The following is a 101,881-nucleotide window of genomic DNA, read 5'->3' as shown; positions in this document are numbered from 1 at the left end:
ATATGTGGAAGGGATAGCTATGGTGGCGAAAGTCAAGTCTCAGGTCTCATTTCTTTTCTACTTCGGGATTTGCCCCAACTGGCCCAATAACTTTATAATTTAGTCTTTTTTTTTTTAAAGATTTTATTTATTTATTTGAGAGAGAATGAGACAGAGAGAGAGAGCACGAGATGGGGGAGGGTCAGAGGGAGAAGCAGACTCCCCGCCGAGCAGGGAGCCCGATGCGGGACTCGATCCCGGGACTCCAGGATCACGACCTGAGCCGAAGGCAGTCGCTTAACCGACTGAGCCACCCAGGCGCCCCTATAATTTAGTCTTGTCTGCGCATGTCCAGGTCTTTTGTCCCTCGGCGGACACCGTTGCCAGCCAAAGCTATGTCTCCGCGCTTGCCGCCTTCGTAGGCTGCCGAATTGTACCTTTTTCCCACGCGTGCCATGGCGAGCCGAGGGGCTCGTCAGCGCCTGAAGGGGAGCGGGGGCAGCGGCGGGGACACAGTCTCGGCCGCGGACAAGCTGCGGGAGCTGCTGTGCAGCCGTGAGGCGAGCGGCGCGGAGCCCCGGCCCGAGTAGGTGTGCGGGCGCGGCGGGGGCGTGGCGGCCGGGCGGCGCGGCGCGGCGCGGGGCAGCGCCGGAGGGTCTCTGGGGGCGGCGCGGGTCCAGCCAGGCCGCCTTTCCCCCCGGGTTCTTCTGCTCTCCCTGCACGGGTCACGTCCGGTCTTCGCCCCACCCTGGGCCCCCATCCCGGGTCCCGTGTTTCTCGGGAAGAAAGCCTGGAGGGAGGCTCCGAGGCTGCTGGCCCAGGCCCCGAGCGGGCTGGCGTCAGGGTGTTTGAGTTGGCCGAGCCTCGGTGGCAAGGGCGAAGAGCAGACCTCTTTCGGCTGTCTCTCTGCTTCCTTCCGTGCCCGCAAAGTCCCAACCCCTTACTCTTCAGTGTGGGCCCCACAACCTGCGGCGCCTGCAGCCGTCTGTCTCCCCAAGCCCGGGGCACTGCGGGTTAGGACCGCACTGAAGGAGCGGTCAGCATATGGAACTGGAGGAGGTTACGTGCTTTGCACAAATTAGGCCTCTGTGCATTTGAACAAGTGGGGAAATGAATAAAGATGCATAATGATGACCTTGTTAAGAGAAGAAAGAAAAGGAGAACGAGAGCTTTGTGGCCTTCAAGGAGCGACATCGAGGCAACGCATTAAAGTGTATGAATGAGCTTACGCATTAAAAGCAGGAAGTGGAAAGAGTAAGATCAGTTCAGGTCTTCGTCCCTTCTGTATTCTACTTAGAACAACCAACTTCTTAGGTGAATTACTTAAGTGTGCTTTGCTGTCCTTGCCATTCTTGTCGTTTCTGTCTAGTTTCAGCCCTTCTAGTTAGCAGGTCTTCCTGACACATCCTCCCTTTGCTTCTGAGCAGGTTATCTGGGAACAAAGCAGGACAAGTCTGGGCACCTGAAGGATCTACTGCTTTCAAGTGTCTGCTCTCAGCAAGGTTATGTGCTGCTCTCCTGAGCAACATCTCTGACTGTGATGAAACATTCAACTACTGGGAACCAGTAGGTGATTTCTTTAGTTTTCTTTTTTGTTGTTGTTCTTGATTTCATTGCTTGGGACCTTGTTGCCAATCAATATACAAATAATATACAAGTGTGACTGGTAGTAAAGCAACTTTTTTAAAGATTGTATTTATTTATTTGACAGAGAGAGATAGCGAGAGCAGGAACACAAGCAGGGGGAGTGGGAGAGGGAGAAGCAGGCCTCCCGCTGAGCAGGAAGCCCGATGCGGGGCTCGATCCCAGGACCCTGGGATCGTGACCTGAGCCGAAGGCAGACGCCTAACGACTGAGCCACCCAGGCGCCCAGCAACTTCATTTTCACTTTTGTATTTTAAGCTGATGATTTACCTGTTGTTGAAGGCCATAGGAAAATGGGGCTTTTTACAAAAAGATGTAATTCGTAACTTTCTTCAAAATTTATTTTAAATCAAAATAATACTTTGAGAAAATTTTTATTTTATTTAAAAGATTTTATTTATTCATGAGAGACAGAGAGGCAGAGGCAGAGGGAGAAGCAGACTCCCCGCTGAGCAGGGAGCCGGAGGTGGCACTGGGTCCCAGGACCCTGGGATCATGACCTGAGCTGAAGGCAGATGCTTAACGGGCTGAGCCACCCAGGCGCCCCTTGAGATAATTTTTAAAGTTAACAACTACTACAGAACTTAAAGGGAAAACAGTAGCTCTCTGTTCCACTTCTCATAGCGAAATCCTAGTCCCTAGAGGTGACAACTTTCAACTTTTTTGGTTATTTTTTATGAAATGTGCTAAAAATAGAAAAATGTTATTCAATAGTATGCTTATACTGCTATTTCATGATTTATACATATGTAAGTCTTCTGACTTCTTAGAAAATTCAGAGGTGAAATTTTCTGATCCCATTTTGCATTAAAAAATGCTTCGTGTAGGGGGAGAGAAGCAGACTCCCTGTTGAGCAGGAAGCTGATGCGGGACTTGGTCCCAGGACTGGCAGATTATGACCTGAGCCAAAGATAGCCGTTTAACTGGCTGAGCCACCCAGACACCCTTTGGCTAATGAGTATTTTAACAAAATAAGTAGAGTGTAAAATTCAAGCTTTCGACATTGACCAAACAATAATCTTGTAGAAATTATAATGTCCTAATACTTTTCAGTATTGGGTCATTTTGATTCTTACCAGTTTCAAATCTTGTTGAGAACTTCAGCATTTCTGTGTACCTTTGTGTTATTAATATTTTGCTTGGAAACTTGGATTTTTGGCCAATTTAACCCTAAATCTGTTTTGTACTTTCAGACACACTACCTCATCTATGGGAAGGGGTTTCAGACTTGGGAATATTCCCCAGTTTATGCGATTCGTTCCTATGCTTACCTGTTGCTTCATGCCTGGCCAGCTGCATTTCACGCAAGAATTCTACAAACTAATAAGGTAAGGGCAGGCCAGCCTGGGAGTAATTACACCTGATCAAGAGATGAGTCTCTGGAACAGTTTTCAGAAAAGGACAAAATAGACTGGTAGGTAGGAGAGGGCGTTTTTTTTTTTTGAAGAGTAATCATTTATTCATTCAGCAAACATTAATGGAACAACTTTGTAAAAATTTTTTATTTTAATTCCGGGATAGTTAACATACAGTGTTATATTAGTTTCAGGTGTATAATATAGTGATTCAACAATGCTGTGTATTACTAGGAGCTCATCAAGATAAGTGTATTTTTAATTCCCATCACCTATTTCATCCCTCATTGCACCCCCTTCCCTTTGGTAACCATCAGTTTGTTTTCTGTAGTTGAGTCTTTTTTTTTTTTTGGTTTGTCTTTTTTCTTCATTTCTTTTGTTTCTTAAATTCCATATATGAGTGAAATCCTATGGTATTTACATGTTTGCAAATGGCAAGATTTCATTCTTTTTTATAGCCAAATAATCCATTGTATGTATATACCACCTCTTTATTCATCTATCAGTGGACCCTTGGGCTGCTTCCATAATTTGGCTATTGTAAATAATGCTGCAGTAAACACATATATATGCATATATTCTTTCAGTTTAGTGTTTTCATTTTCTTTGGGTAAATACCCAGTAGTGCAATTACTGGATCCTATGGTAGTTCTATTTTTTAATTTTTTGAGGTACCTCCATATTGTTTTCCTCAGTGGCTGCACAGCTTGCATTCCCACCAACAAGTACACATGAGTTCCTTTTACTCCACATTCTAACACTTATTTCTTGTGATTTTGACCATTCTGACAGATATGAGGTGATATCTCATTGTGGTTTTGATTTGTGATGAGTGATGTTGAGCATCTTTTCATGTATCTGTTGGCCATATGTATGTCTTCTTTGGAGATATGTCTATTCATGTCTTCTGTCCGTTTGTTTTTTTTAAAGATTTTATTTATTTATTTGACAGAGTGAGAGAGGGAACACAAGCAGGGGGAGTGAGAGAGGGAGAAGCAGGCTTCCTGCTGAGCAGGGAGCCCGATGCGGGGCTCGATCCCAGGACCTCGGGATCATGATCCGAGCCGAAGGCAGACACCTAACGACTGAGCCACCTAGGTGCCCCTTCTGTCCATTTGTTTTTAAAGATTTAGAGAGCGTGCACAGGGCGAGGGGCAGAGGGAGAGGGGGAGAGAGAATCCTGTAGCAGACTCCCTGCTGAGCTGGGAGCCCAACATAGGGCTTGATCCCAGGACCCTGAAATCATAACCTGAGCTGAAATCAAGAGTTGGCTGCTTAACCAGCTGAGCCACCCAGGTGCCCCGACCTTGCCCATTTTTAAAATTGGATTATTTGTTTTTTCCTTTGTGTTGAGTTGTAGAAGTTTTTTTATATGTTTTGGATACTAATGGACCACATTTTGTCTGGTAGGCACTTTAAGTGCTGTGTGTGTAACAGTGGCCAAATCCCTGCCCTCAAGGAATTTATAGGTTAGTGGGGAGGATGGATGAATATTGAACAAGTAATTATAAATGCAGTGGGCCTTATGGAGGAAAAGTACAGTGTACAATGGGATAGCATATTAGAGCCTAATTTAAACAGTGCTGAAGGATGATTAGGAGTTAATGGAGATCTGACCTGATTACCTTTCAGAAATTTAACTGTGATGGGTCTTGGCATGGATATTTTTGGGTTTATCCTGTTTGGAATTTACTAACCTTGAATCTTTAGGCTTATGTCTTTTGCCAAATTTGGGAAGATTTTAGCTGTTATTTTTCTGAGTACTTTTGTAAGCCCTGCCCTGTTTTTCCTTTCCTGAGAGTCCAATGATATCAATGTTAGATGTTTAATTATAGTCCCACAGGTCTCTGAGGCCCTATTCATTTTTTTTCAAGTCTATTTTCTCTGTGTTGATTGAGCAATTTCTTTTTTTTTTTTTAAGATTTTATTTATTTGCGAGAGAGAGAATGAGAGAGAGCATGAGAGGGAGGAGAGTCAGAGGGAGAAGCAGACTCCCCGCTGAGCAGGGAGCCCGATGCGGGACTCGATCCCGGGACTCCAGGATCATGACCTGAGCCGAAGGCAGCCGCTTAACCGACAGAGCCACCCAGGCGCCCCTTGATTGAGCAATTTCTAATCTTCCAGTTCACTGATTGTTTCCTCTGTCCCCTCCATTCTGCTCTTGAGCCTATCTGTTGAGCTTCTATTTTGATTATTATACTTTTTTAGTTTTAAAATTTCCATTTGGTTTTTCTTTATATATTCTGTTGCTTTACTGCCACTTTCTATTTCATGTTTCCAGTGTGTTCTTAATTGCGCATTGAAGCATTTTTACAACGGCTCCTTTACAATTTTGTCAGATAATGCTAACTTTTATTTTATCTTGTTGGTATCTGTTGATTATTTTAATTCAGTCTGAGATTTTCCAAGTAATTTTCAGTTGAAATGTGGACATTTGGGGGACTATGAGACTCTGGATCTTATTCATGGGCCCCGCATGCTTCCTCTGCATCTTTGGGTCTTATTGAAGCCTTCTGTTTTGTCTGCTGCTCTTGATACCATTCTAGCAGGAGAAAGGAGGGTGTTCTCCACCTTTGTTATTGCCAGGTGGGGGTAGAAGTTGAGGTTCCTCACTGGGGTAGGGGTACTTCATTACTGCTAGGGTGGGGTGGGGAGGTGAAGTCCAGATTTATCTACGTGGTCTCCACTGACAGCGTGACCAGAGGGAGCTTGTTACCACCAGTGAGGTTGAAAGTCCTGGCTTCCTACTGGGCTTTTGATGGCATGGGTGGGAGTTGAGCTACATTTTTTTTCCCCCCCTGGAGTGCTTTGCTGGAGTAGCGTGGTTATTGTCTAAAGGTTTTCTGTCTTGTTAGGCTACCCCTTTCTTGGCCTTTTGGTGAGATTGACCAGGCTTTGGTTGGTGTTTATGCTCTTTGGCATTTCTAGCTGCCAACTTCTTTAGTTCTAAGTCTAGGATATAGAAGGTGAAAGAAAACCCAGGGAACTTACCATTATGTTTTTCCTCTGGTCTTAAAGCCCCTAGGCAGTCTACTACTTTCTCTCTACCTTGAGTTGTGGTAGGTTTACTTTACTTATAATGTCCAGAGTTTTTGGTTTTACATAGCAGGAGGAAAAGGGAAAAGTATGGCTGATCCATCTTCCATGAAGCAGAAGTCTCTGATGACAGAACTAGAGGGTTAGTAGGAATCATCTAGGTAAAGGAAGAATGGGGATGAGGGAAGAAAGCCATGAGGCTGGGAGGAGGGCCAGCATGGCCTTCTTTTATAAATAGGCTTGATGCTTGGAAGAGACAGTGAGTGGTGGAGTGGGTTTTGTGATACTGAAAGGTAGGAGGAGGCCAGATTTATACGACACCTGGTAAGCTCTAGTAAGCAGTTAGACTTTTATCCCACCCCCAAGGGCGTTCTGAAGCCGTCCAGAGGTTTTAGATAGAGGCTAGACATGATTGCATTTGCATTTTAGACTGATCAGAAAGGTAGCACCTTAGAAAGTGACAGAACTCTGTCCTTCCCTTCCCTACGTAGTAGTTCCTTTCTGTTTTTTTTTTTTTTTTGAACTTAGCAGAGGAAAGGTGTACAGGATGAGGTCTTAGTAGAGAAATAACAATATGCAACACTTAAGGCTTTTGTGTCCTCTTGGGTATCCACTGTCACTTCCAGTTTGACCTGTTTAACAGAATCCTTCATCTCCTAGCACTCTTCCTCTTATTTCAATGACCTGAGCAGGAAGCAGAACTGGAATGAAGATTTCCCTTCTTGTTCTTCCTTATAATCTCCTTTCTGTTAGGTTCTGCCAATGGAAGCCAATAGGGGACCACTTGACAAGGAGGAATTAGAGCTTATAGAGCCCCAGCCCCAGCATCATCTTGCACAGCCAAGAGGGTGGATTGTTGCTGAAAGGCAATCTGGTAATAATTGGCACCCCTAGTGATGGTTACCTTTCCAAATTCTTGCCACCCTAAACAAGAATACCTGTTTTGTCTCCCTATGGATCTGGGTGTCAGTTTCTCTGAACTACGTACTCAGCAGTGGAAGCCCATATATATATGGGCTACTTAATTTCATGGAGTATTGCCAGATTGCCCCCAGCGTGACTGTGCAACTTTACACTTCTGCAACAGTGTTCCATGTTTCAGCCACCTCACATCTCCTGAGCACTTGATATTTCTGACTTGTTAATTTTTGCCCTTCTCATGTATGTGAAATGTTTCTCGTTCTAATTGCATTTCTTTGATTACTTGTGAGGTGCAACATTTCATTTGTCATTCATATTTCCTTTTCTGTGAATTATGTATTCCTGTCCTTTGGCTGTTTTGCAATTGGGTTTTCTGGTTTTCTCTCTTGATTTGTAGAAGTTCTCCATGGTCACCCCTTGTAGGTTTTAGATACTGGAAATCTTTTAGGCTGTCACCACTCTATTTTGTCTGCGGACCTTGTGTTGAGCAGAAATCTTTAATTTTGATACAGTTAAGTATATAGTTTTTCACTTAAAAGTTGGTGGGTTTTGGGTCTTTCTAAAAGAAATCCTACACCACAATTCACAAAGATATCCTTACATATTTTCTTAGCTTATAATTTTACCTGTCACATAAAAGGCTTTAATACATTTGAATATTTTTTTAAAAAGATTTTTTTTTTTTAAAGATTTTATTTATTTATTTGAGATAGAGAGAATGAGAGACAGAGAGCATGAGAGGGAGGAGGGTCAGAGGGAGAAGCAGACTCCCTGCCGAGCAGGGAGCCCGATGCGGGACTCAATCCCGGGACTCCAGGATCATGACCTGAGCCGAAGGCAGTCGCTTAACCAACTGAGCCACCCAGGCGCCCTTTTAAAAAGATTTTTAAGTAATCTCTACACCCAGTCCAAACTCCAAGATCAAGAGTCGCATGCTCCACTGAGCCAGGCAGTCACTCCAGTTTGAATATTATTTTTTATAAATTGTAGGAAGATCCAGCTTAATTTTTTTGTGATGTAGTAAACTGAATTTTTCAGTACCACAGATGGAAGAGAATCCAAGAGATACATCTGATAAACCAGTGACACTAATAAGGAAATTCAGCAAGATTTAGATTAAGGTTAAAAAACAAAAATCAGTTGTATTCCTCGGTATCAGCAATTACCACCAGAAAAAAACAAAACAAAACAAAAGCAAAACAAGATTCCTTTCATAACAGCAACAAAAAGTATGAAGAATGTAGGAATTAAGCTACCCAAGACTTGGTAAGACTGAAATGGGTACATTTAAGAATTTTATTAGTGGATACAGAAAACCTGACTAAATGGATAAATATATCATCTTAAGGATGGAATGACAAACCTATAAAAATACTGATTCTTATATTAATGTATAATTCAATGCAACTCCAATCAAAACCCAGCAGGGGGCTTCTGGGTGGCTCAGTTGGTTAAGCAACTGCCTTCAGCTCAGGTCGTGATCCTGGAGTCCCAGGATCGAGTCCCACATCGGGCTCCCCGCTCAGTGGGGAGTCTACTTCTCCCTCTGACCCTCTCCCCTCTCATGCTCTCTCTCTCTCAAATAAATAAATAAAATCTTTAAAAAACAACAGAATTTGGGGGAGAGGCAAACTGAAATGATTTTTAAAACACAAATTTTAAAATGGACAAAGTGAGGAATTTATCAACCAGATACTAACACTACAAAGCCATAATAATAAAAACAATATGGTACTAAGAATTTGACCAATGATCTAGAATAAGGAGGCCAGAAACAGACCCATACATGCTAGAATAAGGTATATGATAGATACAGTATTACAAATGAGAAGAGAAAGGATGGATTATTTAGCAGATGGTACTGAAAAATCTGGTTCACTACATCTGAAGTCCTAGCAGCATTGAGAATAGTGCTCAGTGTATACTAGGTTTTCAGTATGTTTTTATTAATCTGGCATTTATTGGATTGCTTTATTGAACTGTTAGGAATTTTTTGGTTATAGTGCTGAAAATGGGATGTATTTCTAAGTTACATGCAGTAATATTAATAATATATATTATTTTTTATTTTATTTTTTTTTAAAGATTTTATTTATGTATTTGAGAGAGAGAATGAGATAGAGCATGAGAGTGGGGAGGGTCAGAGGGAGAAGCAGACTCCCCGCTGAGCAGGGAGCCCGATGCGGGACTCGATCCAGGGACTCCAGGATCATGACCTGAGCTGAAGGCAGTCGCTTAACCAACTGAGCCACCCAGGCGCCCAATAATGATATATATTTAAGTAGTGCTTATTTTCTGAAGTATTCAATGCTCTTAAGTAGACCAGTGCACTATAGTATGGAAGGTATTAAATATAACCCCTATTATGTTTATTTTTTAAATTGATATTCTTAGTTATGAAATTAATAAAATCCCATTATAGGTGTTTGGAAGATAGGGAAAGTATACACCTAAGTCCCAGCAGCCTGATACAGCCACCTTTACCATTTTACTACATTTATTTTCAGTCATTTCATATGCTTCTGATTTCCAAAGCTGTAATTCTGACGTGTGAATAATATCATATTGTATATTTTTACCTGGTATTGAATAATTATCTGTAATTATCAATATATTATGGTTGTTTAGGTAATGTTGAATGCATGAGTTTTATAGCCTATGAATTTTTCCACTGTTGCTGTAACTATAAATTTTAAGATCTGTGTAATAGTCCATGAAATATATGTGCATAATTGAACCATTTCCCCATCATTGGACATCGTGTAGTTTATTTTTTTAAATTTATTTATTTGACACAGAGAGACACAGCGAGAGAGGGAGCACAAGCAGGGGGAGTGGGAGAGGGAGAAGCAGGCTTCCCACGGAGCAGGGAGCCCGATGTGGGGCTCGATCCCAGGACCCTGGGATCATGACCTGAGCCGAAGGCAGACGCTTAACGACTGAGCCACCCAGGCGCCCCCATCGTGTAGTTTTTTTAAGCAGTTTTTTTCTAACGTAATAGTGATGCACTTACCATTTTCATGAATAGAACTAACCTTCCCTGCTTAGTTCAAATTACTTCTGCAAGCTGGACTCCTAGAAATAGGTGTACTGGGTCTAAGGGTAGGAATATATGTATGGTCCTTGATACATACTGCTTTTCAAAAGGATTATGCCAATTCATTGTTACTAATGACAAATGAAAGTGGTTTCATCTTTAAGAGTTTTCTTGTTTCTGTGACTTCTGTCCTGGGTTTCTTTCAGATTCTTGTCTTCTACTTTTTACGATGTCTCCTGGCTTTTGTGAGCTGTATCTGTGAACTTTACTTCTACAAGTGAGTATAAAAGCTTTGCTTCTAAAAGTGCTATGATGGAAGCCCAGTATAGCATAAGATTTTTTTTCTGATCATAAGCAGTGTTTACAATAGAAAAATAGACTTCCTCCTAGCTCCTAATACTATATTTGAAGGAGGACTTAAAATTTTTTTTCTCGCTTTATTGACATATAATTGAAATAGAACATTGTGTCCATTTAAGATGTACAACATGATTATTTGATAAATGTATATGTCATGAAGTACCACAGTAAGGTTAGTTAACATATCCATCACTTCACACTTCGTGGCAAGAACATTTAAGATTCACTCTATTAGCAACTTCAAGTATGTTAATGTATAGTATCCATGCTGTATACTGGATCCCCCAGAATTTATTCATCTTCTAACTGGAAGTTTGTACCTTTTGGCCACCATCTCCTAAGCTTCTGTCTCCCCTCTACCCCATTCTTCCCCAGCTCCTAGAAACCACCATTCTATTCTGTTTCACAAGGCTGGCTTTTTTTTTAGATTCTACATGTGAGATCATACAGTATTTGTCTTTTACTCTCTGACATTTCACTTAGCATAATACCCTCAAGGTCCATCCATGTGTTGGAAGTGGTAGGATTTCCTTTTTAAATTTATGACTGAATAATATTCCGTTGTACATGTATACCACATTTTCTTTATCCGTTCATTCATAGATGGACATTAAGGTTGTTTCTATGTCTTGGCTGTTGTGAATAGTACTGCAGTAAACATGGGGGTACAGATAATCCCTTTGAGATAGTGATTTCATGTCCTTTGGATGTATAACCTGAAGTGGGATTGCTGGATCATACAGTAATTCTATTTTTAATTTTTTGAGGAAAGAAGTGGGACTTCTTGTTTTGAAACAAACTGTTGGGGGGAATACTTCTAATTATCACTTTCCTTCCTGAAGCTCTTAAATTCCATATCTTCATATAAAGTTAGGTTAATACATGAGTAACTGGTGTTTTATTTGGTAGGATTTAGTAGAGCCTTATTTTTGATTGCAAGATAACAGAATCATGATTTACCTCTTCCCTTTGAGCTCCGATGATAGGAAATTATTCCCATTGTGGGACTCATTGCTTTTACTTGCACCCAGTACATTGTCTTTCACCAAGTGCCTATTGGTTGGTTGAATATTAGTGAAAGTATTGAGCATTTAAGTGTTGCAGTAATAAAAATAGCCACTTTTTTTTTTTTTAGATGCAACCTAACATTTTAAGAATGCTTTAAAAAGTATTTAGACTTAATAATCATTATTAAAAATGTCCCCACTGGAAAACAACTAAAAACTTCAGATACAGAAATTCTTTGGCCTTGACTCTGGGTTGCGCAGAGGAGAAGGAAGCAAGTGTTGCCGGCTTTGAGGATTGTAACCATACATTGGTCTTCATTATTGGTTCAGGACTGAATTCACATCACCTTACATGGTCCCCGCCCCCCCCCCCCCCCCCCCCCCTGCCCCCCCCCCCCCCCCCCCCCCATCCCAAGTTGAGAATTTATTTTAAATTGTTCTGGATTGGTAGTACCCGTAGGCAACTTGCAAAAACAAACAGAACTTTTCTCCAGAGAGCTGGATCTTTAACACAGGTGTCAAAGAATTACTACAAATAAAGTTCTAGTGAACAAGAAATTATAATAAAAATAAATCACAAAGGACAAAAGAGAACAAGACGTTGTACATCAGAACCAGCAGAAATAACAGCTGACATGCAAAACTTCACTTACTAGGAATTACTAAAGTGAGAACATAAAATATATTTGATATTTCTAAAAAAATAGAAAAGAAGGAATTGAAAACATGAATAAGAAACAAGAGCCTCAATAATCCATAGAGTGAGAGGGAATTTAGAGAATGGGAGGAAATATTTGCAAACCATAATCGGAAGAGAGGTTCAATTCCAAAATATATAAGGAACTCCTACAACTCAATAGCAAAAAACAAAAACAAAAAAAAAAAAAACCTATTTTTTTGGTAAAGATTTTATTTATTTGACAAGAGACACAGCGAGAGAGGGAACACAATCGGGGAGTGGGAGAGGGAGAAGCAGGCTTCCCGCTGAGCAGGGAGCCCAATGCGGGGCTTGGTCCCAGGACCCTGGGATCATGACCTGAGCCGAAGGCAGACATTTAACGACTGAGCCACCCAGGCGCCCCCAAGAAAAACTCTATTAATCTGACTAAAAATGGACTAAGAACTTCAATAGACATTTTTTAAAGAAGATACACACTTAGCAGGAATATGAAAAGGTATACAGTGTCACAGATAATCAGGGAAATGCAAATCAAAACCACAGTGAACTATAACTTCTATTTGTTAGAATGGCTATTATCAAAAAAATCCAAAAAACAAAAATAGGTGTTGGCAAGGATGTAGGATTGGAACCTTTGCGCCCTGTTGATGGGAATGCAAAATGGTATAGCCACTGTGCAAAACTGTGTGGAAGTTCCTCAAAAAAAATAGAACTACCATATGATCCAGCAATCAAACTTCTGGGTATTTATTTAAAAGAATTGAAACCGGATTTTTTTTTTAAATTTTTTCTTTTATGTAGTGTTCCATGATTCGTTGTTTGCGTATAACACCCAGTGCTCCATGCAATACGTGCCCTCTTTAATACCCATCACTGGGCTAACCCATCTGCCCAACACCCTCCCCTCTAAGTTTGTTTCTCAGAGTCCATAGTCTCTCATGGTTCGTCTCCCCCTCCGATTTCCCCCCCTTCACTTTTCCCTTCCTACTTTTTTTTTTTTTTTTTTTTAACATATCTTATTTGTTTCAGAGGTACAGGTCTGTGATTCAACAGTCTTACACAATTCACAGCACTCACCATAGCACATACCCTCCCCAATGTCTATCACCCAGCCACCCCATCCCTCCCACCCCCCACCACTCCAGCAACCCTCAGTTTGTTTCCTGAGATTAAGAATTCCTCATATTGGGCGCCTGGGTGGCTCAGTTGGTTAAGCGACTGCCTTCGGCTCAGGTCATGATCCTGGAGTCCCGGGATCGAGTCCCGCATCGGGCTCCCTGCTCGGCAGGGGGTCTGCTTCTCCCTCTGACCCTCCCGATCCTCCCCCCTCTCATGCTCGCTCTCTCTCTCATTCTCTCTCTCAAATAAATAAAATCTTAAAAAAAAAAAAAAAGAATTCCTCATATTAGTGAGGTCATATGATACATGTCTTTCTCTGATTGACTTATTTCATTTAGCATAATACCCTCTAGTTCCATCCACGTCGTTGCAAATGGCAAGATTTCGTTTTTTTTTTTTTTTTTTTGATGGCTGCATAGTATTCTATTGTGTGTGTATGTGTGTATATATACACACATACACACACACTATATCTTCTTTATCCATTCATCTGTTGATGGACATCTTGGCTCCTTCCATAGTTTGGCTATTGTGGACATTGCTGCTGTAAACATCGGGGTGCACATACCCCTTCGGATCACTACATTTGTATCTTTGGGGTAAGTACCCAGTAGTGCAATTGCTGGTTTGTAGGGTAGCTCTGTTTTCAACTTTTTGAGGAGCCTCCATACTGTTTTCCAGAGTGGCCGCACCAGCTTGCATTCCCACCAGCAGTGTAGGAGGGTTCCCCCTTCTCCACATCCCCACAAACATCTGTTGTTTCCTGACTTGTTAATTTTAGCCATTCTGACTGGTGTGAGGTGGTATCTCATTGAGGTTTTGATTTGCATTTCCCTGATCCCGAGTGATGTTGAGCACTTTTTCATGTGTCTGTTGGCCATTTGGATGTCTTCTTTGGAAAAATGTCTGTTCATGTCTTCTGCCCATTTCTTGATGGGATTATTTGTTCTTTGGGTGTTGAGTTTGAGAAGTTCTTTATAGATTTTGGATACTAGCCGTTTATCTGATATGTCATTTGCAAATATCTTTTCCCATTCTGTTGGTTGTCTTTTGGTTTTGTTGACTGTTTCCTTTGCTGTGTAGAAGCTTTTTATCTTGATGAAGTCCCAATAGTTGCTTCCCTTGCCTTTGGCGATGTTTCTAGGAAGAAGTTGCTGCGGCTGAGGTCGAAGAAGTTGCTGCCTGTGTTCTCCTCTAGGATTTTGATGGATTCTTGTCTCACATTTAGGTCTTTGATCCATTTTGAGTCTATTTTTGTGTGTGGTGTAAGGAAATGGTCCAGTTTCATTCTTCTGCATGTGGCTGTCCAATTTTCCCAACACCATTTTGAAACAGGATCTTGAAGAGGTATCTGCACTTTAATGTTCTTTGTAGTACTATTCACAATAGCCAAGATTGGAAACAAGTCAAGTGTCCTTTGACCGATAAATGGGGGAAAATGTGGTATATATACATAGAATGGAATATTCAATCTTGAAAAAGAAGGAAATCCTGCAGTGTGTGACAACATGCATGAACCTTGAGGATGTTGTGCTAAGTAAGCTAACCAGTTATATAGATGGACAAACACTGCATGATTCTACTTATGGGATTCTAAAATAGTCAGACTCGGGGCACCTGGGTGGCTCAGTCGTTAAGTGTCTGCCTTTGGCTCAGGTCATGATCCCGGGGTCCTGGGATCAAGCCCCTCATCGGGCTCCCTGCTCAGCGGGAAGCCTGCTTCTCCCTCTGCCACTTCCCCTGCTTGTGTTTCCTCTCTCGCTGTGTCTCTGTCAAATAAATCTTAAAAAAAAAAAAAAAAGTCAAACTCATGGAAGCAAAGCATAGGTTGGTGGTTGCCAGGGGCTGGGCGGAGGGGGAAATGGGAAGTTGCTAATCAATGGGTCTAAATTTTCAGTTGTGCTAGATGAGTAAGTTCTAGAGTTACTGCACAACATTGTGTGGATAGTTAACAGTCCTGTATTGTATGCTTAAATATCTGCTAAGAAGATAGACCCCCGATTACCTGTTCTTACCACAATACAATAAAGAAGATAAAAGGAAAAAAGGAGTGAGACTATGAAGATAACCCAGCAGATCTGAGAAAGAACCAAATAGAACTAGAAATGAAAGTAGTGGAATTGATACTTAAAATGCAGTGGTTAGAGGTGCCTGTGTAGCTCAGTCGGTTAAGCGTCTGCCTTGGGTTCAGGTCATGAACCCAGGGTCCTGGGATGGAGCCCCACTTCGGGTTCCCTGCTCAACGGGGAGTCTGCTTCTCCCTCTCCTTCTGTCCCCACCTTCCCTTACCTGCCCATCCCCCCGCTTCTGCTCTCTCTCACACTCTATCTCAAATAAACTTAAAAAAAAAAAATGCGGTGGTTAATTTGAACAGCTAGACACTAACATGCAAACCAGAAGATTGATCTCAAGTCAGAATGAAGTGTACAGAGTGACAAAAGGGAAATATGAGGGAAATGTAAGGGAAATATAAAGATGTTAAACATGTGTTGACAGATTCAGTCAGATTCTAGGAGAGGATAGAATGGGGAGAGGCAGTATTGCGGGAAGTAATAGTTAAGGATTTCCACAATTGATGAAAAAAGATGCTAATTCATAGATTCAGGGAGCCTAACATATCCTGAGCTAGATTAATAAGGAATTAGTGAAACCACGTAGAACACCAAGGGCAAGGAGGATCTTAAAAGTTGACAGAACTAATAGAATTACCTACAAAGGAATGTTAGTTAAATCAACAGAAGCCTTCTCAAAAGCCAGGAGATAAAAAAAATCTTCAAAGTGCTCAGAGAAAACGATTGTCATCCTAAAATTGTGTACTCAGTTAAGTCATCTTTTAAGACCAAGGGCTTAGTAAGGATTTTCAGACCAAAAAAAAAAGCAAACAAAAAGGGGGGAATTTGCCATTAACAGATCCTCACTAAAGGAACTTACAAAGGATATACTTAGGAAGAAGCAAAATTATTTCAGAAAGCAGCTCTGAGATGCACTTAAGGAACCGGAGCCTGGAGACAGTTAACACAGGGGTATATCTGCACAAATGTGGACTAAATGAAGCGGTAGTCATTCCTAAGAATGTTTACAGGGTGGGCGCCTGGGTGGCTCAGTTGGTTAAGCGACTGCCTTCGGCTCAGGTCATGATCCTGGAGTCCCTGGATCGAGTCCTGCATCGGGCTCCCTGCTCGGCAGGGAGTCTGCTTCTCCCTCTGGCCCTCCCCCCTCTCATGTGCTCTCTCTCATTCTCTCTCTCTCAAATAAATAAATAAAAATCTTTAAAAAAAAAAAATGTTTACGGGGTTAAAAACCTCCAAGAAGGAGGTAAAGGAAGTGTGAAATTGCTCGGGGTTGAGAAACGTGGCCTTAGACAACTGCTTATTAATGCTTTGTGTGTCCATTTTGTCTGATAACTATCATTTATCGAGCAACTCTGTTCCAGGCACTCTTCTGAGCGCTTTTCCATGCTTTGTCCTCACAGGAGTCTGACAAAGTAGGCATTCTCATTATCCTCACTTGACAGGTGAGGAATCTGACAGAGGGATTTTGTCACCAGACCAGGGTACCGCTGCTCGTAAGTGGCGGAGCCCAAATTTGAACCTCTGCCCATCTGAATCTGAGGTGGTACTCTTCCACTACATCATGCTGTTTTCCTCTTGATTAGTATACATGATCTTAGCATGGAAAAGCTACATTTCCTCCTAGGCAGAGAGCTTCTCTTCTGCTTAAAGAGTAAGAATATTTGGGTTTGTTTTGCACACAAAATTGCTAACCTGTCCAGGCAGCTCTGTGTTTGACTTTAGATCTTCAGTGTTCTCTGCGATGCAGGCATGTGTTTTTCCTTTGATTTGAAATGTCTGTCCTTAAGATTGGCTATGCTGATGGTCTTTGCCTTTCTCCTAGGGCTGTGTGCAAGAAGTTTGGGCTGCATGTGAGTCGAATGATGCTAGCCTTCTTGGTTCTTAGCACTGGCATGTTTTGCTCCTCATCAGGTAAGTAAAAGGGCAGGTGAGGGCATAACAGGTGCACTGAACTTTCATAGTTGCATTGAAAGGGAGAACTTGTGTAGGCATAGGTTATGTTTGGATAGCATATCAGTAATTAGCAGAGCACTGTTACCTACATGATCTTCATAAACCCTTACAGCAATTTTGTGTTAGGGGTAAGAAACATTTTCTCATTTTTGCAGATGAGGATACGGAAATTGAGAAAAGTGAAATGACTTACTGGGAGTCAACTCATAAATGGCAGAGCTTTCTATTTCATGTTGCTTTCTATTACATTATTGTATATATATATATTTTTATTGCCATAAGGCTGAAAAACACCAGCACCCTCTGCCTTTCCTTGTTGTTAGGGGAAGAGAAATAATTTTGTTATCTTGCTCTTGTTTGTGTCTAAAAACCTGTGTTCATGGTTCTGCTTTCTGCCCATTATTTGCAATGTATTCTGTAAAGGTATGTATCCTCTGTTGGGCTTTTTTTTTTTTTTTTTTTTAAACAGTACACTTAAAGAGAATTAGACTATAACCTTAGAGTGGTGGCTTGCAAGTTGGGCTGCCATTGAATATTTCTATTCTCTGAGCCATGGTGGCCTGCTGCCAAAAGGTAGCCTGTTTCCACTTTTTTGGAAAAATTAAGCTACTAGATAAAATAATCTCAATTCTAATTTCTGTTTGTGTGTATCAGAATCTAGTATACACATGAAATATACATAAAAATAGTGTTCAGCACAAGGTGTATATTGAACTTCGTTAACTGTGTCAAAATCTATGTGGTTGTGCAGAGACCTTATGAGAGTCATTGTCCTCAGTGAGAGTGTGCTCTCCCCCCCAGGCCGGCAAAGACCTCCGATTCCTCTGCTCCTTTGTCCTCTGCATTGGCAGCTGGAACTGACAACTTCAAATAGCATCAATATTATTTAGCATTTATCTGTGAAGCTTGTACCTCATGTTTGGTTACTTTGCTACTCCTAAAGTTGATTCTTAGGAGAGGGAGATACTCAGGAGTACCTTTAGCTTTGTCATCTCAGCTGAGAATGAGAAGGCACAGAGAAGTTTAAGGGATCCTTTGATACACAGCCTGTAAACCCTTTACTGAGTTTGGGAGATCATATGGCCTATTTGTGGTCCTTGCCTCATGCTGATGTTTCTTCCCTAGTGCTAGGTGAAGCAGGCCTATACAGTCTGGAGAGGCAGATCTGCATTTTTGTGTAAAATTGTTAGAAACACTGATCAAATGTTACTGTTGCAGAGACCGCAGAGACCCTGAAAGTACTCAGCTCCTCTGCTGTTTACTACAACAAAGTAGTGCTAAATGGAATGGGGGACTACGGGACGGCTACAGGCCAAACTATCTATGTCCGTCGATGCAGGATGCAAAGCAGGGTTGCCATCCAATATGTGGCCCTTGAGAAGGCTTCCCAGAATTCCTAGGGGGTAATGGTTAGTGACAGGACAGTCTCAGAAGCCTATCAGAAGATAAACTGCTTCAGAAATAGTCAGCAATGGTTCTAAGTTTCTTGCAGCATATTCCCTGCCTGGAAATATAACCTGGAATTCTCTAAGTTTTGGATTTGGGGTACCGACCAGGAGAGGAATGGCGTGCTTGGCATTGTATAACTAGGCGTGTGTTGGTACCTTAAAAAACAAGACAGAAAATAAGAAAAATTAGTGAACTTCATTTTTTTTTTTTTTTTTTTAAGGAGTATCACTTTACTGCACAATTCTAATATATTCCTCAAAATATGTTCCTGGTTATTGACATCGTGCAATGTGGGTAAATTTTTAATAACACCTAATAAACCTCAAACTCTTGTCCCTCCCCCCTCCCTCTGTGTTCCCCATTTCTTTACTCTTGCAGCATTCCTTCCTAGCAGCTTCTGTATGTATACCACGTTGGTAGCCATGACTGGCTGGTATATGGACAAGACTTCCGTTGCTGTGCTTGGAGTAGCCGCTGGGGCTATCTTAGGCTGGCCATTCAGTGCCGCTCTTGGGTAAGGGACTAACACAGTTCATCTTCCTTGTATCCCTGGGCACATAGTAAATCTCCTTGTTCTCTGGTTATGACCTAAAGTTACAGGAATGAATTGGACTTATAGAGATTATGGGAAATGGAAGAATATTTCTCTTGGTGCATATTGTTGATTGATTCTAATAAGAATAGTAACTATTAAGTCTCTGTTGTATGTTAGCTGCTGCTAAACCCCTTAGAAACTTTATTCCTAAAGCCTTACAACAGCTTTGCAGGAGAAATACAATCATTAGTGCTTTATTTTTTTATTTTTTATTTTTTAAATATTTTATTTGAGAGAGAGCGTGCGCATGAGTTGGGGGAGGAGCAGAGGAAGAGGGCCAAGCAGACTCTGCACTGGGCTTGATCCCGGGACCTTGGACCACTACCTGAGCCAAAATCGGGGGTCAGTCGCTTAACTGACTGAGCCATCTGGGTGCCCCAGTCATTAGTGCTTTATAAATGAGAAAATAGGGTCCAAAGGGTAATTTGCTTTTAAGATTATGTTTGCTGGGGCACCCGGGTGGCTCAGTTGGTTAAGCACTGACACTTGATTTGGGCTCAGGTCGTGATTTCAGGGTTGTGAGATCAAGCCCCGCTTTGGATTCTGTGCTCAGCGTAGACTCTGCTTGAGATACTCTCTCCCTTGTCCCTCTCCCTGCTCTCTCTCTCTCTAAATAAATAAAGTCTTAAAAAAAAAAAAATTGTTTGCTTTTGGACCCAGGCCGCCTTGAGCCTGCTGCTGATGTGTTTTCCACACCGCACCACTCTGTGCTGTGCATTTCCCACTCACCAGGCCTGAAACCGGACTTTCCCTGCAGTCTTCAGTTCTTGCCTCAGCAGCTTTTTTCCTCAAGGCTCATAGTATTTCTCACTCCTCTTGTATTCCTTGTTCCCACCACCTCTGCTCTAGTCTGTGCTGCCTTCACTTCTTACCTGCACTGCTAGTAATTTAGAAAAATACCGCACTTTGATGTTAAGGTTATTATAGTACAGTTGACCCTAACAAGGTCAGGGACGCTGACCCCTTGCACTGTTGAAAACCTGAATGTCACTTTTGACTCCCCAGAAACTTTACAAAGCCTATTGTTGACAGAAGCCTTACCGCTAACTTAATTAACGTGTATTTTGTATGTTGCATGTATTATATATTCTTATAATAAAGTAAGCTAGAGAGAAGAAAGTGTTACTATGAAAATAAAGAAGAGAAATATATTTACAGTACTGTACTATATTTATTAAAAAACCCCATATATATGTGGACCCACACAGTTTAAACCCATGTTGTTCAAAAGTCAACTGTAGTAGTATATTTTTATTATAAAAAAAGTTCCAGTTTGTATGAGGTAAAAAGAATTCTTAATTCTCTTTTCCCCTAGTCTAATCTTCAAAAGTGGTCACTAATACTTTTGTACATATCTTTCCAGAAATTGTCCTTACGTGTGTAAATACACACATGTGCATACATACCGTAAATTCTTAGAATAATCCTGTAACTATATATATCTTCTATGTATGTAGACTTAGATCGTTCTTTGTGTGGATTACATAGCATTCTATTATCTGACCATAATTTAGCCATTGCCTTATTGGTAGATACGTAGTTTTCAGTTTTTTGCTATGATGTACAGTGATTCAGTGAACACTTTTGTACATATGTCTATACATTCATGGAAATTTGTGGGGTAAATTTTTAGAAGGAGAGTTAAAGGTATTCTAGAGGATAGGTATTCTAAATTTTCTTAATTGTGTTTTAAAGGCTGTTTTCCCCACCTCCAGTCTTCTATTTTGCATATCATCAAAATATTAAAGATTTTGTGTGAGGCCGTCTTCTATCTTTTCTCCTATCTTTCAACCATCTTGATGATTCTCATATCTTAAATCTGGTCCAGTTGTCTCATATATTCCTGGTTGCCTATTAGATATCTCCTTTTCTATAGCTAAACATTTACAAAACCGAGGTCATTATCTTCTCTCCATATCTGTTCTTTTACCTATGTTTCTAACTCAATAAATGGTACCACCATCTACTCAGTGCTGAACCAGGAACCTCAAAATTTCTGTGACTCTTTTCTCTTTCCTATGTCCTATTTATTGTACCTCCTGAATATCTTGAATCTGACTACTCTTCTTCACCTCTGCTTCTGGGTTACCATATAGTCTCCTAAATGATCTTCCCATCTCTAGGCTTGATCTCTGTAAGTCTGCTCTCCACAATCAAACTGTAGAGTTACCATCCTAAAATGCAAATATGATTATATCACTCCTTGTTTTGTTTTAAACTCTATAATAGCTTCCCCATTTCTCTGTCACAGAGGCTGGTAACCTGTGACCTGTGGGCCCAGTCTAGCTGGTCATCTCTTGTATAGCCCAAGAACTAAGAAGTTGTCACATTATAAAGGGTTGTTAACAACACACACTCACTACTGACAGACACAGACAGAATATGCAACAGAGACCATATATGGCCTGTAAAGCCTAAAATACATACTGTTAGGTCCTTTAAATAAAAAGCTTGCCACCCCCTGCTCTGTAGTGTCCAGATTCTAACATTACCCACAAAGTCCTGATCTTCCCTCCTTTTTACCTCCAACCGTTTTTGTCAGTTCCTCTGTTCCTTTTACTCTGCACCATTGACATTGAACTTTGTGAGTTCTTCAAATACTTCTGGGAGACACGTTTTGATTGGTCTGCCTTTAGCTGAGATAAGGGATTTCAGGATTGCTGTCAGTTCGCAGTTTACCATCATTTATTGAATATTTTGTCTTAGGTGCTGCTGATACTTTGTTAAAGAAGAAAGTTAGGGTTCTTGCTCTTCTGGAGCTTACATTTTAGTAGGAAAAACAGACATTGAACAAGTAACTAAAAGTATGATTACTTACCAAAGGAGAAGTAGAGATGCCATGGAAATATAGCTAGTTGGGCAGAAAAAAATGAAAACACAAATGTTAATGCAAAATTTAGATAATAGAATGTGGAAGTTCATATCACAGAAGAAATACCTTGTGATAGCACATGGCATTGCTAAATAAACGACAGAGATGGTAATGCCATGTGAATTCAGAGGCAGGAGAAATTGGTGCTGCAGAGGTTGTTCTGCAGAGGAGTTGAGAGCAGAGCCTGTAGTGGACATTTGGGTAAGTTCTGTAGAAACAGATTGGTGTGGAGAGGGAATTCCTTGTGACTGGAGCATGGGTAAGGATTCTGACTAGTGTTCTAGATTTGGAGGCCATGGATATGGAGGTGATTGTTCATGCAAGAGAAGGAGTACCTACTGAGAAAATGAGTGTAGAGAAAGAAGGGTAGAAGTTTGCTTCTGGGACCTAGGACCATGGTAGGGCACAAAAAAGACATCTAGAAAGGAGCACTTGGGAAGAGGCCAGGAAAGAACAGGAGCCAGCAAGCCTAAAGAGGAAGGAAGAGATGCTTGTGTCAAGTGCTGCAGAAAGACCAAAGGAGGTGAAGCTCGTGAGGAGTTACTGGGTCTGGCCGAGAGGAGGTTCCAGTTGACCTTACATCCGTCTCACGAACTTGAAGCCAGGCCTTCAGGACAAAGTAGTGAAGGCAACATACATACACCACTTGCTTGAAGAATTTAAGTGAAAGGGAGAAGAGCAAATGGTGCTGGAAGGAAATATATCAGAACTGACATATCAAAGTTTATAATTTTATTAAAATCTTTATAAATCATGGAAGAGATGAGTATTTATTTGGCCGGGTGGGTGTAGGGCCACAGGGCACATTCACTTAAAATTCATATATTTTGAATGTCTGTTACACAGAAATATGTATAAAATGGAGCTCTTTCCATAAGTTCAGTATTAATATTTCTTGTGTATTATGGGGTGCAAAGTACTCTCGTGGGCTCTATGAAGAGAACACTATATTGTTGAGAAGACATCCTCTCCTATATCAGCTTTCTTTCCTCGCTATTAACTGCTAGAGACGTTTTTTTCCCCCTGTTCAGCATGAGGTATGTGTGAATCTGACTTGTTTGAGTCTATATTCTAAGTGTTTAATTCCCTGTTTTGTTTCTCTGTTAAATAGTTTACCCATTGCCTTCGATTTGCTAGTCATGAAACACCGGTGGAAGAGTTTCTTTCATTGGTTTCTGGTGGCCCTAATACTCTTTCTGGTGAGTTTTATTTTTTCTTTGTTTTGTTTTAAAGTTGTAATGAAAGCATGTTGATGTAGGAAAGAGAATATGAGGAATTCATTCTGTTTTTCATTTTGAAGTTTATTCTGTTAGCATTGGGAGAATGTTTCCAGAACAAAACCCTGCAACTGGTATCTATTTTCTGCTCTGTCTTAGGTGCCTGTGGTGGTCATTGACAGCTACTACTATGGGAAGCTGGTTGTTGCACCACTGAACATCGTCTTGTACAATGTCTTTACTCCTCATGGACCTGATCTTTATGGTAAGGCCTTAGGGAGTCTGGGGAAGAGTAGGAGATAGCTTCATTTGCCGGAGCTTTGAAATTTCAGCTCAGTTGCTTCATTTCCTCAAATACAGCATTTCTTTGCTGGTAATCTTAATTAAAAGTAAATGACATTTGCATATAGCACAGTGATGGTAAGTAGCCAGTAAATATTTCTTCTTGATTAATGTGATTCCTTCCTTTCAAGATTTATTTGAGAGAGAGAGCGCACAGATGAGTGTGGGGAGGGGCAGGAGAGGGAGAGAAAAACCTCAGCAGACTTCTCGCTGAGCGCAGAGCCCAATGCGGGGCTTGATCTCAAGACCCTGAGATCATGACCTGAGCTGAAACTGAGAGTTGGACGCTTAACCGACTGAGCCACCCAGGCGCCCTTTGATTAATGTGATTTCTGTTAGTCTTGCTGTCATTCTCAGCATGCCATGGCTCTTGATGCTACTTTTTTAAATTAAAAGTTACTTTTTTCTGTTCTCATTAGAAAACCAATATGACAACAGAAATAGGAAAATAGAAACACTCACAATTCTATTATCTCCAGATGGCTGTTGTTAAGAGCTTGGAGTATATTCTTCCAGAGGTTTTCTGGACATGGACACATTTGGTATTACTTGTTCTTTTTAAAATTTGCATTCGGTATCAGGCATTAGGAGAGAAAGTTTGGAAAATGTGTAGACAAAGCAGAGCAAATGGTAGAGTCAGCATGAGAGGGGGGTAGTTTGGCCAGTTTAGGGTTGAGAGGAAAAAAGTGGGATGCCTTTAGTCTGGGGAAGGCATTCTCCTCCTCCCCCCGCCCCCCCAACGCCTTATCCTCAGCTAGCCCTGAGCCTGTTTTATTTGGCCCCCTGGGGCATTTGAGTTAGTGACAGTTATAGAGGGATGACCTAGAGATCTTCCTGGTCAGATCTGCCATTTTATGAGACTGTTTTTTCATTAAAATAAGTGTAGTTTCTTTTGCATTAATTTTCTGAAGGTCTTGAAGCATTTTGTGTTTGTGATCATCTTGGGGCTCTACTGTGAAGCAGGTTGATAAGACGTCTATGTCTTATCAGTTTAAGCCATGCCCATCACTTTTCTTTGCTACTTTGCCAACAGAACCAACAGATTGGATGAGGAGATTTAAAGTAAGCATATGAGTGAGATTTAACTGGGCCTGTTGGGATTTGTGGAATATTGTCATTTTAGAGGGCAGTAGGTAATAGGTCAAAATCATGTTTTGTTCAGTGACTTGAATTCACAAACTGCCTTGTTTAGAGAATAATTGCTAAGTGAAGGAATTTTAGTTCTTTTTAAAGTTTAAGTAATCTCTATACTCCACATGGGGGTCCACCTCACAACCCCAACATCAGGAGTCACACACTCCTCTGACTGAGTCAGCCAGGAGCTCCCTAAGTGAAGGAATTTTAAAAGATGTTATATACAACTAATGAATCATTGAACATTACATCAAAAACTAATGATGTACTATATTTTGGTTAACTGAACATAATAAAAAAGAAACAAAAGACCCCTTTAGGACTGACTCCAAGATCCCCAAGGATGTGAGAAAAAGCTGCAATTTTAAGCTTTTGCCTCTAGATGTCTCCCTTTAGCTAGAGAGAGTTTATAGGTTTTTAATTGCCCGTTGTTTTAGTTGCCTTGTAAAATTTTTTTTAGTTCTACAAGTCAATAGCAGGAAGACTCCCCTCTTAGACCCAGATTGCACATTAGAAATTGATTTACTGGAATCTATTGGAAACATAATATCCATTATATATGGGTGAATAAATTACGTTAATTTCAATTTAATTTTGGGAAACTGGCATTACCTTTTAAACAGGTTATTACATAATGATGTTTTGATTGCTTATTTATAAAACTTTGATACTATATGAAAGCAGTTGCTGAGATAGATAAGGCTTATAAATCTAGTAATTTACAGGTTGGCCAGGAGAGTAGAAAAGAAAGAATAAATTCTTGTTTATGTTTCTGGTTTAACAGCGGCTGGGTGGGGGATCTTTGTTTTGGGATCCAGCAGAGAAGTGGCCAGTCTTTCCTTGGATGTTGGCATCTGCCATTCATTTTGGCCAGTGCTTGCCTGGGAGGAGTGCCCGGAGCTCTGTTCTGCCTGCTTTGATGAACCTGGGGTGACTTCAGTGCAGATTTTGCTATTTTGAATGTACAGGAACTGATCACTTTCCTAGTGATGGAAAAAGCTCTGTTGGAACAGAATGCATTGTCTTACTGGGCGTCAACAGGACTGATGCAGTGCTATAGTCAGTCAGACTTGAGGGGGTTGTTCCTTGATGGTAGAATTTTTGTGCTTTTAGATCATCTTTGAATTTGACAATTTTGGGGTGGGGTTGATTTCCATTCTTTTAAAGAGTAATTAACTCCTTCTGCAGAGAAGATACTTCTTCCATCTTAGAAGTAAGTGTTCTTTGTGTATTCTAGGTCCTCCAATAAAGATTTGTCATGATGAATAGATGGGTGAACAAATTTGGGAGTACCCATCAGATTATATTATGCCTTGATCACTCTTCTGTCCTGCAGCTATTTTGGTTAGACCTGTTGTGGTGTGTAGATTGGGATTTTTTGGATACCAAATAAAAATAATAGAGGTAAAAGTACTTTTTAAAAAAATTTTATTTTTTAATTAACATAATGTACTACTTGTTTCAGAGGTACAGGTCTGTGATTCATCAGTTGTACGTAATTCACAGCGCTCACCATAGCACATGGTAAAAGTACTTTTTAAAGCAGAGTATTTTATGATTGTCAGCTAACTTATAATGGGTGAGTCCATTCAGTAAATACCAAAGACTGACTTTTTAATAAATGCTTTGATGACGATGTCAAACAGTGAGACAGCGTATCTTTTGTCATGGAAACTCCAGCTCTTTAACTTTGCCTCCATGTTTGGCACTAATTAGCATTATTTTGACTATTTTGTAACTTTCCTGCTCCAAGTGCTTCATTAGCTATGGTAGGCAGGTTTTTTATCTGAAAATTACAAATGCCTTGTGTTGGTAGTTTCTGCCTTCACGTCTTAGTGCTGTTTCTTATATATAAGCCTGTAATACTTCTTGAACAGATAGATAACTGGATTTCAGCTAAAGAAACATTGAATAAATTGCTTTTGAGTATCTGTGTCCTGATAGAATTTGCTGTGAAATAAGGCTGCAGTGACAGCAATAGATAATTATAGTCCAGTGTATTATGTGCTACAGTAGAAAGATGGGGAATCCTAGGAGCAAGTCCATCTGGTGGTAGCAAGAAGACTTCTTAGAGGTGGTGGTCCTTGAGCTGAGCCTGGAAGGAAGAGTAAAATTTTAGTGAGTAGATGCTAAAAGAGTGTATTTCAGACAACTACGATGTCCATTGTAGGTACTGTTGAGACAAAAAAAAAGATTGAACATTGGATTCTTTTTTTAAAAAGTTAAAGTAGTTTTACAGTGTTAGCTGATTTTAGGTAGAAACTGCACAGGCATGAGCAAGATAAATTCAATCTCTCCATTGTGATTATAATATAAATATTTACTCTGTTGTTCCTGGTTTTCAAAGGGACCATTCAATACTTTCTTGGCCAGAGAGCATTTATTAATGACACAGTCCAGACCTGAGCTGACTCTTTGGAAGCCAGGAGAAAGAAAAGGAGTACATTTTCACAACTATTAATTACAATAGTTTCTGTTTAAAAAAAAATGCCTGTTATATACTAAAAATTTTACACAGCTGTCTTCTTCCCCTCACAAAAACTCTGTGAGATCGGCGTTATTTATTCTTACTTGCAGTTGTGGAAACCAAGGTGGGGATGGTGAGGGACTTACACATAATTAATAAGTGGCAGAAGTGGGATAAGAGCCCAGAGCTGTCTGACTCCAAAGCCTGTGTTCTTTCCTACTAGAGCAACCTCAGCAAAACCCTGGAGTTTGGCAATTGAGACTGTACAGGAGAATAAGCTTGCAGAAACAGAGCATGAGTTGGAGATAGTAGAAGATAAGATTTGATCTAAAGAAGGGGCAGGAAGTACCTGTACCTTTGAAGGTCCCATGCACTTAGGTTTGGAGGATGCTCAGGAGCCTCTGGAGAGCTTCAGTGGCACGATGCCATGCAACTGGCAGGCTCTCTTTCAAATGGGAGGAGCATTGTGCCACCCTTGTCAAAGAAAGAAGGAATATTTGGACGAGGTAAAGAATACTTGCATTTAGGAAATTTAGTGTAGACATAAAATTGCAAAGTCGTAGGCAAAACATCCCTTTGGTGTCAAAGATCAAGAAGTGAAATTTCGTGTTGCAAGAAAGAAAGTGACTGGTCATGGCACTGATTTTGCTCTTACCCTTGTAACATTTCAAGTTTCGTAGATGTTGAGGTTGATAAGTATTTTTGTGTGGTGAGTGAAGAATGTGCTCTCTGAGGAGGAGTACACAGGCCTGGGGAAGGCGTGGGAGGACAGGTATGAGAAATGCTCTTCCCTCAGAAATGACATTGAATCTGCTCAAGGATGCCACTTCGCAGCTTAGGACACGATCCCTGCCTGTTTCTCTGTGTGTTTTTTTTTTTTTTTAAAGATTTTATTTATTTATTTGACAGAGAGAGAGATAGCGAGAGCAGGAACACAAGCAGGGGGAGTGGGAGAGCGAGAAGCAGGCCTCCCGCCGAACAGGAAGCCCGACGTGGGACTCGATCCCAGGACCCTGGGATCACGACCTGAGCCGAAGGCAGACGCTTAACGACTGAGCCACCCAGGCGCCCTGTTTCTGTGTTTTTATCCACCTCTGTCAGATTGCTGCACAGGACATTTCGGAAGGCAAACGTGAATGGCCCTTATTAAAAGGCTCAAAGTTTTCCATTCTTGCTGTAGCAGAGAATGCAACCCCAGTGAGTCTCTTGAGAGTTGACTGTCAGCCAGAGCTGTTCTAGAGCTTTCATTCTTTTGCTAATCGTTTTTGGTGAACCTTGGTGTCTTTTTGCTCTTGGTGTTGCAAATTTGACATTTATAAGAGGATTTACTATAATTTCGTTCTTGGCAGTGCTTTAAAATTATAGGTCTATAAAATGGTTTCCTTTCATTCAGTCTGGGGAACAGTAAACATTATCCCTTCTTCTAACCTCTTTGAAGGTTCCCTTTAGCTCATTTGAATGGAAGGAATTGAAGCACTTTCCCTAAAGAGGGAGATGGGTGAGTCATTCCCCGCAGACACCCTGCTTCCAGCTTTCTTTCACTGCACACTTTGCCCCAGTTAAATGCGTAGCTTGTCATCCTGACGCATTTTTTTCTGCATAGTTCAGCTTTGATACTTTCCGAGAAATAGCATCAAGTATCTCCCTGGAAAGAGATAAAAGTTTTTCCTCTTTTCTCTTTTAAGGCAGGTGTCTCATCAAGTAGGGGAGGACACTGGCTGCAGAATTCACTATTTTTGTCCCTTTTTGCCCTTGTTTTTAAGACTGTTGCCTCTTGAACCTTCCCCACTCTTGGCTTATCCTCCAATTTTTACCCAGTTCTTCCAGGAAGTAACAGTCGATTATGAAATGTTCATAGCCTAACTGTGAACCTGATCTATGAATTCCTAACAGATAAACATAGTTGAGTTTACCAACTTAATACTTTTGATTCAGAATCTCAGAGTACAGTATACATAGGTAAAAAGATAGCCCTAGTAGGAGGGTATAATAAGTTGTGGTAGAGACAAATATTTGCTGGAAATAAAGTGCTTCTCTGAAAAAACAATATGTATTTGTAAGGATCAAAGAGAAAGAGGCTTTTTTTTTCCTCTTGATGCTTATTAGCATCTGTAAAAGATGATGTGAAAGGTGACATTTCTCCTAGTCATTCTGGTTTTTCTTCTCGGGCTCAGATTTCCAAAATTTGTTTAGGAAAAAGGCAGGTCAAAGTTGATATTGCTGCCACCACATTGGTGGTCAGGAGATGATAAAAAAAACTACCTTTCTTGGGGCACCTGCGTGGCTCAGTTAAGTGTTCGACTCTTGATCTCGGCTCAGTCTTGATCTCAGGGTTGTGAGATCGAGCCCTGCGTCAGGTTTCTTGCTGGGCGTGGAGCCTACTTAAAAAAAAAACCACAAAACTACCTTTCTGGAAACTGGATTCCTAAAAGACTCAACTTAGGAAATGTGTTGTTAAATACTAATTAAAATCCGGAGAAGATATGTATTTCTGTATGAAAATCTTCAGTTTTCTGAAGCCAAAAGGTGATTTGTAAAGAATACTGGGTATAAATATGTCTCTAATGAACTTGGCCTGGGACAGGACCTCTGTTCATGGTCCCCATCACTGTGCTTAGACAGAAAGGAGTGAGCTTTCCCAAAAGGTGACACACAGTTGAAGTTGAGTCTTTCCTTAGGGTACCCCCTCCCTCTTCTCCCCTAAATGTTTCTAACATTACGGGTTTGGTTTCTAATCTTACTTTGCTGTGCAAGCTGCAAAATGTCAGGCTTTTCTGACTATTTCTCTGCCTTCTGATTACCCTTTTAAGCAATGCTGATTGCAGGAAATTGCTGTGGTGCAAGGCGGGTGTCAACACAGTGATTAAAACCCGCGTGTGTCATTCACTGCCTGATTGAAGTAATCACACGGGAAAGAGCAGATGAAAAACCTGCTAAATGTGCAGAGGAGGGCTGGTTCTCATCATTTGGGCTTAAGGATTTCGCGTTAAAGAATCAAAACTTGCGTGAATAAGGCTTGTGTTTTCAGTCATTTTGTTTCATTCTGAGTCCTCAAAACTTCTAAGCAGGATCTGGGTCTGTGAACATTATTTCCCTAAGGAAAACAACTTACTGCTTTTTACCAAATGCAGGGTTCCCTGTATACATGACTATAGAACAGTGGTTAAGCATATCAAAGGGAAAGATCCTAGAATGTGATTGGGTCAGACAAGTGAGAATAAAACGGGGAAAGGCCTGAATAGCTCAGTCCTGCAAGACTTGCCCCCCTTCCCCCTGCCACACACACTCCAGAGACCAATCCCAAGTCCACAGATGGTCACTCCTGACCCATCACCTGTAGATGGGAAGTTCCAACAGCCTCCTCTTGGGGTTCAGTTAATTTGCTAGAGTGGCTCAGAGAACTTAGAGAAAAATTTACCTAAATTTACCAGCGTATTAGGGAGGATATTATAAAGGATACAAGTGAATAGCCAGATGGAAGAAATGCATAGGGCAAGCTTTGTGGCCTGGAGCTCAGAACTCCTGCTCCTTCCAGGAGTACCACACTCCTCGCAGTTCTGTGTGTTCATCAACCCGGAGTTCTCTGAAGCCTGTCCTTTTGGGTTTGTATGGAGGCTTCATTACATAGGCAGATTGGTGAAATCATTGGCCATTGGTGATTGAACTCTATTGCCAGCCCCTCTCTCCTTGGAGGTCATCAAGGTGGAACTGAAAATTCTAACCCCTCAGTCCCATGGTTGGTTTCCCTGGCCATCAGTCCCCATCCTTAGGCTACCTTGGGGCTTTCCCCAAATCTCATAATTAACAGAAGACACCCTTATCACTCTTATCGATTAGGAAATTCCAAGGGTTTTAGAAGCTCTTTGCCAGGAATGGGGATGAAGACCAAATATAAATTGCTTATTATAAATCCAGTATCACCACCAAGCTATTTAAATTATTTGGTTGTTCTGGAGAAGTGACCAATCCTATTCTCTTCCCATCTTCGGCTCTTATGCTTTCCCTGGGTGGCTGAGCTTCAGGAACTGAGTTCCCCTTGTGGACTCAGTAACTTGAGACATCGGACTATTGACATTACTTGAACAAAGAACATTTTGAGTCAAGCATTGTAAAGGTGTTGAAGGCATCCACTAATGATTTCTTATCTGTTTGTTTCCCTCAGGTACGGAACCCTGGTATTTCTATTTGATTAATGGATTTCTTAATTTTAATGTAGCCTTTGCTTTGGCTCTCCTGGTCTTACCACTGACTTCTCTCATGGAATACCTATTGCAGAGATTTCATGGTGAGTAGTGTAAGGGATGATAGGTTTTGGGGGGAGGAAAGAGCAAGTAACAATGTATACCAAGAAGTGAAATGATTCTCCTACTTCTGTTCTCCATTTTTTCCCTATGGAAATGGTTGGCTTAGTGAATTTTCAATCTGTATTTGTAAATTTATGTGAAGATTTGGCTAATAATTGCAAGTTAAACTGACAAAAGTAGGAACTTTATATCCTTTCAAGTGAGGAAATCATTATAGCATACAGAACCACCCAGGGAGGCAAAAATGGTTAACCGAATCTCAGGAGATCAGCGTATTTGAGTCTTGTGTTTTTTAAAGAAGTGCATGTTAACATGGAAGATGGCTTAAGATAATAAGTAATAGAGGTAAACGTTCTTAGGGGAATTACTTCAACCAAAAATTTGAAAACTAAACCATACAGGGATTTCCCTCAAATTTGATACTGAAGTGAGAGAAGCTTTGGACTTCCTAAGAAACATTATGCTTCTCTTTGTTCCGTTTTGCTTCTGTGTTTGCCTTACCGTGGAAGGTTTGGTTTGTCAGTTATTTTGCTTGCTTTGACTCTAGCGCACGGCCAGTGTTTTCTCAAGTTGTCACGGAGTTGGGTATCCAGTGCTCATGTTTCTTTTATGGAAGACAGATTTGAGCAGAAATTCATATGAGCTTTGGAAAGAGATTCAATTTCAGACTTTTCAGTCTGATTTGGATGCCATATGATCTCTCCATCCCACCCCTCATTCTGCTCTTCTACTATTAATGGTTTATAAAGAGTGCACTGTGTTATACTATTCGAATATGAAAGCAGTTTTCAGTCACTTTTGTTTTAACATGACCATAATGCCATTGTCCTAACAAAATCAACAGTAATTCCTTAATATCTAATACCCAGTTGGTATTCAGGTTTCCTACATTGTCTGAAAAACAGCTTTTTATAGTTAGGTTTTTTTTTAAAGAGGATCTAAAAGGGGTCATATACTGAATTTGGTGTTAAGTTTCTTAAGCTTTTTATGAGGTTCCCCCCCCCTTCTTTTTTCCTCCTGAAGATTTCTAAAGAAATCAGGTCATTCATCTTGCAAAGTGTCCCACATTTGGATTCAGCTGTTTGTCACCTGGAGGTGTTAACTTATTTCTCCATTCCTTGTATTTCCTAAGGATCACTTTATCTTTTTTGAAAAGTAACTTTTTTTTTTTAAAGATTTTTTTTTTTTAAAGATTTTATTTATTTATTAGAGAGAGAATGAGAGAGAGCACATGAGAGGGGGGAGGGTCAGAGGGAGAAGCAGACTCCCTGCTGAGCAGGGAGCCCGATGTGGGACTCGATCCAGGGACTCCAGGATCATGACCTGAGCCGAAGGCAGTCGCTTAACCAACTGAGCCACCCAGGTGCCCCTAAAGATTTTATTTATTTATTTGAGACAGAGAGAATGACAGAGAGAGAGCACATGAGAGGGGGGAGGGTCAGAGGGAGAAGCAGGCTCCCTGCCGAGCAGGGAGCCTGATGCGGGACTCGATCCAGGGACTCCAGGATCATGACCTGAGCTGAAGGCAGTCGCTTAACCAACTGAGCCACCCAGGCGCCCGAAAAGTAACTTTTTTTAAACTATAAAAATAATTTATGCTTGTGGAGAATTTGGAAATGCTTGTGATGTAAGTATAAAAACAGCATATTAAGCTGTTCTCTACAGTATGAATCCAATTTTGGTTTAAAATGTAATTTACACACATGTCCACCTAGTAAGAAAATGAATGCTGTTTTTTCTTTATACTTTCCGTGTATTTTATAATAGAAAAAATACTCTTAAAGGAAAAAAACAGAAATATAAAGAATCAGGAAAGAAATTGCCTGTTATTCCATCAAGTAGTACAACTGTAGTTCTGATTTTGTACATTTTATGGAGGACATTCAGAATTTTAGGTCATATTTTATTTTTTTAATGTTTAAATATTTAGTAATCTCTACCCTTAATGTGAGACTTTAACTCACGACCCCCAAGATCAGGAGTCCCATGCTCTTCTGACTGAGCCAGCCAGGTGCCCCAGGCCATATTTTAAAATGTATTTGTTTAAAAAAAATGTATTTGTTAGCCTTTTAAGATGCAGAAGAGAAAAAGATTTCATTTTCTTATAATTTAGAAAACTCCAACCTAAAAAACTTCCTGGGAAGGTATAAATCCTAAATTATAGCCTAAAATCTCATGGTAAAATCTTAGAGTAGAAAGTTTAAAGGATAAGCTTGGTATTTCAGTTCCAGAATTTTCACCCCTGAGGAGTTTCTACAAAAATCCAGATAATTTAGGAATACCAAGATGGATCTTGGTGGCAATCCAGAGTTTTTCCTCTAAACTTGCTCATTGTAGACATAATGAACACCAGGGGGCGCTGTCTATCTACCCTTGCCAGTGATTTCTAGGCACTGCTGATTATGACTAATAGAAGCACAGTAGGGGGTGCCTTCCTGGCGGGTTGCAGGTTTATCACTTAGTGTTCATGTACCTAACCTTGGGAACTTTCCAGCAGGTGCTTGGGTCTTAGCGTTCATTAAATTCCTTTAATTCCTTAACATGCTTCAAGTATATTTGGGTTCCAATTTTGGGATTCAGAGTGGCTGGCTATTGTAAAAGAAGAGAGAAAACATCATCAGTGAACTTCCTTTAAGAGTGTTTTTATATTTGCTTTGAAACAAACTCTTTTGTGGCTTGACGAAAGCCAGTGATGGGTTTGAGAATCCAGCTTTTTCTTTCCTTTGATCTATAGCTATTTGAACAGACTGATTGGTATATAAGAAAGGAGATTAATGTATTAAACAGAACATGGGAATTAAAACCCAAGAAAGGAGTTTATGTTATGCTTTTGGTTAATCTCAGGAACCTTCAATCTTAGTGGCAGGACTCACTGGGGAGTGAAGACTTTTTTCTTCAGTGTAGAAATTATTAAGCTCTGTTACCCATTTGCTTGACTTTCATTTGTGTTCTAGCCAAATCCAGTATTGTGCCTCCTGTTAGATATTGGCTCTCTTGGGGGATGTCAGGAGTATACACCTCTTTCTACTTAACCCCTTTACTGCATCAGAGAAAGTGTGACTACAAGAGCTGAAACATTTTATGGGGTGCTGTGGGGCGTATTTCTGTTTGAGATCAAGAGAACATTGAAACTAAAAATGTTGTTTCGTTCTAATATGGTGAAAGGTGGATATTTTTCTGTGTCTTACAGTTCAGAATTTAGGCCACCCATATTGGCTTACCTTGGCTCCAATGTATATTTGGTTTATAATTTTCTTCATCCAGCCTCACAAAGAGGAGAGATTTCTTTTCCCTGTATATCCACTTATATGTCTCTGTGGTGCTGTGGCCCTCTCTGCACTTCAGGTGAGTTTCAGGGAAACGCATATCTTCTTCGTTCCATTTCACTTTCTAAATCGGTCAAGAAGCTTAAAGGCAAATTACAGAATGCTTCCCCCAAGATATTTTATCCATGCGTTAAACTTGATACAGATCATATTATTAAAGCTTTATGTATTGATTGCTTGGCTGTTGATCTTACTCTTAAGCTGGTTACATATTTGCACTGTTAATTTGTGTGTTAATTTCTTTCTGTTGCCAACAAGAATCCACTTGATGTTAAAGGAGTTTTATTAAGTCATTGTATAGGCCTACCACAGGATGGTGGCATCACAGCAGAGCTACTGGAATGTTTGCTCTTCAACTCCGAGATCAGATTAAAACTTGCTCAAGTGTTTGGAATAACATCAGGCATTTAGCAATATGGGACACTTTGTAATCCTGTCTTAAAACCTGTCCAGGTCAATTCCTTGTCAGAACTAATCTTGAATATCTTTCTGTCTCTGGCCTCAGAAGCCTCCAGGCTCTTTTTTGACCTCTGCTACCATTTGCAACTGGTGGTAAAGAGTAATTAGGGTGACAGTTTAGAGAGATAATTCACCCGTTTAAGAAGTGTAAAAAATTAAATGGTTCCTAGTATATTCACACATATGTGTAACCAACACCACAGTGAACTTTAGAATATTACCACCTCAAAAGCCCTGTACCCCTTAGCTGTTATCACCACCCCCCTCTTCATATCTCCCCAGCCATAAGCAACTACTAATCTATTTTCTGTCTTTGTAGATTTGCCCATTCTAGGCATTCCATGTAAATGGAGTCCTAAAGTACGTGGTCTTCTGTGACTGGCTTCTTTCATTCAGCATTATGTTTTTAATACTCATCCATGTTAGGATGGTAGTTTAAGAAAAATTTTTAAATTATAAAAGTAATTGAACTTTACTGCACATAATTTTTCATTTACTACTTTTTTTTTTTTTTTTTTTTTTTTAAAGATTTTCTTTCTTTGAGAGAGAGAGAATGAGAGACAGAGAGCAGGAGAGGGAGGGGGGTCAAAGGGAGAAGCAGACTCCCTGCCGAGCAGGGAGCCCGATGCGGGACTCGATCCCGGGACTCCAGGATCATGACCTGAGCCGAAGGCAGACGCTTAACCATCTGAGCCACCCAGGCGCCCCTCATTTACTACTTTTTAAAAAAGATTTATTTGAGAGAGCATGCGCGAGAGTAAGAGCATGTGGGCGTGGGGGGAGGGGAGCAGAGGGAGAGAGAAACCCAAGCAGACTCCTTGCTGAGCGTGGAGCCTGATATGAGGCTCAATTCCATGACTCTGACATCACGACCTGAGCCAAAACCAAGTCAGACACTCAATCAACTGTGCCACCCAGGCACCCCACTTTTACTACTTTATGAATTAGCCCTACTATCCTAACAAAACCACCTTCCTTCCAGCATTTTTACCTATCACATACCAAACTTTATTAGGGTTGTAATCTCAATGTACATATAATTTTACATCCCTTTTAATATAACTACAGTAGATCATTTTCAGGGTTGTCATATCTATACCCATCTTTTGAATAGGAGTATGTTCTAAATTTGGTATAAAAACATTATGTAATGTATGTAATATACTGACTTTGTTACATAGAATGATTAGATACATAATTTTTGGTAGGTTTAGGATGCTTATTTCCGTATTATAAACAATGCTAGGATGAACATCTTTCTTTAGATGTTTGGATTGTTTCCCTAGGACAGATTCCCCCAAATATGAAGGAGTTTAAACACATTTATGGCACTAACAAGTAAATATTTGCAAAATTTTACTTCCCCAAAGTTTAGGTCTAGTCTAAGAAGGAAAAAAGAAATCTAATGGGAACGTGCTCAAAGATTGTAGAATTCATGCATGTATGTATATATAGTAATAATAATCCTCTGGTTTGTAAAGTAGTTTAGCAGATAATTAACCGCATTTTCCTGATGCTCTGTGAGAGGAATTCTTTTTTCTTGTTTGGTCATGAGACATTCTGTTGATACTAAAACTGATGAAAACTTCTCAGCGAGAAAAGTAAAGATGAACACTTGTTACATCAAAATAGAGATACTTCATATATCAAAGCAAACTGCCAAAAAGCACTTTTGTTTATTTAATCTATTTATTAAGAACACTCTTTTTTTTAAGTAGGGTCCACGCCCAACATGGGGCTTGTACTCACAACCCTGAGATCAAGAGTCGCATGCTCCACCGACTGAGCCAGCCAGGCACACCAGCACTTTTGTTTAAATATTAAAAAAAATAAATAAATTATTAGGACCTTAAGCACTAGAGAGGTTTCCAAATATTTTTCCTATGAAGCTGGTGAGAATTCCTCTGGTTGGGCTGACCTGTAGATAGTCCTAACGGAATTTGTTTTCATCTTAGAACTTGGAGCGGGTACCTCACTTAAGTGTTTGCAAATGCTCAGACCCTTAATAGACTCTCTTCTGCTGCTTCTTCCCTCTTGGTGTTGTTATGATGTTTTCTGATTATATTATGTATATTCTGCAAGTTTTTTTTTTTTTTTTTTCAATACAGTTTTCTTTCCTTCTAGAAATGTTACCACTTCGTGTTTCAGCGATACCGCCTGGAGCATTACACGGTGACGTCGAACTGGCTGGCATCAGGAATGCTCGTCCTGTTTGGGCTCTTGTCCTTTTCTCGCTCTGTGGCACTGTTCAAAGGTAGGTGCACAGAGAATGTCTTGCCCCAGACTCACGAGGCACTTCACCTTGGGTTTTGATGGATATGTGATTAACACAGTTCAACTTCAGCTGGGAGGAGGACTGCTGTAAAGAGACCCCGTGGACTTAATATTGTGACAGGAATGTGACTTCTCTTCCTTAAAATGAAAGAGAAGACTGAGAATTCTACAAGGAATTTCTGACTGACTATAAAATTTTTTTTCTGGGCGCCTGGGTGGCTCAGTTGGTTAAGCGACTGCCTGGAGTCCTGGGATCGAGTCCCGCATCAGGCTCCCTGCTCAGCAGGGAGTCTGCTTCTCCCTCTGATCCTCCCCCATCTCATGCTCTCTCTCTCTGTCTCATTCTCTCTCTCAAATAAATAAATAAAATCTTTCCAAAAAAAATTTTTTTTTTCTGTTCTTGGTTTTTTTTGTTGGTGGTGGTTTTTTAAAGGATGCTTTTTCATTTTGAAGGATGAATTAATGAAGAGTTGAACATAGGAAGCAAATTTGGGGCTTAATTCCCATGATTATATTCTTCCTGTAATTATTATTTGGATCCAGAAGATTAAAATGTGCTCAAAGAAAGAAGTTAAAAAGGCAGAAGGGTGTAGAGAAGGGCAAGAAAGCAAATGCTGTTTGGTAGAACAGGGTCTCTGCTGTGATCATCTTGCTCACTGGAGAGACGCTGTGTATCAGTGGGGCAGGCTTCATGTGCTGGGGACCTTCACACTCTTCAGTTACACACGAGTTACAGGGGGACGTTCACGTGCATTATGATTCATTATCAGCCTCTCATCTTACTCATCTTTGGCTTTCACAAACCTCTCTTCCTTCCAGGGTATCACGGGCCCCTTGATTTGTATCCAGAATTTTACCGAATTGCCACGGACCCAACCATCCACACTGTCCCAGAAGGCAGGCCTGTGAATGTCTGTGTAGGAAAGGAATGGTATCGCTTTCCCAGTAGCTTCCTTCTGCCTGATAAGTAAGTTTTCCTTTAATTCCTAGAGTTTTATTTTTTATGTTTATTATTATTTATTTATTTTTAAAATATTTATTTGACAGAGAGGCAGCGAGAGAGGGAGCACAAGCAGGGGGAGAGGGAGAAGCAGGCTTCCCGCCGAGCAGGGAGTCCGATGCGGGGCTCGATCCCAGGACCCTGGGATCATGACCTGAGCCGAAGGCAGATGCTTAACGACTGAGCCATCCAGACGCCCCCTAATTCCCAGAGTTTTAAATCAAGGAGTAAAAACAGCAATTCTATGATAGTGTCTCCTTAATTTTTCTTTCATGTTCGGATTTTCACAAAAAGTTGTTGGATAATTGACCACATCAGAGCTGTGAGATCTGCACTGTGCAACCACAGTGGTGTTCAGTGGACTGGTGGCTGTGTCTGGCCACGCACCCCATGCTCCCTGTAACTGCGGGGACTTCTAAAAACCCCTGGGGCCCCAGGCTCCTGCTAGTGGCTCTTCCTGAGGATTCATATGTAAATTTCAATAATCATCTGATATTAATCCACTTCCAAAAGTGGTCTAGAAACTCTAGCTATAAGAGTGTTTTTAGAGAAGAAATGTTTGTCATCCAATGATAGTGAAAGTTCTTTACCAGCATGTGGACGCTGGGGAAAGCTCTGGTTAAGGTAAGTGTACCACTTGCCTTCATGCTCTCTGTTGGATGATAGCGTAGGCTCAGGAGTTCCTCGTGTTTGCTTGATTCGGACAGGGAAGGTCCTATTTAGGGAAAAGGGAAGTCGGGTTAAGATGAGTCGTGTTGTTCCATTTGGGGATTGGCTTCAGCAGCTTAGCTGGTGGGGGTATCTTGTGCTGAAGGAAGATCCTGTAACGGTCATTAATCATTAAATTAAAATGTAGGGTGGTTTTTTGTTTTTGTTTTTTTTTTTTTTGAAGTATTAACTAATGTTAGCCTCTGCCTTTTACCTTTGCAATAGTTTCACAACTAAAGATACTTGTGAGAATTACTCAGGGACAAAGTACTTCTCCCGTAGTGTGTTCTTGCATTTCACTCTTTTACTACCTGATGAATTTGCTTTAATTTGGTAAGTGCCTCTATCATGTGGTTATTGGTGATAAACTGGGATGCTTCTCTGGTTGTTTGGTGGAAGGACCATTTGGTTGCAAATTTTACTGCTAAGAGTTGGTGGAGTGGGTTGAGAGACCTGTCACTGAAAATTTCTCAACGATGTTGGACTGAATCATGACCTTTGCCTCTATGCCCCCTGGCGGAGGTTTTAGCAGAAATATTTTTTTCTCCAAGCGAGATGTTTTTCACATGAATTTTTTTTTTTTTTTTTGGCTTATTTCAAGTACATTTGGCAATATGGGCCCCCTGTGTTTTTCTTACTCTTCCTTATTTGTGTTTCTGACAGTTGGCAGCTTCAGTTCATTCCATCAGAGTTCAGGGGTCAGTTACCAAAACCTTTTGCGGAGGGACCGCTGGCCACTCGAATTGTTCCTACTGACGTGAATGACCAGAACCTGGAGGAGCCATCCAGATACGTAAGGGCGACAATTTCTTTCACCACTTGAAAGTTCTACCCTAAAATCTGTTGGCATACACGTTGGAGCTTTGATTAAATGGGAATTTCTTAGAAAGTGATTTCTTTAGGGTAAGAGATGTAACAGCTTTTGTTGAGAAAGAATAGTAGCACTTTTAGAATTTCCTTTTATTTTCTGTGAAACACATAGTTCAATGTATTTTCTGAGCCGGTCTCGAAATTTTCTTATGTGGAATTCGAATCATTTTGAAACACATTCTGAAACTCTTATTCCCTGGCTCATTAAAATATTTGGTGGGGAACTTTCAAGTTCTCAGTAGACCTTTGACCTAATTATCAGTGTATTCTGGTTTTAGCAAATGGACGTCAGTGAGTGAAGGCTGTTTTCCTGGTGAGCGCACGGTGCAGTCTCTGTCAGGGTCATGCTTTTTCACCCACTCATTTTTATGTACTCCAGGATCCCATGTGGTTTTTTTCCAGTTCCTTTGAAAGATGACACTTGCGCCATTTGATATTTGTAAAATCTTTGTAGAAAAGGTGAACACAATAAAGATAACGTTCCTGGTTCCCGGAGACAGGAGAAGAGTATTCTGTAGAATTATTAGAAAGCACTTTTTTTTGGCAACCTGTCTTTTAAAGAAACATTTGATCGTTTAGATGTCAAACACATTTTGGGTAGGTTTTCCCATATACTTCCTATATGAAATGACCGGGACTCGTGGTATTGTGAAGGGCTCCTGCAGCCGCACATGGCCTTTTGTCTCCCAGGTGGAGACCCTTGGGCTGATGAGGGAGAGTCTTACTGTGGGAGTTTAAGCTATAAGCTATGGAAATGGCCGTTGTCAGGTACATATTTGGCCTGGCCCCCCGAGAAGGTAAGATCTGTATTCCATCAAGGGGTTATATCAGAGTTTTTTTTCCTAACTTAAGCGTCTGATTCCTGGAGCGTTGAAAATACCCCAGGATGGGGTAAAGTGTTTTTGGTCATTTTTGTTTTAGCTGCAGATACTCTCCTGACAGCAGGCCTTGATGGGGATCACCATGAGGACATGGAGAGTCAGAAGGTTGGGCACGTGCGCTATAATGGAAGCGGGGGAGGCACAGGTTCAGAGTGATGTTTAAGAAGGAGGATGGACTTTGGAGTCAAGTAGGCCTGAGTTCAAATCCCACTTCTCTTGCTTACTTTGGTGACCTTGGGCAAATTAGTTAACTTCTCTATTTAATTTGTTTCTATCTGTAAAATGGAATAATGGCACCCATTTGGAAGATTATAATGAGCTTAGATATTCTGTCTTATTTAGCATAGTGTGTGGTACATAGATTTTCCCACAAATGTTCTTAATCTGATAATGGTATATCAGAGGGATTGGAGGTAAAGGAACCCTTAAGAGGATTTATAATCTGCCTGAATCTCTCTCTCCTTCCTTCCTTTTCTTGTTTTCCATCCTGATTTTTGTCCACCCACACCCATCATTGCCTTTTCCATCCCAGTGACTTTGCTTATCTTGGTGACTGGGCCTAGACTACCTTGGCCTCCCTCCATCTGCCATCAAAACTCTTTTCCTGTCTGTAGCCTTTCCCACCTACTTAAGCCCGTAGTGAGCTGTGCTCCTTTAAATGCCTGAAATACTTTACCGCTCATTTGGCCATTCATTTTTGTCTTACGTTATTTACGTATTTCTGATATATATGTCCTGTGTCTCCTCATCAGCCTGTGAATGCTGTGGAGAGAATGCCTGCACCCCGTTTCTTCTGTGTTCACTGTAGCATCTGGGATAGTGCTGTGTGTCTGGTAGTTAGCCTGCATGTGCTTTCTGAGTGGGGAAATGAATGTTCCTCATCATTCGCACAGTGATCTTGAGAGAAAGCTGGCTATAAAATCTTACAGTGGCCTTTTGCACATTTCTCAGGCTTTGGTCACTGGTTGTCTTTGGTTAGATCATATTCCCATATTCTCTGCTACCAGACACTGTTAAATTTAGTTCAGTGTCTCTGTTAGCTTTACCCAAAAGCAAAGATTTTTCGGAATACCTGTAAGAGTCACCAAAATGCTGATTCAAAACAAAGTCTGATGTATCTGAGTGTGTAGTGTCCACCGTTGTGCTCGTCCACCTTCCTGTGTTTGAGAGTTTTCCTGCAAAGCTCTTTCTGACATTTCCTGCCTGGAGGGACAAGTGTCTTCCAAATCCAGGCTGCTCACCTTTCACCCTTTGGAAAGTAAAGGAGACATTTGACAGCTCGCTGTGAATTCGACGTGAATGATGATCAGGGATTCATTTCTTTCAGTCAGTTGGTTTTCTTCTGATGATAAAAACATATAAATTCATTGTATAAAATAATGAAAGCTATCAATAAAAAAGTCATCTATAATCTTATTACCCGAATTTTAAACTATGTTTACCATTTTGGTCTTTTTGTCTTTTACTTGTTTCCCTTGCATATGTGTAGATAGGTATGTTAACAAAAATGTCAATTATTAAAAAAAATTTTAATGTAGTTTTTAAGAAACAGTGCCAGGATTGTGGCTGTGATAATAACTTGGCCTGGTGTGTAGGAGTACATGCTAGACTACATCAGTGCTCGTTCCTCCCGGTATCAGTCCTGGTTCTTTTGAGAAGGCCAAGTCATGATGTTCCCTGTCTTTGCTCAGCATGTGGGATGCACAGTGCTTTTATCAGCCCACTGGCTCTGAGAGACGGGTTTTAGCCAACCTTCGGCTTCAGTGCTCAGTGGTGAGGTCTGTCTCCTTTCTGGTCTGCGTGGAAATGAGGATACATGCAGGACTTCCTTTACTTCACTCTCCTCCTTGACGTCTGAGTCGATCAAGAATTAAGAGTGTTTGTAAATGCTCTGTGGTTTCTACGGCACTGTTGGAACCATTTGCAGAAATATTTTTATTTTGCTCCCTATTCTTTCATTCAGTCTTTCATGAGTAGCTTTTGAACATCTCATTATTGAACGGATGCATGCCAGATTTCCTGCCAAAATCAAGGTATGAATTTAGAAGATACATTCAGTGTCTCCTCTTCATTAATTGACAAATCCAGTTTTTCGTTGGCTATTTCAAGGTGAATGATCTCCTTCTGACTCCAAATCTGATACCTGATGTGGGAGCTACAGAAGTAACAAACACCTGTTCAGGAGGGATCTCAGACTTTTCTCTGATTTTAACTTAATGCGTAAACAGACTTGGAGGAAGCTTGTCCATCTGTTCTCTTTGAAAAAATGGAAGTGTTCATTGATGACTTTTCCCCAAACAGTGATACAGTCAGTTCTGCTCTAACGTGATATAAAGTTGCTAAAAATCATTGTGTGGTAAAAAACCACAAGGCTCCTGTTTCACATTTAGGTCTTTCAACCATTTTGAGTCTATTTTTGTGTGTGATGTAAGGAAATGGTCCAGTTTCATTCTTCTGCATGTGGCTGTCCAATTTTCCCAACACCATTTGTTGAAGAGACCGTCTTTTTTCCATTGGACATTCTTTCTTGCTTTGTCGAAGATTAGTTGACCATAGAGTTGAGGGTCCATTTCTGGGCTCTCCGTTCTGTTCCATTGAAAAACAAAAACAAAAAACCACAAGGCTTATGAGGAAAATGGGATTAGGGACACAGTACTCAAAAACGTTGTCAGTGACACATAAAAGAAGATATGAGCCTATAAAAATGGTCGCACAGTTTCACATACGTTGAGTGGCTGAAAGTACGTAGGTACTAGAGTAATGGGGGAGTTTGCCTTGAAACAGACCTGAAGCCGAGGTGCTGGAAGGCTTATCTGCAGTAGGTCAGAAAGTCCTCCTGCCGGAGCGGTCGGTGTGGCTCCGAGCACGGCGTGTGCTGCAGACACGGCGAGACCACGGAGGGCGCGCGCACGCGCCTGGTGTATTCCTTCTCTGACAACTCAGCCGAGTGCAGTTTGCCTGCTTCACCGCGGGTTTCTCGTGGATTGAATGACACAAGAGCAAAAGCAGAAATTGAATTGCGCTATATCCGTTGTGTGGGAACAAATTTGCATTTTCAAAACAAGTGTTACAACGGAATTGACTGCATATTCAGTCAAAACTTAAGTTTTGACTTAAGTACTTGTTCTTAAGCCCTTGCTTTTCCCATTTAATCAGTGGGAAGAATTATGAATTTGGAAGGGAATTTAAGATACCACAGAGTCTATGATTTCTTCATTTTATGGGTGAAGAAATGGAGGCTCAGAGGGGTTGTAACCTGATAAAGGTTAGTCCTAGTATGAGAAGCTTGGTTTCAGGATTCCCCAATATTCTTTTCACACCTCCTCTTACTTCCAAAGCCACTTATAGTTTATACCATATGGCATATCCCTTGAGTGTATGTGTGTGTGTTCATGGTTAATCATTCTTTGATGTAATAAGGTTGAATAGACAATAGCTGAGCATTAATTTTTAAAGAAGTTACTTTACATTTCTCAGCTCGGATATATATATATAAATGCCAGGTATTTTAAGTGGCAATTGTTGTGTTTGTTTATAGAAATAATTAGGGTCCTCACCCCCTTTCATTCTTTCTGTCCTCTTTATCTTATCCTTCCTCCTCCTCCTTATTAGAAGTCCTTACTGCAGCAGAACATAAGTTGTCCTATAGATAATCCTTGCTAATTGTTATCAGCCTAATATTGAAGTAGAAGAAGGTTCAAATTGCTATAATACGTGCAGTGGAATAAGATTGGAATCGCTAAGAATTTAAGTGAAGGCTGTTCATAATGCTTCTTTAAAATTAATTCTCTGGTATCCATTATGTTGACATTTAGAAAAGTGAACTTTCCATGATCTTTAGTGGTTGAATGACCAGAAATTTTTACCTGTGAGTTCACATTTTTATAGTGCAGTACATTTTTACTCAAGAATGTAGGGTTTCAATTGACAAATACATGTTTAGCAAGTATGGGAGATGAAAAAACTATAAAACAGTCTGTGCCTCTGGGTGACAACTACTTAATGTAAGTGGAGTTTATGTAAAAGAAGAAAAGCCAGAAAAATACTTGAAGTCTTTCCCTATCAGGTGTATTCTCCTAGCCCTCAGTGCTCCTATTAAAAAAAAAAAAAAAAAAAGAGATCATAGAATATTGATGCCTGGTAAAATGATGGCAAGAGCACTGGGCTGGGCGTTAGAAGCACCTGTAATTCCTTTCGGGAACTGAATGAAGTATGTATTTTTTTTCTTAAATGACTTTGTGAGTTTCCAAGGCCATTGAAGTAGTTTTGCATCTGCTTCCAATTTGCTGTGGCTACATCTGAAATCCAGTTGCAATTTCAGGATATCCCATTACCTGTTCTCTTTTTTTTTTTTTTAACATTTTTTTATTTATTTGACGGAGAGAGACACAGCGAGAGAGGGAACACAAGCAGGGGGAGTGGGAGAGGGAGAAGCAGGCCTCCTGCCGAGCAGGGAGCCCAATGCGGGGCTCGATCCCAGGACCTTGGGATCATGACCTGAGCCGAAGGCAGACGCTTAACGACTGAGCCACCCAGGCGCCCCTAAAATCTTTTTTTTTTTTTTAAGATTTTATTTATTTGTTAGAGCACAAGTAGGGGGAGTGGCAGGCAGAGGGAGAAGCAGGCTCCCCACTGAGCAAGGACCCTGGGATCATGATCTGAGCCGAAGGCAGACGCTTAACGACTGAGCCACCCAGGCGCCCCTCATTACCTGTTTTCTAATCAAATATTTAATGGTGGCAAATCTTGAGACGTGACTCCTGGGCCATGGGACCTAATGACCAGAGATGGCAGTCTGTGTGCTGCCTCTGTCCCAGAGGAGCGGAGTATATGTTAGGGGCACACTGTGCTGTGTAGTCAGCCTGAGTGATGCTGACATTGGGGGGTTGGAGAGACACAGCCACGGGCCCCACCCCTGCAAAATCTCCACTCCAGCTGAGAAAGCGGAGCGAGGAATATTTATTCCTGCCCAACTCCCCTGAGTTCAAACCACCTCAACAAAATGTACACTTTTTATTAATGATGTCTTGATCTCTGTCTCAGGCCTTTTCTTTGAGAATATATATTTTTCTTTGTCTGAGGTGGTATTAAATTTTTGTCCTTAACATACATTTATTGAGAAGATGTAAACAATGTTCTATTGATTATCAATAAATTAGTTTGAATTCCACCCCCCATACCTTTTTTTCCTTCTGCTTTAGAGGTGCTGATTTGTTCTTCTCCAAAGCTTTTAGTGGGTTCTTAGAAACTGAAAGAAGTCACATTTCTTTCAAAATGAGTCTTAAATGCTTGTATTTTACAAAATTTTAAACTAAGGCATATTTTTAGCTTCAACAGCTGGTTGATATGTAGCCTGTGACTAATGAAATGAAACACATTTTTGTTTCACGATCATGTGTTAATGTCACCCTACAATTTTGTTATTTTTGATGCAAGAAAGAATGATTAAATCTGAAGAAACAAAAAAATGAGCTTTTTGGTTACACTTTAAGGCAGATTTAAATCCAGTCTTTTGGTTTTTGAACTGTAGATGATGTTATGGAGCATGGGCTCAGATTTTGCATTTTGAGATATTGGCAAAATTGAGAGAAGAAACTATTCTTTTTGATTCTAGCTCTTAGACCCAAGGGGCAGTAGTCACTTGGTGTTACCAGGGTTTCAACTGAGAAAACTCAAATCAAAAACTAAAAATAGTCACACTAAAATAGTCTATATATATAATATGATCCAGATTTTGTAAGGAAAAATCTGTATCTGTAGAAAAGAAGCTCTGGGACATAAACTAACAGGTGGATGGTAATTTATTTTGGGTGGTGGGATTATAGGGAATTTTTTTTTAATGCATTTAAAAATATTTTTATAGGGTGCCTGGGTGGCTCAGTTGATTGGATGTCTGCCTTCGGCTCAGATCATGATCTCAGGGTCCTGGGACTGAGCCCCACATCGGGCTCCCTGCTTGCAGGGAACCTGCTTCTCTCTCTCTCTCTCGCTATCTCTCTATCTCTCTCTCGCTATCTCTCGCTATCTCTCTCTCTCTCTCGCTCGCTGTCTCGCTATCTCGCTTGCTATCTCTCTAAGTCTTTAACAAAAACTAAATTTCCTTTAAAAAATATTTTTATAGTAAGTCATGCTATACTTTCATCATTTTTTTTAAAAAAGATTTTGAGAGAGAGTGAGAGAGAACACAAGCAGGGGGAGCGGCAGGCAGAGGGAGAGGAAGAAGCAGGCTCCCAACAAGCAGGGAGCCCGACTCGGGGCTTGATCCCAGGACCCTGGGATCATGATCTGAGCCAAAGGCAGACGCTTAACCAACTGAGCCACCCAGGTGCCCTTGTACTTTCATCGTTTTTAAAAAAGAGCCCTAATAGGGGCTATAGATACCAAATCTTTGTTCTGTGTTCTCTGCTAAATTATATATTTAAGGGCAAGGGTTCATGTCTTTGTCCTTACTCTTTGAAACCTCCACCATATTGAACATAGGGCGTATACACAGAGGATGATTTAAAAAGTTTTAAACTGGGGCTCCTGGGTGGCTCAGTCGTTAAGCGTCTGCCTTCAGCTCAGGTCATGATCCCAGTCTTGGGATCCTAAGTCCCAGATGCTTAACGACTGAGCCACCCAGGCGCCCCAATAAATAAAATCTTAAAGAAGTTTTAAACTAAAATACTTAACATCGCCTTTCATTTAGTCATCTTGAATTCAAGAGAGGCCTAACCAAACCCTGATGATAATAATAGACATTTAGACTAATTAGGACTTAAGCACTATCATTCCTCAAGATCTAGGTATAATCCTCTTAGGGTGCTAGGTTACAAGCTCCGGAGGACAGGCACCGTGTCCTTCCCATCGTTGTATCGCTGGCAGGGCCCAGCACGGCATAGATATTAGCTGACGAGCCTTGTCAGTCTTCATTAACAGGTCCCAGACCGAAAGAAACGCTTACCTCTCCTGCTACCTCTTGTTTTAAGGAGAAAATCCCCGAACCCCTGATTTCTATAGCTATCTCTGCCTGCCTTTAATAAGGAACAGAACAAATAGGTTTGTGTTACCTATCAAGATGCCAGTCCACGAAAAACATTCATGTTACTGCCTTAATATCATAGCATTTACTGTAAGACTGGTTAGCAGTTTGTTTTTTAGAAAACAGTATTGATACCTTTTTTTGATTAGTGTTCTCTCTGTTCTTCAAGTCTCATCACTCTGTGTTCAGTCCTTTCCATTTCTCCTCTCATGATGAAGGATTTTCAGAAAGGTTTTGTTTATTTTTGCCTTATATATTATTTGAGTTTGTTTTGAGAAAGATACACCCTTCTATTACGGACACAGGTTAACCAGTTCCAGTCACATATACCATCCCACCAAATCTCGAGGCTCTTTATTGCTTTCTTTTTTTTTCATTTAATAAACTTTTTTGTTAAATACTTAGATTCCCAGGAATTACAAAGGTCGTACAGAGAAGGGTGCATGTACACTTCATCCAGTTTCCCCACCATAACTGGAGTATAATTCCCAAACCAGGAAATTGGCATTAGTATGATTCCGTGCCATTTTGTTACCTGTATATAGATTCAGGTATCCACTGCTGGGACCAAGGTACAGAACTATTCCACCTGCACAGAAGTCTTCTTTCTACCACTCCTGTAGTTTCATGCCACCTTCACCTTCCCTGACCCCTGGCAGTTGTTACTTTGTCCTCCGTCTCTATAATTTTGCTGTCTTGAGAATTTTATATAAATAGAATCATATAGTGTGTAACCTTTAAGGTTGCCTTTTTCCCTCTGCATATAATGCCCTTGAGATCCAGCCAAGTTGTGTGCATCAGTTTGTTCGTTTTAGTTTCTGAGTTGTGTTCCATGGTATAGACATAGTGCAGTTTGTTCACCTGTTACAAGGCATTTTGGTCGTTGCCAGTTTTTGGCTCTGACAAAGTCATTGTGAATCTTTGTGTACAGGTTTTTCTGTGGATACACATGTTCATTTCTCTGGAATAAATGCCCAGGAATGTGATTGCTGGATCATATGGTACGTAAATGTTTCAGTTTTTCAGAAACTGCCAAATGATTTTCTAGATTGGCTGTACCTGTTCAAGTGAGGTGTTAGAAATCTTACCTCTCGGGTGCCTGGGTGGCTCAGTTGGTTAAGCGACTGCCTTCGGCTCAGGTCATGATCCTGGAGTCCTGGGATCGAGTCCCACATCGGGCTCCTGCTCAGCGGGGAGTCTGCTTCTCCCTCTGACCCTCCCCACTCTCATGCTCTCTCTATCTCATTCTCTCTCTCAAATAAATAAATAAAATCTTTAAAAAAAAAAAAAAGAAATCTTACCTCTCTTTAGGTCCCTTTATCCTCCTCTGTTTATAATATAATTGTCTTAAATATTTCTCTTGTTATTAATATTGAGAACCACATCAGAAAGTGTTAAAAATCTTTGCCTCAACCTTTAAATGATAATTTAGAAAACTTGAGAAGGAAAATGTAGTGTTTTTATCCATATACTTATTCTTCTGTTATCTTTTCTTCCTAATGTTTCACTGTTCCTTCTTTTATTATTAACTTTCTACTTTAGAATTTGTGCCATCCTTTCAGGGTAAAGAATGTTTTTCCTCTGGATATGGCATTGTGGGTTGACAGTTCTGTTTTTTCACTACTTGAACAAAATTGTGCCCTTTTCTCTGGCCTCCATGGTTTCTTATGAGAAATCTGCTGTCCTTCTACTTGTTTTTCCTCTATAGGCAAGGTGTCATTTTTTCTCTGGCTGCTTTCAAGATTTTTTCTTTGTCTTTATTTTTCAGAAGTTGGATTATGTGTCATAGAATGAATTTCTTTGAGTTTATCCTGTTTGGGATTCAGTCAGCTTCTTGATTCCATAATTTTAAGTGTCTTGCCAGATTTGGGGAGCTTTCAGCCATTTTTGCTTCTTGTACTCTTTCGGCCCTGCCCTCTTTCTCCTCTCCTTCTGGGACTCGGCAACATGAAGGTTAGAGAGCTTTTGTGAGAGTTCCACAGGTCCCTGGAGCTCTTTATTTTCCTGTCCTTTTTCTTTCTGTTATCCAGACTGTGTAATTTTATTACTCTTTTCCAGTTCACTGATTCTTTCCTCTGATTCCTCCACTCTGCTGTTGAGCACATCTGCTGAGCTGTTTATTTCAGTTTTTGTCCTTTCCCTCTCTGATATCCATTTGGTTCTTCTTCTGTTTCTTTGCTGAGACTTTGTTTTGTTTCAAGCATGTTTGTAATTGCTGATAGAAGCATTTTTATCATGGCTGCTTTTGGATCTTTGTTAGATAATTCTGATAACTTTATTATCTCTGTCTTGGCATTTGTTGTCATTTGTCATGTGAGTTGAGATCTTCCTGTTTGTTTCTGTGATGAGTGAGTTTTCGTTGAAACCAGGACATTTTGGGTATTCTGAGACACTGGATCTTCTTTAAGTCTTCTGTTTTAGCTGACCTCCTCTGACCTAACACTGGTGGAGGAAAAGGAGTTTGCCTTGTCACTGCCAGATGGAGTTAGAAGTCCAGGTTCCCTTCTTGGTCTCCATGGATACCTGGGCGTAGGTAGGGGTGGGTGTTACTGCTCTGTGGCATTGGGAAGTTCAGGGTCACTACTAGACCTCTACTGATATCATCTTGACTGAGGGCAGGGGCACCTCGTTCCTGTTCCCCACGTGGCCTCCACTGACACCATGGGGGCTGTTACCATTGGACAGTAGTGAAAGTCCTGACTCTGCTAGGCCTTCTCTGACCCCACCTCAGCATGTGGAGCAGGGCTGCCTTGAGACCATTAGGTAGCGTGGAAGTCTAGGCTCCTGTGTTGTTTCCTCTGATGCCACAGGGTAGGTGGTGGAGAGAAGAGACTCATTACTACCCAGCAGGGTTGTAAGTCCTGGTTCCCTACTACTCAGTTTTCTCTGATCCCATACAGCCAGGAGGAGGGGGGGCCCTTCTTTGCAGCCTGAAGATTATTTGCCAAATCTCCACTGGAGATTTATTGTCAGAGATAGAGATGGAATGACACTCTTTTGGGTGGTGTTTGGCTAGTGTTTTAGGGTTCTCCAGAGAAACAGACCAATAGTGTGTGTGTGTGTGTGTGTGTGTGTGATTTCATTTAAGAAATTGACTGACACAATTGTGGGGGCCGGTAAGTCTGAAATCTGCAAGGTAGGTTGGCAGGCTGAGGACCCAGGGAAGAATCGATGTTGTAGCTTGAGTCCGAAGAAACATCCAGAATTCTGGAGGCAGAATTCTCTCTTCCTTGAGGGGACCTCTCTCTTTTAGTCTTAAGGTTTTCAACTGATTGGATAAGGCCTACCCACATTATGAAGGGTAAGTGCTTTACTCAGAGTTTGCTGATTTAAATGTTAATGTACTCTAAAAAATGCCTTCACAGCAGCATCTAGTCTGGTGTTTGACCAAATATCTGGGTACTGTGGCCTAGCTAAGTTGACACATAAAATTAATTATTGCTGCTAGAGTAGAGTGGCTATTGTATAAAAGTATTGTTCCTGCCATCCTGAGGTTGCTAGCTGGCCTGCCTTCTTTTCTCTGCCCTTTGGAGTTGTCTTAGGTTTGTTTCATACATAGGGTCAGGGCTTTTAGCTGGACTTAGCAGAAGGAATACAGGAAAGTACCTGCTCTTGCTTTTTATTTGCCATCTTCTTTTAACCTGGATTAAATGCTTTATTGATATTTGAGACCATAGGTTTTTATTTCTAAGCCTCTTCTTTGTTTTTCCTGAAAATTATTTATTCCTTCTGTGTAGTTTTTTAACATATTAAATCTTTTGGACTAGAGTGTCTGATTTTATGATTTTTATCTGGATTTTTTTTCACTCCCCTTTCAGATTTCAGCTTAAAAATCTCTTAATTTAGTTGGAAGTTTTTCTAAGAAGCACATTCACTCTGGTCTTGGTGAGCTGCATTCTGACCCTTGCCAGGAGCTCATTGATCTATAAGCTGTAATCCAGAAAAAGTCTTATGATTTAAAAAAATTTTTTTCAACAGTCTTATGATCTGACTCCATTGCTTATATTCTGCTGTGTGCTGCCCTTTATCTTTTGCTTCTCAAGTGCCAACTTTTAACTTGACAAGAAATGGAAAATATCTCTTTGCTTCAAAAACTTTGAGTATCCCACCTGTGATCTTGGAGTCACTTGACATACAGCCTCGCCTTCTTCTGTCCTTTGTTTCTAATATGAATTGGCAGGGCTCACTGCTTGGCAGACTCATGTCTTAGCCGGTTCCCTATCAATTTGATACATTCTAGGAAGATGGAATTCTTTTCTTTTACCTGTGTTAGGTCTGTTTTCACATGGACACTTCTCAAGTCTCCAGTCAGGGTCATTTATAGGATGGCTCTAGTTCAGAGCCTGGGAGCCATATCCTGGCTCCTGTCACATAGCCTCTGTGCCTGGCTGCTTATGCCTGTGAGTCTTCACAAAGGTAGTTTGCTGTTCCCGTAATGCTCTTTTCTACTACTTCTCTTCCGATGAGTCTACCAAGCCACTTTCCAGGCTACAGAGCTTGTTTTCTGTGGGAGTTTCTTGCAGATTTTGAGCAAAGGAGAGCTACTGAGACTTCTTTTTGTTGTTGTGACACAATTTCCCCATGGCCATTTACCTTGCCCAATTGCCCAAATAGTTATGCACTATTTACCTTTAAAGCATTGACTTTTAAAAAAATCCATTTACTCTTTTTTTTTTTTTTTTTTTTAAGATTTTATTTATTTGGGAGAGAGAGAGAGAGAGCACAAGCCGGGGATGAGGAGAAGAAGGGGAGTGAGAAGCAGACTTCCTGCTGAGCCAGACACAGTGCTCTATCCCATGACCCTGAGATCATGACCTGAGCCAAAGTCAGACACTCAACTGACTGAGCCGCCCAGGTGCCCCAAAATCCACTTACTCTTAACACCTACAGTCAACCCAATTATATATGTTAGTAGAAGAAATTGTACATAGATGACTTCTTCTCCTGAATATATTTTGCTCTTAACACTTCAATATGAGAGTGTTTTGGGAATTCACAGAATTTCAAATAAGCTAGCAAAGTCACCCATTAAAACCTAACATAAGAATCTCCGGAAAATTGGTCACGGGCCCCAGTCTATTTCCCCTACCTACCTTTTCCCAACATTTCAAGTAGGGAACTAGTACTATAATTTTATAGGTTGATGCAAATATTAGGCTGGGTAGAGTTTCATCTATTGAAGTAACACCCTTTTAAAGGGTGATGAAAATGACTGTGGAAAGTTTGAGTTCATAAAATCATTCTCTCTTCTTGGGTCATGAAATACATTCCAGGAACTGATAATAATGTCAATTGGCTGATTAAACAGAGAATTATAATAGCAGAAGATTTTGTGAGCATGTTTTGCCAACTCCGGATGACTAAAGTTAATTTCCTCTTCCTTTTTATTTATACTTTGGCATAATTGCTTTATTCTGTTGGCTGGCTGCCATTTAAAGTTTATTTATTTAGTATTGTCCATCTCAAGTAGTAAGCTCCTAAAGTGCAGGTATTTGTATGTTTGTCTTCCTCTGGTTCTTTTCAAAATTATGAAATATAAGCTTTATTTTTTTTAAAGATTTTATTTGTCAGAGAGAGAGGGAGGGAGGGAGAGAGAGCACAAGTGGGGGGAGCGGCAGGCAGAGGGAGGATACTCCCTGCTAAGCAGGGAGCCTGATGTGGGTCTCCATCCCAGGACCCTGGGATCATGACCTGAGCTGAAGGCAGATGCTTAACCGACTGAGCCACCCAGGCATCTCAACAATATAAATTTTAAAGAAAAAATGAAAATATACAAAGATGGTATATGACTTTTTGTATACATGGCTCAACTTAACTGTAAAGTAGAAATTCTCTGTAAAATGTGTGATTTATTTTTCTTTTGTTTCCTAATTTGGTATTTAATAGGCTTTTTTTTTTTTAAGGGTGGCTTTCAGATTTTTTTATCTCCAATACAGAATGAGAAATACCTTCTATATCCCAGCTCAGCACGAATGTGTGCACATGTGTACACACACATACACACAAGTGGGGGTGAAAGTGTCACAAATAATACTTTTTACCAAGTGAAATGCATTCTTTTTTTTTTTTTTTTAAGATTTTATTTATTTATTTGAGAGAGAGAATGAGAGAGAGCACATGAGAGGGGGGAGGGTCAGAGGGAGAAGCAGACTCCCTGCCGAGCAGGGAGCCCGATGCGGGACTCGATCCAGGGACTCCAGGATCATGACCTGAGACGAAGGCAGTCGCTTAACCAACTGAGCCACCCAGGCGCCCGTGAAATGCATTCTTATACTTTCTATTCTCTTCCAGTGCATTCTAATTAAAAGTTTTTTTTAGTATAGTTGGCACACAATGTTATATTAGTTTCAGGTGCACAACAGAGTGAATTGACAAGTTCATCATACATTATATTGCACTTACCACAAGTGGAGCTGCCATCTGTCCCCATATGATGCTATGACAGTATCATGGACTATGTTCCTTTTGCTGTGTTAATAGACTTCCCTTAATGATGGTAGTGATAGTGACTTTAGTCATAAACACCAGTGATTTCATTCTTTTTATTTTATTTCCAGTATAGTTAACATACAGTGTTATGATTTTATTCTTTATTATAGATGTATTCTTAAAATATTTTATATAAGCTGATATTTTAAAAGTCAAATTTATAAAAGAAACCTTGAATTTGTTGTAAAAAGGAAATAAGCAATTTCCAATGATTTCTTAGTGTTCTAAATAATGGATATTGTATAAAAGAACAGGTTTGTTTCTCTGGAGATACATTGTTGAGAACTACGTGTTATGTGGGTTGGGCTTCACTGACCAGCATTACCACCATCCTGGGTGTTCACCCCCATGTGCTGATTGAATAAAGAAGGCAAATGATTTCCCTTCATTTGACTCTTTGGATCAATTGGTAGTGGCTTACTGGAGCCCCGGTTTAAAAAGCTGAGGACAGGGCGCCTGGGTGGCTCAGTTGGTTAAGCGACTGCCTTCGGCTCAGGTCATGATCCTGGAGTCCCGGGATCGAGTCCCGCATCGGGCTCCCTGCTCGGCAGGGAGTCTGCTTCTCCCTCTGACCCTCCTCCCTCTCATGCTCTCTGTATCTCATTCTCTCTGTCTCAAATAAATAAATAAAATCTTTAAAAAAAAAAAAAAAAAAGCTGAGGACATTGCGTCTAGGCTCCGTGCGAGAGGGCCGCAGTTGATTAGTGCTGCCTTACATGAGCTGTGAGAAGAAAAACAACTGTCCTGAGTTTTCTGTATGTGCCATCATTACCTTCAGGGAGGATCTGTGTGGTAACTCGAGGCACTTAGGTAAGACATGCGACCTATTAACAAATCACATGTTTTGTATTGACAAAGCACTTAGAATAAAAGAAGCCCTCTAAAAATTGAACATTTTTCAAGTATGCAGGCCCACAGAATTTCCCTAACCCTTTCCATATTTAACAATGTCAGAACAACGATAATATCTTGGCTTGAAATAGCTCCTTGACATCAGCAAATTCAGAGAACCGAATGATCTTACTTTGCCTTTGCCATTCCTGACAAATACGTATCTTCAGTTATGCTCAGTGTGAGAAGTAAGACTGACTTTCTGATTGCCGAAATCTTGACAATGTAAAAAGCAGATCCTGTGTGTGTGTTACCTCCAGTGCAGGGATGTCTTGCGGTATGAAAATGTTTCTAATGATGAGCAGCAGTAGTTTTGAGAAGAGTAGAATCAGCATTGTGCAGTGTGTTTACACGTGTGATGAAATTATTTTCTCTGCAGTGATCTTTCCTTAGCATTGAGAGAGATTTCCATGGTTTCAGTCCAAATCCTTTGGAGACCTGGTAAAACCTCTGAGACTGAGTTAAGTGACTTCCCTAAGTGATAGAGCTAGAGTTAGAGGTAGAGACGGAGTATTTGGGGTCCCATTTTTTTGACGCAAAAGGTAATACTAGATCGACTTAAGAAGAGTGCTTGGCTGGGGGCAGGATGTTCAGAGCATTATTCTCCTTTTCTGCTGGTGTCATTTAGGAGAGTTCGCTGTTTCAAACACTATGGCTGCTTGCTGATACAATGTACGTTCAAATATAGTAGGATACACACACACACACAGACGCAATAGGATTTCTGTTTATAATTGTGTTTAATAATAAAAAATTGTGGCTAAAATGGAGTTAAAGGATAGATTCTCAGAAATTATACGCACGCTTGCAGAACTGAACTTAATTCCAACATCTTGCCTGTGAGTTGAAAAACAAGGAATATCCATTTGGATTTGGTTTGCTTTTTTTTTTAAGATTTTTTAAATTTATTTGACAGAGACACAGCAAGAGAGGGAACACAAGCAGGAGGAGTGGGAGGGGGGAAGCAGGCTTCCTGTGGAGCAGGGAGCCCGATGGCGGGGCTCGATCCCAGGACCCTGGGACCATGACCTGAGCTGAAGGCCATGCTTAACGGCTGAGCCACCCAGGCGCCCCTGGTTTGCTTTTAAATGTGATTTTTTGTTGGTGTTGTTTTTTCGTGCTTGTTGGGTTCTGTACTCCATTCCCAGGAGCAGGAGTATGCTCACAGACCTGGAGGGCGTTGTGCATTCTCATCACAGTAGTGGGATCCAGGAATAATTATTGAACTTGATTTCTCTAGGCAACTTCCATACTTTAATTTTTCATTCCATAAAATAACCAAATAAATCAAATATGTTATGGTGAATTGTCTAGCCTTGCTCAAAATTAATAGTTTACTGGAGCTTGAACTCATTTTGCTAATTAGAGATTTTTTAGTAGATTTATTACAATGTGATTTAATCTTCGTTGTATGACATTTTAGAGGAGATAGATTGCCCTCCTGGGGCTAGAATCTAAGAGAAAAAAATTCTTGGCACTTAAAGACAGCTAGTCTTAGTTTTTATTAACACTTGGTGTTTGAAGTTGTCCAGCCTTCTGGTGCAGTTGGTGTTCATTCTTTCCTTCGACAATTTTGGACTGCCTGTTGAGTGCCAGGTACTGGACAGGCACCAGCGGGCACCGTGCTGGTCAAGCCTGACTCAGTTTCTGCCTCCACAGAGCTTAGAAGGCTCAACCTAGAAGTCCTGGGCCTCACTAGTGTTGCTTACAGGGGGATATGAGAAAATGTAATCAAAATTTATTACATTTTTTGGAAAGAAAGACATCCTGCATACTGCTTAGAAACATTAAAATCATAACATATGTCAGCCATTGTTGCTGCTTGATAGCCTCAGTTTATGAGCAGACTTTACTTAGTTATGGGCAAAGTGAACCGTTTTCTCAACTTCAGTCCTCCCACTTGACTTGGAGGTTACAGGACAAACTGATTTTGATGTATCTTTCACATTATCCCCTTAAAGTCTTAGAGGATTCTTTACTGCATTTGTTTACCAGAGAATTTTCAGTGACATTTGAGAAATGAGATCTCTTAACCATGGAGATGGTTTCTCTGTGATGTTCCTGAACTGCGCATTGGCCCATGCCAGAGATCTCTATTTTTAAAGCTATGTGCGTCATTGTCATTTCCAGCTGATAGATGCCTGAATGCAAGTTCACATCCTTCCTGTCTTAGGACTTGTGGGGCTTGGCTCAGGCAGTGGGATAGACAGCGGGGAAGGTCACTGAGAAAAGGAGGCTGGGCTGTGAGTTCTTTCCTTGTCCCCGCACAGGCATTCTACACTGTGATGAGTGTGTTCTTGAGTACAGCTGGGGAACTCACCCCTGTTGTTAACTTTTCTCTGTCTTGAAGTCTCCTTGTAGCCTTTCTGTGGCTTTTGAAATGCACTCTCCCTGAGTTTCAAAACTGTACTCCTTTGATTGTTCTCCTACAACCTCTCTAATGACTTTTTCCATCCCTTGCTTCTTCATGTCCTCCTTGGGCTCAGTATGGTAGGCGTCCTCCCACACTTCTGCTCCTCTCTTCTGTCCTCTTCCCTACCCTTTCACCTTTTTCTCCCTCCTCTTAGTTTCAACTTTTTTCATGTACTCTTGTGCACATTCGTTCAATATGTCTTGGCACCTCCTGTGCACTTTGTACTAGGCTTGGTTTTGGAATGCATGAAGGAATGAGGTAGACACAGCTCCAGCTTCCAGAAAATTTACTAGCTTCCTAATTAATTCACAGATTATAATTATGGAGTGGTTTTTTTTCTCAAGATTTTATTTTAGAGAGAGGGTGCAAGTGGGGGAGGAGCAGAGGGAGAGGGAGAGGATCCCTAGGAGACTCCCCGCTGAACACAGAGCCCAATTCAGGGCTCAATCCCATGACCCCAAGATCATGACCTGAGCCGAAATCAAAAGTCAGTTGCCCAACCGACTGAGTCACCCAGGCGCCCCGAATTGTGGAGTGTTTTAATGGAGAAGTAGTGGTTGCTATGAGAGCACACAATTTGGAGACCTGTCCTAAGGAAATAATTTTTGTCTGGGATCTGAAAGACAATGGGGGATTTATGAGGTGGGAGTAGGAAGTGTTGCAGGCAGTAGGAATAGAAAACAGCCATTAAATCTCGGTGTCCCAATCATGGGGACCTTCTTTCAGTTCCTTGGTGTAAAATGCAAGATAGCATCTTTTCTCAATCTCACCCAAACTGATTCTTCATTTGCGGCCCTCTCCTTTCTCCCGTTCATTGGGTTAGAAGCCTTGGTATCACTGATTTCCTCTGAAATAGGCCTGAGACTTACCCTTTCTTTTCTCTTTCCCCCTGCACAGAACTTCAGGGTGCCTTCACACACAGCTGGACATTCCTTAGTGAGGGGAGTGCTTGTTTCCAGGCTTTCCCTCCAGTACTACCATGTGCCCCATCCCCCCAACCCGCAGAGCCAGCATGCGTCTCTCTTTTTCTGAGACCCATTTTTTGGCTGAAAAGCCTAGAGTAGATTCCTTTTTTTTTAAGATTATTTATTTGAGAAAGAAAGAATGAGAGAGAGAGAGAGAGCACATGAGAGGGGGAAGCGTCAGAGGGAGAAGCAGACTCCCTGCTGAGCAGGGAGCTGGATGCGGGACTCCATCCCAGGACTGGATCCCTGGACTCCAGGGTCACTACCTGAGCCAAAGGCAGTCGCCCACCAACTGAGCCACCCCGGCGCCCCCTAGAGTAGATTCCTGATACACAGAATCCAGATTCTCTTAATTTAGGTTCTCCATTATCAGCCCTCAGATTCTCTCTTCACTTTTCTCAGCACACACCTCTTGGGACAAGCAGATATTTCTCCTGTTTCCCCTTAAACCATGCTCATTTCTGCCTTTTTACTCTGTTCTTTCTTTTACCACCATCTCCAGGAAATTTTTTCAACCACAGCAGCCCCCAGTGATTTCTTCCTCTCTGAACTGATTGTTCTTATAATACTTACTCTTTGTATTTTATATGTGCTAATGTCATTTCCTGACCTCAATTATAAGTTTAGTAATGGGGACCTGTCCACAAGAATTTTGTATACTCTAGTTTAGAATTCACCAAATAGGTACTTAATAAAGGCTTTAATGATGCCCAGAAGATTCATTTTAGTGTCATTTAGTGGATGCTGCTAACTGTGAGTAGTTAATATTGTAACCCTCTTGTCCTACATGTTGGGCATAGCTTGAATTGACAGTAAACACTGATCTCAATTGAAAACAAGAACAATTCATTTTAATGGGCCCTAATGCTTTAGGGTTCTTTCCTGTCAGGTTCTCACATTTCATGGACTTAATCAAGGATTCCTTCTAATGTTACAGCGATTTGTGTAGTCCTTTATAGTTTACAGGTTTTATTCAAATGAATCCTCTCATTTAATCCTCATTATAACTCTCTGAGGTAAATGGTATTATTCTTACTTTACAGAAGAAATTGAAGTATAAAAAACATAAATCAGTATGGGTCACCCATCTAGTTTGTGGTGGAGCCCAGACCTGAATCTAGGCCTCTGATGGAAGAGTTCCTCTTCTAATTGTTTAAATAAATTTTTTTTCTAGCTTTACCAAGATAAAATTGACACATAACATTATGTAGGTTTAAGGTATACAACATGGTGATTTGATGAATGTGTATATTATACAGTGATTACCACAGTTGGGTGAGTTAACACATCTATCACCTCACAGAACAAGAAGTTACCCTTTTTTTTTTTTTAATGTTGAGAACATTTAAGATCTCTCTTAGGTTTCAAATGTACAACACTGTATTGGCTTTTTTTTTCTTTCTTTTCTTTTCTTTTTTTTTTTTTTTTTTAGAGAGAGAGTGAGCCTGGTGGGGTGGGGGGAGAGGGAGAAAATCTCAAGCAGACTCCCTGCTGAGTGTGGAGCCCAACACAGGGCTCGATCTCACAAGCCTGAGCCGAAATCAAGAGTTGGACGCTTAACCGACTGAGCCACCCAGCTGCCCCTACAACACCATATTGTTAATGATGTTATTATGCTGTACTTGAGATCCTCTGAACTTAATCATCCTGTAACTGAAATTTGTACCCTTTAACCTCTCTCCACTTCCCCCAGCCCCTGGTAACCACCATTACATCTGTTTCTGTGAGTTCAACTTTTTTAGATTCCACATTAAGAGAGATCATATACTATTTGTCTTTCTCTGTTGAACTTACTTCACTTAGCATAATGCCCTCAAGATTAATCCATGTTGTCACACATAGCAGGGTTTTCTTCTTTTTATGGCTGAATAGTATCCGTGTGTGTGTGTGTGTGCGCATGTGCGTGTGTTACATACATAGCACATTTCATCCATTGACGGACACTTAGGTTGTTTCCATGTCTTAGCTATTGTGGATAATGCTGTGATGAACATGGGGGTGTAGATGTCTCTTCAAGATAGTGACATCATTTCCTTCAGATATATACTCAAAAGTGGGATTGCTGGATCATATGGTAATTCTCTTTTTAAGTTTTTGAGGAACCTCCTTACTGTTTTCCATAATGGCTGTACCAATTTACATTCCCACTAACAGTACACAAGGATTCTTTTTTCTCCACATCCTGGCCAATACTCTTTGTATTTTATATGTGCTATCGCTTGTCTTTTTGATAATAGCCATTATAACAGATGTGAGGTGGGGTGGTATCTCATTATGGTTTTGATTTGCATTTCCCTAATGATTGGTGACATTGAGCACCTTTTCATGTACCTGTTGTCCATTCATATATCTTCTTTGGAAAAGTGTCTATTCAGGTCTTTGGCCCATTTAAAATCAGATAATTTGGTTTTTTGCTGTTGAGTTGTATGAGTTCCTAGTATGTTTTGGGTGTTACCTCCTTATCAGTTACATGGTTTGCAAGTATTTTTTTTTCCATTCCATAAGTTGCCTTTTTATTTTGTTGATTGTTGGGGCTCCTTTTCTCTAAATATCTAATTTCTTCTCTAAAAAAGAACCTGCCCTTGGGGCGCCTGGGTGGCTCAGTCGGTTAAGTGTCTGCCTTCAGCTCAGGTCATGATCCCAGGGTCCTGGGATTGAGCCCTGCTTTGGGCTCCCTGCTCAACGGGAGTCTGTTTCTCGCTCTCCTGCCTCTCCTTCCAGCTTGTGCATGCTCTCTCTCTCAAATAAGTAAAATCTTAACCAAAAAAAGAAAAAAAAAAAAAGAACCTGCCCTTGGTCATACCTAACCATTTTCTGCTGGGTGCCTTTGTCCTTGTGTGTTTTAGTTGTTCATTAACTGCTTCCTGGAAAAAAAAAAAAAATTCAGCACCTGCTTCCCAAAAAGGATGAAGAGGTTACATATTTTTTAATGGACTGTTAACTCAATTAATATGATTTTGCTATGGTATCTTCCTAAAAACTTTAAATGGAATTTGTATATGGATAGTGTGATGAATGGAGCCAAAAGCTAACTGGTTTAGTTGGGTATTAGTTACTACCCAGATTTTTGGGAGACTGTGTATCCAGAACCAAATCTAGATAATCAGACCTGTGGTATGCCTGGCCACAAAAGGCCAGGCAGAGATCAAGTATTGAAATGTCATATGGAGGCCACCTAACCGAAGGAGGTCTTGGCATGAGACCGTGGGAGTCTCTGCCCCTGGCTGCTTCTATTTGACTACAGAGGCATGGTGCTTGCAAAGCTTTTAAAAACTTGTTTCATGTTTTTAAAATCCTTGGGAGCTACAGAGTGGGTGTTGAGACCAGAAAGTCTGCTTCCTGAAGTGTTTATGCAAAGAATCATTTTTGGAGTTATGTGGAATGGAATTGGGTCTGACGTCAATTCCCAGTGTGCCTTCTCTCCCCTGGAGGAATAGCCCATATGTAGAGACAGATGTGAGACTCTTTTACATATAAATAATGCGAGGAGAGAATGGGAACAGTACTGTGAGTTAGAGGTGGGGGGAAGGACAGAGTTTACTGCAGGCTAGAAATGAACAAGTTGTTCTTAAAGGTACTTTTTTTTAAATCTTCAGTTGTGTATAACCCATAAGCTTAAATGTGCACAAAACGCAAGTGTATAGTAATCAACAATATTAGAGCCAGGTACCTGTGTAAGCATCACCAAGGTCAAATACTAGAGCATTGCTCCCAACCAGAACTCCGGCAGCAACTCCTTTTGATCACTACCTACTCCCTTCTTCAGGGGAACTCAACTGACTTTTTATGGTAATAATTTACCTGCTTTTCTCTTTAGATTTACCACTTTTATATGCATTCCTAAACGATTTAAATTAGTTTTGACTGTTTTAGAACTTTCATGTACATGGAATCATACTGTATTTTTTTGGAGGGGTCTTGATCTTTTCCCTCAACACTTTGTTAGTAATAATCGCGTATGTTGTTGCAGATAGCCGTAGTTTGTTCTCTTTTGTTACTGTATAGTATATCCTTGTGTGAATGACTATACCACAGTGTATTATTTTACTGTTGATGGATGTTTGCTTGTTTCCAGTCTGGGCCAACTGCAAATAAAGCATTGAACATTCTTGAATTGTCTTTTGGCGCGTGTATTTCTGTTGGATATATATTAGCTTGCACCACAGTGAAATTACCAATTTTGTGGATTAAATAGTGAAATATTAATTATTTCATATGGTTCAGTCTAAAACCTGGGGGTACAAATGTTGGATCATAGCAAATGTTATATGTTCAATTTTTGTAGATTGTGTGAAATAATTTTCTAAAAATCGTGTACCAATCTAATCTCCTCTCAGCAATGAATAGAGTTGCTCTACATTCTGGCCAACACTTGGTATTATAAGTTTTTTCATTGTGATTTTGTTTGCATTTCCTTGATTACTAATGAGGTTGAACACTTGTTCATTTGTTTTTGGCCATTTAGATTTCTTCTTATGAAGTAAAGTCATTTGCCCATTTTTCTATTGGGTGGTCTGTCTTTTTCTTGCTGACTAGAAGGTATTATTTATATATTCTAGATATGAATCCTTGATGGTTAAATGTGTTACATATTTCTTCTGCCATTCTGTGGCTCGTCTCTTCGCTCTCATAAGGGTGTCTTTGATGAATAGATATTTTAATGTAGTCAAATTTATCCTTTCTTTTGTAGTTAATACTTTTTGTGTCTTGTCTAAAAAGACTTCTGTAAGATCTTGAAGATCTTCTCCAGTGTTATCTTCCAAGAGCTTTGTAATTTTGCCTTTTTCATTTAGTTCTGTAATCCATCTGAAGTTGGTTTTTGTGAGTGGAGTGAGGTTGAGGTTTAATTTTACCCTCAGTGGATACCCAGTTGTTTCAGCACCAGTCAGTGAAGAGCCCATCCTTTCCCCACTGACCTGAGGTGTCACTCTGTCATAAATCAGGGTCCATGTTGCCTGCATCCATTCTAGGTTCTATTCCCTTCGTTAGTCTCTCAGTCTATTTCTGCACTAAACACCTCTTAATTACTCTAAATTTATAGCAAGTAAGCCCACCACCTTGCTTTTCTTTCCTAATGGTACTTTGGCTGTCCTTGTCCTTGTACATTTCCATATACATTTTGGAATGAGTTTATCAAGTTTCATCAAAAAAATCTGATGGTATTTTTGAGATTACATTTACTATATTGATCAACTTATTTAGGCTTTACATCTTTATAACAGTGATTGATTAGGAATAAGGTTTAGCTCTCCATTTAATACTATATTGTCAAATTTTTTTGAGATTAAAATTCATCATTTCAACAAATTTTTATCGTGACAAAATTTACCACTTTAACCATTTTGAGGATACAATTCAGTGGCATTAAACATATTCCCAGTGTTATATAATCACCTCCACTCTATCTTTAGACCTTTTTAATAATCTCAGACTGAAAGTTGGTACTCATTAGATAGTTTTTTAATCCATTCTTCCATGATGGACTTTGGGGTTATTTTTACCTTTTGTCTATTGTGAATAATGCCGCTGTGAACATTGGGATATAAATACCTGTTTTGAGTCCCTGCTTTCAATTCTTTTGGGTACATACCTAGAAATGGAGTTGCTGGATCTTAGGGTAAGCAATGATTTTAAAGTGCACTATTCAGTGGTGTTTAGTACATTCATACTGTTGTGAGGCCATAACCACCATCTAATTTCAGAACATTTTCATCTTCCCCCCACCTCTCATCCCTCACCCCAGGAAAACCCCATACCCATTAAGCAGTCACTTCCCCAGTCCTTAGCAACCACTAATCTGCTTTCTGTCTCAATGGATTTCTCTGTTCTGGACATTTCATGTAAATGGAGTCACATCACATGTGGTCTTTTGTGGCTGGCTTCTTTCACTTGGCATCATGTTTTCAAGGTTCATCCATGTTATGCAATGTATCCTTTTTAAGATTGAATAATATTTCGGGGTGCCTGGGTGGCTCAGTTGGTTAAGCGACTGCCTTCGGCTCAGGTCATGATCCTGGAGTCCCGGGATCGAGTCCCACGTCAGGCTCCCTGCTCGGCAGGGAGTCTGCTTCTCCCTCTGACCCTCCCCACTCTCATGTGCTCTCTCTCATTCTCTCTCTCTCAAATAAATAAATAAAATCTTAAAAAAAAAAAAGATTGAATAATATTTCATTGCATGTATTTACCACATTTTAATTATATGAATATACCACATTATAAATTGATCAGTTGGCAAACATTTGTCAATAAAATTCCGTAATTTTTTATAGAGGACTTTCCCATATTTTTGTTAGATTTATTCCAAGGCATACATTTTCAAATTCTCGTGAATTATATTTTTATAATATAATTTGAAAATACATAATTTAAAAACATTTTCTATATTGTCTGTTGTTCTATAGGAATATATGACATTGATTTTTACATCCTATAAATCTAAAGTTTGATAAACTCTCTGAATTCCAAGAATTTATTAGGCAACCAGATTTTATATATACCAATCATATCATTGTGATGAATGAGTTTTATTATCTCTTTCCGTTTCTTCTCTCATTTCTTTCTCTGGTATACCTTACCCTGGTGACTGGAATCTCTAGTACAGTGTTGAATAGAGTAGTGATAAGTCTTGACTGATTCCTGATCCCAAGGGAAAAGCTTTCAACCCTTTACCATTAATACGAGATTTGCTGTAGACCTATTCATGTTTCCAATGGCCTGTATCTTGGCTGATACCTGGCATTCTAAGAGGACTCTTCATTGGTTTTAATTTGTAAAAAACATTTAGTTGAGCTCCTGAGAGCACTTTCCCTCTGATTCAGTCATTTGGGGCAGTCTTGATATGACTTTTGAAGTCACACTGAGTTGGGTCCAGATCTGGCTCTGTCATATACTTGTGATTTTGGTTAGGACTATAAATTTTTTTAGTTGGAAAGGAACTATTTAACAGCAGTGGCAGCCTTCAGATTTTGTAGCATGTTCCATTGAATTAATCAATTTTGTGAGAAGCACAGTACTGATATAGGTTTAAATGAAATGTATTAGTATTCTCTTATAATTAGCTATGGTGCTGTGATGTATCCATGTTGTAAGCAACTGGATGACTACAGTTTTGCTAATAGTTGCTACATATTTTTTGTAACCTTCTCCACTCTCACAGTTCTGATATCTCAGTTTTACTGATCTTTTGCTGCAATGGCAGTTCCCATGTCTCTGTTATTTCTCTTGAATTGTTGAAAGAGATGATGATCCGTGATAGTGCTGTACCACTTCTGAGGTGTAGGGTGACCTCACATGGCTCTGTCCGCAGAGATGGGGCTTCCTCACACATTAGCATGTGTTTAGGTGATGGCCTTTTAATCTCTGAGATAAGTGGTAGATTGGAAGGGAATGATAGTAGAAGAAGAGTGTTTTTTTCAGTAGGCTGTGGACTCATGCTAGCTTCAGAAGTGTCTGTGAGGCCAGAGGAACCCAATACCCAAACTAGGGTCAGAACTCCCAAAGCTTACATACATATTTGGCTAGGTGGGTGCATGTCTCACCCCTGCAACCAGGAGCCTGAACAATTCCCCAGAACCCAGCACTCTTACCTGAAGGGAAAGAGCACAGGTAATACTGTCCAAGGACTTGGAGGTTTGTGTTTCTGAAACCCTGTGGGAATTTTTAGGATTGTAATTGATGTTCCTTATCCTGAAAAGACCTTTGCAGTTACTAATGAAGGGCTGGCCTTTCTCCATTGCAGATTGACATCAGTAAATGCCATTATTTAGTGGATTTGGACACCATGAGAGAAACACCCCGGGAGCCGAAATATTCATCAAATAGAGAAGAATGGATCAGCTTGGCCTACAGACCATTCCTTGATGCTTCTAGGTATGTGGCTAGAGATGTACTAGGACTAGTAAGGGTGAAAATTAGAATCTTGATTGAATAACTTCCAGTCCTGGGCTGACTGTAATAGCCATCATTTCCTTTTATTTTTATTTGGGCCCAAACACATCTTCTATTCTTGTCCAGTTTCCTGAGAAATCTAAAAGAGGGCTCTCTTTTTCTAGGCACTAAATGCAAAGTTTATTCGGGTATCATCCAAATAAAAGAATCTAACTAAAACAGATCCACTGAAGACAATGCAAATAAATGTGTGACATGGATTACCTTTGGCAATCAACTTCAATTGTCTTACTGAGAGTATTGTAACACTGTTAACGAAGATTGACTATGTCCTTTAAAGAGCTAGAAGTTCATATCCATTATTATTATTATTTTTTAAAGATTTTATTTATTTTTCAACAGAGAGAGCGAGAGAGGGAACACAAGCAGGGGGAGTGGGAGAGGCAGAAGCAGGCTTCCTGCTGAGCAGGGAGCCCGACGTGGGACTTGATCCCAGGACCCGGGGATCATGATCGGAGCTAAAGGCAGATGCTTAACGACTGAGCCACCCAGGCACCCGCATATCCATTATTTTTAGGATCAAGCTTCAGTCAAGGAAGGAACAGGCCTTACTCGATCTTAAATAGAGGGACCAAAGAGACCAGGGCTTGTCTGGCTCTTCAGAAGGGCCTAAGAACTGATGACAAGAGAGGAGTTAGGACATTCAGGTGAAGGAGTAATGGGGTTGAGTTGGAAGAGTCAGGTGATTTGTGGGTAGAGGTCCAGGGATGCCTGGTGGGCAGAGTCCAGACAAAAGCAAAAGGTAGAGGACCAGGTCCTGAGAGGCAGGTCTGGGACTCAGAAACAGGGAAGAAGATGTTTTTAGGAGGAGGGAGTGCTCAGAAGCTGCTGATAAAGTTGAATAAAGTTGTCCATAAAAAATAAAAGTCCAATTGGGTTAGGCAGCCAATAAAAGCAATTTTGGTGGAGTGGTAGGGGCATGGTGACTTGAGAGATGAGGGGGATGAGAGCAAAAGCAGAATTGGAGATGGTGAACATAGAGAAGTCTTCTGAAGAGTTCTGCTCTGAAGGGAAGCAGAGAAACGGCCGTCGCTGGTAGTGGGTACTGTAGGGAAAGTGATGATGAGAGAAGATTTTATCCTTTAAATCTTTTTAAAATTGTGATAGTATATATACAATATACATGTATGTGTATGTGTATATGTATTTATATATATATAAACACAGAATTTGCCATTTTAGGGGCGCCTGGGTGGTTCAGTCGGTTGAGCGTCTGCCTTCGGCTTGGGTGGTGATCCCAGGGTCCTGGGATTGAGCCCCATGTTGGGCTCCCTGCTCGGTGGAGAGTCTGCTTCTCTCTCTCCTGCTCCCCCTGCTTGTGCGCTCTCTTTCTCTCTGTCAAATTAAATCTTTAAAAAAAAAAAAAAAGAATTGCCATTTTAACTATTTTAAGTGTATAATTCAGTGGCATTAATTATATTTACAGTGTGGTGCAATCATTACCATTATCTTTTTTTTAAAAAAATTACCGTGTACGTTTTGTAAGTTTAAAGTGTACACATGTTGGTTTGATACATTCATGTATTGCCGTATGATTATGACAGTTGCATCAGCTAACACCTTTATCATGTCACATATTCGTTATTTCTTGTTTCTGTTGAGAATGCCATTATCTATTGTCTATTTCAATAACAATCACGTTTGTATGCTGATGGAAATGATCTCTTAGCTGAAAATTGATCATGTAGGAGAAAGGAAGGAATTGCTGGAGCAGTGCCCTTGAGGTGGGTGAGAGGAAACATACCTGTAAGTAGAGGAGATGTTTTGGATAGGTGGGCAGTAGATAGATCCTCTCTCTGCAGTGATGAAGAGGTTCTGTATCTACACTGTCCAATATAGGAGCCACAAGCTGCATGTAGCTATTAAGCATTTGAAATGTGACTACTCTGCATGAGGAACTGAATTTTTAATTTTATTTAATCTTAAATAGCCACACATACCTGCTAGATAGAGCAGAGTAGGAACTGGCAGCAGGCTGGTGTGATAATAGGAGTCTGGAAGTTCTCCTCTGATGGCCTCTGTTTTCTCGGTGAAGCAGGAAGTAGGATTATCAGATGAGAAGGGACTATATGGGGATGAGATGTTGGAGATTTGAGGAGAGGGAAATAATTGAGGAGAGTAGGAGACAAAAGGAGCTCAAGAAATACAGTATGATTGGAAGACAGGATCAAGAACCCACATGAGCTTTAAGTGGGGCCAGTGTGGTTGCTTTTTTCTTCTCCAGCTGTAGAGATAGCCCTGAGCTGAATCACAGAACAGGTGAATTTAACCAGAGTTGTTGTTTTTAAATTTTTTAAAACAAATTTGTAGAAGTATAATTTACATACCGTAAAATCCACCCATTTTAAGTGTACAATTCAATAATTTTTAGTAAATTTACCAAGTTGTATGTATATAAATGGAATTATATAATATGTGAGGTTCTGTATCTGGTTTCGTTCACTTTGCATGTTTTGGAGATTCATTCATGTTATAGCATGTATCAGTCGGTGTTTGTTGTTGAATACTATTCCATTATATGGATATAAGCATTTTGTTTACCTCTTCCCCAGTTGATGGATACTTGGGTTAGTTTTACTTTTTGGCTATTGTGAATAATGCTGTGCACATTTATGCACCCATTTTTGTGTGCAGGGTTGGGTTTAGGCCAAAAAGTTCAACAAAGCATGAAGGGGGTAAGGGAGTTAAGTTTATGGCAGAGAGTGGTCGTGGCCGTAAGTTGGGTGAGGAGGGGCGGGGGCGCTGAGGGAGTAGAGGGCCATGAGAGGTGGTGGGATGGTGGATTGATATTCATACATGGTCAGATTGGGCCAGTAATAGGACAGAGCTGGAGGGAGAAGCAGCAGTAATGTTGTGAAGCTCTCTGCATCATACATGTTCTTAGTTATTGTTATTTGATGTAGTACTTGGGCTAGGTCGCTATTGGGCCTTCTATTTTGATTGAGAAAACTGTGACAACATGAGATCTGGCCCTGGGAAGATCTCCAGCTCTGAGAGGACAGCAGATCCCGAGCAACCTTCCTGTTAGCAAAGGGAAACTGAATGGTTCACAAATACTGACCAGCAGTACATTGGCTACAGAATGAACTCTGTTAATAGCAAATGGGGCAAGGGGGTAATTTTCAGGTGACTTTTTTTCCCCTTTGGTTTTGAAGGGTTGAAATGAGAAGGGCCACCCATCTACCCATTTCCCCTTTTGGTGGCCTCCTAGAACCGCAGCTGGTGCACATAAACGGAGAGCCTTTGGGACAAGGCAAAAAAGCATGCTCGTATAGTTCCCGTGTGAGAATTTGAAATCTCTTGAAGAAAGAGCGGAAGGTGTTGGTCACCTTCCCACCTGCCTTGTGGTGAGCAGAGGGTGGCTGGAGAACCTTGTACAGCCATACAAGTGTGGTGGCTCCTCGGTGTTCAGTCCCAGCCATCATTTCCAGAGATGCTGCTTGCTGTTGCCCACTGAGCCTTCTGCTTCCCTAACAAGCTATGTTCAGGCCAGAAATAAAGCATAATGGGCTCAATTTGATCAACATTTACTGAATATCTTCTACATTTAAGATTTTACACTGTGTGCAGACAAGACTGCTGCCTAGGGGAGTTTATGGTAAACCTGGGGAGAAACCCCACCTTGGGGAGGTGCTATCCAAGCATAGGAGAGATGGGGCAATTCCAAAAAGGCTAGGTGGGAGAGGCCAAGGAAGATGCCAAGAGGAGGTGACATCTGAGGATTGCATTGGTGATTGTGTTAGGAGGTGGACTGGAAGGAGGGAAAGTTGGAAGCATAGAAACAAGTTAGGAGACGATTCTGGTTGGCTAGATGAGAGGCAGCGAGGGAGTGAACTCAACTGCAGAGGAGGGATAGACTCACGAGATGCAGGGTGTCAGGAAGATCAGGCCAAAATTTACCCGGAACCCCACGACTTTCACAGTGGCCTGTATCTACGTATTTAACATTCTCCTTTGCTGTATCGAAAGTGTTGTGGATTGCTTTCTGTAGCAGGGCTGGTCCCTGAGCAGAAGCTTTTGCAGGTTTGAGCAGAACTTGCTGGAGCGACGGACCCTAAACTTACCTCATCGTATGTCCTGTTTGTCCTGTCGGTCCCTGCTGCTGCTTCATTTCCCCTCCGCCCACTCCGCACGCCCCTAGTGCAGCGGAGGGAGGGAGGTTAGTGGAGAATGCCTTCGGAGGTTTTCCACTTCCCGTAAATTTTACTTGTTTCCCATAAATGGGCATGCTTTTCATGACCATATGCTGAGAAAGAAAAAAGTCTGCTTTAAGAACTGGAAAGGTATAGTTCACGTGAAGGTGTACAGAGAAGAGAGCAAGGGGTCAGAAGATGTGACTTGCTGGTTGTTCCTCTCTGATTCCAGATTTCCATGCTAGAACGGAGATGATAATATTTTATCTTCTTCATGGGAATGTTGTAAGGATTAAATGAGAGTGGAAATATGAAGGTGTTTTTAAATTCTAAAGCATTGTATAAATGTCAGGCTTTTCAGTTAATTAGCAGGCAGCCTAGGGTTCCAAAATTATGCTGATTTTCTTTCTCTTCCTCAGCATTTCCTAGTATATATTGATGTCACTGCAAAAACAGTGGGAGCCCACAGCCCAGTCTTGCCACAGCAGTTTATAACTGTCAGTACGGTGACATCTCATGTTGTGGACTTGGGACAGTTAAGCTGGACTCTACTGTGAGGGGCTGTGCACCTCAGAGCTACCACTCTGAGGTGGTGCACAGAATGCTCTTGGGAGCTTGATCCTGGATCGCTTCCCAGCCTGTTCACTGGGGCTGTTACATTTCCTCTGACTTCTTGAGACCATGGCTTTTGTACTTCAGCAATTATGTAACAGGGAGAAATGTGGTACCATCTGCACGAGATGGTCACCAATGTCTTTGACCCTAGACTGGATGGGACTGCAGGCCTAATTCCTCTCCAGGTCCTCTTGAGGAAAGGAGGAGGTTTTAATAAGCATGTGACATGATCTTTTAGAAGTGGAAGCCAATTAGTTTCTCAAATGTTTTGGGCCCTAAAACTTTGAGGGTTCACTTTGAGAGATGATTTCTTCTTTATTCCATTATCCATCTCTGCCCATCTGTCCATCTGACACGCATCCAATCAGCAGATACTTTTTTGAACACTGCCGGGCACTCCAATAGATCTGAGGTATATAGTGATGAGTAATACACACAGATTCCTCGTCCTCTTGGACCTTGGCGTTAAACAAGTAAGCATACAAATCAATATATAATTACAATCTGCATTAGGTGCTTTAAAGGAAAAGTACAGGGTGCTGTGAGAGAAGGAAGCCAGCAGTAGGAGGCACCTGGAGTCTTAGATCTCAGAGCCAGCTGCTTAGGCAGGTTTGAAAATCAGAAGATACTATGTCCTTGTCACAGAGCTGGATATTTTAAGGGATGTAAAGGAAGTAACTAGACACAGATTTTGCCCTTAAATAACTTACAACTTGTATAGTTACACATGCAAAAAATGACCTGAAAATAATAGTAAGACCATAGGAGGTGCCAGGTTGTGTGCTAGAACTTCCAAGAGAGGAGAGATCTGTGGCGGTCAGGGTATACTGAGAAGCTTCCTGAAGGACATGGCTCCTGAGCTGAGGCGTGGAGGGAAAGGAGGATTTGTACCGGTGGTAGAGAGGGCAGAATCGCGTAGATAATTCAAGGAGAAGAAATCATGAGCACAAGTGGAAACAAAAAGAAGTCCTTTGAGGTGCCTGAGGGATTAGTCAAGAAAAATGTAATTTAGGGTGGGAGGATGGGTTAGCCTGGTGGTGGGTATTGAGGAGGGCACATTCTGCATGGAGCACTGGGTGTTATGCACAAACAATGAATCATGGAACACTTCATCTAAAACTAATGATGTAATGTATGGGGATTAACATAAGAATAAAAAAAAAAAAGAAAAGAAAAATGTAATTTACCTCTTCCACTGGCTTAGATTGGCTTTTAGGTGGGAGTGATCTGTAAGAGATCATCCAAATCAAAGTGCTTTTGAAAATAAAAGGAACCCTGCCCTGGGCAAATCAAGATGTGTGGTCACCCTGCTTCAGTGTGACCAGAATACAGGGGCTTGCCCCAAAAAGCAGGATGGAGGAATGGAGTATGGATTGTTCCTTTGCTCTGCAGTCCATGTTGATGTGTGGATTTGCCCATAGCTTACTTATTTGATTTAATTTGATGACATTCCTTGGTATTGGAGCCTCGGTTGGGTCTCAGCCATCTGAAAGGGAAGCAACCTGGATAGTTTGAAGACCGTACTGGCACGTAAAAATATCCTACTCAGTGCAGACTCAGCTCCAGGGGAAAGCAGCCTAAAGGTTATTAGAACAATAATAATCTTTATTAGTCAGTAATTATGACTGGTACAAATTTAGCAATTCTGAATATCTGTGAATACGGGAAGAAGCTTGTTTTCTGTTGAAATTGTTGGAAGACAAGCAAGGCCTTTACTGTTGGGCTAGTGGAGCCTGACTCCATAAATAGGGCTAACTGTCGTTAGCCCATTTGGGTGAATGGCAACCCAGAAGTCCTTTCATTCTTTTCCCATAGGCTGCTTCTCTGCATTATGAGAGGCCTAGAGAACCAGAACCCACTAGTCTGAGACAGGACCCAGGCAGAAGATCTTACCATCTTCTGGTCTCCCCTTCATACAGCTGGCGCCAAAGCCATGCCTTCCTCTCCCTGGGTTTGCCACGTCTGTGTCTGGTTAATTGTATAAAGCTTTCTCTGACTCCTGGGATATGGGGTCTAAACTAGTTAGCAATATCACTTTTTAAACCAGACACATTTGTTACTCTATGGCCATCTCATATTACATACTTTCTAAAATAAGAGAGGATTTTTTTTTCTTTCTTTGAAGCATGATATAATTGCTGCTTGTATAAAATAGCTTGACACGTGGGTGGATGTAATGCCTACTCGGAGGTTTCCCAGAGAGGAGTGGAGGGAGAGTGTTGCAATCAATTGCCAGCTCAGCGGTGGGTTCCTTCCGAAGTGTGGTGAGAATGTGTGGCTGTAGGAGTCTGGTGGGAAATGCCTTTCCAGGTTCTGTTGGCCTCCTGAGCACCAGGGCCTGTTTGTAGCTTCGGAATCAAGTTGGGAGGCCCTGCCCCTGCTTCACACGGCAGCTCTCTGCCCACGCTTTCCTCCCTCGGTGTAGGTCCCTTTTGTCTGGCTAGCTTTGCTTTCACCTTTGGTTTTTGGATTGTGAGATTTCCTTCTTCCTTATTTTGGACATATTAGCCTCCTCTAACTGAATTTTAGGCTTGCCTGATGGGGCTTGAGATAATTTAGGCAGGATTTCAAAGCCCTGCAAGTTTATAGTTACAGGTGAAGAGTAGATGCAAGCAAGGGATTAAAAGTTCACCCTTTCAGCTGGCATTGCGGGAGAGGGACCCTCTCCAGTCAGAGGGCCTCGACAGCAGCAACATCAGGACTGTGCTGACAGCACCTGTCCCCGGTGTTCTTTCAGTGCCCAACACAGGATTCTCGGTGGTCACTGAGCTTTACCTGCCGTGGAGATTTTTTTTTTACCGAGACCATGACTCTTCTTTCAGCCTCCAAGAAGAAGTGAATCCAGCAGCTGTGAGGCCTAAAGAGTCTGTGGCACTTGTATTCATTTTGGTCCTGTGTGGTAGTCTGGTTGATGGCAGCCATTGTGTCCCCAGCCCCTAACCCCAGCATAAGCAGGATTGTTTATTTCTGGAAGAGAAGATCATAGAGAATTGCTGTAAAGGGCAAATTAGTTGGAACCTTTTGTTCTGGTTATTGTGGTATAACAAATCATCCCAAACTTAGCAATATAAAAGAATAACAGTTATTTGTTTTCTTTCATGGTTCTGGAGGTTGACTGGGCTCAGCCAGACAGTTCTTCAGCTGCTCAGAGTTCTTCACGCATTGGCCGTCAGATGGTGGTTGGGACTAGAGGCATCGCAAAGGCTTTCTCACATGTCTAGCAGTTGATGCTGGCTGTGGCCAGAGCACCTACACGTGGCTTCACCACATGGCCTATGCTTCCTCACAGCCTGGTGGCCGGCTTCCAAGAGCTAGTATCTCAGAAGCTATAAAGGTTTTTTTTATGACCAAGCCTTGGAATTCATACAGTGTCTCACTCTTGTCTCATTCTGTTCACGGAAAGCAAGCCACTCGAATAACCCATGTTCAAGGCAAGAGGAATTAGACTTTCCTTATTGACAGGAGGAATGTCAAAGAATTATGGACGTGTTTTAAAACCATCACAGCTCTTTTGATGCCATTCTTCGTCCAAATTGGATAATTTTTGAAATTTTACTTTTTAAAAGGAGATTTCTAGCAGAAGAGACATATGGTGCACAAAATAGTCCAGCAGGCTGTTCATCTGTGGCTTTTTGCTACCCAGGTGGAAAGGGAGACTACACCCTATGGCAGTATTTGGTTGCAAGCCAACAGTTTGACATGCTTCAGCTGGTGTTCACGTCCTTTGGGTAGAATTAGTTCTCCCTCCTAATCAGTAATTGAAGTGCTCTTGTCTTTTCCCTACACATCAATCATGGTGGTACCTCCAGCTCCTTCATCTCTGCCAAGAATACTGATAAATTGTAAGGAAGAAGAGATCAGAGTGTCTGAACTTTTTTTTTTTTTAAAGACTTTATTTATTTGAGAGAGAAAGCAAGCACAAGCAGTTAGAGGGGCAGAGAGAGAAACAGACTCCCTGCTGAGCCGGGAGCCCGACTCAGGGCTCGATCCCAGAACCCTGAGGTCATGACCCAAGCCGAAGGCAGACGCCCAACTGACTGAGCCACCCAGGCACCCCAGAGTTTCTGAACTTTTGTAATTCTTTTTTTTTTTTTTAAGATTTTATTTATTTGACAGCACAAGCAGGAGGGCAGCAGGAGAGGGAGAAGCAGGCTCCCCACTGAGCAGGGAGCTGATGTGGGGCTCGATCCCAGGACCCTGGGATCATGACCTGAGCAGAAGGCAGACACTTAACAACTGAGCCACCCAGGCGCCCCATGAACTTTCGTAATTCTTTACAGCTCATTACTCTCACTACTTTCTGTTTCTTTATCAGTTCTTGGCCTTCCTCTGCCCCCCCCCCTTTTTTAAATCTTCTCCCAGTACTTTGCTGAGACCTTTCATGTGGCAGAGCTACCCCAGGCTAGATTTGGCTTCAGAACACATTGGCATTTTGCTCATTGCAGTCTTCAACTGCTTAATCAATGAGATCTGCTGACATTTTAAGAAGAACAAACCTTTTGTTTTTCTGAAACTCAGAGCGTGTGCTTCCCATTGTTTTGAAATTAGATCTCTGGAAAGAGACTATGTACAGACCATCTGTGCTCCAGGTCCATGCTACAGAGACTCTCGGGTTTGAAGAGTGTGTACGGCCTTTTGGGGCTGCCCCTGCTGTTAGCTAGCTTAGACCAAGTGGCCGGCATCATCAGAGGTCTCTGTTTCTAAGCTCCTTGAGAGTTAGAAACCACAGCTCTTTTTGAATCTCTGCAACACCTAGCACATACTAAGGTCTCAGAAAATAGTTACCAGTTATTTGATGTATTTCGTGTTCTTCTTCTTTTTTTTTTTTTTTGAGTATAGTTGACACACAGTGTTACATTAGTTTCAGGTGTACAACAGTGTTTCCACAAGTTTATACATTATGCTGCTTTGACCACAGTGTAGCTGCCATCTGCCACCGTACATTACTGTTACAGTATGATTGACAGTATTCCTTATGCTGTGCCTTTTATTCCCATGACCTATTCACTACGTAACTGGAATCCTGTATCTCCCCACCCCGCACTCATTTTGCCCATCCCCTACCCACCTCCCCTCTGGCATCCCTCAGTTTGTTCTTTATATTTATAGGTCTGATTCTACTTCTTGTTCATTTGTTTTATTTTTTAGATTACACATATGAATGAAGTCCTATGGTATTTGTCTTTCTCACTCTGACTTATTCACTTAGCATAATACCCTCTGGGTCCATCCATGTTGTCTCAAATGACACAGTCTCATCCCTTTTTTTGGCTGCATAATATATTTTGTTGTGTATGTATACCACATCTTTTAAAAAAAATTTTTACATTTTAATTCCAGTATAGTTAACATAGTGTTAAATTACTTTCAGGTGCACAATATGATTCAGTAATTCTGTACATGACTCAGTGCTCATCATGATAAGTGCTCTTAATCCCCTTCACCTGTTTCATCCACCCCCCCCACCCCCCATAATCATCAGTTTGTTCTGTATAGTTGAGAGTCTGTTTTTTGGGTTCTCTCTCTCTCTCTCTCTTCCTTTGTTCATTTGTTTCTTAACTTCCACATATGAATGAAATCATGCAGTATTTGTCTTTGTCTGACTGACTTATTTCACTTAGCATAATACCCTCTAGTTCCATCCATGTTGTTGCAAATGGCAAGATTCATTTTTAGGGCTGAGTAATATTCCGTGGTATATATACCCACCACATCTTTCTGCGGCAGGTGCCGCGGTATACCGGGATTGCTGGCAGCGGCCAGGCCGGCACAGGGGCAGAGTCCCCGGCTCTGAGGCCCTGGGCCCAAAGCCAGGCCGGGCCTGCTGAGCAACAGCCCTACACAGGCCTCCACCGCACTGTGGGGTTTTCATATGTGACCTTTATTGTGTCACAGTATGTTCCTGGCAAACCCACTCGTTGGGTAGTTTTCATCATGAATGGATTTTGAATGCTGTCAAATGCTTTTTAAGCATCTAGAGAGATGGTCATATGATTTTTCTTCATTTTGCTGATGTGCTCTATCACACTGACAGATTTGTGAATATTGAACCATCTTTGCATCCCTGGAATAAATCCCATGTGATCATGGTGGATGATCTTTTAATGTATTATTGTATGCGGTTTGCTAATATTTTGTTGAGGATTTTACATCTGTGTTCGTTAGTCATATCGGCCTGTGGTTTTCTTGTTTTGTGGTTATTTTACGTTCTTTTTTTTAAAAAAAAGATCATTTTATTTTAAAGATTTTATTTGACAGAGACAGAGAGTGCACACAAGCAGGGGGAGCGGCATGCAGAGGGAGAAGCAGGCTGCCCACTGAGCAGGGAGCCTGACGTGGGGCTTGATCCCAGGACTCCGAGATCATGACCTGAGCTGAAGGCAGATGTTTAACTGACTGAGCCACCCAGGGCCCCATTATTTCACATTCTTAAAACTGGATTTATGCCAAAGTAAAAAAGGAGAAAAAGGTGAAATAAGGATTTCTTTAGAAGCTTCTGATGCCCTTATTCAGTAAGATAAAGATTGTTGAGTGGCTGATCGATGGGCTTCTGTTTCCTGTCTCTTGGAATGCTCCTTCTTAGGATCCAGGCACTGTGGCTTTAAGGAGAAAGGAGGCCCACATGGAGGAGGCCTGAAGGCCCTTTGCACTAGCTGAGCTCTCAGTCCAGCCACGGGAGTGTGGCCATTGTGAAGATTCTAGCCAACATCAGATGAAACAAAACCCATCAGTGAACCACACATTTGAGAGAAATCACAAATTGTTTTTTTAGCTAAAAAAAAAAATAAATAAATAAAAATCTTCTTATTTTAAAGTATATTCACTGTTTATTTCCTCTCTGTAAATCTTGTGAGAATCATCTACCTGATGTGATTTCCAGTGTTACTTACTATTTGTCACAAAGAAATGGCTCAAATAAGGGTCCAAAGAGCAGAGACAGACACCGTTTTGAATATGGTTTAGTGTCTTCTCCACAGGAATGGTGGCTGGAGCATATAACACCTTCATATCTTAGTAGCCATCAGATGGAAAAGAGACTAGTGAAGAGCATCTTCCTAGCACTGTGGTGGGACTGAAGGTCAGAAAATGGCCAGTTGCCTAATACCAGTTCTTTCTCCATTCCCTCATTCTGAATTTTGGCTAACGGTGACTGGCAAGAGGTTATGGTGTTATGTCAGGTGATTGACCAGGGCCACGGATCAGTTAAATGATTCAGTCTGTACACCAGTCTTGTAGTGCTGTGATTACAGTTAGTGCCTCAGTGAACTTCCAGATCATTACATGCATCTTTGGAGCTTGCTACCAAATAGTCAAAACTGGGAATTTATTCATGAATGTCAAGGGTCTGTTGGACATCCCTGCTGGAAATTGTCATTCTGGTCACGTAGGTAACGATGATTCAGCACAGTTTATGTGAACTGAAACCTGGAGAGGTTATGTGACCGCCTGCATTAATATTTTCTTTGCTACTATGGGTGCCCTCCACCTGTTACTTGTGCTGTAACGTGGGACCCCTTCTCTCCCCCACACACTGTAGACTTCTGTTTTGCTTGGACCCGTCTGATGGATGTCTTTAGGATTGAGTTGTTTGGGAAGTGAAGAGAAACAAGAGCTTCATATTATTTTTTATAATTCCTTTTCCTTCTAGAAGATGAATGCTGCCAGAGGCAAGGGAGGTAAAACTAGGTGCTCCCAAGAGTCAGGTAGTCATTCCTTCTTTCACAGAAGAATATTTATTGAGCACTTTCTGTGGTACCATCCTAAAAACTGGAGATACGGCAGTTAGACAAAGTTCTTTCTTCAAGAGACTGACATTCTAGTGGGCTATATAACATAGAGCACATAACTCCTGTGTCCTTCTCTCCAATTGGGAAAAGATATAAATGTCACCTCTGCACTATTTACATTAGTGTCCCTCACCCCATTTCCTGTTAAAGAATCTTAAAGCACAGTCACAGTTTGGATGCGTACCAGCTTTTTGAGCAGTTCTTAAGTTGCTTGATATGGGACTGTAGGTTGAGGATGGCTAAGATTAAGGCATGAGGGGATTCTGAGATCCTCCTCCGAACTGAAGATCTGTGAAAGGACAATTCTGTGCTGAGGGTTATGGTCAATCTGTCACTGGAATACAAATTAAGTGCAAGAGAGTGAGAGACAAAAAGAGAGGAAGCCAGCTTTATTTATTCTTTTTAAAGATTTTATTTATTTGATAGCACAAGCAGGGGGAGTGGCAGGCAGAGGGAGAAGCAGGCTCCCTGCTGAGCAAGGAGCCTGATGCAGGGACTCAATCCCAGGGATTGTGACCTGAGCTGAAGGCAGCCGCTTAACGACTGAGCCACCCAGGCGCCCCAGGAAACCAGCTTTAGAAAGAACTGGCAATGGGTTTAGACTAGAGGTTCACAGGGATATTAATGTTCAGATGAATGGATAGATAAAAATTAGAAAACCTGAAGACTAGGGTGTTTTTATTTCTTTTTATTTTATTTTTTAAAATTTTATTTATTTGATGGAGGAAGGGAGAGAGAGCACACACACAAGCAGGGGGAGCAGGAGAGGGAGAAGCAGACTCTCCGCTGAGCAGGGAGCCCTCCCAGCCAGGCTCCATCCCAGGACCCCGGGATCATGACCTGAGTCGGAGAAGACAGATGCTTAAACCACTGAGCCACCCAGGCGCCCTGGATGTTGTCTTTTTAACGTGAAAAATTGGCCCAGTGACCTCAGGTTCTGGTGGGTGGTCTTCCATCCAAGTCAGCAAGGGCAGATTGAAATCTCTGCAGCAGATCGCTCCCCAGCCCTGATCAATAGGGCTGGTAATTGAATTAGAAAACATTCTGAGCTGTCGGCTAATTATGCTGTTCAGGCAATTGCTTTGTCAACGTGGATTTCATCCTTGAATTGCTTAAGTGACTTTCTCATTGGAAGGGGAAGTCAGCTTCCATGATCGAGACAGATATTTTGCGTCTCCCTAAATTATGCTTCCTGTGCTTCCCTAGGGCAATACTTTGCCATTTCACGTTATTACAGACATTGTTGTACGAGTTTTGATAGACATTAATTTTGTTCTAATTTGTGTTTCAGTCTGATATTTATTTCCAGGTCTGTGAGTGTTTCCAGGTCTATGTTACTCCAGTGCTCAACTGCTCTTTTCTTTCACTAAAGGCAAATAACCAATTTGATTTCCCTTTTTCCAGCAACAATAAAATAATTTAAAGGGCCCCAGTTGTGCTTAACATGTTAAAGCTGTTGATGGTAAAGAAATCAATTTAGAATAGCAGCTATAGTGTTAGAAGTGGAGAATTCAAGCCAACTTGTTTTTTGGATTTAAAAAAATCAAAATCAATATACACATACAAAGGTGTGTATATTGACGGTTTGCTCACTTTTCTTTTAGAAGACATTAGTGGCTTTAGATGTTAAAGGTAGATAATGCTCTTAAAGACGACAAGCAGAATCTCCAAGAGAAAAGGAGATTCACCTTCTAATAAGGTTTTTTTTCCAATACCAAGCTCTGATGATAAATAAATTCTTCTTAGCTTCTCCTTATATAGAGTCCCCACCTTTTATATAGTTTTGTGTTCAGGCTTAACTAGAAATGACTGATTGCTTCCTGAACACATAATAATAGAATTTGATGCTGAATTTCTTGTGATTGTGTCCTGAGGAAGCATGGCAGAATCAGGATGCTTCATGGATCTCTCGATGTATCCAAGTCATACCTATGCTTGTCCTTAGCAAGATGGTTATTACAAACCACCCATCAATGGGACTTCGAATTCCCCTTTGAGAGTAGGAATCTTCTGTCCACCACTGTTTTTCTGGCACTTAAACCATTGCTTGATATGGTGCTCAGTCACTGGTGGAAGAACTGAATTGAGCTAAACTCAGATATCATTTGTATAAAATCCCTGCCTCACTCTCTTCAGCAGCCTTCTTTCACCTTTGCTCCCTCCCTGCCTTCCATCCATCCAACATCTGTTTTTCAGCATGTACTATGTGCCAGACACTGTGCTCTTGGTAAATAAAACAGACTTGATCCCAGATATCTGGGGGCGGTATGTGGGGGACAGACAGTGAATGAGTTAATCAACAAATAAATGTAAATTGTGCAGAGTGTAAGAAACACACAAGGTGCCCCGAGAGAGATTAACTGTGTTAGAAATGGAAACCTGGGCTTTCCTAGGGTGTCACAAGACCTCTCCAAGGTGGCCTCTAAGATGAGTCAGACTCAGTTATAAGAAAAACAGGGTGGAAGCGTGTTCCAGGGAGAGGAGGGAAAGCATGCAGAGGCTATAGGGAGGGAAGGACTGTGAGGAGGCTGGTGGGGGAGTGGAGTGGGCAGGAGGACAATGAGCAAGGGGAGGTGGGACAAGGAAGTGAGGGCTAGATCTCCTAGGGCTTTGTAGACCATGAGAAAGAGTTTGGATTTTATTTAAGCCATTTTTCTGGCTGGTGCTGAGTGGACAGAGCATTTAACCCAAGATCCTGTAGACTTGGTTATGAATGAGCATGTTGCCTTTCTGTTGAGTGTATCTTGGAATGTTGGATGGAGAAAATGAAATGAGATACAGTAAACGCTTTTTCTACACTTATGCAACCCTCAGTGTTTGTCCTCTCTTCTCGATGTGTATATTATCACTTTGAACTTTGGTATCAGCTTTTAGTTTACTGGATGCTGCGTCGTGGTTATGTATCTGTATCTCCCAACTAGATCACCAATATTGGCCATTTGTGTTTCTTTTCTCTGTTCATGTTCTTTATCATTTTTCCCTACAGAGTCATTTGTCCTCTTGATTGCAGAAATACTTCATATGTTCTTGCTACTAATCCTTTCCTATGTATTGCACGTATTTTGTCCCAGTCTCCTTTATCTTTTTACCTTTGTCTCAGCTCACCTTTGCCTTCAACAGTAATGCATAGTGGCCCTTCTTCCATTTCAGGGCAATCGGTATTTTTGATGATGACCCCTGTATGGCCCTAGATCTCTTCTGGAGTTTCTGGGCATGATCTATCAACATACCAGGAAAAATAGCCCATTACCATTTACTGTCTTGCCCAATAGACACTTTGTTTTTTTACATTTTTTAGTTATTTTATAAATAACTTATAAAAATAAGAGGATAGTAAAACAAAAACAAAAACCTTCATTTGAAATCTTAATAATTTAAGTGTAGTAACCCTGAATCTTCCATATTCTCCTGGTTTGGAATAGATGTACATAGATATGTAGACACCTGAAATGGACACCTCTGGAATGCAGCTGTCATGCGTGGACCTGGAATATAGCCATCTTGAAAATACTGGTTCCAAACTTTAAATATATCTCCAGTAGGTTCTAGCTTACCACTTCTGGTTGTTCTAAGCACTTGCATCATCAAAATGAAAAACTAGAATTTTTTGAAACCTTTAATGGCTCATAATTTTGTTGAAGAGACTGTATCTTCTTGGCTCCACAATTCAGACATTTTCATTCTTTGATACCAACTAAAATGATAGATCCATTGAATTTTTAAATTTCTTTCCCATATATACGTTTCTAGTCACCTTTGTGTACTAACCTGCCTTCAGCATTTGTCCACTTAAGAACTGTATCAAATAAAATTTGGCCCACAGACATCATTAAAGATGAAAGCATATGGTCATATGCCCTTTTTAAGCGTAACAGGAAGGTGTAGGTTCTTGCTGCAAAACATTGAATGATGAAGTCCTCCCTGTGGAATGACTAACTGAATCAAAATACCTTATTTCCTTTTTGTTCTGAGAAATACATTGCCCACTCATTAATTCTTGAGTTTGAGAAGATTCATCCATGTATACTGTGGGGCATGCAGTCATCTCTAGACTCCTGGTCTGAACTTTCATTTCGGATCAGTGTTACCATCCTTGCTAGGGGTGCTGCTCTTTGTCTCTCTACACTCATCTTTGGATCTAATAATTGTGAAATCTCTCTCTCTGTCCGTTTTCTTCTCATTGTCATGGGCAGAAAATTTAAAAATCCTGGATTCTCAGCTGTGTTCAATGAAAGCTAAAAGCCGACTGCAAAGATAGTGTCTCAGGTCTTTTATACCTTATTGGAAGATGATACAATAATTTGGGCAATGCAATTAGAAAATTGCAGATAAAATACAATAGTGATTACTTTTGCATCATCTTTTTTGGTGATTTCATCATTTTCCTTTGTCTTATTTTAGTTTTTAAAAAATATATAGTTGTAATTAATCCGAGATACAGGAAAAAAATAAAACCACTAAGATCCCGTAATATAACTTAAATTTATAAAAGGTGGCAGTGGATCCATGTGGTAATTACAAGATAGAATGAGTTTTATTCTATTTTAAAAAATAAGTAGAATTTCTCTTTGTTCTTAGGAAGACTCTAAAACAAATAAAACTATGAAATAACAGTCTTCCCAAATAGTAAGGAATTGTTCAAAAAAAGAAAGTGAAAAACTCAGATTGGGCCCAGCAGACCTAATATTCTACTGGAACTGCCTGAAGGGCTGAGCTGACCATGTTAGTGAGGCTTTGATCGCAGAGTCCACTGGAATGGAAATGACACTTAATTAGTCTTAGCCTCTCTTTACTCCACTGAGGCTTGCAGGAGTTTGCTGTGGCTTACCGTTCTCTGTTCTGACCTTCCCCTTCTCTGTGCAGCGTGGACAGAAAGGATAAACTAACTTCTTTTCGACTGAGGTGGGTGCTTCCTCCTCCTGTTCATTTTGTTAGCAGGCCTGCTTTATCTCGTGTGTCTCTTCTAAGCCTCTTTTCTATCAAAGCCCTCGAGCTGTTAGCTGTTGAAGTAAAGTGCGTCTCTGTTGAGCACAGAGCACTGCCAGCGTCCCATTTGGGGAGAATCTAGGAGGTGTGTATGCCAAGCACGATATCATTGTGTGCAGGCACTGCGGGAGCCTGCCAAAGCCAGGGGGAGGCTGCCAGTACAGATGCCATGTTGACATGACATTTACAAGTTTAGAGTCTGGAAGAGGACTGGCAGCAGAACACTCTTCAGCTCCCTCACTGAGGGTGGCAGTAACTGGGCCAACTTTGGATTTTCAGACTCAGAAAGCATAGTCAAGGAATAAGACTTCATACAGAATACCAGACTCTCGCTGCCACATTTTCTAGGAAGTGATGAATTTGGTTAGCTGGTGTCTGGGATGCAGCATAAACCATGGTGCACATCAAGAGCGCAGGTGACCCAGTGCAGAACCTGGAATCAAATCTGGATTTGAATGAGGCGCGATCGCTTCACTGTGTGACCCTGAGCAAGTGACTTTGTCTGCGTCAGCCTCGGTTGCCCGTGTATAAAGTAGGGATAATAACAGCACTTTGCTCATGGGGTTATTGGGTGAATTAAATAATATCTTTAGAAGTGTGAGCACTTTTTCCAGTGCTTGTCCAATACCGAGTGCTCAGTACCTGTGAGGCACTTTTCACATTCTTCAGAAAGTCATGAGAAATTCAGGTTTTCCGCCGTTTGTGTATTTTAGTAACAAGTGGGGATATTATCACCCGCCGGGGACATGAGCTTGTGTATACTCTCTCTCTCTCTGATTTAGGCATTGCCAGAACACTGCTCAGGAAGCCCAGCACATAGTTTTCTTTGCCTCTCCTAGGACACTTAGAACGGGCATCAGGATCATTGGAGCGTCTGGTATCTCTACAGGCTCTTGGATACAGAAACCACCTGGGTGTTAAGAATTTATTCCAGTAAGCATGGAGGACACTAGGAGAAGGAAGGGAAAAATGCAGGGGGGGAATTGGAGGGAGAGATGAACCATGAGAGACGATGGACTCTGAGAAACAAACAGGGTTCTAGAGGGGAGGGGGGTGGGGATGGGTTAGCCCGGTGATGGGTATTAAGGAGGGCACGTACTGCATGGAGCACTGGGTGTTATACGAAAACAATGGATCGTGGAACACTACATCAAAAACTGATGATGTACTGTATGGTGACTAACATAACATAATAAAATTAAAAAAAATTTTTTTCCAGTAATAGCAGTGGTTTGATTGACCTGGAACTTTTCTATGGCATATTCTATGCAAAGTGAAGGTCTAGAGCTATTCTGAAGGAAACACTGTGGCTTACGAGGGACACCATCTTTTCGGTGTTGGTAACAAGATACTTGGTTTGATTAAATCTGTTTTCTTGATCTAGTAGTTAAAGGACACATTTTTCTGTGCTACATACATAGAATATGATCCTCGCCACCACACTTAAGTAACTTCCTTTCATCATTTTCAATACTGTTAGTAAATTCTCTCCAATGATAAAATTCTGTCTTGTCTTTTTCTTTTTTCTTTGTTTTTCAGATCTTCAAGGTTGCTGCGGGCATTCTATGTCCCCTTCCTGTCAGATCAGTATACAGCATATGCAAACTATACCATCCTCAAACCCCGGAAAGCAAAGCAAATCAGGAAGAAAAGTGGAGGTTAGCAACACGCCTGTGGCCCCAAAGGACGACCATCCAGTAAACTAGTGATTGCACTGACAGGACTCCCTCCAACTCCTCATTTGTAACATTTGTAATAAAGGCTGTCTCACACGGATGCTGGAATCTGGGTGCTTTGGGCTGGTCAGAGTCATTCCCATTCATGTCTTGCCTGGGTCTCTGTTCTGCATGTAAACTTGCAGCTGGGCAGAAAAAGGCCCTAAAGTCTGGTAGATATGTTGCTCTACATCTTACTGTTTTTCTTCTGTTCAATTATTTACTAGAGCGGAGAAGAGCAGAACCACCTTACAGGAAGAATTGAAAATCCCTGAACTGGATGGCTGCGTTAAACTGCTCTCCATACTCTGGCCTGGCATCTGAGAACTAGCCAGCCTCTTTTGGGCCATATGGGTTTCTCCACCAAAGCTGTTTGGCAGCTCCTAGCAGACCTTGTTCAAATCCTAGTGCTGAAAATGAGCACAGCCTAATTGCCAACCTACATGTCCTTTTCACCTCGTGCAAGGCTAAGCTTCTCTAAAGCACTTCACAGGACTAGGACCCTGTCCTGGAGATATCTCAGGAAAAAGGCAACCATTTGAGGAACTGGAACCTAATTTCATTATATAGGATGCCTCTTACTTTCATTTTATTTCCTTTACAACAAACTGTAATTATGTTTTAAGTTTTAGCATGCTGTTTCTTGAATTTAAGACTTCTCTGTATAAAGGTATCAACAGACCAGACGTAATTGTACACGACATATTTGGAGAAAATTAATTCTATCACTTGGGAGGTTTGGATGACCTCACATTTTTAAGTAATGTATTCTGAGGCCATTTCTGAGGAAATTAAGAATTTCCCTTTATTCTTTAAAAACCCTAGTGGAAAAGGCCAGTGTATATTTATAGCACCTATTTTTGAGTCTATCTATTGCAAAGCACATTCTGCATGGGGCACTTCTAGTCAAATAGGCAATGATAAGGACCTAATTAAAATGTAATAAGTATATACTATTACTTTACATACAGTGTCCCACAGTTTACAAAGCACTTTCACATTATCTCATTTGGTCTTCACATCACGACGAGAGGTAGACAAGGCAAGTGGTTTTATCCCCATTTTACAGATGATGACTTCGGGGTGGGGGTGGGTTGGGGAGGGTCAAGTGGCGTGCCCAAGGTCATGTGACCAGCTAGTAACAGAGTGAGGACTGAAACCTGGGTCCCCTCACTGCTCCCCTAGTGCTTCCATACTTCCTCTCTTGACTCTGAAGACATTACTTGGAAGAATGATGGTGTTGGCCAGAGACCCGCTTGACAGTGTAACTTTCTATTTTAAGGAAGACTTTTGTCTGTATTTCTTTGAGTTCTTCAGAGCCTCCACTGTGCCTGTCAGACCATCACAGCAGCAGCCCCACCATGCAGCCCAGCCTGTGGCAGGAAAGTCGTGCTCATGTTTGGAAGCCCTGCTCCTTTGCAGCCCCACAGGCTCTCCTGTCAGTTGCGTTCCCACATAGGCCATCTGGGGTCCTATTCTAGGTGCCTTATTTCCCTCAAGGTAATTGTGTCTAGAACCTGCAAATAGGATGAAGCTATTTTTCAGAGGTTTCATCTTTCATTTTTCAAAGAGAAGGGCTTTCTCCAACAGGAACTGATCCCAAGAGAGGAGAAGAGAAGTCATAGGGGAGGAAATGGCTCGTTCCCACATGACGGGTCTCCTCTTCGGGATCCCTCTAATGGAATTTCTGGGGTTGAAGTGCTGGAGAGGAACTCAGTCTAGACAGTTTAGAACAGTAACTGGAGAGTGAAGATAAGCCAGGGTCCCACTTGCTGCTTTAAAGGTTTCTGGCATTTAACCCTCAGTACTTGGCCTGCTTTCCAAGCCAAATATTGGCACCTGTGGTCTGACTACAGGGTAGAGAATTTTTGGTGAAAGATCTTGTCCTACCTGCAGGAACAGTGTTCTGTCTTGCACAATGGCTAAAGCCCTCTACTTTTTGAAGAGGTAAATGAGTTCCATTACAGAGGTCCAGGGTGAGTAGCTCTTTTCCTAATCTGCGTGATATGGTGTGGGTCCATTTTATCATCTTGCATGTTAAAAAAAAAAAAAAAAAAGCCTTCTGAGTAAGAACTTACTGTAATAGAGCACAAAAAGGTCACAGTTGATCCAGGAATTCCTTGGGAATATCCGTTCCTATCCCTTTTAAGACCTGGTTTTGGTTTCCTCTGTTCTAGGTTCATCTTTAGTGAGAGCACAATAGATTGCAGAACATTGTGCCAAATGCTATGGATAAGGGATATAAAGGTGAATTTTTTTTTTTTTTTTGTGAAAATGAGTATTTCTCATGTGATGTTATATAACCACCTTTAGGAAAAAATCTCCACCTCAGCAATACAGGGAGCCTAGCTGTGCCTGGGAAAAAGAGTTTCAAAAACACCCGGTCACACAAACATCTCTCTTCTAGAGAACCGGTGTTTGGCATGAGCTACCATAAACTCTGCTTCCCATAAGGATGAAGTCTCTGAGGCACTTTTTTCTCCACAGGTTGTTGAGTATTGAAGAATGAAGGACTACAGATTATTTGTAAGAACCTTTGATTACGGAGCTGAGCGAGGGAGTGGGTGTACTTGGCAGTTTCAGGGCTTGCTGATCTCTAAAGTTTATTTATGTTTTAATAATCTCTTGTGTGGGTCTCAAATCACAACCCTGAGATCAAGAGTCACATGTTCTTCTGACTTGAGCCAGACAGGTGCCCCCCTAATCTCTAGATCTTAAGCAGCCTTATCTGAACTCCAGATCATAAGACACTGAGCCCCATTACTGAACCAGACACTGTATTAGGCATCTATTATCAAAGTGTGCCTATCACCTGGTACACTTTGATGAAAGACCAGTCACTTTAATCTCTTGGGATAATCCTAGAAAATGGGAACCCCTACTCTTTATTATTGAATTCAAGTTTAGAAACAGATTGTTTTAAATCAAGGTGGCTCTTGATCTCAACCATTTATTTGGGTCATTTTTCCTGGTTCGGAGTTCTGGGAAAGAGCCTTAAAAACTCATGTGATTTTATAGCACTAGATCTGGAATGACTGTTAGGGCAAAGCACCATGGCAATCCTTTATTGTGTGTTGCATTTCATGGGATTTACTGAAATAATTCACTGTGATTATGCTGTCATCTATCCAGTGTCGGGCAGCTATGCTTTTAATTAAGTTATTTTCTCTGAAGAGGGAAAAGAGGCACAATTTCATCCTTGCCTCCACAGCCTATTAAAGCTCATGTGTTAATTCATTCTTAAGTTACTACATGAAATGCCTTGAGTAAATGGATAGATGGACATGTGCTCAGCTTTGTTCTTTAGCAACAGACCAGGCTTCCGTATGGCATTGTTGGATTTCAGAGGCCCTCTGGTGTTTTGGTAAATCTAGATGAATGTTGCCTTGCATTTTCCCAGTATATATGACCATGTAATTTGTGCTGCACATGAAATCAGGAAGCAGTGCGGTGTTGAAGCCAGAGTCTTGTCCAATTCATTTGTCTTCCTGATCCCTGTACTATCTCCCTGTCAGTGTTTATATTACATACATGTATTTTCTGTAAAATAAAAAGTTAAATAAATCTTGGCAATTTGATTTTCCTGTTCTTAGGGTGATATTTTCTCTTTTGCATCTAGGTTTTAAATCTTTGGTGGGGACTGATCACCTCCTCCCATCTCCCCCACTCTGACCCTTCAGTGCGTAGACCTGCCTACCCCAGGCCATATAGCCTGGATGGTTTATTCTGAAAACTCTAGGAAGAAGCCTTTGTTTGTGAAAGCCCGTGAGGGTTAGTGTTATTGTACTTGTGGAAAAACCAAGCATTGGAAGGGTTACTCAACGTGTCAGTGTTGTGCCTAGAAAGTGATACTTTCCGGACCCACCTTAGGTTTTTGGATGAAAAATCTCTGGACTATGACAGTCTTAACATTCATAGAAGCATGGATCTGGTAATATTTAACATTTAGGTAATTTCCCCCTTTGTTGAGGGTTGTCAGGAGCAGTAAAAGTTTTTTGTGAATGAATTCCTGACATCATTCCCATACCTCGTACCTATAGCCAATAACTCTTAGTAGTTATCTGGTTTTATATGATTGGTTATCAGTTTTCTTTCTGTAGGACCCAAAATGCCCACGAAACTTGGTTTGTTTTGTTTCTTTCAAGTCATTTCAGAGAAGGATGCTTTATTAATATAATTCCAGGAGGGAGAGGTCCACAGTCTTAATTTATTTTTCTCTGTCTAGAATGTCATCCTTCACTCTGTTCACTCTGACTTTTAAGGCCAGCTTGAGTCTGTGTCTCATCTATGAAGCTGTTCTGGACTTCAGGATTACTTCCTTTCCTGACCCCTCATGAGGACCTAGTGTCTTTCCTAATGGCCGGGGACCTTGACTTGGAACCCTTGTAAACCTGCCTTTCAAGAACATTGCTGGTACATCTGTGGCAAAGCCTATGTCATGCTTGTGTGTGTTCCCCGAACATTTTGGTAGTGTACGTGTTCGTTGACAATGAAGAAAGAGAAGTAAAAAGAAACCTGCAACCAATATACAGCTTTTGCTTTCAATTTGGCAGATTTTTGAAAACATAGCAAGTTGTAAGTCCTCTGGTACTCCAAGGGCAGTTTGGAAGGTGTGCGTATGGCTCAATATTGTGCGTATTTTCAGAATTCTCCTGAGGTACACAGACTTTCACACTAAGGCAGATTCCCCAGAGTACCTTCTGAAAAGAGATTTGGTACCTTTATTGACTATATCTATTGCTATTTGATTTTGGAGGGTCAGACTTAGCTCAGGAGACATTCTGAATGAGTTTGGGGGAGATGGTGCCTCCCCTCCTGGTGTGAAGAAGCGCTCCATTCCTAACAGCCCTGCTAGGAAAAAGGTCTAACTGCAGGATGGCTTTGTAAGGGATACATTCAAATTCAATAATACCAAGCTAGCAGGTGATTTTTTAAAACGGAAGGCTGTTTTGGCTCTCATCAGCTGTAGAGTTCAACAGAGACCTGACACTGAAACGAATCATAAGTAATGGATTTGATAAAACGAGGCATATTTAGATAGGGGTATGAAGTTACAGAATTGTAGCGATGCAGACCAGGGATTCCTAATGTAGCTTCTTCGCATAAATAGCTCATGATGAAATTAAGAGTTGGATTAAATATCGTTTTACCTGAGTGGGAGCATTCAAAAAAAATTGCTTCAAGTGACCCTTAGGTGTCTTCATAAAATACTTCAGAGTGGCAGCGTTTTTTGTTTGTTCTTGTTTTTTGCTTCTAGTTCCTGGGCTGTTTGTTGTGTGATTACATACCTGGAGATGAAAGTATGAACAGTTGACTCTCAGTGGTTCCAATGCGTGAGCTAAAATGAATTCTTTTTTTTTTTTTTATAATTTCCTTTTTTCAATGATTTCTTTCTTTTTTTTTTTTTTTTAAATTTTATTTATTTGAGAGAATGAGAGAGAAAGAGAGCATGAGAGGGGGGAGGGTCAGAGGGAGAAGCAGACTCCCTGCCGAGCAGGGAGCCCGACGTGGGACTCGATCCCGGGACTCCAGGATCATGACCTGAGCCGAAGGCAGTCGCTTAACCAACTGAGCCACCCAGGCGCCCGAGCTAAAATGAATTCTGACCAGGGTTTTTCACAGACTTAAAACCACAGGTTCCAGCCATTACCTACCGTAGGAGGGTTCTCTTTGACCTTCACTGGCCCGCGGAACTGTGTTTGGCAACAGGTGCAATTGTCCTGTATTTGCCATTTTAACTCTTAAATCTCAAATTGCCAAATGAGAAGGGCGCGCTCGTTGGTCTGTTTGCTAGCTGCTTCAGCAGCATCACCCTCAGTGCTGGAGAGGATGTGACCCAGAGAGTGGTGATTCTCAGCCAGAGCTGCGTGAGAGACTCACCTGGGGACCCTTTACAAAATTGCCACTATCTGCTTGAGCCCCCCAAGGAAATCTGAGTTAGTGGCCACACATGGGCCCTGGCATCATTAAAACAACAACAACAACAAATTTTTTTGTGATTTTCTATCCACTGCTATTGATATTAGAGGTTGGAAGTCCAGCAATCATGCCAGAGATCCAAGATAACTGAGTAGGCAAAATGTTTGGTGTTCTTTTCCAGTTACAATCCCTGGCTATGCACTGAGGCTTCCATCCACACCTCTTGCCGTTTCCATCCACACCTTGCCATTTCCCCCCCAATTTTTTTCTTTTTTTTTTTTACTGACTCTCAAACCTTACCTGCCCTTATTACCCATTCTCTTTGGGCCCTGCTTTCTGGGAAACAACTAATATGATACTGATGTACACTAATGGATGTTAATAATTTACTGTAGCTCTCTTCCCACTGACCCTCTCAGCACATTGGAATGGGAACACATCTGGAAAAGAGAAATGACCCATTTTGGCGATTTCAGAGCCATTCAAGTGCCATTTTATTGATTGATTGGGAGGAGAGTGTTTGAGGAAGGCTGCCTGGCCTTCAAGTTCAAACCTTACCAATCAGCACCGCTCGGCCTGCTCAGATAAGAGCCTGGGGCTTTCCTGAGCGGAATGAAACACGTGTAGGTGGGTAGTGAGCCCTGTGCAGGACTTGCTGGGTGAGCCTACTTCGTAGCTCTTACATATACTTCACTCTGGGACATGTGCAGTGGAGACCTCCCCTTCGTGGCTGCGCCGCCGGCCTGGGCCAGAGCCTCTTTCGAGCTACTGCTGTCCTTCCCCCCCCCCCCCCCCCCCCCCCACAGACTTGAGAGCAAAGGTTAATCTCATTTTGAGAGAAATGACCTGAAATGTGCCCACTCAACCAACGAGAAAACGCTGTGGGTCATTCAGCAGATGGCCTTGCTTCTTTCTTGCCTCTATTAACAAAACGTCTCTCAGCCTCCCTGGATTTCCGAGAATATATTCTCATTTTTTTTTTCTTGCCAGTGAAATATTTGTGGAGTTCTGTAGCAAAAGAGGCTGGTTTTACGGTGCCACATTTATAAAAGAATCTTAGGCATTTTTTTTTTTTAAGTATCCCCTTCCCTTGGGCCTTTTCTATAATTGTGTTTTCACAGTCTGTGATTACTGGAGATATTTTAAAAAATGACACCAAAGTTTAAGTTTGTTGTGATTACTGGAGATATTTTAAAAAATAACACCAAAGTTTAAGTTTGTTGCCATGGTTTTTTGTGGGCTTTTTTTTTTTTGGTCTTGTTTTTGTTTTACTTCCAAGTATCACTGTTTCTGAAAACTTGTTGGGGCAGCCCTGCCTGCGGTGCCCTCATGGAGACTTCTCTAAGTGCCCAGCAGAGGGCAGCCCATTCTCACTGAAAACTTCACAGCTCCTTTTCTTCCAGGAAGCTAATCTGTTTCAGTATTTGCTGTATTCTTGGGTGTATAAAATTCAGTGTAAATGGAAATATCAGAGCTACATTTCTTTAGAATCTGTATCCCTACATTGCTGTAATTGCAAAAATTTCCTGGAGAAAACCATGCCCATGATTAACGGGGGATGGATCACCCATCACAACAGTGATTCCCTGGTTGGGAAATGATTCACAGGTCAGTTCTTTTCAGTTAATTTCAGTTCTCTTTAACATGGCGTTGATGGTATTCATAGGTAATAAAAGGCATGTATTTGGTGGGGGTGGGGGAGCTACTTTCAGGTGTAATTATCCGCTGTTTGCCCATCGTCAGGGTTTCAGACATGAGTAAACCGCATCCTACACACACATCTTTTTACCTCTGCTCACTGATTTTGTCAGAGGCAACCCAAAGGATATGTGAATGGGCAGGGTGCTCCCCTCCATCAGATGCCAACACATTACCTCCAGCACAGTAGCTCAAAGGAAAGTACTAGCACTTAGCAGTGCTTCGCGCCCCTGTAAAGTAGCAGCCTAGGGTTAGCCTGGTGATGGGTATTAAAGACGGCATGTTCTGCATGGAGCACTGAGTGTTATACGCAAACAATGAATCATGGAACACTACGTCAAAAACTAATGACGTAATGTGTGGTGATTAACATAACAAAATAAAAAAAAACAACCCTGTGATTGCTTCTCCTGTACAGGGCATGGGATGAAAAGCAAACATTTGCTGAACATTTACATTTAAAAGTGTAGGGTACCCACAGACAGGCCTTGAGGACCAGACAAGTTCAGCTCTTTGATATAGATTTTCTTCTTTATCTGTGTGAAACCTGATAGATACCCTCTTTTGAACTCAATCTTAAAACTATACGGTGAATGTATTCTTGGTTTCTTTTTGCCTTTTATTTTTTAAGTTATGGAATGCTTCATGAATTTGAGAGTCATTCTTGTGAGAGGCCATGGTAATCTCTGTATCATTCCAATTTTATTTTATTTTATTTTTTTTAAAGATTTTATTTATTTATTAGCGAGCGAGAGAGAAACAGCATGAGAGAGGAGAGGGTCAGAGGGAGAAGCAGGCTCCCCGCTGAGCTGGGAGCCCGATGTGGGACTCGATCCCAGGACCCTGGGATCATGACCTGAGCCGAAGGCAGTCGCTTAACCAACTGAGCCACCCAGGCGCCCTCATTCCAATTTTAGTATAGGTGGTATCGAAGCAAGCATGGAGGTTTGGGTTTGGGTTTTTTTTGTTTTTGTTTTGTTTTTTTACTTTTTCCTTTCTTACACCCTCTGGATTGTCAGATTTGCTCTGCAGAGAAATAATATGAATAATCACTAACATCTATTAAGCATTTAAGCCTGCAGGAATGTTTCAAGTTCCTTTTCTCTCATATAATCCTTACAACAACGTTATGAGTTTGATAACTTTTATCCTCTTCATAAACTAATGCCAAGAGATATTACATGTCTTGGGGCGCCTGGGTGGCTCAGTCGTTAAGTGGCTGCCTTCGGCTCAGGTCATGATCCCAGAGTCCTGGGATCGGGTCCCACATCGGGCTCGCTGCTCAGCGGGAAGCCTGCTTCTCCCTCTCCCACTCCCCCTGCTTGTGTTCCTGCTCTCGCTGTCTCTGTCAAATAAATAAATAAAATCTTAAAAAAAAAAAAAAGATATTACATGTCTTGCCCAAGATCACCTAGCTAGGAAGTTGCAGACCTGGGATTCAAATGCAGGCAGTCTGACTCCAGATCCTCTCTCTTAACTATGACTTCATACTCCCTATTTCAAGACCTCTTTGGAGTCCACAGTCCTTGAGCTCCTTTTTTGGATATTATGTTGAGGTATCTGGAATGATTAGACAGGCAGAGATAAGAACATGACCTAGTCAAAGTTGTTTCAGTCTTTTTACTACCTTCTTAATCTGCCTCCAGGAACCACAGCCTGGAGGTTGTCTTAGTAAGAGTGTACAGATAACAGAGTCTCTAGGGGCTTTTTTAGAACACTGTGTGGCCCAGCTAATTTTAATCACACAGCTAGATCAGAAAGGGAGCTGATTTCCTGAAGTCCTAGAAGTCAGTGGAAATTCCGGTTTCTGATTACAGTCCCAGTTGAATTTCTGCTGTGATGTGAGTAGCATGTCCAGGGGGCTTTGGTATTGCTTCTTTCTTACTCTTCTGATCTTTTTCCTAATAGTTCTGCTGGGCAGATCAGGAAAAACAGTGGGGGAAAATATCATCTTCAGGGGACAAGGAATATTTTAAGTAATCTGTGTTTTTGCTAAATCAGACCTCTGTCTAGTTGGAACCTGGGGACAGTGTGCCTGCCTACTGAAAGCCACTACTTATGTTGGCTGGGTCTAGTGTAAGACAGGTGATAAAGGCTTATAAAAATAAGAAAGAAGGAAATCTGGACTCTGGACCTATCGGGGCTAGATAGGGAGTAACTGGCAGGAGTGGGCTATTATCCAGATTTATGGATGCCATGAGGAAGACCAGCCAGGGAGAGGCAGAGTCCAGTCTATAATGGGGTAACTAACCAAGAGCCAAAAGCTCTGTGTGTTTGGATATGTAAGAATTTTCATGGCTCAGGATTCAAAAAGCGTAAATATCCTGGATATTGGTATCCCAGATTGGGGCCTGAAACAGATAAAAGACGGAAAAATGGGTGAAAATCATGTAAAATCTGCAATATAGCATGTAGTAAAAAACCAAAGGTCATATGGAGATATTGAACATGGAAAACTCTCCCTTCCATCCTGTTTCCCCAGGTACCCTGTTATCTTCCCATAACCAACCAATGTAATTCACGTGTGTTCTAGAACCTTTTTTTTTTAATGCTTACATAAGCATGTGTGTCTTCTTTAACAAGTGGTAAGATACTATGTATACTGTTCTGGCACTTTCTCTTTTTTAATCTTAAAATAATTTAATACTACCTGTTTAGGAGCAATCTAATATTTCCGAGTATTTTCAGCTTAAGTTACCCCCCACAACTTCAATAACATTTTTATTGTTATTTTTCACCTCAGAATTTTAATTGTACCTTGCTTTTGCATTTAACACTGTAACAAAGGGGGTTTGTTTTTGTTTGCTTTGTAACAAAGGGTTTTCGTTGAGCTGTGTACGGCACCTGACAAGATAACCAGGGGTCTCTCCTAAGAATGTCATAATAGAACTCAAATGCCTAAGACTTTTGAGAAAGGTCGCCATGCCTGTTTGATCTCCAGGTCTGTTGTAGCTTAAATATGCCCTTGAGGTTAGAGGAAGTATTCATTCTGGCTGCTGTTCTTAGGGAATTGGGGGCCTGCCCACCTTGAGCTTCGGTCTCCAGATGCTCTCTTCTTTTGTTTGCTGTGGGCAACAGTTCAGTGAGCACTTGGTGCTCAGTAAACTCTAGCATTTGCGTAATGCTTTTCCTTTACAAAGTACTTCCCGTTATGGATCTTATTTCTCACAAGAACCCCGAGAGACCTCAGCTAAGATTTGCCCCTATTTTTTTGCCAATGAGAAAACCTTCTGGAAGACCTTGAGTTAGGTCTTCTCTAAGTCATGTACTCCTTTCATCTTTTCATACTGGTCCTCTGTTGCCAAAGCTCAGTTGATTGGAATGTTTTCTTTCCTGCTTCTACTTCCTCAGTAGATAACTATTAATGGCTAATATTTGATGGTTTACTCTTGTCAGGTACTAATCGAAGCACTCTGTATGCATTATTTGATCTTAACAACCGCATGAGGTAAGCTTTACAGCTCTACGCTATAGATGCAGAAACCAGGATTCTGAGAGGGTAAGTTATTTGTTCACAGTCACACAGACTAATAATTGGCAGGGCTGGGATGTCAATCTAGGTCATCCTGACTCCACTGTATACTCCAGTGTAGGGCTCGAACTCATGACCCTGAGATCAAGACCTGAGCTGAGGTCAAGAGTCAGATGCCTAGCTGATTGAGCCATGCAGATGCCCCCATTTTAGCCATTCTGTATACTGTCCTGAATCAGAACTGGCTGTCCAATGTCTTTGATTTGCTCTTCTCAAGAATTCGAGAGAAGTTTTGCTCTGGAAATCCAACACCTTTTTTTTTTTTTTTTTATCTAGTGATAAACTGTGGCATGGAAGTAGAGGATGAAGCCAGGAGAGGTAATAATCCAAGATTATGTGTTTCACAGCTTCTTCATTCATTGTGATTCATTGTGTGACTCCAGGCAAAGCCTCTTCTTTGTCAAGTATTCGCAGCCATAAAAATGCAATTAAAATTTTGAGGTGAAAATATTTGAGTTCCACAGGATTAAGACAGTCTTTGTATAAATATAAATTCGGGGCGCCTGGGTGGCTCAGATGGTTGGGCGTCTGCCTTCGGCTGAGGTCATGATCCCAGGGTCCTGGGATCGAGCTCCACGTCGGGCTCCCTGCTCGGCGGGGAGTCTGCTTCTCCCTCTCCCACTCCCCCTACTTGCATTCCCTCTTTGCTGTGTCTCTGTCAAATAAATAAATAAAATCTTTAAAATATATATATATATAAATTCAAAATATCATTAATGCAATGGTGATAATTACTGCTTTGTAATGAATTAAGTATCAGTTTGCCAGGGTCATCTTGCTAAATGAAGATACTTGGAAAATGCCTGCATGTACCTCAGGTTTCCTGTACGTGAACTGGACCATCTATCACTTTGTTATTTTTTTTTTTAATTAAAAAAAATTTTTTTTTCCATCTACCATTTCTTGACTGCCTTTTCAATGGGATGACACTTGGGGGTCTGCCTTGTGAGAACCACCTGCATACACGTGTCTCTCTTGCACTTGGCCTTCTCTTCCAGGGGGGTGGCTCTGAAGCAGATCAGCTTGAACGAGCATTGATTTTTTAAAGCCCGGTGGATGGTGAGGAAAAGGCGAGCTGAATCAATGAGGCAGGAGGTTAGAGAGCATGACCGTGATGTCCTTCAGACTTCCTCAGGACGGACCCTTTTCTGCTGGGACGCTGGGAGCTGTTACAGGCACAAGCATTGATGTCTGTTGATCCCATCTGCTTGTGCTTCTCCATATTCTCCATGCTTTGTGTGACAGGAACGGGGCAAGTCTGAGCCTGTCTTCCCTTGATTCACTGGATGCGTGAACTGCATGTGGGTGTCAGAACTCAGGGCTTTTGTGCTGAGAATGTCACACTGTTTCCTGAGTGTTGCTTTTTTTTTTTTTTTTTTAAGATTTTATTTATTTATTCATGAGAGACAGAGACAGAGAGAGAGAGGCAGAGGGAGAAGCAGGCTCCCAAGGAGCAGGGAGCCCGATGCGGGACTCGATCCCAGGACCCTGGGATCATGACCTGAGCCGAAGGCAGACGCTCAACCATCTGAGCCACCCAGGCGCCCCCTGAGTGTTGCTTTAAACCCCCAGTCGAATCTCAGCTGCTGCTTCTGGCGCTCCCTGGTCATTAGTTTTGTGTGTGTGTGTGTGTGTGTTGGGGGGGAGGGTCTTGGGGAGGAGACCAGAGGAGCAATAGAGAGGAAAGGATGTGGCAGCAGCTTGGAGCCAGGGTATTGCATTTGTCTTGCTTAGCTGCATTCCAGGAGGCCAGCAAAAGAGGGATCAGTTTAATCTGGCAAAACCCATAACCAATAGGGACGGAACTGCTTATCAATAATCAGTTTTTGCTGTCATTTGCTTTTTCTGGACAAGAAGCGGCCTCCAGAGACTCTTTTCAGACTCTTTCTGAGCAGCTGCTTGTTGACCTGGAAATGATTTTTACAGATGTTTTTAAACCAGTGACTTTGAAATATCCGTGTACATTAGAATCACCAGGGGTACACAGTAAAATGCCCCGCCCTACTCTCGGGGGTTCTGAGTCAGTGGATCTGGGGTGCAAGACAGGAATATGCTTTTTTTTTTAACATGCATCTTAGGTGATTCAGATAGTCTGTGGACCACACTCCTCCAAAGACTTAGATTTTGTTCCAGTTTCCATTTGGCCCAGTTTTTGAAATAGCCTCTTTCTGCTGTAGTCTGTTTTAATTAGTTTCTTTATTGAAGGATTTATTAGCATCTCCATGTTTACTACCTGTTCTGTTCTCACATCATCACAGTAACTAGAGAGGGACCCAGAGGTGGTTAACTCTGTTTTATTGGGGGTGAGGGGGTGGGAGGTGGGATTGAGGCATAGGAAGAGGTAGGTAGGTCATAGTCAGAGACAGAGGTGGGAATTGAAGTCTAGAATTGATGACTCTCAAACCAGGCAATTTTTTGGCACCCATTTTTTTCAGCTTGTGATTTCATATTTAATCATAGTTATTCCTTAGGTATCCAATTCATTGTGCTTGGGTAAGGAAAGCATATCTGAGTTTTAAACAAAATAGCTTAGCATTAACCAGTGTGCTAATTTTTGTTCAGAATGAGGCTCATCTAAGCTTGAGCAACATGTAGATGATGATATGCCTGGAACTGACTTAATGTGCTTCTCTCTCTGCTTGCTTCCTCCACCATTTCTGAAGGCTTTTTACATCAAGTATAAGGGAACAGATTTCTCCTCTCCATGCCAATAGGAACCCCCTCTGATCTTCTAACTGGTAAAGTACAAAATCCAAAAACCTCTTAGCCCTCTGTTTTTCAACCTTGAGTGGTATTTGGATCCATTTCTAAAGGGAAAAAAAAATTGTGAAAATCCTCAGGCAACTTATTTTTTTAAAGATTTTTTATTTATTTGAGAGAGAGAGGGAGAATGAGCGGGGGAGAAGAGGGAGAAGCAGGCTCCTCACTGAGCAGGGAGCCAGGCACAAGGCTTGATCCCAGGACCCTGGGATCATGACCTGAGCTGAAGGCAGATGCTGGAATGGTGCCCCAGGTGCCCCCAACTTAAATTATTTTTATTACAATGTTACTTAAACTTGCAAATATAAAGTAGGAATATAGTGTTCTTTTATTTATAGTTCTTACACACTAACAACCCAAAAGAGATCTACAAATCAAGTACCCAGGAGCCTGAGTTATCCCTTGTATTGACTCAGGTGTTGCCTGGGAGGAAGGCTCAGCTGCTTTTGAGGTGAATGTGCCTGTGCTGCCAAGTGACCTGTAATACCTGTTTTCTCACTTGTCTGCTGGAAATGCTGTGACAGTGCATTTCCATGGTGTCAGTTGGCTTTCATTTTGGGCATGAAAACACCATTTTCATTTTAAATCTACCTCCGATCTTTTCTTATTTTAGAAGGGTAAAAGCAGCATGGGAACGCACATGCAAACCTAAGTATTGAAATAGGGCAGCAATGCTGGTTATAAAGTGGTCATCCAAATAGTACAGAATATGCTTATATAAATCTAAAAATTATTACCAATATGAAAACCAAACCGAAGCCCTACAGAATACATCCACAGACCTAATTTGAGAGCTACTGTTCAAGTCCATTGGTCCCCAAACTTTCACTCCTATCAAAGGCTCTATCTACTGTGTTTATTCTGACGAATGTGGGTTTTTTTTTTTTTTAAAGTCTCCTAAATTACGTTCATTAATAATTTTATGTTTTTATTAATCAGACCTGCAGTTACCATTTCGGAGCTTATGATCACCATATTCACCATATGTAGTTTGTCACTCTAAGCTGCTTATAGTCCAAAACGAACAAAAGAGAGGGGACATTCTGGTGGTTCTGTGCTGCCTGCAGAAGGGTAAAGGAAAACTTTCCATCAAGTTTTGTAAGAAACTCCAGCACCCTCACCTCCTCCTACTGGTGCCTCTGAGGACTCTTGGGAGTTCTAGGGAGGCCAGTTTAGCCTTTCTTGTACAAGCAAAGTAGCCACTCCACCCAATTTGGAAGGATTAAAGCTTGTCCTAGTTTTGCTTGATTGTTGTACTTCTAGCATGCTAAAGACCTAAAAGAGGGAGGAAGAAAAAACAACAGAAGGCACCATTCCAGTACCAAGCTGAAAAGAAACACAAAAACAAGAGAGCAGCATGTTTTTAACAGCTTGCATGGAAAAAGCGGAAAAAATATTGACTGGGGAGCTTGGACAGCAGTGTTCCTTTCCTCTCACCGCCCGCGGTATTTGTCTGACGGAGCAGGGGCCAGATACAATTCTGGCTCACAGGCCAGAGGAAGAGGTGGAGGGGTTCTGTGGAAGCTTGAGGCTAGCAGGGGAAATTAGGGCTGGAGACCCGGTGGCTTAGGGCCAGGATGAAGTCGGGGGAGGCGCTAAGTCTGTTTTCCTCCTGGCCTGGGGCCTCCTCTGGTGTGCCTGAGTCCTAGGAGCACAGCTCGCATCACTCAGGTAGGTCCCTGACCCCTTCAGCCCACCATAAGCAGAATGAATTCCTGCCCCCGTTGCTTTCGGCTGTGTAAAGGATGCGGGGGCTCCGTTCGCTTTCTCAGCCCACCCTTCTTCTGGAGTTTAAACGTACAGCTTCCGCAACGGAGTCCACGCGGGGACCTCCACCACCCCGGCAGGGACTCCGCTCCCCCGCCTCCGCGGAGTGGGACCACGGGCCGGAGGTCCGCAGAACGCGAACCGAGCCCCCGCAGCCTTTACACAGCCGAAAGCAACGGGGGC

General features: G+C 41.3%; 1 protein-coding gene and 1 pseudogene across 2 annotated transcripts; one reads left to right on the top strand and one right to left on the bottom strand.

The window, feature by feature from the left end:
- The first annotated feature begins 310 nt into the window (after window positions 1-310).
- ALG9 (ALG9 alpha-1,2-mannosyltransferase) lies at window positions 311-89,806 on the top strand. 2 transcript variants are annotated; one of them, XM_035008916.1, is made up of 16 exons: window positions 318-565; window positions 1,407-1,545; window positions 2,817-2,951; window positions 10,179-10,249; window positions 17,032-17,120; window positions 18,990-19,125; window positions 23,190-23,277; window positions 23,455-23,560; window positions 31,401-31,523; window positions 34,733-34,887; window positions 37,452-37,581; window positions 38,421-38,568; window positions 39,973-40,102; window positions 66,578-66,708; window positions 85,847-85,965; window positions 86,250-89,806. In XM_035008916.1, the coding sequence occupies exons 1-16, from the start codon at window positions 435-437 to the stop codon at window positions 86,285-86,287; spliced, it is 1,869 nt and encodes a 622-aa protein (XP_034864807.1). In that variant the 5' UTR covers window positions 318-434; the 3' UTR covers window positions 86,288-89,806. The 2 variants fall into 2 exon arrangements, with proteins under 2 accessions (XP_034864809.1, XP_034864807.1); XM_035008918.1 differs by lacking the exons at window positions 34,733-34,887; window positions 38,421-38,568 and having other exon boundaries at window positions 311-565.
- A 4,460-nt stretch (window positions 89,807-94,266) lies between these two features.
- On the bottom strand, window positions 94,267-94,365 carry LOC118013579 (annotated as a pseudogene).
- Between the last annotated feature and the right edge of the window lie 7,516 nt (window positions 94,366-101,881).

This window comes from Mirounga leonina, unplaced genomic scaffold, assembly GCF_011800145.1.
Source record: "Mirounga leonina isolate KUSES-001 unplaced genomic scaffold, KU_Mleo_1.0 Mir_153, whole genome shotgun sequence".
Lineage (NCBI taxonomy): Eukaryota > Metazoa > Chordata > Mammalia > Carnivora > Phocidae > Mirounga > Mirounga leonina.
Note: the sequence above shows the minus strand (reverse complement) of the source record. Positions and strands in the feature narration are given on the sequence as shown.

Coding starts and splice junctions, on each gene's coding strand:
- ALG9 (XM_035008916.1), top strand. CDS start 435: ATGGCGAGCCGAGGGGCTCGTCAGCGCCTGAAGGGGAGCGGGGGCAGC. Junction 1,546..2,816: donor CATTCAACTACTGGGAACCA/GTAGGTGATTTC, acceptor TTGTACTTTCAG/ACACACTACCTCATCTATGG. Junction 23,561..31,400: donor TCATGGACCTGATCTTTATG/GTAAGGCCTTAG, acceptor TGTTTCCCTCAG/GTACGGAACCCTGGTATTTC.